This window comes from Notamacropus eugenii, chromosome 1 (assembly GCF_028372415.1).
Source record: "Notamacropus eugenii isolate mMacEug1 chromosome 1, mMacEug1.pri_v2, whole genome shotgun sequence".
NCBI classification, from domain to species: Eukaryota; Metazoa; Chordata; class Mammalia; order Diprotodontia; family Macropodidae; genus Notamacropus; species Notamacropus eugenii.
The window spans coordinates 356,069,300-356,213,478 of NC_092872.1; the positions used below are offsets into that span (position 1 = coordinate 356,069,300).

The 144,179-nt window shown below is 39.8% G+C and overlaps 1 protein-coding gene across 1 annotated transcript; it reads right to left on the bottom strand.

Moving 5' to 3' along the window:
• Positions 1 to 11,493: 11,493 nt before the first annotated feature.
• Positions 11,494 to 112,983, bottom strand: HHIPL1 (HHIP like 1). Its single transcript, XM_072630265.1, has 9 exons — positions 112,409 to 112,983; positions 82,352 to 82,998; positions 79,139 to 79,282; positions 75,946 to 76,274; positions 72,023 to 72,149; positions 67,320 to 67,465; positions 36,324 to 36,405; positions 26,277 to 26,359; positions 11,494 to 15,567 (listed from the first exon to the last, which is right to left on the bottom strand). The coding sequence occupies exons 1-9, from the start codon at positions 112,694 to 112,696 to the stop codon at positions 14,978 to 14,980; spliced, it is 2,436 nt and encodes an 811-aa protein (XP_072486366.1). The 5' UTR covers positions 112,697 to 112,983; the 3' UTR covers positions 11,494 to 14,977.
• Positions 112,984 to 144,179: the final 31,196 nt, after the last annotated feature.

Below are 144,179 nucleotides of genomic sequence, written 5' to 3' on the forward strand. Positions count from 1 at the left end.
GCACCTGGTTTATACCTTTAATTCAATAGAGGTACCTATACCTTCTGTAACAGTTGGAGTGAGGGTGTGGAACAACCTTCTTATATCTGTAAATATGTAGATTGATAGATAGATATATAGTAAGTTCCTTGAGAGTACAAATTATTTCATTCTTTGTACATTTGTACATTTCATCCCCAGTGTGTATCTACAGTGCTGGACACCCAGTAGACACTTAATAAATGCTTGCTGGTGGATTGTCTATTTGATTGATCATGACATTGGGGGAGGGAAGAGAGAAGGCAATAATCGAGGAAGGCTTCATGGAGGAGGTGGCAGTTGATCTGGACCTCTAAGGATGTGCAGGGTTTGGAAAAGAGAGGAACGGGCAGGGTCTCCAGAGAGGGGGACAGTACTGAAGTTGGCTACAGGTTAGAAATCCTACTACTGAATGGGAAATTCTCTTTAAAAATGTGTTCCCTCTCATTCTACATGGTCACTCACTCATTCCAGGACAACATAAGCATCAGAACAGGCAGAGAAAACACTGATATCCTGAAATGTGAGAAAACTACTCTCAGTGTCTGTTTTGCTTTGTTTTTGTTTGTTCTGTTTTACTTTTTGACTGTTTCACTTCATTCTCAGCCTGTCTTGCATCAGAACATCTGGCACAAGAGCCTTGGGCTGAATCACTCTGGCTCTGGACAGGTCAGGAGAACTTCCTGCTGGTGCTCTTGACCCTACATCCTGCTCCTTGCTTTCTTGGGGCCTCATGAAGACCCAGTACTTGGGGAAGAACCTCATGGAGCATTTCACATGATTCTTCAGGAAAACAAATCTAGAAAAGTCATAGCAATAATTTTTATTATTATATTTATATTATTATATTTATTACTATAGTCAGCATTCCTGTATCCCACCATGTACAAGTAAGCACTTTACATTTGATCCTCACAACCCTTGGAGGTAGTTGCTTTCACAGTTGAGGAAACTGAGGCAGTCAGAAGTTAAGTGACTTACCCAAGGACACACAGCAAGTATGAGTCTAAGGCTGAATTTGAACTTGGGTCTTCCTAACTCCAGGTCTAGCACTCTATCCATTTTGCCACCTAATTGTCCCTTCTTCAGCAGTGGGGTACATCTACTAATAATGGACCATTATTAGGCCACTTTGTAGTAAACTTTTTAGTATGCAAAGTACTTTCTTCACACCAAGTGGGTAGTCAGTGGATGTATGTATTGTTTTCATTCTACACATAAAGAAACTGAAGGTCAGGGAGATGATATAATTTGCCTGAGGCTGCATAGCTAGCAGATGATAAGTATGTCTTGAACTCAGCCATCCTGACCCACTGCATCAATGTGTATCCAATTTGCAGAGGGCTATTTGGTCTGATTTTCTCCCAAGTAATCTGGAGTTTACGGTTTTTCCCAAACTTATGATGTCAACGGTGACCTCTGGGTCATTGTTTCATAGTTGTTCTTTGGCCTCTCCTAATTCTGTCATCAGAGTTGGACTAGTTTCTGATTCTGAAGTCCCTTTCTTAGGAAACAGCTGGAAAGAATCTTAAAGGTAGGAGAGTCCAATATTCTCATTTTACAGAAGATGAAACTGAGGCTGAAGAGATTCAATTACTTTGGTAGGGTAACACAGCTAGTTAAGTACATGAGGCAGGACTCAAAACCAGAGTCTTCCTGACCCTGAATATAGAACTGTAGCTACTTTTTGGGTTCTGTTAGTGTAAGCTCTGACATACACACTATGCCATAGAATAGTACTGAGGGCTCTCCTAGCTTCTCCCAAGCTTTCCCATCCTGCCTCATTGCTCTTAAGTCTGGATGCTCTTCCATGACCCATTGGGGGTGGGGGGTGGGGGGGTGGACGTCCCTGATGTTTCCAGGATCCCCCTGTGAGAATGTAGGGTGAAAGAGACTAGAAGGAGAGGCCCAAGCAATGGGGCAAGTTTGAAATAAACAGACAGCCATGGTCTACTGGCAACAGCCCTGGATAAGGTGTCAGAAGATGTGGGTTTGAAGCCTAGCCCTACCACTTCATAACTATTTGACTTCAGTCAAATCACAAACTCTCTGTGCTTCAGTTTCCTTAGGCATCAAATGGAATAATAATACTTACACAACCCACCTTACTGGGGTATTATGAGCTTTAAATGAGATAATGAATTTGGAGAGCTTTGAAAGCCCCAAAGCACCATATGAATACCAGCCATTGTTATTATAAGGTTCTACCACTACTCTGGACAAGTCAAATCCCTTCTCCTCTGTGCTGCAGTTACCTCGTCTCTAAAATACAAAAGATGGGTAATATGACTGCCAAAGTCTCTTCTGGCTATCAAACCTTCCCATGCTCCTAGCTTGAGAACCAGGCTAGGAAGAGCTTCCCAAGTTGGGGGTACAAGCATGGGAGAGGTTGATTCTGTACTTTCTTGCCAGAGAGTGATATCCTAAGCTTGACAAAGAGCTTTGTGGATAGATAACACAGAAGCAGCTGGTGATGCCTGCCTCCCTATACCTTGAGGTACTGAAGAGGAAGCTGCCATGGCAATTATCCCTATGACTCATATGGGGGAACTCAAAACACTAGGATACATCAGAAGTTTACCCAAGAGCTTCGATTGATGTCAAGCAGATGTGTGTGTATGCAAACACACTTGGCAGTTAGGAGATGCTGTAAATACTCATTTAACTGTTGTCGCTGAGATGAAAAGCTGACATCTATTTTCTAACCAGCTTCATGATATACTAAGATCCCTAGCTCTGTAAGGACTTGAGCGAGGAATTTTGACTTTCTGAGCCTGTCTTCTCTGTAAAATGAGGGTGTGGGGAGGGCACACCTTGGACTTCCAAGGTCCTATCAGGATCTAATATTTTACGTTCTTATGAAATCCCACTTATCTGTGCAATTATCAAAATGATATGTAAAATGTAGGCAAGTCCTTTCATTTCTCTATGCCTCATTTCCATGTTTTTTTAAAATAAAAATAATTTTTGATTATCAACTTAATAGCCTTAACAAACACTGGAAACCATTCAAAAGTGGGAAAAACATGTATAGTTACAAACTTCTATCATATACAGGTTAATTAAAATATGTAAATTGATTTTGAACAGATACCAACTACCTCCCCTCTCCTTGTTTTCTACATATTTTCTAGTTCTTGTTACTATTAATATTTACATAGTGGTAATCACCATTTATATCGACATTTTGATTCTTTCTTCACCCTATATTGCTTGATGCAAGCTTTTATCTTCATATTTGTAATTCCTTATAGTGCAACAATATTCCATTATGTTCATATATGTCACACTGTTTCCTGCTCACAAGGTATATAGATTATATTCAGGTTTTTTTTGTTCTTACAAATACTGTTGCTAAAAAATTTTTTTTGTACAAATAGAATTCTCCCTCACCCCATTAATAGTTTGAGTCCCAGGTTTGCACTTATTCCCTGTGTGACCTTGGGCAACCCCTTTCCTCTTTTGGGGCCTTAGTTACCTCATCTGTAAAATGAGAGAATAGGACTAGATGATCTCTAAGGTCCCTTTGAGTTCAAAATCTATGATCATATAGTGCATAAGATATAGTATTAAAAGCTCTTTCTGTAAGTGACAAAGAATTGGAAATTAAAGGAATGCCCACCAATTGGGGAATGGTTGAACAAGTTGTGGTATATAATTTTAATGGAATACCATTGTGCTATAAGAAATGATGATCAGGTAGATTTCAGAAAAATCTGGAAAGACTTGTATAACTAATGCTGAGTGAAGTGAGCAGAACCAGGAAAACACTGTACACAGTAACAGCAAAATTGTGTAACGATCAACAGTGAATGACTTAGCTACTTTCAGTGATACAATGATCCAAGACAATTCCAAGACTCATGACAGAGAATACTGTCCACACCCAAAGAAAGAATTAGGGAGTCTGAATGCAGATTGAAGCATACTATTATCACTTTTGTTGGGTTTTGTTCTTTGTTTTTCTCATGTTTTTTCCTTTTGTTCTGTTTCTTCTTTCACAACATGACTAATGTGGAAATATGTTTAACACAATCGCACATGTATAATCTATATCAAATTGCTTGCTGTCTTGGGAGGAAGGAGGGAGGAAGAAAAGTTTGAAATTCAACTCCCCGCAAAACCTCAAAACCTCAGAAGCTTATCTTTACATGTAATCGGAAAAAATACTATTTACAAAAAAAACCCGAAATATAGTGCTAAAAATGATCAGCTAGTCAAAAGGGATGAATCGCTTTGTAGTTCTTACTATATAATTTCATTTTATTTCTAAAAAAGTCCACTCCACCTAGTAGCATACTTTTCAGCACAAACTCCATCCAGGATTACTTTTTTTCATATTTAATTATCTTTGCTGGCATCCTGGGCCATCACAGGAGTCTTGACTCATGTTGCCACTGGATTCTGATGACTCTGGAGGAGAGAGTAAGGCTGATGATTTTGTGTAGCCCTGCCTCACTTAAATCTAATCCATGTTTCAAGTCAAGACATCACCCTTATGATGTCATTGGTCTTGTTTGAGAATGAAGGACAAACAACAATTTTTGCTAACATGATGGATTTTATCCATCAATCAAACCGCGCCCCCCAATTGTATTAAGTACTTTCTAAGTTCCCAGCATTGTGTTAAGTAAGCACTGAGGGTACAAAGTAAAATTGAAAATGGGTTCTGCCCTCAAGGACCTTACATGTTAATGGGGATAAAATATGTACACATATAGGCTACATATAAAGTAGGAGCTGTATAACTTTAGAGGGGAAGGCTCTAGCTGGGATGCGGAAGACCAGAAGAGTCCTTTTGTATAATGTAGCAGTTGAACTTAAAGGAAATCCCTAGGGATTCTAAGAGTGAGGAGAGAGAACATACCATGCATGGGAAATATTTAATAAAAAGACAAAGAAGTGGGAAATGGAATGTCATGTAACTGCAAGTAGGCCAAAATAGCTGGATCCCAGAGTAAAGCATTAGAAAGATTGGAAAGGTGGAAATGGGCTAGATGGGAAAGAACTTTAAATGCCTAACAGAGGAATTTATATTGAATTCTAAAGGAAAAGGCAGCTATTGGAGTTTATTGAATAAAGAAATGACAAAGACCTTCGCTTTAAGAAAATCATTTTGGTATCCATGTAGAGGGTAGTTTGGAATAGGGAACTTGAGGCTGAGACCTGCCAATGGGTTCTTTTGCAATAATCTAGGTGAGAGGCAATGGAGACCCAAACCAGGGAGGTGCCTGTGTGAGTAAAAGTAAAGGGCTTGATTTGAGAGATGTTGCGGAGACAGGAAAAGGCAGAGTGTGGCATATAACTGGGTATGTAGGGGTAAGGGAGAGTGAGGAGTCAGTGATGATACTGAAATTGGAAGTTTACAAGAGGGGAGTATTTTTAGGGGAATGAGTTCTGTTTTGGACATGTTGGATGCCAAATGCCTACAGAACATCCACTTCAAAATGTGTAACCGGCAGTTTGTGATGTGGTCCTAAAGCTTAAGACAGAGACTAGGCCTTCAGATTTGAAAGTACCACTTTGCATCTGCTGCCTTGCACCAAATCCCTGGAACAGGATGTCCCTCCTGGGATAAAGTCATCACTTCTAAACTCACTACTATGCTGCGAACTCAAGCTTTGAGGGACACCATCTCCCTTAGCCTCCCGTCCCTGTGATCAAGGCGCAGACAACCAAATATCTCTTAAGGCCTTCCTTTATAGAAGGCAGGTACTAGACCCCAGCTCACTCCACTTTGTATCACTGTTCTGCCTGGTTTCAACTCGATGGAACAAGATGCCCCCAGATCTGGTGTTCTCCCTGCCTCCTTCTGTGTGTCAGCTCCTGGAGGACAGATATTGCCTTTCTTTTTATTAGTTATAGCCTCAAGGCTTACCATGATGGCTGGTGCACGTAGGCAGTTAACAAATGTTTATTGGATTAGATTATGGGAAGGAAGGGTGTGGAGGATGGGAGTAACGCAGGGTGAGGGTTTGGTAAGGATAGGTGGTGGTGATAAGACAAGGGAACAAGATGTAGAGGATGGTGTAGACATGAACTGGTTCACTTAGAGGGTTAAGATTGAGAAGGGAGGAGAGTGTAGCTGCTGCAGGGATGATGGTCTAGGAAAATACTGAAGGGAGAACAAAGTGAGAATGAAAAAAAGTAAGGTATGAAGAGAGATGGAATAATAGACGATTATAAGTCAGAGGGGGAAAGAGAAGGAAACAGGCATTTCTTAAGTACCTACCATGTGCCAGACATTGTACTAAGTGTTTTACAAATAACATTTGATCCTCACAACAACCCTGTAAAGTACCCATTTTAAAGTTGAGTAAACTGAGGCAGTCAGAGATTAATTGACTTGCCCAGGGTCACACAGCTAGTAAGTGTCTGAGGCTAGATCTTCCTCAGTCCAGCCCCACCACTTTGCTGCCAAGGAATTTCAGAGCTCTTAAACATGAAAGGGGATTATGATTTAAGGTGCTATGTTGTTCTTAAGTTCCTTCATCTTTATGAAGGAATTTTACTAGATGATATCAAAGACCCTTTTTACCATTAGATTTTTATAATCCTACTTTGAGAGAGGGATCAATTTTAATAAGAAAGAAGCCTGGATTATATAATTTCTTTTTCTTTTTTGGAGGTAATTGGGGTTAAGTGATTAGAGTCATTTTAAAAGAAATAAATGTATAAATTATTTTTAAAACATATACAATAACATGAATCCAGGGCTATTAACCTGAAGATTCATGGCAATTCCAAAATACTAAGTATGATCCTAAACTAAGGTCTGTGTTAATAAACAAATAATAATTTGTTTTTAGCAAGTCAATTCTATAAAATTTTATTTATCACATCAAGTGTATCTTACTACAATGGGCTCTTTAACATAGTTTAAACATCCTCCCAGTTGGGTTTGTCACTAATTTGCTCAGCAAATCCTTTCTTGGCAAATAGTATAAAGATGCATTTCAGCCCAGCCTGCCTAAATTGTCACAGATCCCAGTGAGAGAAGACTGGCAGGATTGTTGTGGGGAAAGCACTTTGGAAACCTTTAAGCAATATATAAATGGGAATTATTAATTCATAATATTGAATTATCACAATGTATTTCTATATGTATTCACCACAGTTAAAGTAGACAGAATTTTCTGAATGCACAATGATAAATCAAAAGCTCATCCTAAATTATTTTCTTCTATTTCCATTTTTACCATTATAAAACAAAATATCTACTTTTTATCCTCCCCTGAAGTCTCCCTCTGATATCTTTTTGTGGACTAGAGGTGAGCCTGGACTGTGATGGGGGAACACAAGCTTGATTATGAGCTTGGTACAGAATTCACTGTGTGATGGGAGGAGCAGCTAAGGCAAAGGCAGAGGTTCATCCCTGGAGGGTAAGACACCAAGGGGTGTATTCACTGAACCATACATTAAGGCATGGAGGGGCTATGATCTGTTGGTGTCAGTGTAAGAAGGGCCCACACCTATGACATTATAGCTCTTTTAGGATCATATTTCCTTAGTTATTAGGGACTTGAAAAGCCATGTAGGTGATACAGTGGATAGAACCCTAAAACCCAGAGTCTGAAAGACCTGAGTTCAAATCCAGGTTCAGACACTAGTTGTGTGACACCAGGCAAGTTACTAAACTACCTCTCTCAGTTTCCTTAACTGTAAAATGGAATGATAACAGTACCCCGATAACCCGGTTGTTGTGAGGATCACATAAGGTAAAATTGTAAAGCATTCAGTACAGTGCCTAGTATATAGTGAGTGCTACAGAAATACTTATTCCTTCCCCTTTTCCTACCTCACAGGGTTGCTGTGGTGATACAATGAGACATTTGTAAAACACTTTGCCAACCCTAAAGTATTTTTAAAATACTAGTTATTATTATTGTTTAGTCCAAGGGTTCTTAACCTGGTGTCTGCAAACTCATTTTTAAAAAATATTTTGACAACTATATTCCAACATAATTGGCTTTCTTTGTAATCCTGTGCATTGTATTTTATATATTTAAAAACATTATCTGAGAAAATATCTGTCCATAGGCTTTACCAGACTTCCAAAAGGTTTTGGGACTCAAAAAAAAAAAGGCTAAGAACTCATACTCCAGTAAAAGTCCCCAATTTTCTAGAGGCAGCACAGGGCCCACAGAGACTGTGACTTACCCAAGGTAATACAGTGAAGAAGTAGCTGAGCAGAAATTCAGACCCAGGCCCTTTGACTCCTTGGACTATGCCAGGAGTCTCCCTAATTTGACTCAGATTTTATACATTTCTTTCCATTTCACAAATCATTTTCATATTCATGATCTCCTTTGATCCTGATGACCTTGTGAGCCTGAGGAAGTAAATATCATCCATTCTCATTTTAAAGATTAGGAAACTGAGGCAATGGCTTAAATTCAGACCTATCACAGATTGTTTTCCTTTTTTTTAAATTAGTATTCAGGAGACTTACAGAATCATAAAACATTAGAGTTAGAAATGTCGTCAGAAGTCATCTAGTCTAACCCCTTGCTGATTGATGTAGGAATCTGAGCAGTATCCTTAACAAGCCCCTATTTAAAGGCTGCTTAAACAAACATGCTTCTCCTTGCAACCCATTTCATTGAAGGTCAGCACTGTTTGAAAATTCTCTGTATTGAGCTGAACCTGCCTCCCTGTAATCTAATTAGTCAAAGACAAATTCATACCTAGCAATTTGGGGCAATTAGGTGGTGCAATAGATAGAATGTTGACCTGGAGTCAGGAAGCTCATCTTACTGAGTTCAAATCTGTTCTTAAGACAATTACTCGCTGTGTGACCCTGGGCAAGTCACTTAGCCCTATTTTCCTCATCTGTAAAATGAGATAGAGAAGGAAGTGACAAATCACTACAATATCTTTGCCAAGGAAACCCCAAACGGGATTGCAAAGAACTGAACATGACTGAAAAATGACTGAACTTAGATCAATTTCTTCTTCATAGGATGCCTGCTTGAATCATGTTTTTCAACACACCCCCTACTCTACATTCCAAGCCCTCCCTATCTTCTCTACTCTTTCCCCTCTGTCTCTCACTCTTTCCTTGGATATTTTTCCACACCATCTCACAGGCTTGAAGTGGCCTCTTTACTAGAGCCCTAAGACCTAAACACTATTACCCCACATACATTCCTTGAAATCCTTTCACAAGGGAAAGTCTTTGGGAAGACTACTCCAAAACAACCTTGGGTCATCCATTCTAAACCTCTCTGTAAGTATGACTCTCCCTTTGCTGTGAACAAGGATCTTAATTCAGATTCAAAGCCTTATCTTCCCAAGGACATCTTTGAATTTATTTAGAGCCACATTTATCTCTTCCACGTAGTAGCTTTCCCTATTATAGTTTCAATGTATTTGTGAGTTGACATAAGAAATTAAATGAGAATTTGGGGGAAGTTTTGAAGAGGTCACAGGCAACACAGAAAGGTCAACAGATGACATAGAAAAGGTTTAGAAACTCAGAAATGCATAAAATATATATTGTATTATATAACATCAGCATATTTCATTTTTAATACCATAATAATTCAGACTTCTTCTCTGGTATGAAGGGTCAAAAACTTTTATGCACACTTTCCAGATTGCAGAGGGGTTTTGGGGGGAGTGCCACGGCTCTAACTCCCATGATGTGGAAGGGATAACTGTCCCAGGAAATAATTCACCACAAACTGAAATAGTCCACTCAAGCACTCAAGATCACAGGATTAGAGATGTAGACCTGGAAGGAATCTGACATGTCAACTAGTCCAACATCCTTAGATTTTTACAGATGAAGCCTACAGAGGAAAGTTAAATGACTTTCCAAAGGTCACTCATAGTTCTTATAATAAAATCAAATTAGGTATTTATTTCAGTAACAAAATTTCCAATGACACTCCTCACAAATAAATATCTGAAAGGCTTAGGAATCATGACAAGGATTGGGAGAGGAATGTGAAACTGATTAAGGGTATGTTAAAGAAACAGGACCAAATAGGAATTTTAACTGAAAATATAATAATGCTTCCTACTTCAAACTTAGTCATGGTGAGTTCAATAACATATTGGAAAAGTTACTTAAAACTAGTCACTTAGTGGAGAAGGAAATGGCAAACCACTCCAGGATCTGTGCCAAGAAAACTCCAAATGAGGTCACAAAAGAGTTGGACATGACTGAAATGACTCAACAACAACAAAAAAGTCATACCTATTGAGTTTTTGGTATGCTTCATTTAATAACTCATTAGAAAACTTTTATTGCAAGTGAAGAGGCAAAGGTAGGATCCTCTGACTTCAGATCCTGTGCTTTCCACTGTACCACAGTGGCTTGCTCAAGGGTACACCAGCAGTTAATTTGAATTTGGCTGCTTTGTCTACAAATCCAGGAGAGAGGAGTGGAAAGACCACTGGATTGGAAGCCAGAAGATCTGGGCAGTATTGGGTCGGTAGCATGGAACACTATCCAGAAACAAAAAGCAGAGGATGGGTATACCACTGGAATAGTCTTTGTGCAACCAGGGGGTGGCAAATAGAACATTAGTTACAAGAGGTAAAGATGGGGAATTGGATCAGGATAAAGAAGAATAAAGATAAAGGCACCTATAATATAGGGGGAAAAACACTAGGAAAAAGTTCAAAGCCCTGGGTTTTGAATCTCAGCTCTGGGTGACCTTGGGCAAAGCATTTTTCCTCTCTAAGCCTCAATTTCCTCATCTATATAAACTATAATAATCCCTGCCCTACCTACAGTGCAGGATTATTATATAGGAGGATGCTTTGTTAACAGTAAAGGACTGTGGAAATAGAAGCTATTCATTGTTAAAGGGAGGTGAAAAGATGCTTCACATATGGTGCATTACCATTTGCAAAGGCTTCGTGGTGTATTGGCAAGAATGCTGATATTGGAGTCAGAGATCTGGGAACCTATACACATGAAAATCTCTCATGCCTCCATCTTCATGTTATTTCCCATTCATAGGATGTCTTCTCTATCTTTGCCTGTTAAATTCCCATCCATCCTTTAAAGTCCAACTCAAATGTTATCTCCTCTCTGAAGCCTTCCCTGATTCCCCAGACAGAGACAACCTTTTCCATGTGGATTTCATAGTACTGTGGTTTGTGATGCACTTTTCATATAACGATATATTTGAGGGAAGACAGCACTAGATTCCACCCTTCACTAGCAGTGGGAACATAGTCACGTTCCCTTTCTAAGCCAAATTTTTCTCATCTATAAAATGTGGCTAAGAATACCTGCATTACCTACTACACAGAGATGTTCTGAAGATCTCACTATAAGGAACTCCAAGAATGTATGATTTTACATTTTTGCAATTTTGCGCTACACCTCCAACATGGCTTGTCCATCAATCCACACAGCTAATTCTGGGATGGAGAATGTAATGGCTAACTACTAGTCCCACTTATAATGCTTTCAATGAAGGACCAAGGCATTAAATGAAACTATAGGAGATGAAGTAAGACAAAAATTCAAGCAGTCAGCATTTATTAGGGGCATATTGTAATATGACAGCAAAGATGACATCCTTTCCCAGCCCCCAATACATTCCGCTCTCTGCAGCTCAAATGTTGGCAGGGCTCTCAGACACGGGGAAACATTTGGTTGGGGGTCACAGTCCAATTATACAATCTAACAGACAGGCTGCCATGACAGAGCCTGGAGAAATTCATTGACCTATCTCAATTTCCTGTCACAAGAAGATGCCAAAATATGATGTAAAATTAATTTGGACAGGATCTTTTTAGATTGAATATTCTGGGGAGGAGGGCAACATGAGAATCAGGAAACCTGGGTGCTAGAATCTGCTATGTAACTTTGAGCAAGTTGCTGCCCTTTTCTGGGGCTGAATTTCCTCTATAAAAGGAGAAAGCTGGATAAATGATCTCCAAGGAAGGCCCACACTCTAGCAGAATGAGACAAATCCCTAGAACCTATACACATGAAAATCTCTCATGCCTCCATCTTCATGTTATTTCCCATTCATAGGATGTCTTCTCTATCTTTGCCTGTTAAATTCCCATCCATCCTTTAAAGTCCAACTCAAATGTTATCTCCTCTCTGAAGCCTTCCCTGATTCCCCAGACAGAGACAACCTTTTCCATGTGGATTTCATAGTACTGTGGTTTGTGATGCACTTTTCATATAATGATATGTTTGGGGGAAGACATAGCACTAGGCTCACCACAGAATAATGTTTTTTTTTAGCCACAGCAACTCATGAAAATCACCTATTAGTAGGATCTTTAGTGGTAGAGGAAATACACCCCTCCCCCCAAAAAGTTACAGTTCCTTAATGTTAAAGGTACTAACTATAGATATGCTTCTAATCCCCTTGCTAGACATAAGTTAGTTCCTTGGGAGCATGGGCCATGTTTTGTCTAAACTTTATATCTCTTCCATCACCCAGTAAAGTGTTTGGAATACAGTAGGCACTTACTAAATCATTGCTATGTTGTTCATCGGTAATAGTTAATGGTTCTATGGCAGATTTCAGGAAGCTTGTATGATGATTCCACACATGACGAATTGTCATCAAAAAAAGCCAGGTCCTCAAGTCAATCTAATTATTCTCCTCCTTTCCCTGGAGTAAGTAGATTTCCTCTACAAGAATTTCACCTCCTTTAAATTGAATTTCTATGCCCAGCATTTGGCACATAGTAGGTACTCAATAAGTGTTTGCTGATGGCTTAACTGGATTCCAAGGGGTCCTGGCTCAGTGGGGACAGCACAAACATAGAAGCTCCCACAGACCCTTATTCATACAGAATTTAAGGTAGGAACACTTCACCTAATACTCCCTCCCCTTTCTGATACTCTATAACACTTTAAAATGTCAAAGTCAGAAGGGGCCTTAGATTCATAAAACAGTCTAATCGACTGGGAAGCAACCTCAGAATCACAGAGCCATAGACTGCTAGAGTTGTATCATTTAGTCCTATTCTTTTTACTTGAAAGATGAGAAAATGGAGTATAGAGAAGTGACTTATTGAAGATCACAAAGCAACTCCAGACTACCTGTAGTGCTTGTCCCACCCAATAGTTCTTGAAGTTCGATCTAAGACTTCCAGAATGGTTAAAAAAAAAAAGAAGTATGGTTCCTGTGGCAAAGGTTTCTCATTTGCCTATATTAGGGGAGGCAGAAACCATTCTCCTTGTCTCTTTACCAAGCTTGGTCCACCTTCTATGGGTAACTTTCACTTACAGGAAAGGAGAAGCTCATAGAACTACCTGTCACATCAACCAATCAGTAAGGTTTTATTAAGTGCCTACTAAACAATCCATCCTTACTTGGAATGAGTTTACATTCTAAGCTATGAAGTTATGACTGGTTTACTTGGTCAGTACTCATGGTTAGGGACTAGGGCTACCTGATTTATAGGGTCATAGGATTTAGAGCTGAAAGGGACTTTATATACCAGTCCACTCATTTTATAGATGAAGAAACAGAGGCAAAGAGAGGTTGTGATCTATCTAAGGTCACATAGAGATTAACCCAGTTTGTTCCCAGTAACTTCTGGCTCCACAAACTTGAATATGGGAATCATGATGTTTAAAGAACCGTAGGACTAACAGGGATTCCCACATAATATGTGAATGCCAATAGAATGTTAAGAGCAGGGACTGTTCATTTTGTTCTCATATTTCCAGTGCCCAGCCTAGTGCTCAGCAGAGCAGGCATTTAATGAATGATTGGTGCAATTGAACTGAAGGTCTTCTACAGCATCCCTAACAGATTCCTATCTAGTCTTTGCTCAAATCATTCCCAGTGATGGGGAGCTCACTATTTCAGAAGCCATCCCATTCCATTGCTGGATGGCTTCAATTATCAGGATTTATCTTAACGTTGAAACAAATGATCTTGATAGTAAACCAAAATTGCCCTTCCTGTACTTATACCCATTACTTTTAATTTTGTTTTCTGGAGTCTGCCAACATTCAGGTAGTCACAAGCATTTATTAAGTAACTACCATGTTCCAGGCACTGTGCTAAACTCCCGAGTCACAAAGAACCTGTCTCTTTCCTCTTTCCTATAATAGTTCCTTAAATATTTGAAGAAAGTAATCATGGTTCCCCTATGTCTTTTCTTTTCCACTAATCAGCTGCAGTTCTTCCAACCATTCCTCATTTAAACTGGTCTCCAGTCCCCAGCTTTGTTGTTTTTCCCTCACTCCAATCTATCAAAATCTCTCCTCGAATGGATGGAACTGAACACACTATCCCAGATATGGCACACACAAGGCAGAAGACACCAGGATCCTTATTGGTGTCACTCTAGACACTAGCCTTCTTATCATGCAGCCAAAGAAAACAAAATGACTCCAACTCTGTACCTGCACAAACCTGAACGATGAGCACAGACTCTCCAAATTTTGCCCTGCTGTTCTTTTGTGTGTTCAGAGGAGAAAGGGAGGAAAGAAGGAAGCAAGGAAAGAAGGAAGGAAGGAAGGAAGGAAGGAAGGAAGGAAGGAAGGAAGGAAGGAAGGAAGGAAAGGAAGGAAGGAAAGGAAGGAAGAAAAAAGAGAAGGAAAAAAGGAAAGAAAAAGAAGAAAAGGAAAGAAGGAAAGGAAGAGAAAAGTAGAAAAAGGGAAAGAAGAGACAGAAAGAAAGGAACAGAAGAGAAAAGAAAGGAAGAAAAGGAAGGAAGAGAAAGAAAGGAAAGAAGGAAGAAGGGAGGGAAGAAGGAAGGAAGGAAAGGAGGAAGGAAGGAAGGAAAGAGAAAAAAGAATGGAAGGAAGGAAAGAGAAAAAAGAATGGAAGGAAGGAATATCTTAAATACACACGTGCCCATGTGTGCATGCATATATATTATACACACGCACACTGCAAAATGGAGTCCACAAAGCCACTTGGCAGGGGAGAGAGACAGGCTCCCAGAACCATTCTCTTCTTGTTTCCATCATACCCTATTAGCATCATGCTCCAGTGCCACCCACATGCATCTAAAAGTCAGGGTCTTGATGGCTGCATATCACTCCTGCATCTTCCTTGTGGTCACAGTTGTGTTTGCCAACCCCAGCATGCGAACACTCCAGAAGGTTTCTCTCCTGCCCTGTGCAGCGAACATCATCCAGGAGGATGGGCAGGGAGTGGCCCTCGCCAAACTCTGCCCTCTTGGCCACCTTGACCACATAGGGGAAGCCCAGTTGGCGGCAGACAACAGCTGCAGCCTTGGAGTCCCAAGCATCATCACAGACGGTGCCCCACTGTCTGCTCACATAGATCTCCACTCGGCCTCGGTCCCGACCTGAGGACTGGTGGTTGAGCAATCGGACGGCGCCATTCCGGAGAGGTGGGGGGACTGAAGTTGGCCTTCCTTTCCTCCTCCCACCTCTCCGGCCAGAGGGCCTCCGCGTCGGGGTCAAAATAGGTGGTGTGGGGGTCACTGAGCGGTTTCGGAGGAGTTGCAAAATCTGCTCAACCCAGTCAGGGGTTGAAGAAGGTGTGGGCCTTGCGGTGGAGGTGCTCCGTCGTGGGGCTTTGGTGGTGGCTCGTGGTTTAGGCCGCACAGTCACAGTGCGGGAGATGAATTCTGTAGAAAAGAGAAAGAGAATTGTGAGAAGCAACTTTCTAATTTTTCTAATTTTGGCCTTTGCTGGTAGGGTACTAGAGCCTCTGACCCAGACCTCTTTGAGAGAAAAATCATAGAAGGACTCAGGAGATTTCATCAGTTCAGCTACTGCTGGCCTTGGGAAACAGCATCCTCACTGCCCAGCCCTTTGGGGTATTCCATGTCTAAGATCTCAAGCAGCTCACAGCACAGCCCAGGAATACACAAAATCCAGGGTAACACAAATATAGAAACTTAGCCAGAAAACTAGACTCTTTAGGTTTATATTGCTGTTCTACTATAGAATAATACTGCTTCTCTGAGAACCAAAGAATGTCGTATTTGGAAAGGACTTTAGAGACCATCTAGTTCAACCCATACTAGAAGCAGGAATCCTCCCTCTACAACATCTCCAACAAGTGGTCCTGCACTCTCCAAATGGAGATCCCCCAAGAAGCCCATCCCGATTTTATACCACTCTGAACTGTCTTTCACTATATCTTTTCTTTTCTTTGGAGGCAATTGGGATTAGTTGACACGCCCAGGGTCATACAGCTAGTAAGTAACTGAGGTTGGATTTGAACTCAGGTCCTCCTGATTCCGGGTTCAGTGCTCTATTCACTGTACCTCCTACCTGGCCTTTTTTTTTCTTTTCTTTTTTTCTCAAGCTGACTTTCTGAAACTCTTCATCTATTGCTATTAATTCTACCCTCAGGTCAGACCAGAAGTCAGAAAGAACTGAATTCCAATCAGCCTCCAGCACTTAGTAGCTGTGTGATCCTGAGCAAATTACTTAACTTCTGTTTACCTCAGTTTTCTCATCTGTAAAACAGGCATAATAACAGCACCTACCTCTTGGGGTTGTTGTGAAGATTGAATAAGATAATAATTATAAAGCATTTAACAGTGTCTGGCACATAATAAGCGCTATAATTATTATTATCATGAATACTAGAGGCTTTTATTTCCCCCATTAAGTATTCTCGATTATAGTTCATTCAAGCATCCTCTCACAACATTCATCCTGGTCACCCTGTTACGGACCCACTCCAGCTTCTCTAGGGCCGGTCTTATTGTGAGGGAGTGGACAGAACTGAACACAACCCTCGCAGATGTGGTCCACTGAGGGAAAAGCTAGCAGTATCTTTACTTCCCAGATGTAGGACACTATGACTTCTAAATGCCACCTATGACAGTTTTAGACGTTTAGTCTGTAGCAGTACTCTGTTAATGTATATTATGGCTGACATTTTGAGCTCACAGCCTATTAAAAATCTCAGATATTTTTCATAGGGGCTTTTATCTACCCATGTCTTCCCAAAGTTGTATTTTTAAGTCTAATTTTTTTAATATAAGTGCATGACCCAGGGAAAGTCACCTCTTTGTTTCTTCCTTATAATTTCAATCCATTGGTTCTAGTTTGGTCTCCTGGAAACTGCTCCGAAAATGTCTAATCTCTCCTCTGTATGACAGCTCATAAGATAATTGAAGATGGCATTTCTGTCTCTCCTGAGACTTCTCCTCCCTGAACTAAACATGCCAATTCCTCAAAATCATGAGGCTCCTTAACATCCTTGCCACCTGCCTCTGGCCACATTCCAACTTTTTAATGCTCCTCCTAAAATAGGATGCCCACAACAGTGATCAGTACCTTAAACCAACAGTTCTCAAACTTTTTGGTCTCAGGACCCCTTCATGCTCTTTTTTTTTTTTTGGCAAGGGGAAGCAATTGGGGTTAGCAGGCTTGTCCATGGTTAAAGAACTAGTAAGTGTCTGAAGCTGGATTTGAACTTAGAGGTCCTTCTGATTTCAGGGCTGGTTCTTTCTCCACTGTGCCACCTAGCTGTTCCCTCTACCTCCTGCACTTTTACACTCTTATAAATTATTGAAGATCCCAAAGAACTCTTGGTTATGCTTATGTCTATTGACATTTACCATAAGACGTATTAGCTTTATTGTGAACATCGTTTTAAGCTCATGGATCCCCTGAAAGGATCTCAAGGAGTCCCAGGAGCCCCAGGACCACACTTTGGGAACCACTGCCCTAGACCAAAACTCAAGAACAGCTTTAGATAGAGAGTTGAATCAAGGTAGAGAGTACATGTTGGGGGGAAGGGGAGAAAAGGTAAGGATAGATTCAAGGACACCAGTATCATTAGATCAGACAGGCAAGACACTTGATCTGTGGAGCTAAAGGCAGCAGCCAGTTGCCCTTAGAAGGAGATTAGCCTTTTCTCTTCCAAGTCTCTTGCAGGAGGCAGATAAATCTAGTGAGAATCTGAAGCTCTGCACTTGTGTGTGTGTGCTAGCCTATTATACTGCAACTGGGGGGTTATAACTGTGCTGACTGGAGCATGAACAAGATAATAATGAGCAGGAAGTAGAAAACTAAGGCAGTAACACAGCACTGAGATGCCCTCCATTATTCCAGGTTAACAGATTTGGATGAATGAAATTCATGGTTATGAAAGAATTAGCAGATGAGATTGAGGAGCCTCTGTCAGTGATCTTGGAGGACTGGGAAGAATGGGAAGGAGAAAATATGTTATTCAGTTGTGTCTGACTTTTTGTGATCCCATTTGGGTTTTTTTTTTACAAAGATAGTAGTAGTTTGCCATTTCCTTCTCTAGCTCATTTTGCAGATGAGGAAACTGAGGCTAACAGAATTAAGTGATTTGCCCAGGGTCACAAGGCTAGTAAGTGTCTGAGGCCAGATTTGAACTCATGAAGATGAATACTTCAGGACCAGTACTCTATCCACTGAGTCACCTAGCTGCACAGGAAAATGTCTTCATGTCAAAATAAAAGATATCAATACATTGTTTTAAAAGAATTAAAGGGGTCAGGGCTAGAAGGGATACCTTGCATTTAGGGGGATCTCTGGCAACCTCACAGAAGAGGAAGGGTCTGAGCTGGGCTCTGGAGGACAAGTAATAGTGTGCTAGCCCATATCTGGGAAATACCAAGTCATTTCTCCACAGAAATTCTCAGAAATCCACCACCAGCACTGCCAGAAAGGAAGGGAAAACAGGGCCTCCCTGAGGCTGAGCAAGGGGGAGCTGAGAGACAGTAGACTTTGCTCCCATTTTTCCTGCTTCTTTCCCTCTATCAGGATAAGGGAAAATTGGCGAGCAAGCTAAGCTGAAGGATAAAGGTCACTGCCAGCCAACAAAAAATGCATCTGACTCTCCCTGCCCTGCCTTGCCCTGCATTTTTACTTGAACCCCACTACCTATACTACTACTTTTTAATCTCTCTTCTGCTAACTGAATAGGCCCTCCTTTTCCCTGATTTCCCTATTCTTAGGTACTAGACTCAAAAGCATCCCAAATACATCTCTCCCCATTACCTTCCCCCATCAATGGAATGTGTGAGAGAAGCTTGGATTGCCGTGACAACCCAATCAACAGAAAGGGCTTTCTTTCTGTGCCTTCTCCATCGCCCCTGACAGCTTTGAAATTCCATAGGACAGCAAAGATTTCAATTTCTGACAACCCTTCATGGCTCTGGGGTCAGCCCGGTATGGAGGAAACAGCCCTGGTCAAAGTCAGGAGGTCACATATCTTAGTCCTGGACATGTCAAAAACTAACTCATGGCCCCAGAGAAGTCAAAACCTTAATGTTTAAAAGTGGAAGCATTTAACAAAAATCCCTCCTTTCAGAGATGCAGAAATAGACCTAGACAAGGGAACTGACTTGCCCAAGATTACCCAGATAGTTAAGAGATGACTCAGGGATTATAGCAATAACTCACCTTTCTGGAATGCGTTAAGTTTAAAAATCACTTTCCTCATGGTAACCACAGGAAACAGGTAGGATCCCCATTTTTACAAGATTCTTTTATCTATAACACAGTTGCTTCCAAGATAGATGGTAAGAGAAAGGGGTCCTTAGAGTGAATAAAGGGACCATATGAAACCTTTAAGGATTAAAGGGAAGAGAATCTACTCATTTCTTCCCACCCACCAGAGAGGCAGCATGGTTCTCAAAATGTGGTCTGGAGTTTCTAAAGGTTCAAACTATTTTCATGGTAAAATGAAAGCATCTCTATTTCTAATACAGTAACTATTGATCAATAAAACCCACATAAACTCTTTGGGGGAGTCCTCTTTTTTAAGCATGTAAAGGGGTTATGAGACCAAAAAGTTCAAGGACTGATAGTTGGTGTAGTTCACAGAACATTGGATTTGGGGGAGGACCTGAGTTCAAGTCCTGCTTCGGACACTTAGCAACTGTGTGACTTTGTCCCTCAGGCTTCTCATCTGTAAAATGAGGGAGGGCAGGGTGTTTGGATTCACTGAGCTCTGACATCCTTTCTCCCTCTAAACCTATGATCCTATAACCAGCCCAATGTACCCTCTCAGGGCTCCCCCACCAGGGCAGGGAGAGAGAGCACAAAGCTCCAGAATACTACTTATTATAAAAATAAAAGCTGACACTGATGTGTTGTTTTAAGGTTTGCAATGTGGTTTTATATATATGGGGTGTAGGGTGTGTTCAGGGAAGACCAGTACCTTTGGTGTGATGGCTGCCGAGCCCTTTTTGGGTCTCTTTCCACCTTTGGTGTTCAGCTGTTCCACCTCTCACCTGTGGCTCCAAGAAGCTGCAGCACGTGCAGCGGCCATACCCCAGTAAACCATTTTGGCAGAAAGGCCAAATCAGGTTGAGGTTAACCAAGAGTTCTTAAACCCATTGGTGAGTTATGGGGGTGTCTACCCCAAGCATGTGAAGACTTCCTCTGGTGGAATGGGTGGATGAGAACAATCTGTTCCAACAGCCATGAAGGCAGAAGAAGCAGGTGAAGTGAAGCTCTTAGAGCTTGGTTAGACACCGAAGATGCCAAGGTCATCCACTGCATCCTGAGCCATTGCCAGCCATCTTGACTCTGTCCTGCCACTGGACTATGACTCTGGAGGAGAAAATGAGGCTGACAACTTCGTGCAACTCTGCCTCACTTCAATCCAATTTACCCACGAATCAAAAGACATCACCCATACCATTTCACTATTATGCCTCAAAGTCCTGTGGTAACAGGCAAGTGATGAAGCAGCAGATGTGGATATACTGGGAGCTGTAGTCACAACCCTAGACACAGGCAGCCCAGGCCATAGAGCTGTTTCTCACTGGTAGCAGCAATGGGACTTGGCAGCCCCCTGGGTGTCTGAGCAGCCTTTTAAGGATAGCACTGCTCACCTTCTGGTGTGAGAAAGGGGACTAGAAAAGGTGCCCTAAACATTGTCTGCTTACCCAACCCTGGCCTCAATACCACAGCAGGCAGGGAATCCCACTATACATAAAAAGCACAAAAAAATGTACAAAATGTATGAAAACATCTGCAAAGATGATTCCACTCACCATTGGCACATGGAATGTGTGCACGCTTATATACAACACAAAACCCAGTAGACCTGAAAGAAGAACTGCTCTTGGTGCAAGAGAATTCAACAAGTATCGCATTCAAATAGCAGCTCTGAGTGAAACAAGGTTGGCAAATGAAGGCCAGCTTACTGAAGTTGGAGCTACACCTTTTTCTGTAGTGGGTGCAGTGAAGGGGAGCGCCATGAAGCTGGCACGGATTTTGCATTCAAAACTAATCTAATCAGCAAGCTGGTATGCCTGCCAAAAGGAGTGAATGACAGACTCATGGCAGTGCAATTGCCACTCACAGGAAAGCGCCATGACACATCAGTGCCTATGCTCCCACCTTTCTTTGATGAGGTCAAAGAAAAATTTTACAAAGACCTAGAGACCCTTATCGTCATTATGTCAAAAAAGGACAAGCTCATAATTCTGGGCAACTTTAATGCTACAGTAGGCTCAGACTACCAGACTTGGCAGGGAGTCCTAGGGAGGAATGGAGTTGGAAACAGCAACAGCAATGGTCATTTACTGCTGAAGACTTGTGCATCGCATGACCTTCTCATCACCAACACTGTCTTCTGTTTACCTAAAGGCAATAAAACTTCATGGATACACCCTTGCAGCAAACATTGGCATCTACACTATTGTAAGGAGAAAACATAGACAAGATGTGAGTGTGACAAAGGCAACATGCGGTGCAGAGTGCTAGACTGATCATAGATTTATCCTTTCCAAGCTAAATATTCGCATTCATCAAAAGTGCTGCAAAATGACTACCAGAATAATTAATGTCAACAAATTAGAGCCCTTCTCTGAGTGTGAACAGTTTGTTGCTGACTTAGAGGGAAAGTTGAGCCAACACACAGTTGGTATGAGTGGAGCAGAAAAGGAGTGAGCAGCTTTCAGAGATTTGGTGTACAGCACTGCATTTGCTCATCTGAGTAAGAACACTTGCAAACACCAAGACTGGTTTGATGAAAATTATGGAGAAATTCAGAAGCTGCTAAATGAAAAACGAGAACTCCACAAGATTTACCAGCAGGATAGTTCATCCACCTCTAAGAAGGCAGCATTTAATTCCATCAAAAGCAATGTACAAGCAAAGCTTAGAGAGATGTGGGATTCCTGGCTCAGTAAGAAGGCAGATGAAATTCAGGTTTATGCTGATAGTAACAATCCAAAACACTTTTATGATTCCCTGAAAGCTACTTATGGACCAAAAACCTATGGTGCATCACAATTACTCAGTGCTGATGGAGCCACATTGATCAGTGATAAGGACATGATCCTAGAGAGATGGGCTGAACACTTTCATAGTGTTCTCAACAAACCATCATCAATCAATGCTGAAGCCACTGACTATTTACCTCAGGTTGAAGTCAATCCCTCCTTAGATGAACTTCCAACTGAAGAAGAGGTTTTGATGGCCATTAGGCTCCTTTCATGTGGCAAAGCACCTGGTGCTGATTCTATTCCAGCTGAGATTTACAAGGTAGGGGGACCACTGCTCATACAAAAGCTGACTGAAATTTTCCAGGTTATATGGCAAGAGGAGGTTATCCCCCAGGAGTTCAAGGATGTCTCCACTGTCCATCTCTATAAGGGTAAAGGGACAATCACAGGGGGATCTCTCTGTTAGTCATTGCTGACAAAATTTTTGCTAAAGTCCTCCTTAATAGGCTGATTCTTCACCTAGAAAATGCTCATATACCTGAGAGTCAGTGTGGCTTTAGAAAAGGCCGAGGAACAATCAATATGGTGTTTGCTGCCTGACAACTCCAGGAGAAATGCCAGGAGCAGAACAGAGGTCTGTACACAACATTTGTAGATCTGATCAAGGCCTTTGACACTGTTAGTGGTGAGGGCTTATGGAAAATTATGTCAAAATTTAGTGGCTGGAGTAGTTCATCAATATTGTACGTCAATTTCATGATGGCACATTTGCCGGGGTTCTGGATAACGGACAATGCTCTCATGCCTTCCCAGTCACCAATGGAGTGAAACATGGCTGTGTCCTTGCTCCCATGCTTTTTAGCATGATGTTTTCAGCCATGTTGACAAATGCTTTCAATAAGAATGAACACAGCATCAAGGTCAACTACCGAACTGATGGCCACCCCCACACCATCCATACATGTAACCATTGGTTACAACAAATGGAGAAGTTTTGAATGGATAAGTTCATTTACCTTGGTAGTATACTTTCCAGGGATGTACACATTGACAATGAGGTTGATGCACGCATTGCCAGAACTAGCTCAGTGTTTGGGAGGCTCCAAAGAAAAGTTTGGGAGAGAAGAGGTATTAGACTGGCTACCAGACTGAAGGTTTACAGAGTCTTTGTACTGATCTCATTGTTATATGATTGTGAACCATGGACAGTCTACCAGTACCATGCCAGGAAACTGAATTGCTTCCATTTGAACTGTCTTAGGAAGATTCTGAGGATCATCTGGCAGGATAAGGTACCAGACACTGAAGTCCTTACTCGAGCTGAACTGCCAAGTGTTCAAACTATGCTTCAGAGAGCACAACTCCGAATTGTTCGAATGCAAAATGTATGCTTGCCAAAAAGACTATTTTATGGAGAACTCGCATGGGCCAGGTGATCATATGGTGGCCAGATGAAACGATAAAATGACACTCTCAAGGTCTCTCTCAAGAACTTTGGATTTGACTGCAACATGGGAGACACTGGCACAGAACCACTCAGCATGGTGTGTCCACATCAGAAAGGCTGCTGTGCTCTTTGAGCAAAGCAGAATTGAGACAGTACAAAGTAAATGCAGGATGCACAAATTTGCATCCACCCCAAATATTCACATGAACTATCTGTGCCCAACCTGTGGTAGAGCATTCCGAGCTCATATTGGTCTGATCAGCCACAGCTGGACACACTGAAATTTCACTTTATCATGGTGATGTCATTTTGGTCCTCTTCGAAGGACAACAACCAACCAATTATATGTATATATGTGTGTGTGTATGTGCGTGTGTATACACACACATATGTATGTATATATAATATAAAGGAAACATATAAAGTAAGTTATATGTATATGAGTGTATAAATGTATGTTTATATATATATATATATGTGTGTGTGTGTGTGTATGTATAAGCTTCATCTGAGCATCACAAGAACCCCCAGACTCAATGTATTCCCTTTCCAATCTATTCTCCACACAGTTGTAAATTCATCTCTACCTACTGACTTCTTTTGGTCCCAATTAAAAACCCATCTTTTATAGGAAGCCTTTCTGAAACCCTCTTAATTCTAGCACCTTCTCTCTTTTAATTATATACTATTTATCCACTATATGGCTGGCCTGTACACATTTCTTTGCTTGTCATCTCCCCCATTAGGGGGCAGAGACCATCTTTTATATCTTTTTGTATCTCTAGTGCTTAGCTCACTGCCTGGCACATAGTAGGCTCTCAATAAATATCTAATAAACGTTGAGAATATCACTGACAAAGTGATATTCCTAAAGTACAAACCAGACCATACTTAGGAAGCTCTTAATTGGTTCCCTATACCCTTTAGGGTAAGCACACTCTTCTTTATCATGTAAAGCCATTCAGAAAAAAAAAAGTTCTACCCATCCAAGTCCCTTGCACCATCAGATGGCTCAAAGGATGTAGTTTTATCAATGTCTCTGACAACCGAGAAGATACATTACCATGAGCTTTTGCTGTACATCCTAAGGATGATGGGACCTTTCTGTCCAATTTACAGCTAAAACCTCCTATGTGTTGTCTTTGCCCTTAGAATGTGAGCACTTTGAGAAGAAGTGCTGTCTAACTTTTCTATTTATATCCCCAGCACCAAGCACAGTGCTTTGCACATGGTAAACAACAAATGTTTCATTCATTCATTCATTCGTTCATTCATTCATTCACAATCTAGCGGCAGCATAGCTTTCCAAGCTGACTACACATTACTAGGGAAGGCACTAGAATTAAGAGGGGTTGGAAAAGCCTTCTTGAAGATGAGATAATAGGTTCCTCCTTACAAAATCTCTAAGCCAAACTAGCTATTTACAGTTCTATAAAAATGACTTTTTATCTTTCACCTCCATACCTCTGCATAGGCTTTTCCCCATGCTTAGAATGCCATCTCTCTATCTCTTGAAGCTCCTAGGGTATTTCCAAAGGTCTGTTCAAGGGTTCCTTCCCTCAAAAGACCTTTCCTAATTACCCCAAATGTTAGTGCCCCTCTTTATTTTGTAGATATTTCTTCTGTGAACATAATGCATCCCACCATCCACCCATTTTATCCTACCAACCCCCTGTAAGAAGTAAGCTCCTTGGGATTAGGGACTGTCTTGCTCTTGTATTTATGGCAGGTCACTTTACCAGTTTAAACTTGTTTTCTCATCTACAAAATGGAGATAACAATCTTTGTGTTACCCATCTCACAAAGTGGTTATGAGGAAAGAGCTTTGTAAACATTTTGCTGTTCAGTCATTTTAGACATGTCCTACTCTTCGTGACTCCCTTCGGGGTTTTCTTGGCAAAGATACTGGAGTGGTTTGCCATTTCCTTCTCCAGCTCATTTTGCAGATGAGAAAACTGAGACAACTAAGGTGAAGTGGCTTCCCTAGGGTTCACACAGCTAGTCAGTGTCTGAAGCCAGGTTTGATCTCAGGAAGATGAGTCTTCCTAACTTCAGACCTCACATTCTGTTCCACTGTGCCACTTAGCTGCCCCATGTAAACATTAAAATCTTATAAAAATTAAACATTTTCTTCCTCTTGAGCTCTCCCATCATGCCTTGCCCATGGCAACTGGGCAAGAAATATTTAGTGATTGAGTAACTCAGCTGCTTCCCTCTCATTTGTCTCCTTGGATTGCCAGGTTGGTTGGAAGCAGAAAGCCCAGAACTGGCTAGGAAAGCCAGGATCATTCTAGGAAATAAAAATAAGTAAACTTAAAAATAAATAAATAAATGTTGGAATTTAAATAAATAAGTAAAAATAAAAAGCTGTCTCATGCCCTATGCTCATGCTATCTATATCAGTCATGGTGCCATAGTTGCTATGCCTTCTGGGTCCTATGATGTTGAAAGCAACCCCAGAAGCCTCCCACATTTGTTTCAGAGGTGGAAAGGTGCCCATCTCCAGGGAATAGCATGCTATAATAAGAGAGCAGTGGCTTCAGCCTCAGAGGATTGGGTTTTGAATCCAAGCTCTGGCATTTGTGATCTTGGGCAAGTCACCCTCGGTTTCCTGGAAGATTAGGAGCTCAACATAGATCATCACTCCCAGCTTAGACTCCCAAGACTCTGGGGTCTTCATGCCAAACATCGAAGAAACAGCAAGACTTACTCTCCTTAGGTTCAAACCTGATGATTCGGCTCTTCACTTTCACGGGGGCCGCCTTGATCTGACACTTGCCCGGAGGAGCTCTCCTGCCAACACATAGAATGGGCCATGAGAAGGTTTCCCCAGTGTAGCAGCACCAAGGTTTGAAGTCAGGGAATATCTCCTACAGCTGGAGAGGTGACCTTCTCCATCCCCCACCCTGCCAGAAGGACCTCACCAAGGGCATCTCAGTTGGAGGAAAATCAATTCAATTTGTCTGAAGCACGTTCCAGAGCTACCCTCAATCCCCATTTCAGTATCTCACTCCACTTCAGTGAGTTCATCCTTATGTCTAACCTAAATGTCTCCAGCTACAGTTGTGGACATGGAACCAGGACAAGCTGGTAGGCGAGTCAGAAAGAGAGTTGGACCAGAGTAAGAATCTATGTGTTATATAGAACTTATATCAAATTGCTTACCATTTTAGGCAGGGAAAGGGAGATAAAATTGGAACTTAAATTTTTAAATGAATATTAAAAATTGTCTTTAGAATGTCCATTAATTGGGGGATGGCTAAACAAGTGGTGGTATATAATTGTAATGGAATATTACTGTGCTGTAAGAAATAAGAAGCAGGATGATTTCAGAAAAACCTGGAAAGACTTACATGAACTGGTGCATGGTGAAGAAAACAGAACCATGAGAACGTTGTACACAGTAACAGCGATATTGTTGAATGAAGAACTGTGAATTACTTGTACATTATCCACAAAACAATCACCCAAGACAATCCTAAAGGACAAATGATGAGGCATACTATCCACCTCCAGACAGAGAACTGATATTGATTAAATACAGACTGAAGCATGCTATTTTTCACTTTCTTTCATTTTTTTCTTTTGTTCTAGTCTTGTACAAAATGACTAGCATGGAAATGTTTTACATAATTGCACATGTATAACCTACATCTGATTGCTTACCATCTCAGGGAGGGTCAAGGGGAGGAAAGGAGGGATTAAAATGTGGAACTCAAAACTTTAAATGAAAATGCTTTAAAAAATTGGGGTAACAGCAATACCGCTTCTAGGACGGTATCCCCAAGAGATCATAAAAATGGAAAAGGGTCCCACATGTACAAAAATATTTATGGCAGCACTCTTTGTGGTGGCCAAGAACCGAAAATCAAGGGGATGCCCATCAACTGGGGAAGGGCTGAACAAGTCACAACTTGGTCATGAATGTATCAACTTGTATATGAATGTAATGGAATACTATTGTGCTAGAAGAAATGATGAAAAGGAAGACTTCAGAGAGGCCTGGAAGGACTTATATGAACTGATGCTGAGTGAAAAGAGCAGAACCAGGAGAACTTTGTGCACAGCAACAACCACAGTGTGCGAGGAATTTTTCTGGTAGACTTAGTCCTTCACAGCAATGCAAGGACCTAAAAGTTTCCCAATGGACTCTTGAGGCAAAATGCCTTTCACATCCAGACAAAGAACTACGGAATTGGATCACAGAATGAAGCAGACCATTTTCTCTTGTGTTATGTTTTGTGCTTTCTCCCATTTGTTTTAATTCTTCTATGCAACATGGCTAAGGTGAAAATGTATTTAATAAGAATGTATGTATAGAACCTGTATAAGATTGTATGCCATCTTGGGGAGGGAGGGGGGATGGAGGGGGAAGGAGGAAGAGGGAGGAAGAAAATCTAAGATACATGGAAGTAATCATAGAAAACTGAAAGCAAATAAAATAATTTTTTTTAAAAATTGGGGGTAAATTATCTTTACATGTACTTGGAAAAAATAACACAATTTTTTAAAAAAAATTTATGTTAAAAAGAATCTCATCTAAGGATTCTAAGTTCCCTTACAGCCCTGATATTCTGTGGTGCTAAGCTGAACTTCAAAACAGAGCAAAGGGGTGAAGAAATTCAAGGAACTCAAGGGAGAACAAGATTAACACACAAAACAACAGCAAATAACATAAGACAATGTAATAAAGTGACCCAAGTGATAAATTGTGCTGCATAACTCATAGAAGTCCAGAGCTAGCCCAAAACAGAATGGGTTCCCTTGTAAAGTGATGAGCTCCCCATCATGAGAGATGACAAGTTCTATCTCATGTGCAGAATGAATGACCACATGTACGGGAAGGTGCAGAGGGGATTCCAGTTCAAACACTAGTCAGATAAGATAGACTCTAAATATCCCTGACAACTCTAAGATTCTCTGATTCTTTAATATGCACACAAGCACTCACACACACACACACACACACACACACACACACACACACACACACCACCTGCTTGAAGAGATCAACTTAACCCAGAAAAAAGCCTTCCCAAGGATGCTCTGAAGAACTAATGGAGTTCTCCTCAGGCAGCTCCTCATCAGGATGACAGGAGAGACTAGAGCTCAAAACATTTCACCGTGGAGAATAAGAACAATCTTGTCTTCAAATCCTTGCCCAACATTGTAATAGGCTGAGAGCACCAGACTGCTGAGGCATGAAAAATCATCAAACAGCCAGGGCACAGGATGAGGGGAGAAGAGTTTCTGGGGTCATAAGTCCAAAGGAGGCCACAATCCTGTCAGAGTTTCCAAGTTTGGGGCAAAATGTATTCTCCACATGGCTGCCCAGGAGATAACACGTGGAAAAGCTATAGGCAGCTAAGCATAAAAAACAAGCCCTTATTTTAATAGTGACAGAGGTTACAGAGCACTTTCTTCTCTGTCATTTCGTCTTGATCCTTACAATAATCTATGAGGTAGGGAGGGGAAGAAAGGATTATCCCATTTTATATGAGGAAATCATCAAGATAGTAAAATTGTGAGATGTCCAATGCTCCATGGAAAATCTGATACAAGGAAAAATCAGCACCTGGTCTAATCAATAAAATCACCCTCATCTTGCTATAAAAAACTGTCAGTGAAAGCCCTATTCTGACATTCTCATTTTACAGATGAGGGGAAGAGAGAAGTCATGCACCCTACATCTCATGACTAGGAAGCATCAAAGCTGTTATTTAAACCCAAGACTTCTGACACTATCCAGCGTTCTTTCTGCTTCTCCTTCATGAACTCTGTCATACAATCCGCTTCCTCTTATCCTACCATGATAGGATGTAGTGGGACAGTCACCTTTGGATCTCTGAGTTCTCCCATAACTTTCAATGACTCCTTACTATAAGATAAAGTTCAAATCCCTTAGTCTGGCATTTAATGTCTTCCATGGTTTAGGTACCAACCCACCAATCCAGTTCCATTTCTCATTGTTTCCACTCATGTATTCAATATTCCAGACTAGACTAGTCATTGTTAAATGAAAAAAGACTGTAACCTCCCTATCTCTGCATTCCCTTTCTCTTTAATGCTTTTTCATCCTGCCCCATATTGACTCCTGTCTAGTGAAACCTGATTCAATAGAAGCGTTCCCTAATGCTAATGCCTCCCCTTGGATGATTATCTCAACTTATGGTACATTTTGTATGTACATAGTGCTTCCATATTGTCTCCTCCATGAGACTGTGAGCTCGGCGAGAGGAGGGATTGTTTCTGCAGTGATTAGTATGGTGCCTGCTTAATAAATGCTAGCTGACTGACTGTATCTTCTGCAGCACTAACTACAAGGTCCTGAACACGGCTGAGGCTTGGTAGATTTGTATGAAGCATTTCTTGGTTTCTGCATTCATACCCTGAAAACAAATGGTGAGCACCAGTCTTTTCAGAGGTAAAGAACAACAGCTTTAGTACCTATACCCTATAGCACAGTTGTGAGGTTCAAATGAATTCATGCATATAAAGTGCTTCCTAATCTAGGTGGCTCAGAGGATAGAGTGCCTGGCCTGGAGTCAGGAAGATTCATCTTTCTGAGTTCAAATCTGGCTTCTGCCACTTGCTAGTTGTGTGACCCTGAGTGAGTCTCTGTTTCTTCATCTATAAAATGAGCTGGAGAAGGAAATGACAAATCATTCCAATATCTCTGCCAAGAAAATCCCAAATGAGGGCATGAAGAGTCAGATACGACTGAAAAATGACTGAATGACAACTTATAAAATGCTATGAAAATGTCAACTATTACTATAATTACAAAACCCACTGCTTCTCCCATTTTGGCAGGACTCATTGTGAGACACTACAGGCAAGCCAAGTATCCATTGAATGGGACAAGCCACACATTAGTATGCATAACAGCAAGCCTGTAAAGACAACAGAGTGGGCTATACGAGCCAAGGGGCCAAGGGAGAATTCAGGCTGAGTAGTAATAAAATACACAGCTGCCTATGGGTAGATACAGTGGAGAGGGGCAAAAAAAAAAAAAGGGTCCTATTTTGGTTAGTCCCAGAGGACAGACAGAACGTGGATAAGTGGGCTGAATCACAGAACCACAGAATCTCTGCTTCAGAGGAGACTTCAGAGTTCACTTAGTTGAACCTAACTATAGATCTGATCAGACATCTTCTCTACCACATCCTTGAAAATCAGCCATTTAGTCTTTAATTGAAAATGTTTTCAGTAAGGGGGTCAGTCTTACTTACTGAAACAGCCCATTCCATTCCATGGCTTGACCACAAATTATTAGGACATTTTTCCTTATACCCAACTGCGATCTCTCTCTTGGCAATTGCTGTTCTTTCCCTCTTCCATGCTACAGTCCTTCCAATACTGGAGGGAAATTACCATGTCATCTAAGAGCCTTCTTTATCTTTTCCAGACTAAACATCAGTTGTTTCAACTAATCTTTGTATGGTATGGTTTCCCATGCCCCTAAAAATCAAATTGCTCTCTTCTGGACTTTAGTTTGTCAACATCCTTCCTAAAATGTGGACCCCAAAACTAAAAACATGTCCTGGATAGGGTCTGACCAGGGCAGAAGATAATAAGGCTGTTGCCTCCCTTATTTTACATGGTATGATTATATTAGTATAGCCTAAGATCTGATGTTTTTTACTGCAGTATGACACTGTTTTCTAATTGAATATCTAGGGTCCACTAAAATACCTGGTTTGCCAAAATTTTTGTTGTCATTCAGTTGTTTTTCAGCTGTGTCCAAAGTGAGTTTGCCATTTCCTTCTCCAGCTCATTTTGCAGATGAGGAAACTGAGGCAAACAGGGTCAAGAGACTTGCCCAGGGTCATACAGCTAGTAAATGTTTGAAGCTGGATCTATACTTAGGTCTTCCTGCTTTCAGTCCTGGTGCTCTATCTACCACACCACCTAGCTACCATTCACTAAGATACAGTCTACCAAATTTCACATGTTGTCCAGGCATGGTCTCCTTTTTTCCATTGGTGCAGTAGAATATTTTTGGATGCAAGTACTAGACTTTACATTTATTCTGGTTAAATTTTATTAGATCTGGACCAATATTCTAACTTGTTAATATATTTTTGGATCCTGACTGTCACCCAATGACTTGAGAAGAATCTATTTTTCTCCATTGCATGTTATCTGCCAATTTAGTAAGTGTGCCATCTAGACATCCCTACAAATCACTAATAAAAAGTCTAATAGAAGTGGCACAAGGGGAGATTGACAGAGTACTATAATGATATCTACAGTTATCCCAATATATATTTACAGATATAGAATAATTTGGGTATATATATATATGTATGTATGTATGTATATATACACATATAGGTATGTGTGTATATATAGTTTTATACACCAATATCTGTTCATGGACAGACAGAGAGAGACACACACACACAAGACAGAGACAGAAAGATAGAGACAGAGGAACACAGTGACAGAGACAGAGAAAGAGACAGAGAGGGAGAGAGAGAGAGAAAGAGAGAGAGACAGAGACAGAGAGAAGGAAGGGGGGATAGGTGTGTGTATGTATATGCATATAAAAGTCAGCAAGCATTTATTAAGCATGAGCTATGTTCCAGGTACAAAACAATCTCCTCCTTGAAGAGGGTACATTGCAATGGGAGAGAGAACACAGACCAGTCTGTACACAGAAGATAAATACAGAGTAGAGGGAGGTAACCTTAGAGGGGGTGGCGTAAGTAGCTAGGGACTAGGAAAGATCTCCTGGAGGAACTAGTACTTGAGCTAAGTCTTAAAAGCCAGGCCTAAGAGTTGGAGGTTGGGAGGGAAGGCATTCCAGACATGGAGACCAGGTAACACAGAGGAACAGAGATAATAGAGAATGTGTGAGTTCTGTCCAAGGAAGAGCAGTTAGGACAGTAGGATCACATCAAAGAATACAAGAAAAGGAGTGGAATATAAGAAATTTGGAAAATAGGAAGATGTCAGGTGGCGAAGAGTTATAAATGCCCAACAAAGCTCTTTATTCAGTTGTTTATTCTGGAGGTAAGAGGGATCACTAGAGTTTGTGGAATAGAAAGGTAAGGGGGTGATATGGTCACACCTGAGCTTGAGGAAAATCACTTTGACAGCTGTGTGAAGGAAAAATTGGAATTGGGGGGAGGAGGAGGAGAGAGACTTGAGGATGGGAGACCAACCAAGAGGCTGCTGCCATACTGCAGGCATTAGGTGATAAGGGTCTGCATCAGGGTGGTGACTGACTCAGTGGAAAGAAGAGGCTATTTACAAGAGACTTTGTGAAAGGAAAAAATGAAAAGATTTGGCACCAGATTGGATATGTGGGTGAGAGTGGAGTTGAGGATAACACAAACTTTGTGAACCTGGTTGACTGGGAGGATGGTGATACCTTCAAGAGTCACAGAAAATCTGGGATGCGGGGAAAGTTTGATTGGAAAGATGAGATCTGTTTTGGATATGCTGAATTTGAGATGACCACAGGACATCCAGTTTGAAATGTTACATAGGTAGTTGATAATGTGGGACTGGAGCTCAGGAGAGAGATGGGGACTAGAAAAATAGATATGGGAATCATCTGCCTAGAAATGAAAACTGAACTCCAGGAATGATGATGACATCACCAAGGGGAAAACAGAAATGAGAAAAGAATCCAGTAAAAATTCTTGTGGGGCACCCACATTTAATGGGCATGACATGGAAGAAGAGCTAGCAAAACAAAGCAAAAAGGAGAGAACAGACAGATAGGAGAACTGAGAGAGGAAGGAAAAAAAGAAAGGAAGGAAGGAAAGAAGGGAAAAGAAAGGAGAAGGCAGAAAGAAATGAAGAAAAAAGAAAAGAAAGGAAAAGGAAGGAATGAGGAAAGGAAGGAGGGAAGGAAAGAAAGAAAAGAAGAAAAAGAAAATTTTCAGAAAGAAGAGACTATATAGGTGGTAAATTGTGCCAAATATCACAGAGAGGTCAAGAAGAATGACAACTGAGAAGAGGCCATTAGATCTGGCAATTAAAAGACCATCAATAACTGTGGAGAGGGCTGTTTCCATTGAATAATGTTCAAAGCCAGACTGAAAAGAATTTAGAAGACAGTGAGAGGAGAGGAATTGGTAGCACCAACTGTAAAAGTCATTTTCCAAGAGTTCAGTTGAGAAGATGTGGAGGAATATGGAGGGAAAGCTGGTGGGCATGATAGAAGACAGCTGAATGGATCAGTGGATAGAGTGCTGGAACTGGAGTCAAGAATGCTTGAGTTCCAATCCAGCCTCAGACATTTATTAACTGTGTGACCTGGGCAAGTCACTTAACCTCTGTTTGCCTTAATCCTCTGGAGAAGGGAATGACAAACCATTTCATTATCTTTGCCAAGAAAAGTCCATGGGCAGCATTGGGATGCTATGGTACACAGGGGTACAGAGTTGTACACAACTAAACAATGACATGGTGGGATGTAGTGAGAGTTTTTCAAAGGTTGGAAGATGAGTGTATTTGTAGGCAGCAGGAAAAGAATGAGTAGATAGAGAGTGGGGATGATGATGGAAGCAATCTGCTAGAGTACACAGAAGGGGATGGAATCAAGTCTACATAGAGGGCCTGATCTTGGCAAACTGAAGTTCCCTAATCAACAGAAACTGATGTAAAGGAAGAGAGAGTTGGGGGATGATGTCAGGAGGGAAGTGAGAAGAGACATCTCTTAGTGAAAAGTCATGACAAAGTTTTCAGCAGAGAAGGTGGAGGGAGAGAACAACATGGGATGCTGCAGGTTCAAGGTAAAAATTACAGGTTTAAAACAGCTGCTGTTTGAGTGGAATGAGAAATCAATTGGAGAGGAGAAGTATTGTTACCTGGCTGCAGTGAGGGTCCAGTTTGATTTAGCAAGTGTAAAACTGTCGTGGACCCAGTCAGTAAGGCTTTGTGATTACTTCTAGCTCTATTTGGCAACATATGATAAAATTGTCTGTATAACACCTGGGCATGTACATGTATCTATAAATATATGTAAAATACATGTATGTTATATATTTTATATGTATAATGTGCAAATATACATATATAAATAACACAAATATGTGTATATATGGCATTCAAAGCCCCTTCCTTACAAGTTTTGAGATAGGTAATGCATGCATTATAATTCCCATTTTACATATGACAAAACTGAAGCTTAGAGAGTAAAATAAGTTGACTACAGTCACATAGCGCAGCTAGATGGCATAGCTGATAGAGCACTGGGCCTGAAGTCAGGAAGACTCATCTTCCTTAGCTCAAATCTGGTCTCAGACACTTACTAGCTGTGTGTCCCTGGGCAAGTCACTTAACCCTATTTGCCTTAATGGCAAATTACTCCAATATCTTTGCCAAGAAAACCCCAAATGCGGTCGGTCACAGAGGGTCGGACGTGATTAAAAAACAACTGAACAGCTCAGCAGTCATATGTGCTGACAAAGGTCAAATCCCCATGACTCAAACCCAGGTCTCCTGACTCATAACTCAATATTCTGTCTACTACACCACAGTGTTTCTCAGCAGAGCTGGGTTCATTTAAGGATTGAGAAAAACTATACCCTTTCCCTTATCTCTGCCATTTATAATAATAACCTAGTCATCTTTCAAAGACAGCTCCAGAGTTTCTTTCTTCATGAAATCTTCCCTGATCCCCACCCAGAGAAGTGATCTCTCCCACACCAGATGTCATGGTTCATAAACTGCTTGGGCTAATTTAGGGGTGTTTATTTTTTTTTTTTCTCCTCCAATAGTCTTCAAGTTGTACATTCAAGCAGCTCTCCCTTGTTGATTATCTTTAAGAGCTTAATAAAGCAAGGTCCCCCAGAGCAGGAAAGGAGCAGTCTAATAAACTATTAATATCACATGGGATAGATAGGTTGCAAGCTGCATTATAAGAGGGAGACTCAGAATCTGAGATCACAGATCCAGTTAAAGATTGGATTATAAACTGCAGCATGCAAGTCTATTCATCTTTGAGTCCTCTTTAGCACAGGGGGAACTAGACCTTACCCATAGTGTGTTCTCAAGTTTTGCTCAACCAAGAACAAACCAGACCCTGTGGGTAACAGCAATGATGACGTTCTCATGAATCACAATGGTGGTCACATTGGAGGTGCCTTCAGAGTGCAGACATGGACTCTCTGTTATTAGCTCTTTGTTGGGAGCTACTTCCTATCAGCAAGAAAGCTGACTTCCTATCCAATTGAGACCCTGCCTCAATGGAGCATATAGGGAGCTAATAGGAGTCTTTCCTCCGGAGACCATGATGCTCTCTGACAACATCAGTCAAGATTTCTCTGATGATTCCTTTCAATACTCTAATAACATAGGTGGCCCAGAAGCAAGAAATAAGCCACCTCTGTCAATTATTACAAAAGATAGATACCAGGAAACTGAGAACAAGACTGAGCAGCTAAAAACCAAAGCATGCTGTTTGTGTATAGTGGGATTCTGAACAATTCAATTAGCTTGCCTGAAGAAGAAGCATATTGAGAAAGCCACTGAAGCCCAGATGCTCTGTGGTTCTAGAACTCTGAAGCTCATTCCAGCTCTGATGTCTATCTTATATGACTTTAAGATCTCTGCCAGTTACGACACTGACAGGTTCTAAAGTGAGCCCAGGATACAGAGGAGACAGCATTAGGGAACATGAGTAGGGCTTGGGCTCATTTCTATTGAGACAAGACTTTTTGGGCCAGTGATTGCTGAAAAATGTATCATAGGCACATGAACCCTATATTATTTTTTTAAAAACTAGAGCAGGCCTTACCTGGAAGGGTCAACCATTTTGTAAATGACTCCGCTTGCAGAAGTGGCACTTGGCACTCCAGTAGACATGAAGTAAAGTTCCCCTTTGAGAGAAAAAAAGGGGGGAACCTGTGAAAATGTTACCTGGTGCTTCCATGAACATCCTTTACTGTTCTAATATCATAAGTATAGCCATTTAACCACCCATCCCAGACTGAGCTCAATTTAACTCTAAGCTTGGAGGGATTGATGGCAAGTCAGGCCCAAGAGCTCTTAGATTCACCATAGAGTCTGCTTTGCTCTGACCTTATAAAACATCCAGGAGCCAGTCTCTTACCTTGATCATGATCAAGTCCAACTTTGCTATCCTGTTCTCAACATCTGGATCTCTAATCTCATCCCTCCTATGCCCAAGTCACTGTTCAGTTTCTCTCAGTTAAAAACAGTAAATCTTTTCCAGGGGTTGGGACTTGCCTCTCTCCTATCACAGAATCTTAAATCTGGAAGGCATCACAGAAGTCATTTTGTACAACCAAGTCTGTAAGTATGGATTGCATTTTTCTCTCAAACTCCAGTCTATTTCCTTACCAATGCAACCTTCACACTAAGGCCTGAGAATTTTCCTAATCGACTGCTCTAATCGCATCACTCATTTTCCTCAAAAGCCTTCAGCAGTTCCCACGGCCTACTGAATAATGTATAAACTCCTTAGCCTAGCATTTGAGACTGCAGGGAACAAAGCACTAGATTTGAAATCAAAGGACTTGGGTTTGGATCCCAGCTTTATATAACCTTGAAAAAGTCACTTTAATTCTCTGGGTCTCAGTTTACTCATCTGTAAAAATGTGGAGGCTGGATCTCTAAAGTCCCTTTTGCTCTAAATCCCATGATTCTGCTATGATCTTGTCTTCCATTTACCAACCTTATCTCATACTATATCCCTTCCTGGACCGTACAGTCTAGCTCAAGTAGTCTGCCTTCTTTCCAGTGCACTCCAATTGTCCCAATCTTTGTTTAAATCATTCCCCCAGGCCTGGAATGGACCTTCCTTCTCATCTACATCCTCTATCTCTGCCCATTCAAATTCCTTCCTTTTTTTTTGAAGGCTGAATTTGAATGTTACCTCTTCCAGGAAACTTTCCCAGACCACTTTGTCCCTCCTCTAAACCTCTCAGTAAATATTATTTTTTCCTCCCTCTTCAAATTTCTTATAATCCTTTGCTAGGTTCTCTTCTTTGTATTTAATTACAGCCTAATCTGTATCATTTATTTGTGTATATCTCCTATCTCCCCTATAGACACACATTAGGTTGTAAATTTATTGAAGTTGGATATTGTGATATTTTAAGTTATTTTTAATATTCCCAATTTTGTAACTTGTATGTAAAAGATGTTTAATAAATGTTTATTGTTGAATTGAATGAAGCATGAATCCTATCTAAAAAACTCTAACAAGTACTCTGCAAGAAGACTTCCAATGACTGCAAACTTACTTCTAAGAAGTAGATTCTTGACTATGAGGCTTGGTTGTAACACCTGCTGTCATGTGGCTCTATCAATACGCTGTCAGGCTCCCTGAAAAAAATACTCTGACTCCCTTATGGTGGTATATCCAGCTGTTGACCACTGCCATGTGGCTGTCCACTTATCTGAACCTCTTTCTCCTGCCTGCTGAGTTCACTTATAGCCTCCTGTAGTCCCAATCATGTCCAGCAGGATTTGTCCTGCTGCCCAGTAAGCTTGGATTATGCTATTTGAAGACTTGGATCCTTATCTACAACAGCATTTTGCCCATCTGGGAGTGGCTAGTGAACTGGCCAGTGAGTAGTGAAAGAGAACTGAATTTGGAATGAGATTTGGGTTATAAGTATTAGTTGTACAACTGTGGGTGGCTCTCTTTACTTCTTGGGATCTCAGTTTCTCCATCTGTAAAGTGAGGGAGTTAAACTCAATGGTCTCTAAGCCCCCTTCTAGCTCTGACAATTCTGTGATTCTGAGCACAGCAGCAGATGACCAACCTGTCAAAGTGAATATTCATCAAGAAGTTATCCTAACCAAGGACCTGTGGGACTGACAGAAAAACAATGAAACGGCCTAAAGCTCAGGATGAGCTGAGTCTGGCAAAGAATGCTAAGCACAACAAAAAGGGCTTTGTAGCTATGCTGAGGAAAAGAGAAAGATCACCGAAGGGATGGAATTCCTGCTTGGGGAACATGGCCTGATAATGGATGACACACAGGACTGCTCTTTTTTTTCTTTTTTTTCTTTCTTCTCTCTACCAGGATGAAATATCTTTGGAATGGAGAAGACAAAAGAAAATCAACAAATAGGGAGTTGAAGGCCAAGGTAATTAAGGAAATAATAAAAGAGCATCTAATTGCCCTTGGTGAGTTCAAACCATCAGACCCCAAATGACAGGGTGCCGAAAGAATTTGTGGATGGGATTACTGAGTGACTGATGCCGATCTTTGAAAGATCCTGCAGAGTGGGAGAGATGCTTCAGGGCTTAAGAGGGGCAAACACTGTTGCGATTTTCACAAAAGAGAAAAGAATGGAGCCTGGAATCTGTAGGCCAGTAAATACAACTTCAATCCTGGCAAAATTCTAGAACATATTATTAAAAGGATGATTTGTCAATCTCTAGAAAGGAAAGCAGTAATCACTGAGAGTTGGCACAGCTTTATCAAGAACAAGTCATACCAGACTAACTACATTCTCCTTTCAGACAAGACAGCTAGACCAGTACAGCAAAGGAAAGATTGTAGACATAATATATAGAGACCAGTCAAACATTTGACAAAGTTCTTTCTTTTATTTTTATAGCAAAGGAGTAGGAATATGAAGTAGACAGCGATGCGGTTAAGTTGATTTGAAACTGGCTGAATATTTCCCTAAATCAAAGTAATAAATGACTTAATTTCTTGAACAGGGCTCATAGATGGGACTGAAATGAATAGTCAAGAAAATGTGTATTAGTTATTTGGTAATAAGGAATAAATAGAAGTTGTTTTCATAAATGAGTATAATTAATATCTCTATTATGCATTTCTATTTGACATGTAGCTTTTATTTTGAAAACTAACTTTTATTGATAAAAAAAAAAAAAGAAACTGGTTGAAATAAATGGTAAAAGAAACACTCGAGGGTGATATAAGAGCAAGGACTAGAACCCAGATCTCCTGACTTGGGATCCAATATTCGTTCAATCAGACTTCTGAAATCTGGACTCTCTTAGAAGCACTGATCCTTCCAGAACAGAGGCCCCTGATCTTGTGAGTACAGACAAATAGCTCAGAAGGGAGGGTTTTTTCTCCATTCTTCCAGGTATACCCAGGCCCCAGGCTTACGCTATTCCCACCCCAGAAGAAAAAGTTTAGCAGCTTAGGAAAGTAAAGCTTCCAGAGAAACAAAAGGTCCCCAGGAACAGGCAGGAATAGACATCACCCAAAGGCAGAACCCTGCACTTGGGGCTCAGAAGTCATCTCCCTTTCTCCTTTTGTTCTCTACCTGTCCCTCTCTCACCTCACAAAGTGGCCCCCATATTACATCCTCCTGGCCAATCCCCTCAGAAAAACTTGAGAATCTAGGAAAGACAAAATTTCAAAGGAAAGGAGAGGTCCCTTAGGTCAGGGAGGTAGAGATGTCCTCAGAAAGACACGGGTTTCCAGGTTTTGTCTCCTCTCTCAATCTTCCATGAGTAAGTGTCTATGTTTCCCAACCTAACATCGTGCTAAGTTCTGGGTATACAAAGAAAAGCAAAGACCAGTCCCTACTCACAAGTTCACAATGTAGTGGGAGAGATGACATTCAAACATCTATGAACAAATAAGATATAGACAGGATAAGTTAGGGGCAAGCTCAGAAAGGCTGATTGTTAAATTTCCATTGTGAGCATTTGTCCACTGGAAACTGGCAAACACTGCAATTCCAGACTTGATCTATTGTCTTATTGATAGTCTGAATCTAATAAACTGATGGAGAAAATGTTAATAATGCACATTAAACACAAAGCGTGTCATAACCTGCCCCCAGTCAGTTTAACATTCACCAGCACACCCCTAGAAGGTAGAAGCATTAAAATATACTTTTTGCAAAAAGTGGGATTTTCGATGAGACTTAGGGGGGAAAAAAAGCCAGGGAAGCCTGGAGATGGAGATGAAAAGAATGAACATTCAAGGTATGAGGGACAATCAGTAAAAATATTTGGAGTCAGGAGATGTTTCCTGCAAGGAGGCCAGTGTCACTGGATCACAGAGTAGGGGCAGTATGGGAAGGGAGTAAGACTGGAAAGGCAGGATGATCCAGGGTTTTATGAAGGGCTTTAAAAGACAGAGCATTTCATATTTGATCCTAGAGGTGATAGGGAAGCAAAGGAGTTTACTGAGCAAGAGGGTGACATGGTCAGATCTCTGCTTTAGGAAGATAACTCAGTTAGCTTTGTAGAGAATGGACTAGAGTGGGGAGGGATTTGAGGCAGGAAAGCCAGTCAAAAAGTTACTGAAATAGTCTCAGCATGAGAGGGCCTGTACCAGGGTGGTAGCGGTATCAAAGGAAAGAAGGGGACATGTATGAGAGATGTTATGAAGGAAGACTTGGCAACTTATTGGATGTGAAGAGGCAAGGATTGGAGCATGGGTAGCCCCAGGAGTACAGTGCTCAACAATATTTGGAAAGTTCAGAAGAGGAGAGGAGGAGAAGACAGTAAGGTTATTTTAGTCATGTTGAGTTTAAGATATCTAGTTTGTGATATCTAATAGGCAGATGAGAATATCAGACTAAAGGTCAAGAGAGATGTTAAGGGTTAAACAGATCTGTTTAAGATCTGAAAATCATCTGTATTTTTTGTTGTTGATAAGTTGCTTTTCAGTCATGTGTGACTCTTCATGACCCCATATGGGGTTTTCTTGGCAAAGACAGTGGAGTGGTTTGCCATTTCTTTCTCCAGCTCATTTTACAGATGAGGCAACTGAGGTAAATAGGGTGAAGTGACTTGCCCAGAGACACGTAGCTAATAACTGTCTGAGGCTAGATTTGAACTCAGAGAGATGGAATCTTTCTGACTCCAGGTCCAGCACTCTATCCACTGCACCACTTGGCTGCCCCATCATCAGCAGAGAGATGATAACTGAATCCATAGGAGCTCAGGAAACCAATCAGTGAAGTAGTAGAGAAGAAGAGAAGGTCCGAGTCAGAGCCTTGGGGACCTGAAGGAACATCCATTAAAGGAAACTGAGAAGGAGCAGTCAGATCCAGAGAAGAAGAACCAGGAAAGAGAGAGAGAGAGAGGGAGAGAGAGACAGAAACCTGGAGAGAAGAGACCATGAAGGAGAAGAGGATGATCAGCAAATCAGAGACCTGGCAACAGAGAGACCATTGGTTAACTTTGGAGAAAGCAGTCTCAGGTGAATGATGAGGGTGAAAGTCAGATTATAGGGAGATAATAAAAAATAACAACTAGCATTTTATATAGTTATTACGTTTTAGGCATTGAGCTAGCACTTTACAATTGTGATCCTCACAATCCTCTCCTCCAATGGATTATAAGCTCTCTGAGGCAGGGATGACTGTCTCTTTGCCTCTTTTTGTATCCCCAATACTTATCACAGTGCCTGGCACATAGTAGGAACTTAATAAATGTTTATTGATGGAGGCATGTGCTATTGTTGTCTCTATCATACGGTTGAGGAAATGGAGGCAAATGGATCTAAACCTCGAACTGATCTCTGGTTTTCCTGTCTCCAGAGCAGCTAGGTGATGCAATGGATAGAGTGCAGAGACTGGAATCAGGAAGACTTGAGTTCGAATCTAGCCTCAGACATTTACTAGTTGTGTGACCATGGGCAAGTCACTTCACCCCATTTGCCTCAGTTTCCTCATCTGTAAAATGAGCTGGAGAAGAAAATGGCAAGACATTCCAGTATCTTTGCCAAGAAAACTCCAAAAAGGGTCTTGAAGAGTCAGATACATGACTGAAACAACTCAACAACAAAACAATTTCCTGACTCCAGCCCTGGCATTCTATCTACTGACTACCTACGAAGAAAACAAGAGCAAAGGAAGAGGAGGCATTTATTGAAAACTTGCTAGGGATGAGCTAGAGGGGATTCTTGAATTAGCTGCCTCTGAATTTCCTTGCAACTCTGATTCTGTACCCCACTATGAGACTGGAGTCCTTGATGAAACGGATTTTGTCTTATCTAATCTTCATATTTTCCCCGTGGCTTAGTATACAATCTGCCTAGCACACAAATAGCCCTGGATTCACAATTACAAAGTGTGGCTTCCAATCCTGGTTCTGATGACATTGGGCAGGTGCTTAAGCCTCAGTTTTCTCATCTGATAAATGAGTTGATCAAATTAGCTGATCTATAAAGTCTCTCTCACCTTTACATCTTATTTCCTAAATGTTTCTAAATTTGGAAAAAGCTGGGATGTGAGCTAGGTCTTAAAAAAAACTAATATACTCATTACCAGAAATGCAACAGACGTTTAAATAATGTCAGGTCAACAAAACAGAAACTATCATCCCCATTTTATACATGAGAAAAGTGAGGCCCCAGAGAAGTGAAATGGTTTTTCTCAAATCACACCATGACTTAATGATGGCAGAGGAATTGGAATCCAGGTCTCCTACCTTCTATGATCTTTCCCAAATACCACCTGCATAACAGGAATGACAGATGTTCTTGGGGAGAGGTAAGGACCACCCGCCTCACCCTCCAAAAATAAAATAAAATAAAAGGCTTAGCTGCTATACATATAATTAACCAAGTGTTGACTGAGCACATTCTGAATGCCTAGCACTGCTTGATGGAGCCAGTTTGCCAAATTGCTGTTTCTCTGTCTCAGGGAGCCAGGAACCCCACTGAAGATCACAGTTCACAGTCCAGGAAGCTGGGAACTAATATGTATGCACTGAGGAGCTGGGGGTGGGTGAGAAGGGGGAAGAGGGGCAGGGATGAGGGGGAAAGAAGAGAGAACAGGCACTAAGAGTTTCCTGCCTGTCTTGTTTACATTTTAAACACGGTCCCTAAGGGGGAACATCAAGAGGATGTTGCTTAATTAATAGATGCCTTTTGTTTTTCATATTAATTATTCCCCCATTCCTCTCTACATTTCCTACTCACCCCTACCCCCTTCCAGGCACACACTTGCTCCTAATCCAACCCCACTTAGTCAAACCTCCTTAGTTAAAAAAAATTAATCAAATATTGTAGCCAAATTCCAGAGTTCTCAGGTCAAGGAGAAAATATTTCTAGCAAGTAGCTAGAAAGAAATAGTTCTAGTATTGTGGAAGTACAATCAGGATAACACAAGACCTAGCAGCTTCTACATTAAGGGACTGAAGGCTTGGAATATGATATTCCAGAGGTCAGAAGAATTAGGATTAAAACCAAGAATCACCTACCCAGCAAAACTGAGTATAATAATTCAGGGGAAAAAATAGTCTTTCAATGATATAGAGGACTTTCAAGCATTCTTGATGAAAAGACCAGAGCTGAAAAGAAAATTTGACTTTCAAACACAAGAATCAAGAGAAGCATGAAAAGGAAAGCAGGAAAGAGAAATCATAAAGGACTTTCTAAAGTTGAACTGTTTACATTCCTATATGGAAAGATAATATTTGTAACTCTTGAGACTTTTCTCAGTATTTGGGTAGTTGGAGGAATTACACACACACACACACACACACACACACACATATTTATATATACATACATATACATATATATATAGTATATATATATATATATACAGAGAGAGAGAGTGATAGCGAGAGAGCGCACAGGATGAGTTGAATAAGAAGGGGTTATATCTAAAAAATAAAATTAAGGGGTGAGAGAGGAATATACTAGGAAGTGAATGGGAGAAATGAAATGGGGCAAATTATCACTCATAAAAGACGCAAGTAAAAGCTTTTTTCAATGGAGGAGAAAAGAGAGGAGGCAAGAGGGGAAAAGTGAAGCTTACTCTCTTCACACCTGACTTAAGAAGGGAATAACATGCTCACTCAATTTGGTATGAAAATCTATCTTATGCTACAGGAAAGTAGAGGAGAAGGGGACAAGTGGTCTGAAGGGGATGATAGAAGGGAGGGGAAATGGGAGAAGGGAGTAATTTGGAGTAAACACTTTTGGAGAAGGATAAGGTCAAAAGAGAGAATAGAATAAATGGGGGGCAGGATAGGATGGAGGGAAATATAGTTAGTCTTACACAACATGACTATTATGGAAGTCTTTTGCAAAACTACACATATATAGCCTGTATTGAAGTGCTTGCCTTCTCGGTGGGGATGGGTGGGGAGGGAGGAAGGGAGAGAAGTTGGAATTCAAAATATTAGGAATAAATGTTGAGAATTATGCTTGTATACAACTGGGAAATAAGAAATACAGGCAATGGGGTATAGAACTCTATCTTTCCCTATAAGAAAAGGGAGGAGATGGGGATAAGGGAAGGGAGGGTTGTGAAAGAAGGGAGAGCATATTGAGGGAAGGGGTAATCAGAATGCAAGGCATTATGGGGTGGGGAGGAGAGAGATGGGGAGAAAATTTGGAACTCAAAATTTTGTGCAAATGAATGCTGAAAACGAAAAATAAATGAATAAACATAAAAAAATTGCTTCCCCCCCCAAAAAAATTAATCAAAACCCACCGATAAAAGGGCCTTTATCTGACAGTATATGCAACATTCAACTCCCCAAGTTCCTCAGCACCTGGAAGACTGGAAGAGTTTTCTCTCCATCATGCCATCTCCTCTCATTCTATTGGTGCATCATTTTCAAGACCTCCATTTTGGAGACTGGGGCCCCATCGGCTTGGCTTCATTTCCCTCTCAGCTGTGCTTCTGACTCCAAGGACATCACCATAATTACCCAGCTGCCCTCTCACCCTGGAACTTCTCAGTGCCTGGTGCCTTCTTACCCAACAAAATTCTTTCCACCAATCCATCTCTCTTCTCCCATTGATGCCTTTTGTTTCTCACAATCGTTATTTGGAAACCCCACCTTTTAGTGTCTCCATTTTGACTATGCTTCATTCCCCTCTTGGCTTTGCTTCAATCTTTAGGGGCTCTGCGCCCATACCTCCACTTGGGTACCCTGTGTTCTTCCCCATCAGCTCCCTTTTATGTGTTGTCATTAGAATATAAACCTCTTGAGGCCAGGAACTGTTGGGCTTTTTTGCTTGTTTTTCTCTTCCCTTATTTAGAAAATGCCTGGCACAAAATAAGTGCTTAAATGAGCAGAACTAGGAGAACACTCTGCATAGTAACAGCAACACAGTGCTATAACCATCTTTGATAGATTTAGCTCTTCTCAGCAATACAATGATCTAAAGCAACTCCAAAAATTCATGATGGAAAATGCCATCCACATTGAGAGAAAGAACTATGGAGTCTAAATGCAGATCGAAGCAGATTATTCTCTCTCTTTCTTTTTCTTTCTCATGGTTTTTCCCTTTTGTTCTGATTCTTCTTTCACAACATGACAAAGGTGGAAACACATTTAATGTGATTTTATATATATGTATATAGCCTATGTCAGATTGCACTGTTTTGGGGAGGGGAGAAGGAAGAAGAAAAACTTGGAACTCAAAATTGCATAAAAATGAATGTTGGAAACTGTCTTTACATGTAATTGGAAAAAATAAAATACTATTAAGTAGAGGAAAAAATAGGTACTTAAAAAGGCTTGTCACTTTATCTTGTCTGCTTCACTTCTTTACCTAAAGAAAATGTTTCTTCAAGTGTTCTCCAGGACAAAAATTGGTCTGAGTTCATATGGGCTTTTCATCTACTAGAATTATTGTATATATTGTTGTACTAGTTTTCTTCCCATGCTTTTCTCTACCCTTTACTAGCTGTGTCACCTTGGGCAGATCATTTCATTTCTCTGGGTCTCAACTTCCTCACCGCTAAAATGAGGATAAACAATCTCTACCCTGCATCCTTTACAGTGTTGTTATGAGGAACAAATGAGATAATAGATAAAGGAGTGATTTGAAAGTGCTATAGAAACCTGTATCAAATTGTTTACTGTCTCATGGAGGGGGGAGGAAAAGAATTTAGAACTCAGAATCTTTTTCAATGAATGCTAAAAATTGTTTTTGCATGCAATTGGGAAAAATATTAATTTAAAAAGAAAATGCTATAGAACCCTGGAGAGACTGATTCAAGATGGAGAAGTAAGTATATTAACAAGAGTCAGGATTTTAACATACCCACCAAAAGTACAGAGGAAAATAAAAACTAACCACAGTAAAAGACAAGAAATGAAATCAGTGCTGAAGGAATTATTTAAAATGTAGAAGAACTGAATAGCTTTATGTACCTAGAATAAAGATGGAAAAAGAAACCATGTCAGATTATAACTGAGAGATGGTTGTAGGTAGATAAATGTCATGGTTAAGAAAATAATCAATATTTGGTGATGCTAAACAAACAACCAAAACTAAGTAAAAAAACAAAGCTTAAAGAAATTTTCAATAAGACAAGGAAATTAAGGAAGAATTGAAAGAATGAAAGGAACTAATGAAGAAAATGACCAGGATGGAAAATGAGATTAAAAAATACTAAAATTTCCCAGAAGCAAAAAACAGTAGACTTACTATAGAGGAAAATAAATGGTAGACAAGAAAAAAAAAACAATTTGATACTGGCTAAAAAAACAAACAAAAAAACCCACATTGAATTATCCAAGCTACTGGAAAATGCATACAACCAAATGACAAAGCATGGAGGATAGATCACAGTGGAAAAATCTCAGGTTTACTAACATCTCAGAAATTTTTCCTTAAAAAGATGAACAATTTCTGTTAGAAAACTGTCAAAGAAAGCACTCTAGAAACAGAAGAGATCTTGGTATCTTAGAATCAACCAAACTACCCTTTGACCTAGTGATGCCACTACTAGGTCTATAACCCAAAGAGATCAAAAAAAGAGGAAAAAGAGAGAGAAAGAGGAAAAAAGATATATATAAAAACATTTATATCAATTCTTTTAGCAGTGGCAAAGATATAGAAGCTGAAAGGGTGCCCATCAATTGGGGAATACCTGAACAAATTATGATATATGAATGTGATGGAACACTATTGTGCTATGAGAAATGATGAAGAAGATGGTTTCAGAGAAGACTGGGAAGACTTAAAGGAACTGATGTAGAGTGAAGTGAGCAGAACCACAGAACCAAAGAGAATAATGTTTACAATAACACCACTATGGTAAAGATAATCATCTTTGAAAGACTTAGATTAGTGGAGCAAGGAATAGTGTATTTATCAGATTTATGGAGAAGGGGAGAATTTTTGACTAAACAAGAGATAGAAAACATTACGAAGTGCAAAATGGATAATTTTGATTACATTAAATTGAAAAGTTTTTGCACAAACAAACCCAATGCAACCAAGATTAGGAGCGAAGCAGAAAACTGGGAAAGAATTTTTGCAACTAGTGTCTGTGATAAAGGCATCATTTCTCAAATATACAGAGAACTGAGTCAAATTTACAAGTATACAAGTCATTCCCCAATTGATAAATGGTCAAAGGCTATGAACAGGCAGTTTTCAGAGGAAGAAATCAAAGCTATCTATAGTCATATAAAAAAATGTTCTAAATCACCAGTGATTAGAGACATGAAAATCAAAACAACTCTGAGGTACCACATCACACCTATCAGATTGGCTAACAGGACAAAACAGGAAGATGATAAATGTTGGAGATGATGTGGGAGAGCTGGAACACTAATTAATTGTGGGTGGAGCTGTGAGCTGATCCAGCCATTCTGGAGAGCAATTTGGAACTATATCCAAAGGGCTACAAAAATGTGCACACCCTTTGACCCACAATATCGCTTCTAGGACTGTATCCCCAAGAGATCATAAAAATGGGAAAAGGATACCACATTGACTAAAATATTTACAGCAGCACTCTTTGTGGTGGCCAAAAACTGGAAATCAAGGGGATGCCCATCAATTGGGGAATGGCTGAATAAATTGTGGTATATGAACGTAATGGAATTCTATTGTGCTGTAAGAAATGATTGAACAGGAAGACTTCAGAGAGACCTGGAAAGATTTATATGAACTGATGCTGAGTGAAAGGAGCAGAATCAGGAGAACTTTATACACAGCAACAACTACAGTATGAGAGGATTTTTTCTGGTAAACTTAGAACTTCATTGCAATGCAAGGACTTTAAAAATTCCCAATGGTTTCTTAAGGCAAAATGCCTTCCACATCCAGAGAAAGAACTATGGAATTCAATCGCAGAATGTAGTAGATCATTTTCTTTCATATTAACTTTTGTTTTGTTTTATGATTTCTCCCATTCATTTTAATTCTTCTGTGCAATATGACTAAGGTGAAAATGTATTTAATAGGAATGTATGTGTAGAACCTATATAAAATTGTATGCCATCTCGGGGAGGGAGGGAAAAGGGAAGAGAAAGCAGGGAAAGGGAGGGGGAAAAAAATCTAATTTATATGAAGTGATTGTAGAAACTGAAAACAAATAAAATAATAAAAAAAAAGAAAAAGGTGACTGATCAAACTAAAATATCACTTAAAGTATTTTATAAAAAAACCGACAAGGTGATGACATAAAATAATAAGACTAAAATTTTGTGATATTTATCAAATGTCTCTGATGATGATTCAAAAATAGGTTTTACAGATATTTTAGCACAGATGCATCATTAGAATAAATATAGGGCCATTTAAGGGGATTTCTGTCTTTTTCTCTAAATAAAATTTTATTAATTTAAATCTGTATTTATTTAAATTAATTTAAATTTTTTTTAAATTAATTTAAATTAAATTTTTTTAAAAAGACAGTAACTCTGATCAATAAAACACCCAATCATGATTCCAGAGGACTGGTGATGGATTCAGAGTACAGACTGAGACTTTTTTTTTAATAGGACTAATGTAGGAATTTGTTTTTATTTGATTATACATGCTTGTAAGAGGGATTTTATTTATTTTTGCTTTCTCAATTAGTAGTGGTAGTGAGAGAGAAGGTGGAAATGAAAGTAAGCAGAGCTGATAATAAAATACAATTTAATATTAAAAAATCTTAAGATCAGAAGACTTTAGAGTTAAAAGGTCTTTTGAGATCTAACAGATTTTTTTTTTTTTTTTACCATTTTTGTGTCATGGATCCCTTTGGCAATCTGCTTGGAGTCCCTGGACTGCTTCTCAGAATAATGTTTTTTAATGCATAAAATACATAGGATTACAAAGGATACCAACTATGCTGAAATAGTTTTTAAAATATTTTTAAAACCACAAGTTTATGGACTCCCCCAGGTTAAGAACCCTTGATTTAGACCAAACCTCTCATTTTACAAAAGAGAAAACTGAGGCTCAGAAAGTCTAAGGAATTTATCCAAGATCATGCAAGCAGCAACTGACCAAGCCAAAATTAAGATCTTCTAACTTTATATTGAGTGCTTTTCTCCACTACAATATGTATATCTGTCTATCATTTTAGCTTCCACAACACACCCAACTTCTGTCAATCCCTGGTATCGTAGAAAGAGCCCTTTACTTGAACACAGAAGACATGGGTTGAAATCTTACAGGGTTATGCCATTTGTCTGCGTAACTTTGAAGAAATGACTTCACTGAATCACAAAACATTGGGGGGGGGGGGGGGACTTTAAAAATCATCTTGTCCAACCCTTTCATTTTCCAGATGAAGCATAAAGAAGGAAAATAACTTGGCTAATGTCACAGTTTATAAATTCCACAGGTGTGACTTAAACTTAGGGTTTTTTGTTGGGTTTTTTTTTGACACCAAGTCACTACTCCACACTTTCCTTTAACTCCAATTTAAGCTCTTGAGTTCTCAGTTTCCACATCTGTAAAATAAGAGCTTTGGACTACAGATGATCTTATATAGCTCCTTACAGTTCTAACATTCTATGATTCTATGCATTTTAAAGCCTTTTCTGGCTCAAACATTGTAAAATTCTGATTCTAAAGCCCCTTGGAACTTTAACATTGTGTTGAAAAGAGGAGAAGAGACGCAGAGGGAGGAGAGAAGGAGGAGAGGAAGAAGAGGAGGAGAGGGAGAGAAGAGGAGAGGAAACCCAATAAATAAATATGAAAAATGATTCTATAATGGGGCAGGGGGAAGGTTATAATTAATCAATTTCAGACTCACAAAACCAATATTATTATTATTATTAGCATTAATAATAGCCAGTATATATACAATTTTTAAAGGGTTCAAAGCACTTTGCATCCTTTATCTCATTTGATCCTCACAACAATCCTCACAGGGCTGAGGTACAGAATAAATTAACCCTCTAATCCTCATGGAAAACAAAGAATTTCAAATACCATGAAAACCTCCCATTAGCCACAGGCATGCTAATTCCAACGGGGGCCCTTCTCAGACTATTTTCTGGCATTGGTGAGTGCTGGGGACCAGGGGATGGATGCCCTGCCCCTTTGGAAAATACATAATGAAATTAGTCACCCATCCTCACCTGGCTCAGCTGGAATGGGACCCAAAGAGCCTGTAAAACTGTCAGAAGAAAATAAAAAGCTTTGAAGGATAGAACTTGCAGAGATTTCTTGGCATGAAGCACTGAGCCAGGGTGGGGAATGGGGATGCAGGGATCACCACAGGGGTGCATGGAGTTGCCTGGCAACCTGGCCAAGCATTCTCAGCAGCTTTGAATGACCCAAATGGCTTTGTCCCATGACAATCCCTGACTGTTGGTGAATGGCTCTCCCAGTGGAAACAAAGACCAGAGGCCCAGGCCAGCGCCAGCTCAGCCAGCTCACAGACTCCTGCCTTCCCCTCACTCCTTTGTTACACATTTTTCTAAACTAAACCCCCACTAGCTCTAGAGGAGAGAGTCTTCTCAACACAAAGTTCCTTGGTCTTACTTTTAAGGATCTAAATGTCTAATGGCCAAACTTTCCTCATCCCCAACCTCCCATAACAACATAGTGGGACTAGACATCAGGAAAATTAGTCCCTGTATTGCTGACCAACCTGGTTCAAATCACTTCATATCTCTGAGTCTCAGTTTCCTCACCTGTAAATGGAGAGGATTGGATTAGATGAACAATCCTCGCATTCTATGATCAGCTGCATACACAGAGTTAGTTGCTAACTTTGCGAAATTACTTAAGGGATGCTGGGAAGTCATTTTACCATATAACTTCTTCAGCAGTCCACCATGGTACCACAAATTTCACCATTAGAGGGTCATCCATTTAAATAAAAGCACAGTATCTCCAAAAGTCTCCTATTAAAGTACAAACTTGAGAAAGAACAAGGCATTGAAGCAATGGGACAGAGATTGTATGCTTGGATAGAGAAGTGTTGAGGTAAAAAGAGAGAAAAGTAGGGAAGGAATTGTTCTTAAACCTGGAGAAATGTCCTGAGGAGGCTTAGCTGGGGGAGGAGGGAGGAACACTGCATTTATAGAGCCATGGGTTGCAGAGAGAGGGGTAGGAAAACCAACAACCCAACTCTTATCCACTTTCCAAACTGGTAGGGGGAACCCTGCTTGCTAATTTCCTTGAATCCAAACCCTTTCTCACTCTCAGGGCTCAATGACATCAGTTTGGGCATGAGGAATGGGACACCAAATGTTTATGGAGTCATGTCCCTATACAATCCCAACTGGGTATCCTCAAATCTCAACTTTGTTGCCTAGTAACAGTTGAAGTCTCACTCTTTTCCAAGAGTGTGCTGGTAAATGAAAAACAAGTTCTCAAAAAAAAAAAAAAAGTATATAAGATACCCTCTTAAGTTTAATCTAAATTATTAACATTTTCTCTATCAGTTTAAGTTTAGACAATCAATAAAACAATAAATTGAATCTCAATTTGTTGCATTTGCCAATTTCTGAGAAATAAACACTCCCACTAAAAATTTAACCATAAGCTCAGGAGCCAATTTGTGCTAGCTGCAGCACTCCACTGCCCCTTTCCATTCATGCTGATATGCTACCACCAAATGAATATTCCTAAAACCTGGTCCTAATCATGTTATCCCTCTGCTCCAGAATCTTCATCAACTCCTTATCATCTACTAGATAAATTTTGATTTCCATACTTAGCATGGCATTTAAAGCCCTCCACAATTTGAACCCAGTCAACCTCCCCAATCTTTTTTCCATCTATCTATGCTATTAGTATCTGCTTTCCTAAATACTCTCTCTATCCCTATCTCTAAAGTCTGCCTCTCACATATGAAGATGCTGGGCTAAGCAGAAGCTTACCAGTGCAACAGTCATTTAGAGGTAGCAAATGCCTAAAGAACATTTTTTTAAAGTAAGCAGCGATTGGTGAGAACACAGCTTCAACAAAAATATGATTCTTTTTTGACAAAGCTACCAGAAAGAGAGATCGGAGAAATGCTTTATGTATGCCATTCACCTAGATTTCAGCAAAGTGGTTTTTATTTGTTTTTATAAAGCCTCTCATGCTATTCCTAGAAACTAGTTGAAGAGATTTGGGAAAGAAAGATAACCATATCCCTCTCCTTCTCAATAAACTCCAGTAGTTCTTTATCACCTCTAGTATCAAATACAAAAGCTTCTGTTTGGCATTCAAAGACCTTCATAAACTAGCCATCCACTTAGGTGTTTGTCCTTCATTCTCGAAGAGGACCATGACATTAAGATGATGACTTGACTTGCAGTTGACTTTTATTTGAGAGAGGGAGGGCTGTGCAAGGTCACTAGCCTCACTTTCTCCTTCTGAGGCATCTGGATCCAGTGGCCAGATATTCATCAGGATGACTGGAGATGGCCCAGGACGCAATGTGAGACCCTGGCCCCACCACCACCACCATCTTTCCAGTCTTCTTACACCTTTCTCTCCACCACATACACTTCCATCCAATGACATTGGCTTTCTGGCTTTTCCACAAACAAGAGGCTCAATTTCTCTCCAATTTGGGCATTCTCTCTAGTTATCCTCCATTTCTGGAACATTGTCCCTCCTGAACTCCACCTACTGACTTCCCTGGCTTCTTTTAAGTTCCAACTAAAATCTCATCTTTTACAGAAAGCCCTTCCCAAGTCCTCTTAAGTCTAAGTGTCTTCCCTACATTAGTTTTTTTCCTATTTCTCCTTTCTCTGCTTGGTATATATTTGTTTGCATGTTATCTCCCCCCTTAGACGGTAAATTCCTTGAAGACAGAAATTGTCTTTTACATATATGTATATGTATGTGTGTGCATATATACATATATACACACACACACATATATATATATACATACTTAATAAATATTTATTGATTAATTACTATTATATGGGCTCAGAAGCTGTGGAATGGCCAGGCTCAATGAGTGGTTATTAAAGATTCAGTATCAACTAAAGAAATACCTTAAGCATTTGCCCTAAGCTTGGTGCTTTTTAACATTTTTATCAATCACTTGAATAAAGGTACTAAAGAGCATGCTCATCAAAGGTGTAGAAAAACTGGAAGAGATAATAAATACCTTGGAGATTGAGTCAGCATGGAAAGAAATCTCAGCAGGCTAAAATGTTAGCCCAAATCTAATATGCTGCTGTCGAGTCATTTTTAAGTCTTGTCTGACTCTGTGTGATTCTATTTGAGGTTTTCTTGACAAAGATATTAGAGTGTTTTGCCATTTCCTTCTCCAGCTCATTTTAAATATGAGGAACCAAGGCAAATAGGGTTAAGTGACTTGCCCAGGGTCACACAGCTGAGTGTCTTCCTGACACCAGGCCCAGCACTCTATCTACCTCACCACCTTGTTGCCCAATCCAAATCTAATAAGATTCAGGGTAAGTGGGATAAATGTAAAGTCTTAGCCATAGGGGCAGCTAGGTGGTGCAGTGCATACAGCACCAGTGCAGGAGTCAGGAGGACCTGAGCGCAAATCTCACCTCAGACAATTGACACTTACTAGCTGTGTGACCTTGGGCAAGTCACTTAACCCCAATTGCCTCATCCTGGATCATCTCCTGTCATCCTGATGAATATCTGATCACTGGATTCAGATGGCTCTGGAGGAGAAGTGAGGCTGGTGACCTGCACAGCCCTCCCTCACTCAAAACAAAGTCAAGTGCAAGTCATATCATTACTTCTCTGATGGCATGGTCTTCTTTGGCAACAAAGGATGAACACACAGCCATAGAAAAGCCCATATCACAAGTTCAAGATGGACTCTGAGGTCTCTTTCAACTTAGATATTCTGTGATTCTGGGCTGAAATCTACCTTTTTAGAAATTTCTATGAATTATTTGAAGTTTTCTCTTCTGAGAATAAGCAGGACAAATTACAACTGATAGGATTTAGAACTGGAAGAGATCACAGTGATTACTGAGTCCAAACTTCCCATCTTAAAAATAAGGAAACAGCAGCCCAAAGAAGCTAAGTGATTTGTCCATGGTCACTTGAATATTAAGCTGAAATTTTAATCCAGGCACTCTGACTCCAAATCTTTCCACTATAATAAGTGACATAATTTACAAAGCATTCTAAAGTTCCAAAGGGCTTTACATTTACTATCTCATTTCATCCTTGCAACAATCCTGTAAAATAGTATACTCATTTGAGAGAAAAAGAAACCGAGGTTCAAAGACATGAAGTGACTTGCCTATGATGAGAGACTGGAGTTGAACCCAAATCTTCTTGACTCCAAATTCAGTTCCCTATCAACTATGCAACATTAACTTTCCATTTTGCTATTTTTTCCATTAGATTATTGTCTTCAAACAATATTTGAATACCTGAAAATAGAGATATATTCTACTCCCATCCCACAACTTCTCTGGATAGGTGTTCTCAAGCAATTCAAAGAGGAGCAGTTTCCTTTAACTGTTTCCCATCAGCATCAATCAATCAACAAAAAATTATCATTAATATTTATGAGGTAAGCCCCTTAGGGACTGACATTACAATCTAAGTGTAGTGGATCCACTGTCCTTAATAGAGAAAATTATACGTTTGTAATAATTTTTGCAAATCCATTTTTTTACTTATTTATAGTTCTCTTTCCATTTTCATCCTTGAATGCCTTTGAAATAACTTTGCTTAATTGGATATCTTACCAAGTTTTCTTTAGAATGGCTTTACTCTCCAAAGCTTCTCTCTGCTTTAGGAGACAGTGCTGCTCATAATTGTATATTATTCTTCTTTGTATGAATTTACAGATAAGTTTGTATTCTAGCCTGCTACTGCTTTTGGCAATTACCTCTTGGCAAGTGAGAAGAAGGGAAAGGAGTAAGCATTTATATAGCACCTACTAAATTCCAGAGTCATTTCAGTCGTCTGACTCTTCCTGATCCCATTTAGGATTTTCTTGGCAAAGATACTGGAGTGGTTTGACATGTCCCTCTCCAGATCATTTGATAGATGAGGAAACTGAGGTAAACAGGGCTAAGTGACTTGCCTAAGTAAGGCTAGTAAGTGTCTGAGACAGAATTTGAACTCATGAAGATGAGTCTTCCTATCAGGTCAGCACTCTATCCTATCTGCCCTGCCAGGCATTATATAAATGCTTTTTTACAAATACTGTTTCTGAGATAAGTTCAAAGTTTGCTGACTAATGTGGTCTCTGGACTTTTGGTCATCTTATTATTACATCCTTATTATTATGTCAATTAATTTATACTAGTTTAGCTTCTGAATAAAATTATTATAGTTGGTACTAACATCATTTTTGTTGTCTATTTTCCATTTTTTACTTTTGATAGCTTATTTAAATAATCCAAATTACTTGATAGATTTTCTCATTATTTTTTCTTATCTTGTTTATTATGAATTCTGATCTTATCTCTGGCAAGTCAATGATCTGTGCAATGACAAATCACTTAGGAATAACAAACATGTCCATAATAAGTCTTTTCTTATCTATTAAAATGTCACCAAGTTCATTCTTAGTGACCATATTTGATGCTTGTCATATCCAGCACCTGTCAATTCTTTCTCTAAAGAAAGTTTTCATGATATAGAGGCATGAGATTTTTACATAATCTACAAATCATTGGCTTCTCTCACTCTTTTCTTTTTTTAAATAGTAATTAAAATTAAATTAATAGTATTTTTTTTCCCACTTACATGTAAAGATAAATTTTAACATTCACTTTAAAAAATTTTTGAGTTACAAATTTTCTCCCTCTCTCCTTCACCTATCTCCTCTGTAAGATGGTAAGTAATTTGATATAGGTTATATATGTGCAATCATGTAAAATATATTTTCATAATAGTCATGTTGTGAAAGAAGAAACAGACCAAAAAGAAAAGAAACATAAAAAATAAAGTGAAAAATAATATTCTTTGATCTACATTCAGACTCCATCAGTTCTTTCTCTGGATGTGGATAACATTTTTCATCATCTCATTATCTTCTGAACCATATTTGCCCATAGATCACTTTCCATCTTCACCTTCTCTCACCTGTGCATTTGTCACTGAATTATCAGACTGAATATTGATTTGATTTGGAGTGTCTTATCAGGCTCTTCATAGAATTTCTCTACCACTTTATCCTGAGCAACCAATGTTGGTACATTGGTTATAATTATTTTCATGGTGATCTTTTTGCAAATGTTTTTCATTAATACTACAATACCTGATGATCAAATGTGCCATGAAATAATATTTCTTTGTAGCTTTGGGGCATACAACCATATTTACTCTTCTTACTCCTTTCTTTGGCTCTCAAAAGAGTTACTGTGTAAAGCATTCCTTCCTTTTTTTCCTCTGGTTTTGTTTATGACAAGAATGTCAAGAGTCATATGATTCACTTCCTTCTGCAATAGGAGGTGAATGCTGGCCACTGGATAAAGATCTTACATGTAGAGTACCATCAGTCAAATTAAAATTCACTGAGAATCTGAAAACCATGATTCTTAATGCCCACTGTCCCCTTCCCTGCCATTCTGCCATTATTTATCATAGAAGCAAATGGGGGCATTATATGACCAAGGGCATTTTTTAAAAATTCCCCATTTCAGAGTTGCCATGGCCAAGGAAGTTCCATCACCAAATGCCTGGACTACTTGTATTGTGCCTCTCCATTATTATCTAGACTGGTCCTTAGAAAACAGACTGTCAGTTCCACGTGCCATACCTAAAGCCTTTCTAACAAGGGATCTCTTACCATAACTCATGCTCCACTAGCATAACCGTCAACAACTCAGGTTCACTTATATGCCACAGTGAAGCTTGAGGCTAGGACTTTTGTGAAGGATCCCATTTGACAAAATGGAGAATAGTCAGTTAATTAATATTTATTAAGTGCCTACTATGTGCCAGGCAAGATAGTCCCTGCCTTCAAGAAGCTTAAAATCAAATGAGGGAGATAACAAGCAAACAAATATGTACAAACAAGCAACATGTAGGATAAATGATAAATAATTAAAAGAGGGAAGGCACTTTCAGAATTAAGAGGGATTGAAAGGCTTCATGTAGATGAGATTTTAATTAAGATTTAAAGAAAGACAGGGAAGTCAGTAGGTAGTGTTGAGGAGGGAAAGCATTTCAATCATGGGGGACAACCAGAGAAAATGACCAGAGATGAGAGAATGTCATATTTGTGGACCAGCCAAGAGATCAGTGTCACTGGATCGAGGAATATATGGTGGCGAGTAAGGTATAAGAAGACTTAAATGGTGGTTGAGAGTGGGAGGTGGGGGTTGGCTAGATTATTCAGGGCTTTGAATGTCAAACAAAGGATTTTACATTTGATCCTGAAAATGATGGGGAGCCATGGAGTTTTTTGAGTAGGGAGGTAGGGATGACATGATTGAAACTGCACTTTAGGAAAATCACTTTAGTGGCTGAATGGAGGGTGTATTGGGTTGGTGAGAGGATTGAAGCTGGCTGACCCACCAGCAAGCTATTGAGATATTCCAGGTGTGAGGTGATGAGGGCCTGCACCAGGTTGGTAACAATTTCAGAGGAAAGAAAGGACATATTCCAGAGATGTTACAAAGTTGAAATTGGAAGGTCTTAGCAATAGATTGGATTGAGGATGGGGGAAGGATAAGAAATAATGAGTTGAGGATGGCATCTAGGTTATGAGCTTGAGGGACTGGGATGATAGTATTGTCCTTAACAGTAACAGAAGTTAAAAAAGGGGTGAGGGTAGGGGTATAAGAGGAAAGAATAAGTTGAATTTTAAACATGTTGAGTTTAAGAAGTCTACCTAGAAATCCAGTTTGAGATGTCTGAAAGGCAGCTGGAGATGTGAGACTGGAAGTCAGCAGAGAGTTTAGGGCAAGAGAAGTAGATCTGAGAATCATCAGCATAGAGATGGTAATTAAATCCATGGCAACTGGTGAGATCACCAAGTTAAGCAGTTTATAGGGAGAAGAGAAAAGAAAAGGGTCCAGGACAGAATCCTGTGGGATATCCATACCTAGAGGGCATGATTTTTTTAACTGATCAAAATTTTAGAATTGATATTCAATATTAAACTTTATTAAATCATTAAATTTTTTAAAATATTTTTTAAAAAACAAGTTAGTATGGGGGGAAAACTGCTAAGACAGAACTAGAATCAAAGCCTAGAACTGACACTTAGTAGTTGTGTTCAGGCATGTCCAATTCTTTGTGACCCCATTTGGGGTTTTCTTGGCAAAGATACTACAGAGATTTGCCATTTCTGTCTCCAACTCATTTTACAGGTGTGGAAACTGAGGCAAATAGGGTAAAATGACTTGTTCAGGGTCACAAGTTGGTGTCTGAGGTCAGATTACTACTCCTGTCTTCCTGATTCCAGGACCACGGTTTTTATCCACCAAGTTATCCAGTTGCCCTATGTGGCAGTAGGCAAATTATTTTACCTTTATAAATCTCAATTTTCTCACCTGTAAAATGATATTAGAAGTATTTGCACTAACTACTTCAAACAACTGTTGTAAGGAAAGCATTTTACAAATCTTAAAGCAGTACATAGTCATAAATAGATAAAACCTTATCATCACAGATGCATAAAGCTGAAAGGCATCTTGTAAAATCTTCCAGTCTAGTCAATTATTTTAGAGTCTACTAGGTGGCACAGTGACTTGAATATTGAGCCTGGAGTTAAGAAGATCTGATTTCAACTCCTGCACTAACTAGTCCCTAGGCCTGTGACTCAAGGTAAGTTACTAATTGGCTATTTGCCTCAGTTTCCTCATCTGTAAAAAACAAAAAGGAAAATAATAGCACCTACCTCCTAGGGTCCTTGTAAGGATAAAATGAGATGATTTTTAAAAATTTTAAATAAAATTTTTAATGTTATCCTTTGTAAGGATAAAATGAAATAATATGTGTAAAGTGTTTTGCAAACTTTAAAGTGCCATATAAATATTAGCTATTATTAACTTTAAAATGAGGACATTTAGGACAAAAGAGGCAAACAGACTTGACCAAGGCCACATAGAGACTTAGAGGTATTTTGATTCCCAGCATGATTTCTTTCCACCAAACCAGGTGCCTCTTAGAATTAGCTCTTTTATCCAGGAAATGGTAGATCCCACCCAAGCACCAAAAGAAGCCAGATGCCACATCAATCAGTACTCCATGCCTAGCACCAAGTTGGGCATTGCGAGTGATGATGAAGTATAAAACACAATTCAGACCTATCCTTAATTTATAAGACTGAAACAATCAGAGAGCCACAAACTAGAAGGAATATTTAATTGCTAAGTGGTATGATCAAAAAAAAAATGATGATAACTCATATAATACTTAATGATTTGAAAAACCCTTTCTTCACAATCAAGCTTCAAGGGAGGTAGCGCTCTTGTTTTTTGCAGATCCATTTTACAAAGGAGGATGCTAAGGTTCAAAATTGTAAATGACTGGACTGACTCACTCATGGTCACTCAGCTACTAATTGTCAGAAACAAGAGTCAAACTCAAGGCTTCTGATTCCAAATCTAGTTGTTCTTTCTCCAACCTCATAGAAGAGCAGGATGAGGTCAGAACCTGGAGAGATCACTAGAGGTTGTTGTGGTTAATTTTTCTGGAAGAGTTGAGATACACTGGGCCTTGACAGATGGATACAATTTGGACAGGGGGCCAGTGTTCCAGTATGAAGCAGACCTCTTCCACAAACGTGTAGTCTAGTGATTCTTAACCTGGGGGCTGGGACACACAAAAAGGTTAAGATCCCCTGACTTAATCCACCCATACCTGACCAGAAATGCTCTCTCTAACATCCTGAGCGACTAGTCATCTGGACTTCTAAACATATGCAGGGATGGGGAATTCCTGAGGCAGTCTGTTCTATTTTTGAGCTGAGTTAATAGGCTATCCTACACAATTCAGTAATTAGGTAATTATATGCTGTCTGGTAATGTTTGCTGTTGTTTCAAAGTATTAATCTTGTCTTCCAAACTAGAATGAGTTCCTTGAACATTCTTCAGTACAGGGATGGGCAGAGTAAGTATGGAGGATGATGACTGAATGAGGAGATGGGAGTGTGGAGCTATGAGCAAATGCATGAGGGTGTGGGCAACACACACATCCACACACACATATCAATGGTATCAGTTATGCAGCTGTGTTTACACAGATGCTGGGGCAGCTGTTTAAGACAGTCAGCAAAGGGGGAAGAGATTTCTGAGAGGTCATAGAGTTCATCACCCTGCCTTCAGGCAGACACAGATCTAAACTACCCCAGTCTAATCTCAATTATTTTATTAGTTTCCCTAACTCCAGTCTCTCCTCCCTTCTCCCACTCTTCCCCTCACTTTTTTTTTTTATTTTTTACACAGCTTCCAAAATAAAATATTACTTACATGCAGATCTGACCATTCAATTCAACATTTATCAAATATCTACAATGAGTAAAGTCCTATGCTGAGTGCTGAGGGCATAAAGACAGAAATGACAGTCTTTTCCCTCAAGGAAGCTTGCATTCTGGGGTGAGGGGGACACAAGACGCACATAGATAAGCAAATACAAGGTATATTGAAAAGGAGAAGATCACTAGCAATGGGGAAGGAAGGAGGAATTGGGAGCTTCACATAGGAGCTGGCATCTATGCTAAACCTTGAAGGATGATAAGGAACAGAAACATAGAAGTGACAGGCAGGTCCATTTAGGCATGGCTTGTTTGGAGATATGGAGGTGGGGGCGGCCAGTTGAGTTTGGGGGATCGTGGTTGTTTAACTTGAACAGAGCACCTAATAGGGAGTGAAGGAAAAAGGAGGGAACAGAAGGTAAGCAAACATATGACAGGAAGGGAGGCTGGAGTCAGATTTTAGAGGGCCAAGGATACCAGCCTAGGGAGTTGGTATTTGACCCCAAAGGTTATGGGAGAACCCCTGAAATACTTTATGAAATGAAGTAATATTTTCTGTTCCTCGGGAAGATTATTTTGGCCAACTATATGGAAGACATGGTAGAGGAGAAAGATCAAAACAGCAGGTTATTAAAATAGTCCAGGTGAGAAGTTATAAAATCTAAACCAGGGCACTGGCTAAATGAGTAGAGAAAAGGAGATTTGAAAGGGAGAGACTCTGTGGAAGAGGAATGAATAAGGCTTGGTCACTGAGTGAATATGATATGTTATGAAGGAGGAAAAGTCAAGAATCAATCTACCAGCACTGTGACTCAGAAATGACCACTGTGTGCCAGGCACTGTGCTAGGCACTAGACAAGAAAGAGGCTATAAACTGGGGGTGATTGTAAAGATGTTGGCTGCCCCAATCCCTAAGATAAAGAGGGAAGCTTGGAAAATGGGGAGGGGATTCAGGAGGGAAAAGGTACATTTTGGACATTGAGTCTGAGATGCCAACACCGATGTAGATGTCATAAGACTGAATTTCAAGAATATAATTATAACAGGTTCTATAGACCATGTGAATATACTATGTCGAAATGATCATGGAACTCATAGCAGTTGATGAGATTAGAAATGTCAGACATTGGTCCCCCTAGCTGCTACATGTGGCCCCACATGCTCCTGAATTTGGATCTAAATAAATAAATAAATAACAAAATAAATAAAAGTATAATAAAATGGAGATAATATTTTAAAAACCCAAACCAGTCTGCAGGCCATTGAGATCCTTATGTATAGATTAATGGCCCTTGTTTCTATTTGATTTTTACACCAATGACCTAGAGTATGCAGAGAGAGAAGAGAAGAAGGCCCAAAGATTTGGGGGATATCCATGTTTTTTATGTGGGATATGTATGATAATCCAGAGAAGAATCCTGAGAGGGAATATTAGGCAAAAAAATGAACCAGGATAACAAAGAATTGGAAATAGAGAGGATGCCCATTCATTGAGGAATGGATGAACAAGTTTGGTATATAATTGTGAAGGAATACTGCTGGGCCATAGGAAATAATAGGTGGGATGGTTTCAGAAAAACCTAAGAAGATTTAGATCAACATTATTTTGCACAGTGACGCAGAAGAGAAAGCACTGGGCTTGGATTCACAAAGACCTGGGTTCAAGTCTGATCTCAGACAGTTACTGTGTGATCCTGGGCAAGTCATTTAACCCTGTTTGCCTCTGTTTCCTCATTTGTAAAATGAGCTGAAGAAGGAAATGGCAAACCCTGCCAGTATCCTTGCCAAGAAAACCCCAGATGGAGTCACAAAGAATAGGACACTACTGAAATGACAAGTATGTGTGGAAGTCATGAGTGTAGACTATATTCTCCAGTGAAAAGGAAGTGAGATACAGGATTGCAGTTTGGGATTAGCAAGTTAAGTGAAACCTTTTTTTTTTTTAAGGATAGGGAGACCGTGCACATTTTTGAAGATATCAAGAAGAAGCCAGTGGATTAGTAGAGGGTGAAATTTTGAGAGAAAGGGCATAACTGATGCCGTAAACTCCCAGAAGAGAGAAGGAATATGCCTGATAGCACAAGAAGAAGGGATAGAAGAAGGAACACTTCTTTCTCAAAGACTCAAACAAGCAACTTACTCAAAAATCTTCAAGAGTTCCCCACTATCTATTGAAAATAGATTCCTTAGTGTGGCATTCAAGGCCCTCTCCCATCTTGCTCCATCCTCCATTCCTGCCTCATTTTGTACTACTACCCTCCAAACATTCTACTTTCCAGCCAGGATAGATGACCAGCTGTTCCCTGATCTTGCCTTGCTTTTGCCAGCTTCTGTGAACTGATATCTCCAATGCCTGGAATAACTCCCTGTTCATCTCTAAGCAGTGACATCCTTCTCTTCTTTCAAGGCCTAGCTCAGGTTTCACTTCCTCTAATGTAGTCATCCATCCCTGAACTCTTCAGGTCTACCCTTTCTTAAACCTTCCTAGAGTACTCGATCTAGACCCCTTTACTGCCCCTTTCACATTCTCCCTTTTATAATCTTTATTTGTGCCTATGTCTTATTTCACCTATTAAAATGTAAGCTCATTGAGGGTAGGAACCATGTCATTTTTCATCTGGATCCCCAGGACAACACCTTGCACTAAGTAAGCATTTAATAAATGAGGGACCTCTGCAGCTCAGTAGATAGTATTGGACCTGGAGTCAGGAAGACCTGAGTTCAAATCTTCCTTTAGACACTTACTAGATGTGTACCTTGGGCAAGTCACTTAACCTCTCTCAGCTTCAGTTTTCTCTTTTGTAAAACAGGTATAGTAAAAGCACTTGCCTCACACAGTTGTTGTAAGAATCAACTGAGATACCATATGTAAAGTGTTTTTGCAAATCTTAATACTAGCTTTTGTCATTATATTAATAAATGTTTGCTGAATTGAACTAAAATAAAAGTCTATCCTATTTTTCTAAACATTCTCTGGTGGCATAAGCCTGTAGGCCCTGTTACTGGGGGAAGCTTAGGCTGGCAGACAGATTGTGTTCAGGAGTTATGAGGAACAGTAGGAATAAAGCCTGCTAAGCATCTACCCTGTGTCTGGTGACAATATAGTGGGCCCTTAGGGAGTGGAAGGCCACCTACCTTGGGGTTAGCCCAGGCTACCTTGTAAGGGGTGAACTGGCCCACATCAGAAAAAGAGAGCAGGTTAAAGCTTCCAAACAGATCAGTATTGAGATCAGGCCACTGGGGCTACTGCACTTCCAGTCCCTTTGAGATGGGAAGACCCAATAAGCAAATAAATAGATAAATGAATGAATGAATGAACGAATGGCTGAATGAGTAACTACATAGATAAATGAATGAATGAATGAATGAATGAATGGTTGAATGAGTAACTAGATAAATGAATGAACGAATAGATGAATGAATCAATGAATGGCTGAATAACTAGAATGAATAGAATTTAGGTGAACAGATAGATAAATGAACCAATCAATCAATAGATAATTGAATAAATGAATGAATGGATACAACCAAATAAACAAAAAACCATTCCTTCATATCACCTTTCCCCTCTCCCTACCTTCTGCACGCTATAGACTCTCAATATAATTTCTTCTTGTCTGCCCTCCTCCTCCCTCACTTAAAAAACAAATATTTGTGTCCCTACTGATTTGCAGCCTTATGTACTGCTCTTCTAGCATGGATCTCCTTCTGTGGTTCTAGAACAGATTGTCACTATAGCAAGAAGCTAAGGAACTCAAGATAATGGACTATTTTCCTGTCAAGTATAGTTAATTTATCACAAGGAAAAACCTCTGTTGCAGGAACACAAACTGACCCCAACCCCTAACCCTGGCCACAGGACAATTCCTATCCCTAAACCACCCACCTCCGAGGCAGGCCTACAACCTAATCATTCCATCTTTCTCCTCTTTTTTATCTTAAGGCATCAAAAAAACCCACCCTTTTCCACAATTATAAATAATGAGATTTCTGAGGTGAGAGGCGCAATGCCTTATAGCTCCATCCTTGTAATAACACAGGAGATTCATGGCCAATTCTTCCCCATTTCAGCCTCTTCGGTCATAAAAAGGGACAAACAGCTCCTACAGGCAGCCTCTGGAGTCATGCCTGGACTGTTTGGAAAAGGTCTAGAAATGCCTGTGGGTGGAATTATGTACAAGTGCTAAGCCTAATTAGTACAAAGCACTGCCAGCTATTTAAAGGGATGATTGTCTTAATCAGCTGGAAAAGACATTCATTTGTACCAGGCACAATTTATAGATCTAATTAGCATAGCCATGAACTCTTCCATCCAGGTCCTTTGGAGAAAATGACTCAGTTCTCAGTTCTTCTTAATCTTTGAATTAGTGAAGTCAACACATGAATTGGGCTCAAGGGCTCACACGGAAAACACCCAACTGCTGATGTCAGTGGCCTTGATAATGCTAGTGTCTGACTGCTTCCCTGGGTTTTAGTTATTCTCCAGGAGTCCATCCATGCTTACTTGGCCCAAGCAGGCTATTAATGATTGAAGCCAACATCCTGGGTCTAATCCTGTCTAATAAACTCTGTTCTCTCTTCATGAACATAAATTGCAGCCCTAAACTGAACCAGACCATAAAAGGGAACAAGGAGAGAGACTGTGGATGAATTGTGTTAATCGATCCTCTCTGTCTTGGATAAAAATTCCTCAAAGATGTCTGTTGAACTTATGTCAGTAATGCCATTCTGGTAATAATGATAACAGTCTTAATACACTTCAGTGATTTGTCAAGGACATTCCTCAAGACAACTCTATTAGGTAGCTCATGAAAGTGTTACTATCCCACAGAACTATCCCATAGAACCTCAATCTGGAAATGAACTCAGAGGGCAGCTAGCCTTACCCATTGCCTCTTTAATATTCCCAAGAGGTTGCTGGCCTAGCCAATACTTAAAGATTTCCACCTGCAAACAGCTCTGATTGTTGCACATTTTCTGTACCTCAAGTCAAAATTTGCTTTCTTGTCTTTTCCCCTATTACTCTAAGTTCTGCCCTTTGGTGCCAAGAAAAGCAAATTATACCTCTCTTCTAATGATATCCCTTTGGATACTTGAAGACAACTCGTGTCTGCAGGCCTAGAGACAGTAATAATTCCTAGAGAGACAGTTAGTTATCCCACCAGTTCTCAGTTACACACCAGAGAGATGGCTGTCTGAAGTCGAGGCATCATCTAAAGCTCTTCATGTAGACAACAGTTTCACATTCCTCACCTGCCAGGACATACTCCTTCCCCAAACCTCCTTCCTCTTCTCTCAAGGAGCTCTGGTTTCCCCCAAGGAAGGCATCTATCAGGGAAATGGCCTTATGCAGGCCTCATCTGACCCACAGAACCAAATATGTAACCAAATTGGAAAGGACCTTAGAATCAGATGAAGTACTCTGCTCTAGAACCACAGGACTAGAAAAGGCCTCAAAAGGACTTCTAGTCATATTCCTTCAATCCTGTTTGAGGAAACTGAAGCCAGGAAAGGTGAAATTACGTTGCCAAAGTCACAATACCAGTTAGTGGCTGAAGGAGACCAGAAACTAGGTCTCCTGACCCTTATCAGATAATAGAAAATGTCAGAGCCAGGAAGGGCCTAAGTGATGATTGTTAAATTCCCACCTTTTAAAGAAAAAGGAAACTGAGATCTGCAAAAGGGATATGGTTTGTCCAAGGCCACAAAGGCAGCAGCCTTCTCCCACCCAACCTAAAAGTACCATCCGGGCTTAGTATCTTGTGCTACCAAACCTTTTTATTGGATAAAAGCATACATACTTATAAAAATATAGTTATTTTGCCAGACATACTGTTTAACTGGTTGTTGGGTTTGGTTTTTTTTTTTGTTATAAGAGAAAGCACATTGAGAAATGTCTTAGATTTTTTTAAAGATACCAATAATTTTTCTTTTTGATTTGTGATGGAAAATGCTAACCACAATCAGAGAAAGAACTATGGAGTCTGAATGCAGATCGAAGCAGACGATTTTCACTTCTTTTTTCTTATTGTGGTTTTTTCCTTTTGTTCTGATTCTTCTTTCACAACATGACTAACCTGAAAATATGCTTAGTATTATTGTACACATATAAACACATATGAAAGTGCTTGCTATCTTTGAAAACTATCTTTATATGTAATTGGAAAAAAATACTATTAAGGGGAAAAAAAGAAAGGTACTATAAAATATAAAACTATTCCTAGGTATCAGACAAAAGGTTAGCCTCTGCAGCTGAAACTACACAGAAACTTGAGTTTACCTGCCTCATCTTCAGCAAAGGAAATGATGTACTGATAATAGTTGTTGATCATGCCTGGAAACATGCATGTCTGCCCACGCCCCATGCAGATCTCACTGTACCGCCACTGTCTGGTGGCCTGGTTCTCCCTGAGTGACATCAAGCGCCTAAAGAGGAAAAGCAAATGGCATTAATACCAGTCACTGATGGCACCGTCTGGAGCAGCGTAAAAGTCACTGACTAGCCATGGAACCCGAATCTCTGGGTCTCAGGTTCATGTTTGTTGGCTGCAATGAAAAATTCTTTTTTCTTAGGATCATTCCCAGTCCCTGCCCTTATAGGAAAAATGGTTGCGATTTAATTCAACAAAAGTTTATTAAATACCTAGAGTGTCTCCTCACTCCAAACCATTTTCTACTTGGTTGTCAAGGTGATGTTTCTTTTCTTTTTTTTGAGGCAATGAAGCTTTAGTGACTTGCCAAGGGTCACACAGCTAGTAAGAGTCTGAGGCAAGATCTGAACACAGATTCTCCTGACTCCTGGGCCAGTGCTCTATCTGCTGTACCACCTAGCTGCCCCCAAGGTGACAGCTGTAAAGCTCAGGTGTGACCATGTCACTTTCCTGATCTCTGATCTCCAGTGACTCCCCATTACCCAAAGGGTCAAACACAAATCCCTCTGTTGGACATTTAAAGTCCTTAACAACTTGGCCCCTTCCTACCTTTCCAATCTTCTAACGTTTTCTTTCTCTTCACACACTCTATGGTTCAGTAACTCTGGCCCACTTTTATGTTCCTCAAGCACATACCCCATCTCCTATCTCCATACTTTCTCCTTAGTTGTCCTCCACACCTGCAATGACTTCCCTCTTCATCTTTAGTTCCTGGGTTCCTTGTCTTCCTTCAAGACTAAATGCAAATCTTACTGTTTTAGGAGACTTTTCATGGTTCTCCCAACTTTAGTGCCTTCTCCTCTCAGATTACCATCCATCTACTCTGTATATGTATTGTATGTACATGTGGTCTCCCCTCATTTAAATGTAATCTGCTTTAGAATAGGGCTTGTTTTTTATTATTCCTTGTATCCCCAGAACTTAGCACAGAGTCAGGCACAAAATAAGCACTTAATAAAAGCTTGTTGATTATCTCCTCAGGGTAAGGTGCTGTGCCAGGCCCTGTGGATACAAAAGCCAAAAACAAAATAAAGAGCTTATATTTTTAGATAGATGGTAGCAGTAGATAACAAGCCAGACCTGGAATCAGGAAGACTTGAGTTCAAATGTGACCTCAGATACTTATTATTTGTATGATCCTGGGCTAGTTGCTTCACCTCTGTTTGTCTCAGCTTCCTCATCTGTAAAATGGGGATAATAATAACACCTGCTTCTCAGGGTTGTTGTGAGGATAAAATGAGATTATATTTGTAAAGCATTTCACAGAGTGCCTGACACATGGTAGCTTCCATGTAAATGTAAGCTATTTTATATATACATATATATATAATATACGATGTATTATTATATGTTATTATAATATTATTATGATGGAAGGATGCAACACAGAGATAAGAAACTAAGTGATGATATGGGAGAGGAAAGGAGTTCTAATAACTTCGGAGATCAAGAAATGTCAGAGATAACTCGAGAGCTCAATTCTGAAGAAAGCCTGAGAGTCTAGTAGGGAATGGGTGAGAGATGTGATCCAGGCATGGGTGACAGGCAGAGAGACAGGAAGGGGAATCTCTCAATTTCCTCAAATTTGAGGAAAGAACACCTAACAGGCTATTTTACCTGAAACACTAAGTGCATGTAGTGAAGCCATAGGAAACAAGTTAAATTCAGATGCTTGGGTAATAAATTCCTTTCCTCTCTCCCATTCAGGACTATAAAGAATACTCATGAAAATAAATTCATTTATATAGTACCAAAAGGTTCACAAAATACTTTTTTCACAACAATCCCTTGAGTAAGATGCACAAGTCTTATTATTCCCATTTTACACATAGAGAAACTGAGGCTCAAAGACAGTGAGTACAATCAATGAAAGCTGACACTGGCCCTCATATCTAACTCCTAAGTTCAGGGCTCTTTCCCTGTTACAGAATAACAGCCTCACATGCAGAAGTTTTCATAGAATCTGATTCAATCCATGCATGTTGTATCATGGTGTTGTACATGAAATCTCTTTAAGTGAAGCACTACAGAAATGCAAACTGTTATTGTGCACCCCGGTGAAAAGCCTTTTCCCCCACCTTTTCCCCTCCTTTAAAAAAATTGTCTATTTTATTATTTCCATAATATAGTAGAATAGAAAAAACGATTGTACATGAAATTTATTATATACAACAATTATTATAAACAACTTGTTATTCCCTTTAAATATATAATAAAGTTATCATGTAACTTCTTTTTTTTCCCTTTTTTTCTTCCCATCTCATGACCCTATAGAAGGCTACCATTAGACACAAAAATGTATATATCTGTAAAACTATTTTATACACAATTATCAGTTTTTTCTTCGGATGCAGATAACATCTTCATATGTCCTTTGTAGTTAATTTGGGTATTTATAATACTCTCATTTCTAGCCATAGTCTCCTCTGCCCTCTCATTCCATGGCGCTCTGTGGAAGCTCTACTCTTAACAAGCTTTCCTTCCTTCTGGACCTTTCACCTTGAATTTATTTTATCTTCCAATGCTCCTGACCTGCTCCAGAAGACATTGTATCTATCACTGACCACCCTTCCTAATATGAGTTTCTCCTTCCTTCTTGCCCTGGAACCAAGAGGAGTGAGTCATCCTACTTTTTATTGTCCACTGACCCTTCTAGATCCTCGCTCCATGACCTCTCTTCTTTTGAGGTTGGCTCCATCTGTTTGTCTAGGTTCTTGTGGCTGTAAATCCACCACTCTCCAAATCACTCTAACTCTTTTTTAAGGAGTTATGTACGGGGTTCATACTCTTGCTCTCCACCTTATTCCCTGTCCTCTTATCATGACCCATACCATGCTACTGCCATGATTTTAAATTATATAATATCTATATATATGTTATATATATAGAGAGAGAGATATTATATATATCCTTCCAATTTTCCCTCTGTCTCACACTTCCCAAACCAACTTTTGCCCCACCATGACCTCCAGTAATTGTCATTATTCTTCTAATTCATTACCTGCCTTTGCCTCACTTTCCTCTTCCTAGTCAACTTTAAACAGTTAAACTATGTACCTCAACATCCCTTTGCCGCTTATCCTACACTATCGTTCATACCTTGTCATTCCTCAACCATGGGTTACATTCACTGTCTTCTCCTTTTGTACTCCTATTCTGTTACATGCCATTGGAAGAAGTCATGCAACAATGATTGCTGAGTCCTTCTCATCTACCTTAACTCAACCACTCTACCAAACTCAACCACTACCTAATCCTCCAAAATAAACATTCTATCTACTACTTCCATACATTTACCTAAACCAGGCCTGTACAACCTGCAGGTCACCAAAGGATTTTGGATAGCCTATGAAAAATGTATAGGAAGACATACTCTACATTTTTGGTGGGCCACCTAAAATCCCTTGGCGTGCCATGGGCAGTCCACATGCCACAGATTGTACAGGCCTGGACTAAACCATATACTAGTCATGGAATAGAATTTCTTCTAATCTCTCACTATCAGAAGCCCTATCTTTTTCTTCAAGGCCCAACTAAAAGCACCATTTCCTTCATGAAGCTTTCCCTGATCTTCTCCCCCACTCCAGTTATTAATATTCTCCTTCTTCAAATTATATTTATCTGCCTACACAATGTTGTATCTCTCTCCCTCCAAGTAGAATATAAGCTTCTTGAGGGTAGGAAATTTTTCAAACTTGTCTTGGTATCCCTGCGTCTAAGTCTGTGTCTAGCATAGAGCAAGTACTGAATAACTGTTTGTTAAACATTTGGAATGTGGAATCATCCTATGGGCTGCTTTGTGGTTTGGGCATTTCGAAACATACTAAGGCCACCTTGCAAGCTCTTCTTCCCACTCAGTAAATCTTAACTTGTATTAGATGTGGTTTGAAGCATGTAGGGTTCCTTTTTGTTACCACAGGATATAGGCTATACCAGCATGCTCTTAGGGCCCTTCCAAGTGTTGGAAGCTAGTTGTATATATAGACCACAACTTGAAATACATAAGTCATTAATCTAAAACTTAGAAATATTTTAGTAATGTAGGTTTCTATGGAAATAGGTATCTCCTAGAGAGAAGTTAAACATTGCTTTTTCCAAGAGGGATCTATTCAAGGATAGAAACAAAGAACTTTAGAATCTCAGACTGGGGCTACATTTGAACAACTATCAGAGCCTTAGAATAAAGACAACATTGGCTCTTTTCCTTTTCAACAAGTTTCACTAAGCCAGGGAAAGGGTGATGTTGCAAGGGCCATTCAAACTCTACCCTGGAGATCATCAAGTAGGTGTTATTCTGTTAACTGTCTTAATGGTGGAAATTCTGGCATTAGTTGATTAGGGAGAAAGATCTATGGATGTTAGGCCCTATGAGAGGCACCAAAAAACCCACCACATCAAGCAAGCAGGATAATATCTCCAGGATTTATGAGAGCTATGGTGAACCAGAAGCTGAATGTTAGACTTGGACAAGAACCAGCATGAGGCAACAGGTAAAAAGGCAATACATGCAAGCAATGTTAAAGCCAGTGAGCTGGCCAGCATGGTTACTTACCCACTCATAAAATCCCCAAATATGTATAGCCCGTTCAAATTGGGGGACTCACAGCCCCGATAGATATAGCCTCCTGTGACTGACTTTCCCATCTTGTGTGGATATGCGTAGATTGGAAGAACATCATCTGTAGGGAAAGACAAATGGTTTCTATTTCCCCATGCACTTGGCTACCAGTCTGCGCTATACCCAGTAAAGCTCCAGCCTAAAAGGTGAACCAGACACAATGAATGGCTTAAAATATTGGAAGGGCTATCACATGGAAAAAGGATTGCTCTGCTTAACCCCAGAAGGCAGAACTAGGAGCAATCAGTCAGGAGATAAAAAAAAGAAATGTAAGGAAATGCTTCCTAACAGCTAGTTAAAACTGGAATGGGTTACTTCAGTAGGCAGTGAGTTGTCCATTACTAGGAGTCTTCAAGCAGAGCATGGATGGTCATTTGTCATGGATACTATAGTGGGGATTCCTGTTCTGAGGGGATTTGTCCTAAAGGATTCCTGAAGTCCCTTCTAAGTAGAAGAGTCTCTTATTTATAATTAGTTATCTTCTTTGATATCCTAATAAGATTTTCCTGAATATCACAATAAAGTGAACTTAAAAACAGACATCTTCATTTGAATATATATTATTTGCATATCATTTGCATGTGGCCATATTTGCCATATAATCTATTCTCAAGCTCCTTTCAAAATTTGAGGTTCCCACATCCTAATTTTTATTCTTTTCATCTGTAGTCTCACTGACCCAGGTGTCTTCTCTCTGAGGCAGGAAAAGGGAGAGAGAAGTTGGAAGGGCCACCCAAGGTCTTTCTTGAGTCATAGGGTAGAGTAGGGGTCCTTAACCTTTTTGTGTATCATGGACCCCTTTTGGTAGTCTAGGGAGAGCTGACCCTTTTCAGACATTTAATGTTTTAAAAAATGAATAAAATAGAATGCAAAGAATCACAAAGAAACCCAGTAATATTGAAAAACAATGATCACAGTATTTCTTTTAAAAAAAATATACCAAATCCAGGTTAAGAACTCCTAGTTTAGAGAATTTTCAATTGAGCATTGCCCTAACAAGGAGGACATGACATCACATTTGGGGGGGGGGTCAGGGTTGTAGATGGGCAGGAGAGGGAGAGACTGGCATCTAGAATCAGGAAGGCAGCAACTACTACCTATAACTCTAACAAGGACCTCTCTTCCACTCTGAGGTTGCTTGTAGGTAGGAGAAAAAGAAAGGTGAAAGAAAGAAAGAGAGGAAAAGGAAGGATGGATGGAAAGAAGGAATGTTAGAAGAAAGGAAGGAAGGAAAGAAGGAAGGAAGGAAGGAAGGAAGGAAGGAAGGAAGGAAGGAAGGAAGGAAGGAAGGAAGGAAGGAAGGAAGGAAGGGAAAAAAACAGGGCTTCTGGGTTTATGTTCCTAAACTGGCCTTTACACTATGACTATAGAGCTGTTACAAGAGAGTCACAAGAGATCTTTTTGGGGCAGAGTGTTCTTGCTTTGGAAAGTCTAATTTTCTGAGTAATTTTCTCTGTGTGTCTGTGTCTATGTCCTCCTGTGATGCATATATCCTTCCCTGGGAATGTCTTACACAGCAGCTTGTCTTAAAAAAAAAAAATCAGTGTATAAGGCCTTGGACCCAGAGGATACCTATGGCCAAGAATGATTGTGTAGCACAAGGTTAATGAAATTTGCATATCTGTCAATCTTTTCTTAGTCCCCTTCCTATCCCTGAAGTTTATGTAAAGGTCATAGGACCTTTGCATTCAGAGGTAAAGGGGTCCAGATCTCAGAGATGACTCAAGGAAAACCTGAGTTAGCAATATCCAAAACCCTCTGAAGTCCACTCTGCCATAATGAATTCAACTCATGGCCCAAACACATAGTCTTTCATCCCAAAATATCAAAAGCCAAAACGAACTGTGCATCATGGGGTAAAAATGAGTTTAGTACAAGTTCTCCCTAGATCCCCTGGCTACTCTGCTTACTCTTCTGCCTGAATTTGGTTCCTCTGCCCAACTGCTCAGTAGCATCTTTGTGGTTCAGAAAGTTAAGCAAGAGGAAGCACCCCTGAGTTCTACTCAGAAGTGGCAGTTCTTGTGTTTTTAAGAGAAATTTTAGAAAAGAAAACTTACAAAACATAGAAAAATTTCCAAACCCAAGTCCTCTCAAGGATTTTTCTGCCAAAAAAAAGTCCAAGAGAAAAAAAAAAGGAGAAATAGCGCTCACATGACTGAATTCCATATGGGAAACAGAATGAAAACAAGGGTTGGGAATTAACAATATTAGCCTCTTGTAACCACTGTCTGTTGTGCTCTCTATTACTTCTTTCTACAACTAGTAGCTAGTTCACTATAACCTGCCACCCTTGAATAAGGGAAGTAGGGGTAGAAAGAAGGGATTTGTTCTCTATCAAACCACAATTGCTAGGAAAGCTCCCAGTACCCAGTGAGGTCAGGAGTATCGTGTTTTGTTCTGGGTACCACATTTTTGAAAGAAGAATGACAAATTGGAGAAGATCTAGAGAAAGACAACTGGGATGGTGAGATTAGAAATCATGACATATAAGAATCCTTTGAAGTAACTGGGAATGATTTACCTAGAGATGAAAAGACTTTGGGAGCATATAATAGCTCTTTTCAATTGCAGTGATTATACAAGACTCTTTAAAACTAAAAGAAACTATCTAGGTAAGCAGGGTTTCTTTACACATTAGAGGTATCAGAGACACTATCTATTGGCAGCACTCCCAAACACACCCAGTCAGATCAAGATAAACTTGAGAAATATTTAACAAAATAAATAAAAATACAATAGAACATGGATTGATGTTAATACATGACTTTCTAAGCCAATGTGCAGTCAGAAAAGGTCCTTACGTACGTTTTAGTGACCTCCTCCATTTGAGTTTGATACCTCTGCTTTACACTACCTATATCAAATTGTATTCTAAAATGTATCAAAGACTCTTAATGGAACCTCACTAGTTGGGGCAAGATGAGCACAACAAAAGAATTATTCTATGGCAGTTCAGATGAAGATCTGGGGATATTTAACCCGTAGATGAGAAGACTTGAGGGACATTTGATTTTTGTATTTAAGTATTTCACAGCCTCACTCAGTGCCAGAACTAGAGGGGACTTTAGAGATCATTTGGTCCAGTCTTCTCCTTTTTACAGATGAGGAAGATAAGGTCAAAAACGTGAAGTGACTTCTTAAGAGTCATAAACATGAAGACGGGATTCAAACTTAGGTCTTCTGACTCCAAATCCAGTGATCTTTCAATTGTACCCAAATAAAATAAAGAGTAGATTTATTTTGCTAGGCCTCTATGGGCACAACCAGGACCAATGGGTAGAACCTAGAGAGAATCTAATTTAAGCTTAAAATAAGGAACAATTTAACAACCAGAACTATATAACCTTGGAGCATGCTGCATTGGAAGGTAGTGACATCCCCATTACCAGAAGACAATAATAAGAGACTATATGACTAGAAGAGATCACAGAATTTTAAAGCCAGAAGGAACTTAGGGAAATTGGAAAAGAGAGAGGAATGTGGTATAGTGGTTGAAGAGCTAACCTCAAAGCCAAAAAGACCTGGGTTCCAGTCCTACCTCTGACACATAATGACTTTGTGACCTTGAGTAAGTCACAACCTCCCAGTGTTCTCTAGGCTGCTAAGTTTTGCAGATTCAGTACTGACTCAGACTGATAGAGAGCCTCTTTACCTAGGAGTTCCCTACACCAGTAAAATCACAGGTCTATTCCCTATCCCTACTATAGAGATCAATATTTTGTTTAGAAAGTTAGACTACTAGATGATCTCTGAGGTCTCTTCCCACTTTGAGATGAGTCTATGAACCATCCCATCCAAGGTACAGGGAACTAGAGGTAGGAAGAGGGCAAAGGATGGAGTTGGCGTAAACAAATTACCTAGTGAAGAATTGGCACACAGTTTTTTGTCATAGCACTCAAAGCCTTCCCTGGCCCTCCATCCATAGTTCTTCCCCTTCTCTATGATGTCAACCTCTTCAAATTTGTTCTGGCCAACATCTCCACAGAAAAGCCTCCCCTGCCCTTCCTTGGTGATGGGGTCGCCTCGGTCAAAGGAGCAGCGCCACATGTTCCGAACGCCATAGGCATAGACTTCTGGTCGGGCTGATGGGTCACCAACAAAAGGGTTATCAGGAGGGATTCTATACAGGGGCCCTCGGTCATTGTGATTCACGTCGATCCGCAATACTTTGCCAAGTAAGGCTGACCTGGATACAATCAGAGGAGAGAAGACAGAACTCAACAAAACAGGGAAGCACTTTTTTGAGGGGAGGAAAGGGGTAATAGACCTGTGATTTCATGAGTATAAGGAACCATCACAGAGATCTGCTTGGTACACTGATTTGCTGAAAGTCAAGGTCACAGGCAGGATTTGAGGCCAGTTCTTCCTAACTTACACTGTCTCTCTTATATGTATCTGTCTTTAGTGTTTATGAAGCTGTCTCCTGACCGCCACTTATGAATTCATAAGTTCATGTAATTCATTCAACAAGTATTAGTTATTGTCTACTATTTGCCAGGCACTGGGAGACCCTGGGAAAACAAGATAAAATGAACCAGTCCCTGTCCTCAAGGAGCTTATATTCTATTGGGGAGAAGCAATATGTACATAGTTTTAGATAATTAAGATCCATGTCAACTCATCTGGTCTAAAATCTCTATTTTATAGATCAGGAAACAGAGGTCCATCTGGGTAAAAGGACTTGCTCAACGTCATACATGTAGTGAGTGGCACATACAAACTGGATTCAAACAAATACACATACACCAACCACAAAGACTCAAAACCTGTCATTCAATTCAACTGAACAAACATTTATTTGTTCCAGATCACCAATTAAATGCAAGATCCTACTATATTTTTTCTTGGTATAGTTTTTTAAAATCTAATATTCATTTTTTAAAATCTAATATTCATTTTTTAAAATCTAATATTCATTTTTTAAAATTTCAAGTTCAAATTCTCTCTCTCCCTCCAGTTCCAGCCTAACCCATTGAGAAGTTAAGCCATATGATACCCATTATAGATGCAAAACATATTTCCATATTAGACTCATGAGATCCTACAATGTTTGAACTGAGGGGGCAGATGTCAAGAAAAATGACATGTGGTCTCTGCATCCCTAAAATTTATGGCTAAGAGTGTGACAGAACACAAGCACAAATAATTATAGTGCAAAATCTAATGTGAAAGTACATTAAGAGAGATGTGAGTGCTTTATTAGTTCAGAGGAAGGAGGAATAATTTCTGGTCATCAAAATCAAGGAAGACTGCAGAGAAGAAGCAGTTGTTCAGCAGACCTGGAAAAAATAGACAAGATTCCAACTGGCAAAAATGGAAGTGGGGAGGGGAAGGCATTTTAATTAACAGGAACAGATGAAGAAAACAGTTGTCATTGCTGAGTCATATCCGACTCTTCCTGACCCATTTGGAGTTCTCTTGGCAATGATACTGGAGCTGTTTGCCATTTCCTTCTCCAGCTCATTTTACAGATAAAGAACTAAGGCAAACATAGTTAAGTGACCTTCCCAGGGCCATATAGCTAGTAAGTGTCTAAGACCATATTTGAGATCAGGAAAATGAATCTTGTGATTCCAAACCCAGTGCTTTATGCATTACACCACCTACCTACTGAGGAAAAGAGGAGAGGCAGGAAATAGTGAAGCATGTGAAGGTGATAATGTGCTCAATAGCTTGTCAGGAACACAAGACATATAAAGGGGCCCAGTGGAAGATGGTGAAACAGAATTGAGAGAGCATCAGATCAAGGATACCTGAGTCCTAACTGAGAGTTTGCCATTTACTAGCTGGGTGACCTTGGTCAAGTCATTTTTACCTCTCTGGATTTCATTTTCCTCATCTGTTAAACAGGAAAAACATAACTGCACTGGCTTTTTCATAGGATTGTTGTTAGAATCAAAAAAGATAACCCACATTCAAAAGTACTCAATAAACCATGGAATCCGCTCATCCCTTGGCCATGATTTATTAGTATTATCATTATGCAGCTGGAGAAGGAGACTGAAACTAAATTGAGAAAGAACTTGCCTCAAACACCAGCCTGAGGAAATTGAATAATCAATTTCCAAAATTTTGGGTGGATGAAGAGGGCACAAGAGATCTTTTGTAGTTTACCTGGAACTGAATTCAGATTTTGCTGTAGATAATTTCAGAGGCTGTTTGTTATATACTGCCCTCAACATAACATTCAGTACATTTAAATAGTGAGATGTTCCTCGTATAATGTGGACATTAGAAGTACAAAGCTAATTTTTTTTTTAAATAAAGTTCTGCCCTGTCCCCTATGAGTCTTTACATTTCTATTTCCTGAAATTTGCCTTAAAAGTCTTTCAAAAAATTAGCGGGTTCAGAAGGTCCTTGCATTATACTATATATACTTACATATGAAAGCAAAAATCACTAATTATGATAGATTTAATTATTGTAATTAGCAATATACTCTGTTTTTATTTTGCCTTCTCAGAAAGATTTCCATCATCTCACCAAGGGAATCAAGCCAGCTGCCTTGAAAATCCAGAGTAAGGACTCTGGCTTTATGCTAACGAGATGCTAATTTTGTGTTTATATTTACTAGGTTTATATGGGCCACCTGTTTACTAAACCAAAAGAAATTGATAAATAGAGTCAACTCTCAATTATCCAGGCCAAAGAATAGCACTCCAGAGCAGATGACCTATAACCAGAGGTCCTTGATAGCCAGGGATGGCCCTCTGGCTCCTCTCCTTGAAGGGGCTTCTACACTGAACTCAGATTTTCAGCAAACTATCTTCATTGGGTACTATCTAAAGTTAAGAATGTTTGTGCCCAGAGAGAAACACTCTCAACACTGCTTCTTCTTGATGTATATTAACTAACATCACTCTCACAGTCAATTAGAAGGGAGGGAGAAAAGCAGACCTAATGTCCTACACTTCAAACCAGGACCTTGAGAAAGAGCCCATCCCCTCCTTCCCACCCCTCCAGCAGGGCCACACTTGTACTATCCTAACAAGGTGTCCTGGTTCACTGGCACCAAACTCTTTCTTTCCTGCAAGAAAAAGAAGTTCTTACTTGTTTTGTGAGTTTCCAAACTTCCCAAATGGATCTCCTGCCATTCCTCCATCCCCAGTGAAGATGTAAAGATACCCGTCATCTCCAAAGAGTAGTTGTCCACCATTGTGGTTAGATGCTGGTTCTTCTATTTCCAAAATTATCCTAATTTAAGAAAAAAAGTCCCTCAAATCAGAATGTCACATTTGCATAGGATCACTGAATGAAATAGCTGAGAGGACCCTATCACTCTAAAGTCTCTTCCAACCCTGATATTCTAAAAATACAGACTACGAGAGCTAGAAGAGGCCTTTGCGTCTCAGACTTAGCATGTCAAAGCAGGAAGGAATCACAGAGATCTTCTAAATCCAATCTATTCCTTTTACAAAGGTACTGAGGCCCAGAGAGGAGAAATGATTTCGCTAGCCTTACTTATTTCATTCAACTCATTGATTTTACTCAGCTCAATCCTAGTTCAACTCAACTGTCTGAACACCTCCTCCCCAGAAGCCTTGACCACTTGACTCCCTCCTGGGCTCTAGTCTCCTAATTGCTGAGTCCCTGGCCAGGGCTGCCATTCATTGCACACTTCAATCTCAGCTCAACTCATCTTCTGAATTGCTCTACCTCCTTACTTAGCATTTGCCCCGGCATGAATCCACTTGACCCCTTCCTATCCCACCTATCCTACCTGGGTTTTCCAGCTTCCCTTTGTGTTTCGTCTTCTCCTTATTAAAATGTTAGAGTACCAAGAGTAATAACCATCTTGTTTTCCAGTATGCGTCTCCCCAGCACTTAGCACAATGCCTGACATATGGTAAGTGTTTGAAAAACTGTGCTATCTACTAGACTACTAATTATTCCCCAATCTCACCCTGCTTTCCTCTTATGGATTCAGGCTGGTACCCATGCCATGAAAACTTTCAAGGCTCAAGTCAAGTGGCAACCCTTCCTCAAACTCTTCCTTTTCTGATGCTAAAAGTGATGTTTTCCTCCTCCTATTTATTATGGCACTTGACCTGGATCTCTACTTTGCCCATATTACATTCTATCTTGGATCATAATACCTCATCAGGTAGCTAGTATGAGTATTACCTCCATTTTACAAATATGGAAACAGAAGCTTGAGAGGTTAATTGATGTGTTCAGGCACATAGCTAGTAAATAACTGAAAGCAGAATTTGAATCCATGTCTCTTCACTTCAAGTCCACCAGGCTACACAAACTCAGGAAAGCAGCCAGAGAGATCTGGCTATTGAGGGAGAAGGGTGGAATCCAAGATGGCCTCATGGATGAGGCAGCTCTAAGCTGGACCATCTCAGGCTGTGGATTTCCTTTAACACACCCCAGAAATCTCTTCATCCTAAAGCCTCACTCCAGCTCTGATATTCACATATTGGAAGAGCCCTCTGCCCCTATGACATCCCCCTCCAATTAAATGGCTCCTTCTAGAATTTCCATTTAAAGATGGTACCCAGGCCAACCATATCTCAGTCATCTTCAGTATAAACTATGGATTTTCTGTAACAATCCCCCTTCCCCAGGTGCTTGTGTCCTCTCTTAGCCTTTTTCAGTTTCCTTTTATGTGTTATCTTCCCTCGTTAGAAGGTTATCTCCTGGAGGGCAGATATCTCTTTCTCCTCATATCTGTAGTCCCAGTGCTTTGCACCCTGCCTGACCCACAGTGAGTGATTAATAAATGCTTGTTGACTGACTGGCTGAGCCTTAAAGGATGGACAGAAATAGAGAAGATTTTCTAGGCATGGGAAGACAATCTGTGTCTTGACGAAATTTATGAAATTTAAAGGGGATGGCCCAGATGCAAATGATCAGAGTGGATTTACTTAAATGTAGAGAAAGACATTTTAAAGAAAAGAATAACTAGGTGGGGGAGGGGGAGGTAGCACAATTAAGTTAAAAACTGAGAGTTCCTGAGAAGAGACTTAACAGAAAATATTTTATATCATTTTACTCTCACTTTATACACTGTTCTACAAACTTGGTATTCCTATTTTCCAGCCTCCAACAGATTAGAAGTTTCCAGTTAAAAATGAAGCAGAATGGTTACTGAAGATAAGAACATTGACAAGAGTAGAAAAAAAACAACAGCAGACACTGAGGGGGAAATCTGAAAATTGTTTACAGCACAGCGGGAAGATTGAATGAGAAGAACTATGATTTAGTGGAAAGAACGCTGAATTTATAGACCAGTATTTAAGTGTCTGAAGCCAGATTTGAACTCAGAAGATGAGTCTTCCTGACTCCAGGCCCAGCATTTGATCCACTGCACCATCTAGCTGCCCCTTATAACTCAATAGGTAAGTTAATGACCCTCCCTTCATAACCCGGACCTTTCCTACCTTGCCAATCTTCTTACACCTCATTCCCCTCCACACACTCTCTGACCCCATGGCATTGGCCTCCTCACATATGACAGAGATACCATCTCCCAAATCTAAGCATTTTCACTGGCTGTCCCGCATGCCTGGAACTCTCTCTTCATCTCTGCCTCTGCCTAGAGTCCCACCTCCTTTAAGGAGACTTTCCCAGTCTTCCAGTATCTTAGTGCTTTCTCTCTGAAATTATCTCCAATTTAGCCTGTATGGATCTTGTTTAATCTTAGTTGTTTGCATGTTACCTCCCCATTAGACTATGAGCTCCTTGAGAACAGGGCTTGTTTCTGTTTTTGCCTTTCTTTGTATTGCTAGCACTTAGTGTTTCGAGGTACTTAATAAATATTTGTTGATTTAGTAAATATTTGCTCTTGACTCTGTAGGCCTCAGTTTCCTCATCTGTGAAATAAGAGGTTAGATCAATCAATTAATCAGTAAGCATTTACAAAGCTCTTATTATGCCCCAGGAACTATGCCAAAAGATGGGAATAAAAAGAATGAGGTAGATTAAAATGATCTCTCGGTCCCGTCTGGTACTACATCATATGATCCTATGGTCTCTAGGGTCACTTTGAGTCGTAACGTTCTATAATTCTGAACATTGTTTAAGATGTCAAAGGAGTCTGTGATACATTTGAGAAAGATTTCCATCTCAAATGTTCAATTTTTTTTTTAAGTTTTGCTTCTCAATAGGGCAAACTGCTACTGTCTAGAAAATCCAACTCAACCAAATCAGTCATTCCCGGAGGACTTCAGACAACCAAGGTTCTATTACACCTTTTTATTTGTTTTCCTCCCTCCCCTAGGAATTCAGTGTTAAGTTCTCCCCAAAAAGCACTACCTTTCAGATCTGTGGTCCACAGTATTCATGTCATCAGGGGAAATCTTGAACTCACTGATGCGGATCATCTCCTCGTAACTGACTTCCACAGAGTAGTACACATAGACTTTCCCAGTATATTTAAACTGAGGGTGGAAGACAATGCCAAGAAAGCCCCTCTCATCACCTTCCCAGGGAGAGGTGAGCACAGCCTCACTGACATTCAGAAATGGCTTCTCCAACCTTGAACGGTTGGGGAGGTAAGTCCAGACCAGCCCCACCTGCTCAGCCACAAAGAATCGGTGGGTGCCATCATTGGCATGCACCATGGCCACGGGGTTCCGGAGTCTGTTGGCCACTTCCACCAGGCAGAGCTCCAGGCAGCCTTCTGTGTCAGCCCTCACCTGCCCCAGGTTCACATTCAGATTCTCGTTGACCAATAGCCGAGGGAAACAGTAGTCAGCATCATCAAGTGATAAGTAGCGGCAAAACTTGGCCCGGTTAGTCTCCAAGGCCCATAACTCTGGGTCCGGGGAGAGATGACGGAATATGGTCCTGCATCTGTGCCATACATCTATACAGTAGTCCTTACAGAGCCCAGGCACTGTCCGGATGGGTGTGGATGGGTCCTCTGCATCAAACAGGTGTGCAGCATATGGAGAGCATTCCTATAGACACAGAGAGAAACTGGTCTTCATTTTTACCCCAAAGCCCTAGTGGCCAACAACTCTTTCCATATGTAAAAGTAAAAAAGTTGTGTCCATTTCCCTCAAATGGCTCTTATAATGTCACTTCCTCTAAGAAGCCTTTCTGGACTACTCAGAAGAGAGAGAATAACTGCTAATAACACTCCAGCTAAATTAAGATAAAACAGGGATCGCCCTTATGATTTCACTTGTATAGTGATGATGAAGCTCTAGCAATCCAAGATGGAACCTTCTCTAGAAGAGGTACATGCAACTCTCTGTAAGAACTCTGGGAAGTTAAGTGACTTACCCAGGGTCACATAGTCAGTGTGTATTAGAGGCAGAATTTGAATCTGGCTTTTCCTGACACTAAGACCAATGGTCCATCCACTACATCACATCCTTCTCCACTAAAAGATATTCCCACAATATTTATTCACATTTCTATAGTGCTTTTAAGGTTTACAAAGTGATTTCCCCATAATAACTCTGTGGAATGAGTAATATAAGTATTAACATACCCATTTTATAGATTTAAATAAAGAAAAGTGATTTCATTTGTTAATCCATTCGTTCATTTATTCAACAAGCCTATTCATGCCATGCATTATGCTAAGTATCAAGGATATAAAAACAAAACCAGAAGTCCCTGCCTTCAAGGAGCTTATGTTCTGTCACAGAGAGCAAGTAGATGCCAGAGCCAAGATATTCAAACCTTGATTTTTGACTCCAAGTTCAGTTCCCTTTCTTCTATATCTGTGCTGTTCCCATGACCTTTCCATACTCTTCTCCTCATTAACATACTGATGGTTTAACCGATTTTTATTTTTGTATTCCCAATACCTTGCATAGTGCCTGGAACACAATAGGCAATTAATAAATGCTTATCAAATTGAATTGATAAAGAAGTAAAGTTGCCTGTTTTGCTTATAATACAAATGTCCTCTCCAATTATCATCTGTGTGTGGTCTAAATGCTAGGAAAAAAATGTGTGCAAACATACATATATAGAGGGAGGAAGGGGAAAAAGGAGGAGGAGGAAGGGGAGAGAAAGGAAATGGGAGGGGGAAAGAAAAGAAGGAAGAGGGAGGGGAGGAGGAAAGGGGAAAGGAGGGGAGGGGGGAGAGGGAGAGAGTCATGGCATGCTAGAACTGGAAGGAACCTCAAGATCATTCCTTCAGAGAACGTCAAAGTAAAAGGAAATCTAATAATCACCCAACCATGGAATGTTTGAGCTGGAAGGGATTTTAGAAATCACCTGGTCTAACCTCTTCATTTTATAAATGAGAAAACTGAGGCCCTGGTGGGGGGACATGACTTGCCTAAAGTCACAAAGCAAGTGAATCACATACCAGTTTATTTTCATAAGTTTGGTCAAAACAAAGAAGGAGGCGGGGGGTGGGGTGGAGAGGAGAAAGAAGGGGAGGAGGAGGAGAAAAAGAAAGAGAAGGAGAAGGAGGAGGAGGAGAAAAAGAATTTATGTAGTGTTTCTACTATGTGCTAAAAACTTTTAAAATATTATCTCAGTTGATCCTCAAAAACAGCCCTGGAGGTAGATGCTACAAATGAAGTTACTACAGAGGTATTAATGTCCTTATTATATCCCAAACCAAACTAAAATCAGGCCAGTTACAACAATATGTATGTACAACAGTATGCTGTTCTAGAACAGTGTCAGCAACAAGTGTTTAAATGCTTACTATATACCAAGTACTATGCCAATGTTTTGAAAGACATATGCATATCCTGTGTCCAATAATCCAAAAATCCAAACTAATTACTGACTTTTTACTTAAAAATCTAAAAGAAACTGATGCGACCAAAACTTTGAAAATAAATAGCATGTGCAAGAAACATCCCTGAAAATTCCCTAGAATTCTTTGTCCAGAGTCAGAATGTCCTCTTCATTCAATACACTTCCCCTCAGTCACCTCTGGTGCTGTGAGGGATAGGAAGATCTACAAGGCACTGCTCCTGTCTTCACCATCTCCTAAGTATGAAGAGGTACATACATATAAGTGCCAAAGGGTAGATAAAAATTAATACTAAGTTCCTCTTTGCCTCCAGGATACAAGACAAAATCCTTAGTCAATCATTTAAAGACCTACATAATCTGGCTTACTTCTTTTTGCAGTATTATTTCATATTATTTCCCTTCACATATATACTCTCTTTTATCAGTCAAATTTCCCCATCTGGTCTTATGTACCACTAAAGTTACTGCCTCTGTGATTTTGCAAGGAATGGTCACCCATTTCTGATTTGTACTATCATGCTTCTGTGTTGGTATTCCCAGCATTTAGTATAGTGTCTCTCACATAGTAGGGGCCTTAAAAATGTTGACCTTACAATTACACTTTTTAAAAAAATGACTAAAGGGTTCATAACCATTATGATTCAGAGATGTCATTGCTAGGTATAAATTCCAAAGACATTATAGCCAATAAATATCAAAACATATACCAAAATATTCTTAGCAACACTTAATTGTGATGGCAAAGTACTTCGTTCATTAGTTGTTATCTTTCATTCTTAAAGAGGACCAAAATGACATCACTATGTTGGGGTCAAGGTGCAGTGTGTCCGACTGTGGCTGATCAGACCAATACAAGCTCTGAAGGCTCTTCCTCAGGTTGAGCACAGATAGTCCACATGAACATCTGGAGTATAGAAGTGTCTAAGTTTGTGCACCTCACATTTCCTTTGAGCTACTACAACTCTGTTTTGCTCATAGAGTACAGTGCCTTCTTTGATGGGGGTCCCATGTTGGTGTTTTCCATGTCTCACAATCAATTCCAAAGTTCTTCAGTGAGACCTTGAGAGTGTCCTTGTATCACTTCTTCTCACCTCCATGTAAGTACTTGCTTTATAGGAGTTCTCCACAAAATAGACTTTTAGACAAAGATATTTTTGGCATTCAAATAATGTGGTCAGCCCATCAGAACTGCACTCTCTGCAGTAGAGTTTGAGTGCTTGGTAGTTCAGCTCAAGAAAAAGATCTCAGTGTCCAGTACCTTATCTTGCCAGGTGATTTTCACAATCTTCCTAAGACAATTCAAATGGAAGTGGTTCAGTTTCCTGGCATGGCACTAGTAGACTGTCCATGTTTCACAGGCATTCAACAATGAAGTCAGCGCAATGGCTCTGCAGACTTTCAGTTTGGTAGGCAGTCTCATACTTCTCTCCCACACTTTCCTTTAGAGCCTCCCAAACACAAATGTGCACATCAACCTCATCATCTATGTGGATATCTCCTGAAAGAATACTGCCAAAGTAAGTGAACTTATCCATAGTATTCAAAATTTCTCCATTTGCTGTAACTGATGGTTCCATATATAGATGGTGTGGTACTGGCTGGTGGAGCATGTGTGTTTTCTTCGTGTTAATTGTTAGGCCAAAATAGGCCACAAGCAGCAGAGAATCGATCCATACCTTTTTGCATCTCAGTCGCAGAGGCTGTATCAGTGCACAATCATCTGCAAACAAAAAGTCACACACCAACTATCCCTCCACTCTAGTCTTGGTCTGTACGTTTTCAAGTTAAATAATTTACCATCAGTGGTAGCTGATCTTGATGCTGTTTTCGTCCTCATTGAAAGCATCTGACAACATTGCTGAATACATCACACTAAAAAGTGTGGGAGCAAGTACACATTGCTGCTTCACTTCGCTGGTGACAGAGAAAGCATGAGAGCATTAGCGAGAACCCATGCAAGCATGCTATCATGAAACTGACAAACGATACTGACGAATTTCTCCAGGTAACCAAATTTTGTCATAATTGCCCATAAGCCCTCATAACTGACAGTATCAAAGGCTTTGGGCAGATCGACAAACATTGTGTACAGACCTTTGTTCTGTTGTTGGCATTTCTCCTGGAGTTGTGGAACAGCAAACACCTTTTTTGACTCTTCCTCAGCTCTTTCTGAAGTCACACTGGCTCTCAGGTAGATGACCATCTTTCAGATGAAGGATCAGGCTAGTAAGGAGGACTCTGGCAAGAATCTTGAAAGCAATCACTAAGAGAGAGAGAGATCCCTCTGTGATTGTCACAGGACAAACTATTTCCCTTTCCTTTATAGAGATGGACAATGGAGGAATCCTTGAATAAAAACTTTTAGGAAAAGTACTAGGAGGAAAGTAAGTTCCCATTGACTCAAGAATGGCTAGATAAATCATGGTACATGAATATGATGTGATAGTATTACTATACCATAAAAAACAACAAGTATAAAGAATTCAAAAAAGAATCAGAAGAGTTACATAAACTGATTCAGAGTGCAATAAGACTAGGAAAACTAGATATCTATAAAGATACATAGAAATAGATAGAGAGAAAAATATAATATATGTGTATTTAAATATATGGCTATTATATATAAATATCAAGATATAATGTTCTTTATGTATGTTGTGTGTATTTATATATATATATATACACAAATATTTTATATACAGTTTTTAGGGTTTGTGTTTCCATTTCTATAGTTGTGCATGTAATGACAATAAATATCATACACACGTGTAATGTATACATAGACATTACATATAACTATAGATAGAATATAAGACTATATATACACATAATGCATATATATGTGTACATATATATACTATATATATATATACATGACAACAATGTAAATAGAAAGAATGTTTTCAAAAACTTATTGCTGTGTAATTACAATGACCAAGCTCGGCTCTGGAGAAGATCCAAGTAAATAACACCCATCCCTTTTTGCAGTGGTAGAGAGTTGTGGATATGGAATATTACACATACTGTCAGAGACAGTGTATTAATTGGTTTTTGAGGAATGCTTTTTTCCTCTTTTTAAAAAATGTTTGTTATAAGAGGTGGCTTATTAGATAAGAGAGGAGCAGAAATGTTTTAGAAATAAAGATGATATGAAAACACAGAATATCAATAAAAATAAGGTTAAAAACAAAATAGTTTGTTAAACGAATATTTGCCATGCTTTGATAGGGAAAAGTTCAGAGATCTCTAGCTTTTGATTTTGTTCTTTCAAGATGAATTTATTAAACAACTGAGTTTTCAAAACAGAAAATGCAGTAAAGCATTCTGGTACATTAGAATTAATAATAATAGCATTTATGCTATATAACTCATTAGATCCTTATCACATCCCTGTAAGGTAAATGTTATTATTATCCCCATTTTACAAATGAGAAAACTGAGGCTGAGAAAAGTTAAGTGACTAACTCAGGCTCACACAATTAGCAAGTGTTTGAAGGAGGATTCAAAGTCAGTCTTCCTGTCTCCAACTCCAGCACTCTATCCACCTTTTTACCCCTCTTTAATTTGGACTTAAGAAGGTCTGGGTTCAAATTTCTGGTCTGGGTGATCTTGGGCAAGTCACTTAAACTTCTCAGCCTCAATTTCTACGTTTATAGAACAAGAAGAATGGACTAAATAAGGTTTCTTCTATTTCTAAGTCCTATAATTCTACTCTTTTGTTTCTAAAAAAAAAAAAAAAGTATACTTGGTTTCTTCTCAGGGATGCTTCCCACAATCCACTGAGGAAACTCAGCAATTTTAGTTACCTGACCGGCTCACCAGCCTTTTCCTCAGTGTTGCTCCTCAAGTAACATACATAGTGACTAGCGTCATTACAGAGAAGCTAAAAGGGCTCTCTCTACCCCAGTTCCTTTCCAGTTCTGCTAAGTTGAGTCCCCACTATGAGTTGACAGCTACCCAGATTAACAATCAAGGGATATAAGGAAGTCAGGTGGCTTAATGAATAAAGTGCTAGACTTGGAGTCAGCAGGACCTTTGATTCTTGCCTCAAATACTTACTAGCGATGTAACTCTGGGCAAGTCAGCCTCGATTTGTTCATCTGTAAAATGGGGGAAATAATAGTACCTACCTCACCAAGGTGTTGTGAGGATCAAATGGGACCAGATACAGAAAACATTTTACAAATCTTAAATGTTAGGTATTATTGCCATATAAATGTTAGCTATTTATACTATTATTTTTGTTACTGGAATTTGGGGCCCTCTGTAGTTATCCTGATCCATATCTGGTCATTGGACCCAGATGGCTCCAGAGGAGAAAGTGAGGCTGGTGACTTTGCACAACCCTGCCTCACTGAAATCCAATTCACTTTCAAGTCATGGCATTACCTCCCTGATGTCATTGGTTCTCTTAGAGAACAAAGGACAGGCAACAACAATTATTGGAATTAAAAGGAATTTCAGACCAATTAGATGAGTGTTTAGATGGAAGAACCCCAGAAACAAGAGAAAAATCATTCAAAAGACAGATGTATTTTTAAAGTGTTGTTGTTCAGTTGTTTTTCAATAGTGTCAGACTCTTCATGATCCCATTTGGGGTTTTCTTGGCAAAGATACTGCCATTTCCTTCTCCAGGTCATTTTACAAATGAGAAAATTGAGGCAAATGGGTTAAGTGACTTGCCCAGGGTCACACAGCTAGTTAGTGTCTGAGGTCAGATTTGAACTCAAGAAGACTCATCTTCCTGACTCAAGGAATGGCACTCTATCTAGGGTTACACAGTTGCATTTTAAGTGTTAGGATTCTGTTGTCTTTTGCTGGTTACTTGACTGTTACAATGGTCCTGGGACTTGACTTAAGAGCCTAACCCCATCCCTTGGGACCAGGGAGAAGGGGAGGTTCTCTAGAGTAGTGCCAATAGAAGGCAACGTAGGACCTGCCAAAGCTCCATAGCATTTGTATTCCAACAGGTGGCAGCACAGAGTAGCTTAGCAGAGGGCCCCCATCTCTTTTGAGGGATGTTAGGAGGCTCTGTAAAGTCAAAGATAGGGGTTGCCCTGGCTATACATGTTTCATCTTCTAGAATAACAACCCATTTCCTACATTTATGTCCCTTTGCATGTGTTCTCAAGCCAGACATATTCTCTGCATGTATGCCCTTCGATATGGTATAGGAGGGAGGATGTTGAACCTGAAGTCACCAGAACTGAATTAAATTCCCAGGCAACAAGTGGGCAATTCATTTCAACTTTGCAAGCTTCTGTTTCCTCATCGGTAAAATGAGGGGGCTGAACATGATCACCTCTTAGACCCTTTCTAGTGGCTCTAGGGCAGACCTGCACAACATACCATCACCCAAAGACAAAGTCAATAACTGCCAATGAAGTGCCTACTGTATGCTAGGCACTTTGGCACTTAAATGTCAAAGCTGGAGCTTTGATCCCATCTTCCCTGGTCACCCAAGTTTCCTGGGCACGTATTTCCTCTTCACCACTAGTAGTGGGGTCACCTGTAGAAAAGTATGCAGGGAAGCTTTTCAGTTGCTTATTTTGTCATGCTATTTACCTTTTGCCTTGAATGAATGTTTTCTCTCTTTACTAAAAGAAACATAAGGGAAGGGGCTCTTAAACTGTGGTTTTGCATGGATGCTGGTTCCTAAGTTACTTTAAAAATGAGGTACCTTTTGGGAGACCCAGAAATGTGGGAAGGAGAGGGGACAGAGGGAAAAGGAAGAGCGGGTAGAGCTGAGAAATTCCATGTTCCAAGGTGGAATTTGTTGATGAAACATGGACTAAAATCACTCCACGGCTTTTGACAACCACAACATTGTGGAACAAGAATCAGAAAACGTGGGTTCCAATACTTACTAGCCATCTGACTATTGGAAAGTCAGCCCTGAACCTCTCTGACCCTCAGTATCCTTGTTTATAAAATTAGAGTAATAAAAGTAAGAAATTGATTTCCTCCCCTATCCCCCAACAATCACCTTGGATACCTCATGAAACTGTTAGGATAAACATTTTTCTAATAAAAATTAAATTTTTTAAAAAAGAATCCATTTAAATGAGTAGGGAAGGAATTATCAAGAGAGGGAGAGAATTAGGAATTGAAAATTAAAATAAAATTTAAAAAGAGTAAAGAGAAGCTATGTGATATTATAGAAAGAATATTGTACTTCAGATTGGAAGATTTAGGTTCAAATCCCATTTTGGCCTCTTATAAGCTCATAAAACTGAGAAAATCACTTTATCTGTCATGGCCTCAGTTTCCTTTTACATAAAAGAGGAGGTGTATTTTAAGATTCCAATCCAGCTCTACCACTCTCTGAGGGTTCTAAATTGTAAGATCCACAAGACTCATGGACCACACTACTTTGAAAATCTATTTGTTCCCTACTTCCTAGCACTAAGTTCTACAAACAGGTGGTGTTTGATAAACGTTCAGAAGAGTATCCAAATTTAAAACTGAAAGGACCTTCGAGATCATCAAAACACTCATTTCACAGAGGATGAATCTTGGCCAGCCCACATGGTCACACAAGCAGAATGAAGCAGAACTGGGATTGAAATCATGTCTTCTGCTGAAAACAATTCTTTCCCCTATGATGTGCTGATGCTCAGGGAATGTTGACAGCGATATATCCAGGGGTGTGCTTGGGCCAGCTCCCAGTCGATGGTTAAATTTTCATTGCGAGCATTTATACCTCAGAAATCAGCAAATGCTATAAACCAGGGCCTGATTTAGGTGCTGATTGCTTAGACTTAAGAAAGAGACAGGAAAATGTTAATAATGCAGATGAAGCTTAAAAGTATGTTGTCCAGATTTTTCTTTTGTAAGCCAATTGTTAAACACGTTACCAGAACACCCTGAATTTATCTCATTGTACCTTCTCTTATTATCTTTTCAATAAAACATCATGTACAACAGCAGAATCAGCCTGGTTTGAGAAAGTTTGCACATGTCAATTTTCTGAATTTGAAAATGAATTAAAAAAAAAAGACAGGACAAAGTGAGGGGAAAGGTATAAAGTTGTCACTTATAAGGATGGGAGAAGAAGAGTGAAGAGAATGGAAAATCAGCACCAATTTAGAGGCCTATTCCCAGCATTGCTCAGTTTAATAATAAAGAAAAGACATTCCCTAGGCATTTATTCATCCATGGGAAACTGGCCAATTGGCTCCAATGCACAAACAACAGACACAATACCCATGGTACACATTTTGAAAGTCAGATGTTAAGTACTCAACTTCATCAAATTTCTGCTCTATGGCATCAATGCCTGAAATGTTAGCCCATTGTAAAAGCTGCTTCTGAAAACACAAATATGCAGCCACACTTTCTCATCAAATGTGACTCAGAATAACAATTCTTCTTATGGTATAATACTGACGTTCACAAAAATTGGTGGCAGTTTAGTATTGCAAAAGAATAAAGAGTTAGATTTAGAGTCAGGGGACTAGAGTTTCAATCCTGGTTCTGCAACTTAAAACCTACAAACCTTACAACTTTAGGTAAATCACTTTATCTCTCTGGGCCTCAGTTTCCTCATCAGCAAAAATAGAAGTTCCCTTCTAGCTCTAAAATATACCTTTCTACAATATGCCAAAGAAAGAAAGAAATTTGTGTTGGGAGGTAGTGAGGTCCCCCTTAAAGGCTCTTTGAGCAAAAGTTGTATGACAATAGGAGGAGGTTCCAGTAAGGCAGAGAGGCTGGTCTAGATGGTGTCTGGGGTTCCTTCTAACCCTGAAATTCTGTGACCCTATGAACAGCATAGCATAGCTGCAAAAATAAACCAATATTAGCCTTCATTAATTAAAGGCATGTGTCTAGAACAGCTAGGTGGTACAATTGATAGAGTGCTGGACCTGGAGTCAGGAAAACTCCACTTCCTGAGTTCAAATCTGGCCTTAGACACTTCTAGCTATGTGACCCTAGGGAAGTCACTTAATGCTGTTTGCCTCAGTTAGTTCTTAATCTGTAAAATGAACTGGAGAAGGAAATGACAAACTACTCCAGTATCTTTGCCAAGAAAACCCCAAAACCCCATTTTCTTCACTCTTCTTCTCCCATCCTCACAAGTGACAGCTTTATATCTTTCCCCTCACTTTGTCCTGTTGTTTTTTTTTAAATTCATTTTCAAATTCAGAAAATTGGCATGTGCAAACTTTCTCAAACCAAGCTGATTCTGCCATCGTACGTGATGTTTTATTGAAAAGGTAATAAGAGAAGGTACAATGGGATAAATTCAGGGTGTTTTGGTAACGTGTTTAAAAATTGGCTTACAAAAGAAAAATCTGGACAACATACTTTTAAGCTTCATCTGCATTATTAACATTTTTCTGTCTCTTTCTTAAGTCTAAACAACTAAACAACCACTGGAAAAAGAGACTCTCTCTGTCTCCTATCCTAGTCAGACCTCACCACCACCACGTGGAATAGTATGTTCAACTCTAGGATATACTCTTTAAAGAAGATACTGAAAACTGGAAAACATTCAGAGGGAGAGTGGTCAGAATGTTGAGGGGATGTCACATGAGAATTGGCTGAAGGAAGTGGGAATGTCCAGTCTTGGAGAAGACTTAGCGAGGACATAATTGTTTTGAGATATGAAGGGTTATCCTAATGACAAGGAATTAAACTTTTCTGCTTAGTCTCAGAGGAAAGAACTAGGAATGATGGGTAGCAATTGCAAAAATGTAGATTTTGTTTTGAAAAGAAAACATTCTAATAATTAGAGTTATCCAAATGTTATCTCTTGTGAGTTGGCTCCCCTTCAGTGAAAGTCTTCAAGGGGAGGCTAAATGTCAGAGATGTTGGGGATTCCTGTTCAGGTCTGAGCTGGTTTGATGACAAATTACTCCCCCCACTCCATGCCTGCCACATTACCACATAGTAGGTCAATTGCTTTTCCCCATACATGGTGGTCCATCTCCTCCCTTCGCCTTTGTTATGTGCTGCCCCCTTTGCTGGAATGCTCTCCCTTTTTATCACTCTCTTTCTCCGAAATCCCTAGTTCCCTCTTGAGGTTCATCTCAAGTGTCACCTCCTTCAAGTGGCCTTTTCCCAGCTGTTAATACCCATCCCATGTATTACTTTGTCTTTATTACGTATGTATCTAATTTTACTCATCCATGTACATCTTACACATGAAAAGGTCAGAATATGGAGACTGTATCACTTCAGCTACAAACTACCCATTCCTTTTCTTCTTCCACAAAAATCCAATAAGATCCAGCAGGTAAAGATAGAAAAAAAAAGTTCCTTTCAAAGTAACTAAATAATGTGTAAAATATCTGATAGTCTACCTACCAACACAGACACAAGAATTATAAGAACACAATGAAAAAACACTTTAGAAATAAAAGAAGACAAATAATTGAGAGATGGGTATTGTTTATGGTTGGAGTGTGCTAACATAATAAAAATGATTGTATTTTCTAAATTACAGATATATTAACATACCAAACTACCAAAAGTTTCCTTTATAGAACTAAAAAAAAACTAGTAACAAAAATTCATCTAAAGGAACATAATATAGTCAATGGTAAAAAGAAAAATAATGAAAAAATTGAAAAAGAAGGGGTTCAGCAACACCATACCTCAACCTATACTACAAAGTAGAAATCATTAAAAAAAAATTAGTTCTGATTTAAAAAAAGAAAAGTTGAACAGATTAAGTAAACAAGACCAAGAAGAAAATTAATACAGAAGTATTCAATAAAATGGAAGACATCAGCACTAAGAGAAAGCACTCACTATTTGACAAAAACTGCTCAGTGAAAACTGGAAAGCAGTCTGGCAGAAATTACATTTATCTCACTATCTCACACCATTTAACACAAGAAGCTCCAAACGGATCCATGCTTACATATAAAAGATGATATTATAAATAAATTAGAGAAGCAAATAAAGAGATATCTTTCACAGCTATGTATATATAAGGAGATAGTTCTTGACTGAACAAGGGAGATAGTGACCAAAGATAAAAATGAAAATTGTGATTACATAACATTGGAAAGTTTTTGAAAAAACCCAACAATGCAATTTCTGGGGAAATTAGCTAACTTCTCAATTAGCTAACTGGGAAAAAATATCTCTGCCTCAAAATTCCTTTGATAAAGATCTGATATCTAAGATACATGCGGAAATGATACAAATATACAAACAAAAAGGCCAGTCCTCAGTAAATAGACTAATAGATTTCCAAGAAGAAAAAACACGAGATACAGCTGACTACACAAAAATTATCTTTAAATTACTACTAATAAGAAGACTACAAATTAAAATAACTCTGGCATTTTACCTCACAGCCATCGGCTTGGCAACAATGACAAAAATGACGATTGCTGGAAGATAGGCACATTAATTGCACCATTGGTGGGATCTGTAAATTGGTTCAACATTCTGGAAAGCAATTTGGAACACATTCAAATAGTCCCTAAGAAGTCTATATTCTTCGGCCCAACAATATCACTGCTAGGTACATACTTCAAGAGATCAAAGAGAGATCTGACTTAAAGACAATACCAAAATACACAAATATATCTAAAGTAAGACTTTTTGTAGGTGCAAAAAATAGAAAGTAAAGTAGGTACCCAACAACTGGAGAATGGCTAAACAAGTTACATAATGAATGTAATAGAATATTATTGCACTCTAAGAAATGAAGAAGTTGTATTCAGAGAAACCTGGGAAGACATATATGAACCGAAGGAGAGTTAAACGAGCAGAACTAGGAAAATAATGTATATAGTAGCTGACATAATGAAAAGAAGAACAACTCTGAAAGACTTAAGAACTCTGATCAATGTAATGAACAATCATGACTTCAAGAGATGATGATAAAACACGTTTCCCATCTCTTCGTAGAAAGGTAATGGATTAGAAGTGCAGGCTAAGGCATAAATTTGCACACATTGCCACTGGGTGAATTTGTTTTGCTTGATTATACTCGTTATGAGGGAGAGTTTGTATTTGAGAGAAGGAGGAAATAAGTCATGACGAGGAGTAGGTTGGTAGTGACATTTGATGCCAAAAAGAAGAAAAGAAAAAATGACTGTCCTCCCCAGCAATACCTCTACTAGGTCTGCATCCCAAAGTGATCATAAAAAAGGGAAAAGGACTCACATGTACAAAAATATTTATATCAGCTCTTTTTGTAGTGACCAAGAATTAGAAATTGAGGGGATGCCCATCCATTGGGCAATGACTGAACAAGTTGTGGTATATGTATGTAATGGAATACTACTGTTTCATAAGAAATGATGAGCAGGCAGATTTCAGAAAAACCTGGTAAGACTTACATGAACTGATGCTGAGTGAAGTGAGCAGAACCAGGAGAACATTATACACAGGAACAGCAACACTGTGTGATGAGCAGCTTTTATAGACGGAACTCTTCTTAGCAATACAAGGATCTAAGACAATTCCAAAAGACTGAAGATGGAAAATGTTATCCACATCCAGAGAAAAAATGGAGTCTGAATGCAGATGGAAGTATAATATTCTCTCTCTCTCTGTCTCTGTCTCTGTCTCTCTCTCTCTGTCTCAGTTTCTTCTTTCTTGTGGTTTTTCTCTTTGGTTCTAATTCTTCTTTATGATTACTGTGGAAATAAGCTTAATATGATTATACATGTATAACCTACATCAGATTGCATGCCATCTTGGGGAGCAGGAGTAGGGGGAGGGAAAGAAAATTTAGAACTTAAAATCTTAAAGAACAGAATGTTATATAAAAATAAATATATAACATTGAAAAATAAAAAGTAAAATAAAGATGTAAAGTTCTTCCAGAAATCATTTTGACTGAAACCCTAAAATTTTGATATGTTGTCTATCTGTTGTCTTTTTAAAATTAATTATCTATTGTTTCTATTAAAAAAAGATGAGTACCTTTGAAACATTTTTTAAAATAACAGAAGCGAGCAAAAGGAAGTTCAGATGCATGAAGTTTTGCTACTGTAGTGTTAAATTTAAAATGAATCTTTAAAAAAACCAAAATGTAGGTAAGAGTTCACAATTTCTTTTTTTTTTATTAACTTATTTAACTTTTAACATTCATTTTCACAAAATTTTGGGTTCCACATTTTCTCCCCTTTTGTCCTCTCCCCCCACCCCAAAACACCGAGCACTCTAATTGCCCCTGTCTGCCAATCTGCCCTCCCTCCCTCCCCACCCCTTCCCTTTGGAAGGCAAGCAATTCAATATAGGCCAGATCTGTGTAGTTTTGCAAATGACTTCCATAATAGTAGTGTTGTGTAAGAACTAATTATATTTCCCTCCATCCTATCCTGTCCCCCATTACTTCTGTTCTCTCTTTTGATCCTGACCCTCCCCATGAGTGTTGACCTCAAATTGCTCCCTCCACCCCGTGCCCTCCCTTCCATCATCCCCCCCACCCTGCTTATCCCCTTATCCCCCACTTTCCTGTATTGTAAGATAGGTTTTCATACCAAAATGACTGTGCATTTTATTCCTTCCTTTAGTGGAATGTGATGGGAGTAAACTTCATGTTTTTCTCTCACCTCCCCTCTTTTTCCCTTCACTAAAAAGTCTTTAGCTTGCCTCTTTTATGAGAGATAATTTGCCCCATTCCATTTCTCCCTTTCTCCTCCCAATATATTTCTCTCTCACTGCTTGATTTCATTTTTTTTTTTTAAGATATGATACCCTCCTCTTCAGTTCACTCTGTGCACTCTGTCTCTATGTGTGTGTGTGTGTGTGCGTGTGCATGTGTGTGTGTGTTATCCCACCCTGTGCCCAGATGCTGAATAGTTTCAAGAGTTACAAATATTGTCTTTCCATGTAGGAATGTAAACAGTTCAACTTTTGTAAAGTCCCTTATGACTTCTCCTTGCTATTTACTTTTTCATGCTTCTCTTCATTCTTGTGTTTGAAAGTCAAATTTTCTTTTCAGCTCTGGTCTTTTCATCAAGAATGCTTGAAAGTCCTCTATTTCATTGAAAGACCAATTTTTCCCCTGAAGTATTATATTCAGTTTTGCTGGGTAGGTGATTCTTGGTTTTAGTCCTAGTTCCTTTGACTTCTGGAATATCCTATTCCACGCCCTTCAATCCCTTAATGTGGAAGCTGCTAGATCTTGTGTTATCCTGATTGTATTTCCACAATACTTGAATTGTTTCTTTCTAGCTGCTTGCAATATTTTCTCCTTGACCTGGGAACTCTGGAATTTGGCCACAATGTTCCTAGGAGTTTCTCTTTTTGGATCTCTTTCAGGCAGTGTTCTGTGGATTCCTTGAATATTTATTTTGCCCTCTGGTTCTAGAATCTCAGGGCAGTTTTCCTTGATAATTTCATGAAAGATGATGTCTAGGCTCTTTTTTTGATCCTGGCTTTCAGGTAGGCCCATAATTTTTAAATTGTCTCTCCTGGATCTATTCTCCAGGTCAGTTGTTTTTCCAATGAGATATTTCACATTATCTTCCATTTTTTCATTCTTTTGGTTTTGTTTTGTGATTTCTTGGTTTCTCATAAAGTCATTAGCCTCCATATGTTCCATTCTAATTTTGAAAGAATTATTTTCTTCAGTGAGCTTTTGAATCTCCTTTTCCATCTGGCTAATTCTGCTTTTGAAAGCATTCTTCTCTTCATTGGCTTCTTGAACCTCTTTTGTCAATTGAGTTAGCCTATTTTTCAAGGTGTTATTTTCTTCAGCATTTTTTGGGGTCTCCTTTAGCAGGGAGCTGATCTGCTGTTCATGCTTTGACTGCATGTCTCTCATTTCTCTTCCCAGCTTTTCTTCCACCTCTCTAACTTGATTTTCTATGAGCCCTTCTATGGCCTGAGCCCATTGAGTGGGCTGGGATATAGAGGCCTTGACTTCTGTGTCTTTGCCTGATGGTAAGCATTGTTCTTCGTCATCAGAAAGGAAGGGAGGAAATGCCTGTTCCCCAAGAAAGTAACCTTCTATAGTCTTATTTCTTTTCCCTTTTCTGGGCATTTTCCCAGCCAGTGATTTGACTTCTGAATATTCTCTTCACACCCACTTGGACTCCAGATCCTCCCAGCCAGCGCTTGGGGTTTGAGATTCAAATGCTGCTTGCCAGCCTCAGGGCTTTTGGCGGGGGCAGGGCTGCTATTCAGTGTGTGATTAAGTTCAGGTGCTCAGGTCGGGGCAGGGCAGTTCCCTCAGGGGCTTTATGCAGAGACCTTCAACAATGGATCCAGGCTCTTGCCTGCTTGGGGAGCCCCGGTCTGCTCCCGCCTCCGCTGTTGCCTCTTAAGGGGGCCTGAGTTATGGGGGCACCCCACTCCCCTCTCAACCCGCCAAAGAGACCCTCTCACTGACCCCTGTCACCTGTGGGTGGAGGGACCCGCGTGGCCGCTGGAGATTCTGTCCCTGAAACCCACTCAGATCTTTTCCTCTTGGTGCTGTGGCCGCGGCAGGGCTGTACTCAGCTCCCAGTCCCTGCACCCAATCCGCGGCGCGAAGGACCCTCCGCGAGAGGTTTGCAGGTCTCTCTGGAACAGAAATCTCCCTCTCTCCAATGTTCTGTGGCCTCTGGGTGCAGAATTCGCCGTGAGTTACTTCTTTGTAGATGTTCTATGGGTTGTGGGTTCGGAGCTATGTGTATGTGTGTCTTTCTACTCCGCCATCTTGGCTCCGCCCACAATTTAAGTAATCATTATTTTCTTATTTTTATATTGAAACACTCACTGTTTACATTCATAATTATTAAACAAAACAAAAAAATTAAAAAATTTTAAAAAGAACACATAAGATAGGCAATATAAGTATTATTAGTCCAATATACAAATGAGGAAACTGAGACACAATGACTCTTGATATAATGACTTTTGCCCACAGTCGTATAGTAAATGTCAGTCAGTATTCAAACTCAGGTTTCTTTATTCCATGTAGAGTGTTTTTTCTATTCTACCATACTGACTCACTTGTTAGCACCCTTTCCTCTAAAAGCAGTATCCATGACAACCCCTTTGATTGGGATTGAGAACTTCTGCCAAGTCTTTCAACAGATGCTGCTGTTTCCACATCATGACTGACATAGTGAAGCCACTCTATTAGGCCTATTGCGAAAAGTTGACCTTAATTTTCTCGTCAGAGACAAATCAAGATGGGCACTCAGAACAAACAACAGTGTTATTACTGGACATATTCGCTCATCCATCCTGATAGAGTTTCTTGAGGAAAAACTGGGCTAATTTCAGCTTCACCTTATATTCTTGCAGTAGGGTTCAGGTTACTGAATATATCCCAGCCATTTCTGAAAGTGAGTTTAGCAAACCTCATCCGGAGAGTGAAGCTCCTTTTCTCCATGCTTTGATTTTTAATCTTATCCCTTCACAGAGCAAAGGAATGATGTGACATAAAATAATTGAGACAAATGGCAATTTCTTGGTCCTGTCTATAGGGGTTTCTCCTACTTGGTTACAGTTACCCATTCTTCTCTGGGAGATAACTGGCAACAATGGAAGGGATAAGGGGACTGAAGATAGGTGTTTCCACAATCATAGAAACATCTTAAGTTTAGTTATAAAACCAGGAAGGAAGCAGCTGCTGCCCAGAGCCATGTCAAGATCACCAGCCTTTTCTCCCTTAAAAAAAAAAAAAAAAAAGTCTGCAAATGGCAGTTAAAAATGGGGCTGATGGGGTGGTAGGACCTGGACACCAAAAAGTCTGGCTTGAGTGTGTGAATTCATTCCAGGTGACTCTGCTTTGGCATATTTGGGGTCCTGGCACCCCTAACCTCTACCCCAAGCCTCATCAAGGAGAATTCAGGTATCTAGATTGGCATTTGATAGGGGGTCCTTTTCACTGTTATTGCAAAGCAGCTAGAGGAAGAGAGAGACAGCAAGCTATGGAGCTTCATAAATTTATTTCTGGATAGCTTTTCATGTTTATGTTGCATTTTCCCCTAAGGAAGTCTTGGGTACCTATCTATCCTACAAGTTGCATCAAGCCTTGGGCCTAGAAGGTAAAGACTTAACAATGATGACACTGTCCAGGACAAGACTTTCTGAGAACTTTCTTAAATGTTTCCAATGGGACTGAATTCAAGGTTAAGAAACCCAAGCAGTCAGAGATCACAGAACCCAAATTTTAGGCTTAGATGTCCTGCTTCAAGTGGCTTCCTGACCCACAGATGTACCAGCTTCTGTTTCTATAAATAAAAAGTGCTCTCCATTGAACAATATCACCGAGTTGATAAAAACAAAAGGGGTTCCAAAGTTTTCCAAAAGATATGTTTTTCCTAGTAGGAAAAATTCCAACAAAAGAGACTTTCACACCCAGTTCTTAACATGAAAATAACAACTATGACAATAATTAATGACAGCAATCATCATAATGATATAAAAAAAACATAAAAAAGAGAAAACCATTGGAGTAACTGAAGGTGTGTCTAAAGAATTTATGGAGGAAATAAAAGGATGATCAATATCAAAATAGCCTAGAAATCAATTGAAAACAACCAACCAAAGATTAACTACAATGGAAAATAAATATTGACAACGGGGAGAGGGGGAGGCTCAGGGAAGGTCAGGAAAGGATTCAATTCATAGCTATTTTATTTATGATAACAAAAACTTGGAAAACAGCCTATAGATCCAGTGATTTGGGGGGAAAGGGGTGAATCTGTAATATCACCCATGTGGAGGACTCCCAGCTGAGTTTCTGGTCTATTGTAGAAAACTTCTTCCATCAATGCCAATGCATAGACCCCAAAGAAATGCTAAGCTTAAAAGTCTCAGTGCATATTAATAGAATGACTTAAAATAAGATTCAATACCTTAATAGACCTTAGGTCTACTGTGACAATATATTGCTAGGCTGATACTTAAATCCCACCACGACATAAGAGTTGAAAGGATTGCTACTTAGGCATTTCACATTTCATCTCAGCTCCTCACTGTCTAACTCACTGGACATCTGCTTGTGAAACAGCCACCCCCAGGTTTGAGAATTCAGTGGCTATCTTCTGATACAGAAGCTTTTCTGGGCATTAGTCATCTCCAAAACAATGAGACTTAAAGCCTTCAGAATTCTCAAACTCACAATGTTGTCTCCAAAGAAGTCAAACTTAACCTAAGAATGATTTTTCAATCACCCACTCAGGAAACAAAACACAAGATTGGGTAGGCAGCCAGGGCCCAGGTGCAAATTCACCTAGTTGATTCCATTAGCATAGTGGCAATGGGGTAGGGAGAAAAAATAGCTGCCCCCAACTTTTCACAATGAAAAGGCACTCTCTATAAAGAGAGCACACCAATGACAAGGGAAATTCAAAAGGGACTGACCCCAAAACTGTCTATTCTTTTAACTCACCCAGTTTCCTTTACCACATCACTCTTATGGGACTGACAGAGGGCAACTCAGAACTTGCCAAGTCACATTAAAACAACTTTTGATTAAATGTCCTCCTGGCCCCCACATGGCAGGAAATAGGCTGCAAAGCTTCTATCTGATCAACTAGAACTGGGAAAAACAAGTCCAATTATGTTCCATGGGATGGCTCCCAGTGCACTGAGTTTATTTTTTTTTATAATTTTTTAAGAAGACAGGGAAACTTACAAAGCACAGTACTCTAGGGGCCATTAGGAACAGGGGTGAGCAGACTGATGAACTCATCAGACACAGAGGACAGTCTCATAGTATTAGTGAGAAAGATTAGGATCATCAGTCATGTAACTACTTAAGTGCCTACTTTGTGTCACACCCTATACTTGGCGTAGGGGATCAAGGATGAAATAGTCCCCACCCTCAAGAAGCTGAAGTTCTACAAGCAGAATTCAAGCTAAGGTACAATGGGGCAGCTCAGAAGGTGTCATTAAGGAACAAGGATGGGGTCTTTCTACAAGCTATATCATATTTCAAAATCTATCTAGAAGGGGGTCAACTTGGGTTTGGAGTTAAGAAATCTCCAAACGCACCAGTCAGTCTTAGTGACCCGACATTTCACTGTCTTTGAGTCACTGTTATGAGCAAATACTACCCACATCCACCATCCATTCTCCACATCTTGTGGTTCTTCTTGTGTTCTTCTTTCATCTTTGAAGAAGACCATGCCATCAGAGAAATGATGACATGACTTGCACTTGACTTTGATTTGAGTGAGTGAGGGCTGTGCAGGTCACCAGCATCACTTCTCCTCCAGAGCTATCTGAATCCAGTGACCAGATATTCATCAGGATGACTGTAGATGGCCCAAGATGCACTGGGAGACCTTGGCCTTTTTAGGCTAGGCCTTTTGACTACTCACTTCAAAGTTCAGACCATTTCAGGCCACATAATAATAGCTGACTTTCACATAGCACTATAAGATTTGGATAGCACTTTACTTACATTATCTTAGCTGATCCTTACAATAACCCTGTAAGCAGAAGATAATAGCTTCATTTTACAGATAAAAGAACTGACTCTTTGAGAAGTTAAATTAGTATACTTAGGGTTATAAAATTAATAGGGGGCAGAAAGAGTGGAGCAGGACATTATTTTGGAACCAATAGCTAAAAAAGATGAATGAGGTTTTTCTTTCAGATTAGTCCAAAGGATTCAGACTAAGATGATTTTTTGATTCTTTCTTACTATTTCTAAAAGGGCCAGAGGAGAGTTAATCAGCTTTCATGTAATAATCAAAAAAGGTTAAATTAAAATAAAACATTGTTGGCTGCTGAGAAGAGATGAGGTGATGCACTGTTTTTTTTCTTTCCATGAAGAAGCGGGGGGCTATGGGTATAGAATGTTGGACACAATATTAGGCAATAGTTGGTTTTGTTTATGTTTACTATTTTTCTTTGCTTCAAAGACAGTTTCACCAGATAGGAGATATAAGGGTGTAGTACATTTGGAAATGCTGGATCTAAAAACAAAAGGTACCAATGAATTTTTTTTTTAAAAGATAAGGTTAGACTGTGTCCAGTACCTCGTCTCAGAAGGCAGCAATGGATTTGGAATGGACAGATCTGGGTTCAAATCTCAGCTCCCACACTTGTTTTCTGCATGATCTAGTTAATCATTTCACCTTCCTAGGCCTGTTTCCTCAACTTTGAAATGGGGATAGCCTAACCCATAGAATTATTATAGGGAAAGTCCTTTTATAAACCTCAAAATGCTCCATAAATGTGTTTTTTTATTTTCATATTCATTTCATTTTATTTTATTTTTAAAATATTGGTTTTTATTTTCACCACTTTGAAAATAGTAACAACATGTTATCTTCCCTCAAATAGAATTCAGGGATTCTTAAACTGTGGGTCACAGGCCCAAATAGGGTTGAGAAAAATTTGGCAACAATAGAGGGTTTCTGAATGTGCAACAACTATAAATTAATTAAAAATCAAACACATAATGAATCTGAGGTGTTTCTGGCAGCAGTTGCCCATGCTGTATACAGCAACTTCACTACAGCCTTGGTTCAAACACAAAGCATGTGCACTTTGTGCCACGAATGCCTGAAGGCCATGTAATGCCAACAAATGATGCCAAGCCAAAACACAAAAAAGAGTCACAAGTGGGAAAAGTTTAAGAAGTCCTGAATTTAACAGATGATTTTAACAGGAAATTTTAATCCCATGCCTCCTTGATAATGACAGATAAAAAGGATATTCCTGTGACTCCTTTTCTGCTTATCCATAAAATACAGGTACTAGAGTAAGAAGAAATTTCAAGATCCCTCAATGCTCTGGAAAAAGCCTGAGTAAGCAGATACAACTCAGTTCACACTATGACCCAGTTCAGCTTCTTCCCCTAAAAGACAGCCCATAAAACAAAAATTTTGTTGAGATGTGTTCCCCCAATGAAATGTAATGAACATATTCCTTTGACAAGAAACTACGTAATAATCGTTAGCATTTATATATCTCTTTAATGTATATTGGCATATACATATTATCTCATATGATCCTCAAAGCATCCCTATGAAATTGATTTTCATTATTATTTCCATTTTTGCAGATGAGGAAAGTAAGTCTGAGAGAGGTCAGGTGACTTACCAGGGTCACACAGAGCTAATAAATGTCTGGGGTCAGATTTGAACTCAGCTTTTCTTGACTCCAAGTTCAGCGCTCTATCCAACTGCAGTTCCCGGCCAATTCCTGGCTGTAACAGGGTCCTGCATCCCAGTTTATTGCTACTGACTGAAAGGCAGCACCCAGAATGGAGCTGGACATAGAGTACTATTGCAATAAATATTTGTGAGATTAAATGTAATTGACACAAACTTTGAGCTAAAAGATGGTACCCCTTCCAAAAAGAAGAACTACATAGAATTATTTTTTCTCCTCATCATGTCATTCCCCAACCCTGTTGTCCATCCTTTCAGTTGGTTGACCAGATAACTGTTTTCTCCCTGCCCTGGACGAGACATTAGGTCACACTTCAAATATGTTTTTCCTGATTAAATGCATTTCCGTGGATTAGCCTGCTACCAAGATTTAGGAAGGGAAATTTGTCAAAAAGAAGCAAAATATAGAGCATTAAGGTAAAATGAAATATTCTAAAATTAATTCCCCACCCCTTCCCTGTCTACACATATTTTCTCCAGGGTTTCTCTAATTAGCTTTTTCTCTGATTCAATTCACTTAAGTACTTCAAGAATATATGATAGAGTCCTCAAGGTCAAAATCCTATGTCCTTCTAAACAGATCTAGGATCTGTTCTATTTGCTGACTTGGTATGATCATGATTTTCTCCACCAGAAAAAAAACAAACATGTGACTACCAATTCAACTTCCCACAAGAATTATGTCTCTTCCCTGTAATCCCTCAGTGTACCATCGGCTCCTTACAACTGTTCATCTAGTTGTGTGAGCTCACCCCATTGGCATGTCTTAGAAAGTACAGCAAACCTTCAGCCAATCAGGGATTGCCATCCCAGACCTGGAGGCTTGACTTCTGCCTGCAGTGTCTCAAAGAAGAATTGGCATCCTTGTCAGCCTTCAGTGGGGACCAAAGGAACATGACACACCTGGGAAATATCATGGTTTAACAAGAGAACACAAAAGGAACACAATGAATAAATATGGTGGACTCCTGATGAAATAAAACAAAATAACAGTGATAAATAATATCACTGAAACAGACCCCATTCATTGTGTGTCATTATAAGGAGGAGACACAAGGATGGAAAAAGTATTGAGGCAACATAGAATGTACTTTGGAATCAGAAGACCTGAGTTCAACTCCTGCCTCTATCAGACCTGGGATAAGTCACAACCTCTTTAGGCTTCACTTTCCTTACTTGTGAAATGAGAAGTCTGATCTCTAAGACTCTATCCAGTCCTAAGTCTAAGATTCTATGATCCCTTAAAGAACTCACAGGCAGGGAGACTAAGTTGAGAACACAAACAATTCTGACACAAGGCAGAATACTTGAAATAGTAGAAAATCACACAGCATGGAAAACACACTAAATTAGATATTTATAAAAAAGCACTTAGCACAGTACCTGGCACAGAGCAGGCATTATATGAATGCCCATTCCCTTCCTTCTCCTTCAGTGGACTATGTTGAGTGGCACAGATTGAGAGAGAAGGAGGAGGAGGAGGAAAAGGAGGAGGAGGAGGAAAAGGAGGAGGAGGAGGAAAAAGAGGAGGAGGAGAAGGAGGAGAAGGAGAAGGAGAAGAAGAAGAAGAAGAAGAAGAAGAAGAAGAAGAAGAAGAAGAAGAAGAAGAAGAAGAAGGGAGAGGAGAAGGAGAAGAAGGAGGAGAAGAGAAGGAGGAAGAAAAAGAGGAAGAGATGGAGGAGGAGGAGAGGAGGAGGAGGAGGAGAGAAGGAGGAGGAGGAGAAGGAGGAAGAGGAGGAGGGAACCACTGCCACCACTGCCGCCACAGACACTGCTGCAAATTGGTGCAGTGGTTTGGAATCAAGAAGACTCAAACTTCCTGAGTTCAAATCCAGTCTCAGACCTTTGCTAGCTATTTCACCCTGAGCAAATCGCTTAATCCTGTTTGCCTCAGTTTTTTCATTTATAAAATGAACTGGAGAAGGAAATGGCAAATCACTCCAGTATCTCTGCCAAGAAAACCCCAAATGGGATCACAAAGAGTCAGAAATGACTGAAATGACTGAACAACAAAATAATAGCTAACATTTATTTTTATATTGTTATAAGGTTTACAAAACATCCCTGTTAGTACTCAGGGAATGAGTACTAACTTTGTCCACTAATGGACAAAGCCTAGTTTTTATTCCTAATGACGGTAATACGTGCCTGATTTCTTCCCAAAGCTTTCCCTTTTTCCAGTGTTCCTTAAATTCTTCAGATTAGTGTGTGTCATAAAATATAAAAATTAGAAGGGGACCTTTCAAATCATCCACCCATTTTACAGATGAGAAAACTGATGCCCCAAAGGAAAATGATCAGCTTAAGACTAACACAGTAAATTTCCAGCTGAGTTAAAACAAGAATCCAAGTCACCTGGAAGAAAGCTGTTGATATAATTTGTTGGTCTGTCATTTCAGTGGTGTTCGACTCTTCGTGACCCCATTTGGGGTGTTCTTGGCAAAGACACTGGAGCAGTTTGCCATTTCCTTCTCCAGCTCATTTTATAAATGAGGAAGCTGGGGCAAACAGAGTTAAGTGACTTTCCCAGGGTCACAAGCTAGTTAAGTGTCTGATGTCAGATTTGAACTCAGGAAGAAGTCTTTCTGACTCTAGTCTCAATACTCTATCTACTGTGCTTCCTAGTTACCCCTCGTTGATGTACAATTTCATCTTTAATAGCTGCCAGTTTCCTCCCACTGTTGGGAGGAATTAAACGTCAGTTCCTTTCTAGTCCTCCAGGACCCACTGAGACAGAGCAGCCCTCAAAACTGGAGGTCACAAGCTGTTCTTCAAAGATTTGTTCTCTTTTGACTGGAAAGAAAACAGTAAAAGTTCCAATGACCCACAGAGACACAGAACTGGATTTAGAGTCAGAGGACCTAGGATCAAATTCTGGCTCTGCTACTTTCTTATTGCCTATGTGAGACTTAGGGCAAGTAGCTGAACCTCTCTGGATCTTACTTTCTTTATCTGTAACACAAGAGACCTTTAAGTTGTAACTCTCAATCTATGGTTCTATGATCCTAGCTATCACCCCCTACTGGTGAGGGTAGATGAATTTCCAGTCCTCCAGGACCCTGATGGGGCTAAGCAACCCTGGTACTAGGTGATCAGCACCAGCTCTATGCTGCACTTCAGAGAAGAGTGAACTTAGGCTCACAGTAGTCCTTAAAAAGCATCAGTAGCACTAGAAAACAAGCTAAAAATGATAGGTTAAGATACATGACAAATACTTTTTAATTACCAGTCCAGAATCCACAAAGGGTTACACATACACTCCTTCCTAATCAAGAGTCAGTATGATGGAGAGAACACTTTCAAACCATTCCTTAGTGGAGGTGGGAGGTCCACAGGTGTTGCACATTTATTGTGGTTTTGAACTTTTTCAATAAATGGATTGGTTATGCTGATTTTTCCTCTTTTTCTTTTTTAGTCAAAAAAATACTATTTTTTTATATAGAATAACTCTCTGGGAGAGGGAAAGAAAGGGATACTAGGGGAAATGATGATGATGTAAAAAACAAAACACATCAATAAAAAACATCATGGGTTGTTTTTTGTTTTAAGAGTCAGTAGGATTTCTTAAAAATGGCACCAAAAATAGGAATCTAGACTTAAGGTCTAGACTCAGCCCTACCACTAACTAGATTTATGATTTTAGACATTATTTAATCTCCCTTGGCCTCAGTTTCCCCATCTACAAAATGCAAGTGTCACTAAATTACCTTTCCAAGGACCTTTTTTTATGTTTATAAATTAGTTTATAAAGTTAGTATATAAATTCTAAAATTCTCTCCAACAAGCTTTAATAACCACTGAGAAGAACATCTGGCTTACTGGAAGCTCTGCCTTCCTCCCCTATTTCCAAAGCAGTCCTTGGAGTCCAGCTCCAACCCAGGTTGACCTATGAATCATGTTCCAGAAGACTCCCAAGACTTTGGAGGCACAGCCTTTGGTCTAGGTTGGTTCTCCAATTACTTCTTCCCGCCACCCTGCCCCACCTCATCACCCCAACATAAAAGCTTCATTATTTTGAACTTTGAAACTTCTGTCTAATCAAAATCTCCAGTTCTTCTGTTTCTCCCTCTAACTCACTCCTCCTAAACCTATTCATCTTCACCATGACCACTAGTCTCTCCATCCCTCTCAGTCCTCTATAGTTTTGACTTTGTAGTTTATTGGAACAACTACATACAATATCCACACCCCTAACCTCACTGTCCCACTGCTATTCACTTTCTGCCAATCCTCTACCCTGAATCACACCCTCCACCATCCATATTCTTCTCTGTTGGTTCCTATGCTGCTGAAGAAAGTCATAATACCATGGCAATTGGGATCATTATGAATTTTGGTTAACTAATCTCAGATGAAAAGGCAGCCTCACTAGGTGGACAGAGGCAAAGCCTTGCATCAAGAAGACCTGGGTTCAAGTCCTCTCTCTAACATACTAGCTGTGAGACCATGCATAAGCTATTTAATATTTCAGTGATTCTGTGGCAACCCTCTAAGACTATAAATGACTGATGAGTTGTCAATCTTTATCAATGGAAAGAGTTTCTGCACTAGGAGTTCTCTATACTACATCAATGAAATCACAGGTTCAGATTTTTAAAAAAAGACTCAACTGGACCTTCATTGCTATATAAGAGGGGAAAAAGCAACATTTTTACTCTCTCAATTCAATAGCATTTTCTAAGCACCTACTATATGAAAAGAGCTGTTTCAAAACATCTCAAGGGTCCAATTGCTTCTCACTTACTCATCTCTCAATAAATGTCCTTTTTCTTTAAAGAGGAAATAAAAGCTGTCCACCATAATCTCTCCCTTTTCAACTGGATTCCAAACATCACAATCTCCCTATGTCTTCAGCTAGCCTCCTTTCTTATACTCCAGTCCCTGAGCCTTTCTCCTAAGGCCTGACCTCACCCTCCATCTCATTCCCTTCCACCTCCCTCAGGAACTTGATGCATCATTTCCTCCCTCCTCTTTAATCTCTCTCCATTTCTTGGCTCCTTCCCTATTGCCCACAAACATGCTTAGATCTATCTTAATCTTTAAAAAGCTACAACTGTTTCATGTACCATCATCTTTTTTTCTATTCTATTATGCTGTGGAAATGCTTGTTTTATTTCTTACGTTCAGAACAAAATAAATAAAATAAAAAATGAATAAAAAGCTGCAATTAACTCTGCCATCCACTCAAGTTATCACCTAGTACCCTTCCACACCAAATTCCCAGAAAGAATCTCTACATTGATTGCCTCCTTCTGCTTTCTCATCACTCCTCAATCCCTTGTAATATGGCTTTGGATTTCATCATCCAACAGAAACCGGTCTCTCCAAGATTTCAATGGTCTCTTAACTGCTTAATCATATATCCTTTTATCAGTTCTTATCCTATTCAGAGTTTAAGTCTCTGAAGAGGAAACACAATAGATTAAACCCCTCCTGTTGACAGTCTCTCCTACCTTTTCTTGTATTATATTACTTTGGCTAGACTCTCCTACTTGCCTGACCATAACATCTCAGGCTTCTTCGTTGGATCACGAATTAATCAACCAATAAACATTAAGTGCCTTCTATGTGCCAGACTCTGAGCTAAGCACAAAGGATACAAAAAGGGGAGAAAAACAGTTCCTAGTCTCAAGGAGCTTATAATCTAATAAGGGAGACAACATGCAAATAAAACTATTCAAAGCCAACTACAGATAGGATAAATAGGAAATAATTAGCAGAGGGAAGGCAATAGAATTAAGGGATTGGGGAAGACTTCCATTCATTCATCTCCTGCCACTTCAGCATGGAAGTTCTCTAAGTCTCTGTCTTGGACTCAGTTCTCTTCTCTTCTCTCCTTTTCTCTTCTCTTCTCTCCTTTCTCTCTTATGGAGATCTTTTCAGTTCCCATAGTTTTAAGGATAACCTCTACACAGAAGATGAAAAATCCATATATCTGGCCCTAATCTCTCTTGAATACTAGCCATGTATTGTTGACTGTCTCTTCCTGGATGTCCCATGGATCTCTCAAACTCAATGTATTCAAAATAGAATCTGATCTTTCCCCCCAAAAACCCATTCCTCCTCCAAATTTCATGTTTCCTTGGAAGGCAGCACCATCCTTATTGTCACTGAGGTTCATAAACTTGGAGTTACCCTCATTATTCTTTTCCCTGTCTCAATCCCCACATCCAGTCACCTGTGACATCTTTTCAATTCTACCTCCATATCTCTCAGACTCTTTCCTTTTTCTTCACTTACACAATCACCACCCCACTCAGTCCATTATCACTACTAATCTCCAATCCATCTTTCCCCATCTTTTCCCAGACAGCTGACAAAATAATGTTCCTAATGAATTTTATTAGTCAATAAACATCTATTAAGCACCTGTGTGCTGGACACATTATTTCCCCCCCCCCCAAAAAAAAATAAAACATCCTTCAGTGATAGTCCAATGCTTATAGGATGAACCACAAACTCATGACCTTCCACAACTTGGCTCTTGTCCACTTTTCTGGACTTATTCATACTACTTCCTTTCATAAATTCTATCTTCCAGCTGAAATGAACTGCTATCTCTCTGGACTCCATCTCCAACCTCCCTGCTTTCACATAGAACATTTCCCCCATTCCTGGAATGTCCTATAAAACCCCTGGCTTCTTTCAACTGTGGGAAGATACCACCTCCTCCATGAAGCCTTCTCTGATGCCCCTCCCAGACAGTGATCTCTTTCCTCAGTTTATCTTGTATTATCCTTCTTTGTGTACATGTTGTATGTCCTAGTAGAAGGGATGCTCCATGATGGAAGGGACTGTTTCAGTTGTGACTGCATCCCTAGTGCCTAGCACAGTACTCTGCATATAGTAGGCACTTTAAAAATAAATGTTTATTGAATTTAATTGAAACTTCCTGTGCCCCAAAGGAATACCAAAGGAGAACCTGAAATCTCTCCCTACCACCTTAGATTCACTGAACTCAATATTGTTAGAACAGAGAAGGGGGAAAAAACACTCAGAATCAGAGGAATTGTAAAAAGAAGAAAAATAATTTTGGAGACCATCTTGTCCAGCCTCCTCATTTCATAGATGAGGAAATTAAAACTCAGGGGGAAAAAGTAGAGAACTTGCCCAAGGTCACACAGTGAAGCAGCTGTGACCTAATGGAAAGAGCACTGGATTTGCTTTGCACATGCTAAAATATTTGCAGAAGGGAAATGTTTTATCCATTCCTGGATTCTAGTCTCAACTCTGCTAGATGTACCTTTCAATTAAAATGTTTGGGTTTTCCCAAGCACAAAGTTATACCTTCGGGATCCCTTTCTGAGCCTCAGTTTTCCCTCCTGTAAAGTGAGAGGATGGAAACTGATGATGTCCAGGGCCCTCCGATTGTCCTAAGTATCCCTTCCAGAGCCTCAGATAGGCTAGTATCCCTTAGTCCTCTCCCTGATGCTGACCTCCTCATTTGTCCCGTCTCCTCATAATTACCCTCCCACAGCTGTCGGAGCAAACCACACCCTCCGTGCCCACCCCCCGCGCAGCCCTGGCCGTCAGCCAGGCGGGGTCCGGTGGGCGTCGGGAGCAGGATCCCCAAGCCCTGGCGGCGGCCCCTCACCTGGCACAGCAGGTCGCGCACGTAGGCGGCGCAGTCCGCGAAGGTGTCGGGCTCCAGGCGGCCGGTGACGGCCCAGTAACGGCGGCTCAGCGCGGCGTCCTGCTCAGCATCGCAGCAGCCGAAGGCCGAGTACTGCTCGCAGAAGGACAGCGGGTGCGGCGGCCGGAATGGGGGCTTGAAGTCCAGGCACTGAGGATGGGCGCTCCCTGGGCCGGCCCGCAGCGGGGCCAGGGCGAGCGGCAGCAGCACCAGCCGGGCCAGCGCCGCCCTGCAGCCGGCCAGAGCCATGGGGGCGCTCCCCAGCGCGCGCTCCGGCCAGCCTGCCCCGCGCTGTCCGGGCTCTTCGCGTCCGTCCCGCCTCCACCCCTTCCTTCTCTCCTTCCCTCCTGTGCGCTCCAGGCCCTCGCCTCCCTCTAGTCCCAACTTGGCGAGCCTCGAGCCTCGAGCTCCTCCTGCGCCTTCTCGGCTCCAGCTGTGCCCCCCTCCTCCCTTTAGGTCGCTTTGCAGCCCCGCCCTGCGGGAGGGTGAGGGGACCCAGGAGAGTCGGGACGTTCCTCCCACCCATCCAAAGACTCTCCCGCCCTGGCTGAGGGGCAGGAAAAAGATGATTAGCCTTCTCCTTAACAACTTCTCCCCACCCCCACTCCTCCCACCCCCCAGCCCCTAACTGGACTTTTTCTTCCCGGAACCCAACGAGACCGGGAGAATAAGGTCACTTCCAAGATCCCTCTAGCCCAAGATTCTGCCTCTGGGGAGGCCTTGGGATTCCATCCACCGAAGGAAGGTCGTTGGACCCAGAAGTCTTTCACTTGGTGCTCTCTCCCCAAACCACAAACCTTCATCAGATCCTGGAGGCAATTTTAATGTCTTACATAAGTCACTTCCCTCACTGGGCCTCACTAAAATCAAGGAGCTAGACTGGAGCAAGAGTTCTTAACCTGGAGTCCACCCACAAAATTCAGGGGGTTGTGAGCTTGGTTGGGGCGGGGGAAGGAACATCTCTATTTTCATTAACTTCTAACTGAAATTTAGCAATTCCTTCAATTCTTTAAAAACACTATTCTGAGGAAGATCCATAGACTTCTTTAAACTGTCAATTAAAACAGACTGATCATGGAAATAAAAATGGTTCAGAATTCCTAGACTAGAGGATCTCTTAAGACCCATTGCAGCTCAGATAATTTACAGTCCCATGATATTAAGACCCCTTCCCGGTCTGACCTTCCATGTTCTAAATAGGTCTGGCTTGAGATATTTCTTTGTTCTAAGGTCTCTAAGAACCTTAACATTCTGTGGTTCAGCATTTCTGAGATCCCTCCTTCCAAGTTCTAACATGCTGTGATACCCTTGCTCCCTGTCTTTCTTTAACTCAGCTTAGAGGGAGGGAGTTTAAAAGCCTTTCCCAAGGAGAATACAAGAAACTGTATGGAAACATATTGTTGAGAAGATAGTCGAATTTAGCAAGCATTAAAGATGTATGTGCTGGGAACTGAGACACAAGGTGATAACTGACTGTGTGAATAATAGACTTCTGCAGTAGGATCTGTGATCTTAGGCAAATGGCTATTCTTTCCAGGAGTTCAGATCACAACCCATCCATACTCTTCATCCATCTTTTTATGTCCCTCTCCTACAAATCCTCAAAAGGGAGCCTGCCCAAAGAACTAGGGGATGCAAACCCTTCCTCGAAGTGTCCTGGAACAAAGAGAAGCAGAAGTAACCCAGGAAAATAAGAAATATCCCCAAATAATTGAATTATAAATTAGAATCTGTTATAGGCATGGGAAAAGTTCATGGGGCCATGTTCCTCTTTCACTCTGTGGGATCCCACCTTATCAGTATCTATTGTGGAGGTTCCCCTGGCTGTCTCTCAACAATCCTTTGAATCTAGAGGAAAATTAATATCGACCAGACTGAAGGTGTTAATGATGGTCATTTGAGTCAAGAAAACTTTCTCTCTAGCGATATATTAGCATATACGTTAGTGAGCAGGTAGTCACTCTTCTCTTTTGGGTGAGGGGCAAAGATGAACCTGTAAATAAGACAGTGAAAAAACCCCAGGTAAAAGGTCATTTGTGCTCTGTCTCTACACTCTATATTAATATCTAATAATAATAGCTTTTATTTCTTTTTTACTCCTCAAAATGAATTTTAGTTGAACTCCCAACATCAAAGTATGAGTGCTCAACTCTATAAACAAGAAAAAAATTAAGAAAAACAAGGCCAAAAAAAGTTATTTTAAATGATAGTACACATAACAACATCTTATTTACAATTTGTTAAATAAACAAAAAGATGTGTAGATTGACTATAATGAAAGTAACACAATCATCATTTTTTGGTTCCTGTAACCCTTTATGTACTTAAATGGTTTGGTTGATGTTATTGTTGTCTTTGTCACGTGGTCAATGTGTATATCATCCTTTTGTCTCCATTTTCTTCAATCTTGTTCACTTCATATGTCTTCCTATATTTGTTTGAATAAGTCATATTTGTCATTTCTTGTGAACCATACTCATCTATTAAATTCATATACTATAATTAGTACAGTCATTCCCCCATCATTGGAGACATAGTTTGCAGTCCTGTTATTACAAATATTGCAGCTAGGATTTTTTTTTAACAGATCAGTCTCTGTCTGTGTCCTATTTAGGAGATAATCCTAGTGTAGGATCACTGAGTAAGAGGGTATAGACATTTTTCTAACTTTTACTGTATAATTCCATATTGCTTTCCAAAAAGATGGAATAAATTCAGAGCTTCATGAACAATGTTTTTCCAGAGGCATAAGTATTGAATTTTATCCTCTTTTACTGTCTTTGCCAATTTGATGGGTACAATGTTGAGTATAAAAGAATACATGCGATCTTAGAGTTCTTTTATTGTGCATTTTCCTAAATATGAGAGAATTTAACACTTTTTGTATAGTTAATAATAACTTGTCTTTCTTCTGTTAAGAACTGCCTATTCATATTCTTTGACATAATAAGCTTATTTTTTAACAAAATTTCCTATAAAATTTGAATAGTACACTTTTATCATAACTCTTACTGCAAAGATTAATTTTTACCAATCTGTTTCTTTACTTCTTATTCTAGATGTATTTTTTGTAGAACAAATAATTCACGTTTGTATGATCAAATTCATTTATTTTTTCTTTTGTAATTTCTTTTAATTTATGAATGGTTAAGAATATTCCCTCTTTCCATTATTGTGAAACATATTTCATTATTCTACAATTTTTATGATTTACAAAATATTTAAATCATTAATTGATTTGAAATATATTGTTCAGTATAATGTGTATGGAATAAAGTAATTCTAATCTTCATGAAACTACCATCCAATTTTCTCAACAGTTTTCATTGAATAACTAAACCTTTTCCCAATGTTTCAGTGATCTTTGGTTTACAAAGCACTAGTCCATTGCATACATATGTTGTATTCTAGATTGTGAATCTGTTCCTTTGATCTCTTTTTCTATTCTTTATCCAACACCAGACAATTTTGATTTTTTACTGAATTAGTGTATAATTTGAGATCCAGTATTCCAAGTGTCATCAGTTGTTTGCTTTTATTTTCATTATTTACCATGATATTCTTGACTTTTTGTCCTGCTAACTAAATTTTGTTGTTTTATCCAATACTAGGAAGTATCACACTGATATTTTGAGGAATATGTAAGAGACAGTATCCCAGAGGTAGAAAATCTGGGTGTGAGTCCTGTCTGACATATATAGATAAATATAGATATGACACTGATAGTGGTACAAGGGCAAGTAATTCAGGCTCCCAGTGCTCCTGAACAATACTTTAAGATTAGAAATTGCAGAGTCACTGATCTGCTTCAGGGGATTTCTACACTGGAAACTCCCTAAATGGATGCAATGGATGAAAAAGTACTTTTTGAGCATTTACACTATATGCCAACCATTGTGCCATATGCTGGAGATACAGATTCTTGTAATTGTTCAGTCATGTCCGACTCTGTGATCCCACTTGAGGTTTTCTTGGCAGAGATACTGGTTTGCCATTTCATTCTCCAGCCCCTTTTACATCTAAGGAAACTGAGGCAAACATGTTAAGTGACTTGCCCAGGATCACACAGATAGTAAGTGTCTGAGGTTGGATTTGAACTCAGGAAGAGGAATCTTCCTGACTCTAGGCCCAGCATTCTAACCACAGTGCTATCTAACTGCCTCTAGAGGCATAAATGCAAAAGAAAATTCCTACCCTCAAGGATCTTACATCTGAATAGGGGACAAAACATTAATAGGAGGGTAGGGCATTTGCGTAGTGGACAAGGACAAGTTGTTGCAGTGAAATAACAGGGATGGGGGGGGGTGTGCACGGCGCACACATGTGCATCTGTGTGTGAATGTATGTGTATAAGTGTATATGATGTATGTGTAAATGCATGTATAAACCCACATTTCTAGCAACTATGAAAATGTCTTTCAATATAAGTACATAGTAAATGCTTTTCATTAACAACACTCGTATTGTTAGACCTGGTTAATTCAACATGTCAGGTATTTAAAATGATTGCCTAGTCGCTATTCTACTTTTAACAGACTTTGATTACACACAAAATATATCTAAAGTGATAATTTATTTTACTTATGTTGCAATCCTTAAGTCAGATAGGTTAATAGCATTCTTCACTATCAAAATGATTTATGTTTAGTGTTTATTCTGTGTTGACAATGTACAAGACACTACACAGATAACAAAATAGTATACTGTTTGGTATGAACTAGTGGAAAGAGCATTAAGTTTAGTATTATGTTGCCTGACTTTATTCCCAGCTCTCTTCTTTATTTCCTTAGTGACTGACAAGCCACTTCCCCTCTGCAGATCTGTTTCCTCGTCTTTGAAATGAGATTGAATGGGATGATCCCTAAGGTCTCTTTCCAGCTCTCAAACTATGATTTTGTACTCCTTGAGAAAATTACTAAATAATGCAGAATTATTATCTTTGCTTTATTAGCTTGACCCACCTTAAGCTTTTTGTTTGTTTCTTTCTACCCTCCCTTTCTCCTCCCTCCTTTTTTCTTTCTCCCTCCCTCCCTTCCCCTTCTTTCCCTCCCTTTTCCACCTCTTCTTTCCTTTCTTCCTTTTCGTTTCCTCTTTTCTTCCCTCTCTCCTTTCTCCCTTCTTTCTTCCCTTCCTTCCTTCCCTCTTCCCTCCCTTCTTTACTTTCTTCCTCCCTCCCCTCCTTCCTTCCCTCCCTTCTTCCTTTCTTCCTTCTTTCCTTTTCTCCCTCCTTCATACCTTTTTTCCTTTCTCCCTCCCTCCTTTCCAGGCCTCTTCCCTCTCATCTTTCCTTTTTCCTTCCCTTCCTTCTTTTCTTTCTCCTTCCCTCCTCCCTCCCTCCCTGCATTCCTCCTTTCTTCTTTCTCTTCCTCTCAAGAGATCTGCCAGCCTCAGCGTCCCCAGTAGCAAGGTTTGCAGTTGTGTGCCATTTCACCTGGCTCAAGGTGACTTTCATCTTAAGTATTTTAGTTATTTTTCCCCCTCATTGGGAAATTCTATTGTTGCTGCTGCTGCTGCTGCCGTGAGAAGATCTGAACTGTTTACCACCACTCACTCTTCCATCTTTCTGGAAACGATAAGGGACATCATATTGCATCTCTCTATTGGAGTCTCACACCAACCCTGGGAAGGAGATAGGGAGGGATTAGTATCCCTGTTTGACAGATATGGGAGCTGTGGATCAGAGAGGTGAAGGAATTTCCTAAGGTGATCAATCAGAGAAACTCCTGATGCTAAGGCAGCTAAGTGACACAGTGAGTAGAGTGGAGCCAGAAAGACCTGAGTCCAAATCCAGACATAGATACTTCCTAGTTGTGTGATCCTGGGCAAGTCACTTACCCTTTGTCTGCCTCAATTTCCTCATCTGTAAAATGGGGATAATAATTGTATCTACTTCTCAGGGTTATTGTGAAGATCAAATAAGATATTTGTAAAGGGCTAATTTAGCACAGGAATTGACACATAGTAGGCATTTCCCTCTCTCCCTCCTTCTTTCTTCTATACTAGTTTGTTTCATCTGAGACAGCTTCAGTAAAAAGGACAAAAACACCATAAAAAATGGGAACTATAATTGCAAGCTCTCTGCTTTGTTTCTTTTTGTATCGACTTGACCAAGTTACTATGGCTTGTTATTTTGACAGTTGCATGCAATGCTATTTTAAAGCAGTACTCACAAATCAAACTATAAATAGATTGGTAAAATACTTCCATCCTCTGCCAGATACTTCTGTTCCATCCTCTATAGTTTCGGGGTTTTTTTGCTTTGGGAGCAACAAGGCCTAGGAAGGAGGATGGGAGAAGGAATTAATTTTAAAAGCATATAGATTTTAAGGCATTATGGCACATATGTATATATATATATAGGTATAGACACATATCTAGCAACTATGAAAATGTCTTTCAGTATAATAAGTACATAGTAAATGCTTTTCATTAACAGCATTCATATTGTTAGACCTGGTTAATTCAACAAAAGTCAAGTATTTAGAATGATTTTCTAATTTCTATTCCACTTTTAACAGACTTCATCTGCCATTCCTGCTGCTGAGGAGGCCAAGGCTGGCAGAATACTTGAACCCAGGAGTTCTGAGCTGCAGTAGGGCAAAAGCCCATTGGTGTCAACACTAAGTTTGGCACCAATGGGAAACCTTCAGCATCAGGGTCCACCAGACTTCCTGAGGCAGAATGGACTTACCCAGGTCAGCAACTGAGGAGATCAGATCTTCCATAGTGCTCCGTAATGGGATTAGGCTTGTAAGTATCCGCTGCCTGGTCAAGCTAGTATCAAAAAAAAAGGTAAGGTCTTTGGTAGTACCAGTTTTGTGGACTTATAATAATTTGCTGCATACTACAACTAGAACACACTGCTTCAGAGCAGTCGCAGATATCTTTTAAGGATGAAGATTTACTATGTGTTAGGAGATTGGGCATGGGGAGGAAGCTAAAATAAACTCAGTTCTCTAGATTATTCTGCACTCTGAACAACTGTTGTTCAGTCATTTTTCAGTCACATCCAATTCTGCATGATCCCATTTGGGGTTATCTTGGCAGAGATCCTGGGGAAATTTGTCATTTCTTTCTCCAGCTTGTTTTACAGATGAGGAACTGATGCAGAAGCTAACTGACTTGCCCAGGTTCACACAGCTAGTAAGTGTCAGAGGCCAAATTTGAACTCAGAAAGAGGAGCCTTCCTGGCTCCAGGTCCAGCATTCTATCCACTGTCACCTAGCTGCCCTAAGCAACTGAAGAGACAGTAAAGGAGAACCTGGGATTTAAAGAGTAGCTGGTATTCATTTGGGTATTAGACCCAATACCAGTAACTGGTATTCATTTGGGTGGCTAGTACATAGTAGGTAGATGTTTAGGAAATGTTTGTTGAATGGATGAATTTGTCTAATTTTAACTTTAAGAAGTCCCTTCTTCTCCGATCTGTCACTTGATCCTCACAATCACCCCATTATAAAGGTAAGTTCAGTTCTGAACTCTTTTATTAAATTATCCAAAGGACCACTTGTCATCCTTCAGCCTTTTGAAAGTTCTTGTTTTCTCATCCATAAAATCAGAGTTGGACTAGCCACTCCCAAAGCACCCTTCCAGCTCTAAGTTCTGTGATCTTGTGAGTATTTCCTCTGCCTTACAGATTTGGGAAATTAGAATCCAAGAGGGGAAACAAATTACTTGCTTTAGGTCATATGGTTGGTTGGTTGTTGTCCTTCATCTTTGAAGAGGACCAAAATGACATCACTATGATAAAGTGAAATTTCAGTGTGTCTGACTGTGGGTGATCAGACCAATATGAGCTCAGAATGCTCTACCACAGGTTGAGCACAGATAGTCCGTATGAATATTTGGGGTGGATATCCCAAATTTGCGCTTCCTGCATTTACTTTGTGCTGTCTCAATTCTGCTTTGCTTAAAGAGCACAGCACCCTTTCTGATGTGGGCATGCCATACTGAGCAGTCCTGTGCCAATGTCTCCCATGTTGCAGTCAAATCCAAAGTTCTTGAGAGAGACCTTAAGAGTGTCCTTGTATCATTTCTTTTGACCACCATGTGATCGCTTGCCCTATGTGAATTCTCCATAAAATACAAGTGTACATTTTGCATTCGAACAATGTGGCCAGCCTATTGGAGTTGTGCTCTCTGAAGCATAGCTTGAATACTTGGGCAGTTCAGCTCGAGCAAGGACTTCAGTGTCTGGTACCTTATCCTTCCAGGTGATCCTCAGAATCTTCCTAAGACAGTTCAATTGGAAAAGATTTAATTACCTGGCATGGCACTGGTAGAATGTCTATGTTTGCCAAGCATATAATAATTAGGTCACCACTACAGCTCTGTAGACCTTCAGTTTGGTAGTCAGTTCAGGTCATATAGCGAGTGAGTGACAGACTCACAACCAGAACCCATGTCTCCAGACTTTCTCCCTGGGTTGTTTCCTTTAGATAAGTCTGAGCTTCCATAACCAAAATCCCAAACCAGCCAATCTGTGTTTCCCCAACACACTTCCAAAAAGGGGGAGGGGAGGGGAGGAGGCTGGGAATGGAAAGAAAGAGAAGAAAATGAAGAAATTATAAAGGTATTAACTGTGAATCGGATGTAGTGTGAAACCCTATTTTATAGGAAGAAAGCATTTAGTACCAAAAAGACTATGGGTTCATAAAACTTCAAGAGGTTTTTTCCACGTATTTTCCCTTATTTTCTCAGTGCTGCCAAAAGATGATAAAAGCACACAGAGAGACAAAGGCACAGGGCTAAGGAGCTTCCATAGTTTTAAACAAGCCCTTACTGGAGGCTAGTTACAGAGATAGGATCAAACCTAGATCTTCAGACTCCCATTCCAATGACTTTTCCACTATACTGTGCTAAGAATGGGGAAACTTGTGAAATTGGTAATTTTTTTTTTTTTTTGCAACTCTCCCACCCTACCTATCAAGACCCCTCTATCCTTGCCATACTTGCCTGAGTCATTTAAATAGGAAGGAAACAAAATGTATTGCCTTTGGGAAACTGCAAAGCTTCTTTAATGACTCCCTTCCTTCCTCCTTCTCTATCTTCTTTTATTCCTCTCTTCCATCACTCCCTTCTTCCCTTCCTCTTTCTTTCCTACCTTCCTTCTTTTCTCCCTCTTTCTTTCTTCCTTCCTTCTTCTCTTCCTTCCCTCCTTGCCTTCTACTTTCCTTCCCTTCTTTCCTCCCTCCCTCTCTCCTTTCTCCCTTGTTTCCTCCCTCTTTCCTTTCTTCATTCTTTCCTACCTTTCTCCCTTCTTTCTTTCCCTCCCACTCTCCTTCCCTCTACCAGTATTGTTTGAAGTCTATAAGGCATGGATCACTACAGTCTCTGAAGAATTTAAAATAAGTAACAGAGGACAAGGGTATGAGTACATGATGGGTGTGGGCAGATTGCATCACAAAACAAATTAAGAACTCTAACAACAATAACTAACTTTTTTTTAGGTTTCCAAAGCACTATACACACATATGCATGTGTATGTGTACACACACACACACACACGTATGTATTATCTAATTTGATTCCCACAATAACCCTGTAAGATAAATGTCATTATCATGCCCATTTTACAGATGAAGAAACTGAGGCTCTGAAAAGGTTAAGTGAATTTTCCGGGGTCACACAGGTACTGAGCATCTTCCTGAACTGAAGGCTTATGTCTTCCTGAATCCAAATCCAGCATGCCATTGACTATGCCATATAGCTATTTCCATAAAGTTAAGGACATATTTTCATGCCTAGATCACTCAGGTCAATCCACTGATTCTGGTTTAGGATTGAAATGTGATGTAACACTCATGGACCATCAAATTCAATAAATATCAATTTACTTACAATAAAAAGGAAAGCATACAATTCAATAAATGTGGAAACTGCTGCTCTTCAGCTCTACATTAGCCAAGGCAGCAAAACCTGTGTCAGAAAGACCTAGTAGAGAAGTGGGAACTCTGCTAAAGATCTGGAATAATGTCTCATAAGGTCTTGGGATCTTTAAGCTTCTGGCAACAAGAAAGCTACACCAGTGGTTCAAGCCTTAGTCATCCAGGGCCAGACCAACAGAATTCTAACGACAGTCTTCTTGGCTCTTACAGAGACACCAACCCAGCTTATGGAAAGCAGATTCTACTCTTACCACATCCCACACTTTGCTAACAATGTCCTCCCAAATCCTCCAGGGCACCTGCAATTACTTAAACTGCCTTGAAACCTTTGACCCAACGTCTCTGACCTCAGGAAGAAGTAGGCAGCACTGGAGGAGAACTGAATGCAAATGAAAGAGACAAAAGCACCAAGCAATTTAAAAGTCTCTAAAAAAACAAAAGAAAAGTAGTTCATGCAATAGGAGTAATATCAGAAAGCAATTCATGCCTCCTGATATGGTGATAATGAATAGTAGTGGAACCAGGAACATCAGGGGTCACAATGCCATGAAGACCCCTCAGCTTAACCCCTCAGCCATCCCAGTCACTGTCAGGGTTATCTCTAGAAAGGTGTGTGTGTGTGTGTGTGTGTTTGTCCTCTGTTGCTGAAGAAGACCATGCCATCAGAGAAATCATGACATGACTTGCACTTGACTGTTTTGAGTGAGGGAGGGCTGTGCAAGTCACCAGCCTCACTACTCCTCCAGTCATCTGAATCCAGTGACCAGATATTCATCAGGATGACTGGAGATCACCCAGGATGAGGCAATTGGGGTTAAGTGACTTGCCCAAGGTCACACAGCTAGTGAGTGTCAAGTGTCTGAGGTGAGATTTGAGCTCAGGTCCTCCTGACTCCTGCACTGGTGCTCTATCCACTGCACCACCTAGCTGCCCCTATAACTAACTACAAGGTCATAAGCCTCTTGCCTACAATCTATTCCCAGGATTGGAACTCACTCCTTTCCATGATCCATTGAGTATTTCCCAACACACCAGTTATAATCTCTCCCTACATAGGAGCCCCACCAGAAGAATGATATCACATCCTTGTCACATGTCACATGTCACAAGAATGATATCACATCCTTAAAGGCCTCTGCTGAGGGACTGGGTAAAGCTAGGGGTGTCCAGTGATTAGAATGCTGGGGCTGGAGTAAGGAAGCCTCATCTTCCAGAGTTCAAATCTGGCCTCAGTCACTTACTATCTGCGGTGCTGAGAAAGTTGCTTAACCCTGTTTGCCTCAGTTTCCTCATTTGTAAAATGAGCTGGAGAAGGAAAGGCAAACCACTCCACTATCTCTGCTAAGAAAACCCCAAATGGGGTCACAAAAAGTCAGACATGACTGAACAACTGAGGAGCTGTCCCCCTTTATGTACAGCTAGATAAAGACTGCTCCTCACCTTCATCCTGAAACTCAGGAGAGAGTGACCTAAACAATTGAGTGAACCACACAAAATAATTCTAACCCTTCTTCCCTATGTGAATTCTTTAGTTAATTTGAGACAGCTATCATATCTCCTCCAGCTCTCCTCTTCTCTAGCTTATTTCCTTAAATTTATCCTTGTATGGCGTTTAGAGTCCTCTTTCATTATCCTCGCTGCCCTCTTCTGGACAATTTCCAACTTATCAATGTCTGTCACAAAGTCTGAGGCTAATTGTCATCTTTCTTCTCCTTTTCTGAAGTCGTTTACCATTTCCACCCCATGCAGAAGACAGAATAACTTGAGCAAATTAGGACCTAAGTATTTGGCACAGCTTTATTTATTCACTCTATGGGGCCCCACCAAGGGAGGGGCCCTGATTCCCAATTCAGCTCTATTCATTCTTACACATAGCATCAAATACCATCCACAATTCAGTTCAACTCAATGAGTGTTTATAAAGGACACACTAAGTACAAGGTATCATGCCAGGGAAAGGCAAAAGAACCAGGTGCCACCTCATTCTTTGCCTCTCCTCTAAGCTGCTAACCTCCCCTCCTTCATTTCAAGTTCTTTTCCTCTCTGCATCTGAATAAGTGCCCCTATGTAGCTGCCTTTGGCCACAGAAATCTCCCTCTTAGTTTACTCCCATCCCCTCCTTTCTTCTTGCACTTGCCCAGGGCATCTTCCTTCTTCCATCTTACCCTCTTTGTCCCACTTGGTTCTCATCAAGGTTTATTTCATCTCTGGGTGTCCTTGATGTTAAGCTTCCCTTAGAGTATGCAGTTCAGGGCCAACCCTGAAACACCATCTAGGGCATTTGATAGAATTCTAATGGAAAATCCCTCATGTTGCCAGCTAGGCCCCTCTGACCTCAGCCAAATACCAACAATGACCCACTAACTGCCTGGGCTGCCATCTGTTACCCGTTACCAGATTCCAATTCTCAGTGGGTTTAAGACATCTGCCTTGTCTGATGCCAACTTTCCCCTTGACAACTGTCTGCCTTACAGGACTTAAGGGGGCCTCTCTTGATTTCTTCTCTTCTGCATGAGGAAAGAATATAAGCAGAAGACCCTGAGGCATCCAGTTTCTGCATTTACTAGCTCGACAAATTTCTCACCTCTCTGAGATTCAGCTCTCTAAGGTAGAAACTGTCAAAAGAAACGTGTGCCATCACAGGCACAGTTGGATGGATGGCTAGAATTAGAGCCAGGAAGGCCTGATTTCCAGTCCTATGTATAATGCTGACTAGCCCACTGACCCCCTGCTCAACCTCTATGAGCCTCTATGAACTCGAGTTTTCTCCTCTGTAAAATGGGGATAATGGTGACTCAGATGAAATAATTGATTAAATAGCTTTGCAAACTTTAAAGTGCTTTACAAGTATCAGTTATTTCTGTTCTTCACAGGGAGCATCTTAACTGACTTACACCATTAAAAGGCAGGTACAGAAGATTCAGGACAGAACAAGCAGTTGAGAGTGAGTACCAAAGATTAGCATGGTCAGAATGAGAGGAGGCTTGCAATAAATAGTAAAGGATAACAAAAAAACTTTAAAAAATAAGAGAAAGACCTAAGAAGGGATAACAGATCACTGAGAAAAGACAGAACCATTCCGCTCTCATTTTGGTTTTGTTTCCTGTATAAGAAGATTGATTTTTAGGACTAGAAAAGATGGAACAAAGATATTAAACAGAGACTTAAAGTCAAGATAAGGGAGGAGTTAATTAAGGAAATATCTAAGTACCTGCTATGAATTCAGGTTACCAGATATGGATCAGTGGTATCCTGGAGCTTGGAACAAACTTACAATTATGATCTAAAGCCACTATAACTCATCTTTCTGAGTTCAAATCTGGCCTCAGACACTAACTGTGTGACCCTGGGAAAGTCACTTAACCTTGTTTGCCTCTGTTTCCTCATCTGTAATATGAGTTGGAGAAGGAAATGGCAAGCCACTCCAATATCGTTGCCAAGAAAACCCCAAATGGGATCACAGAAGCGTCAGACATGATTGAAGCAACTGAAAAACAAAAGTAGTCCAATGGATAAAGCCCCACACCTTGAGTCAGGAAGACCTGAATTCAAATATGGCATTTGAAGTGACTCTGGGCAAGTCACTTCACCTCTGTTGACTCAGTTTACTCATTTGTAAGTGGGAATTATAAGGATCAGTTGAAATGATAATTGTAAGTGCTATATAAATGTTAACTATTAGCTACTTTGCTTCCACTTGTCAACCTAGACCCCAGACATCACTGACATCCCAGGTTCTTCAATGTTTTCCATATAATATTATATAAAGTCTTTATAGTTACAGCAAGCTTTGAAAGCTTTATAAAAGAGATCAATCTAAGATAAGGACCATGGATGGGGCATGCAGATGGAAGCAAAGTATAAACATGACCCATTCACTTATTAAACATTATTAAAGGGATGGTTTGTAAAGGACAGCTTAGAAAAGGAAGCAAAGTTCATTAAAAACAAGTCTAACTAACTTTTTTTTTTTAACAGTTACTAGTTTAGTAGATCAGAGGAATACTATAGGCATCATGGAAGCACAGAATGTCAGAGCTGGAAGATCACCCTAGAGATGATCTATTTAAACTCTCTCATTCTACAGATAAGAAAACTGGGACTCATGGGTATTAATTGACATGACTGAGGTCACACAATTATTATATAACAGAGCTAAGACCTGAACCATGGTCTCTAAGGCTTTCAATCATTGTTCTTTCCACTAAGACATATAAGGAGATTATATTGAGGAAATTAGCTAGAAGTAACCAAATACATACAGAAGAAGTCAATGTTGGAGGTTACACAAATATAATTGTACACCCAGATCAATTTTCAAAATGACTCAAAATGAGGAAGATTCAAAAATAAGAGAGAATAATGGCCTGTGTGCTTATACTCCCACTGCAACCCTCAAAACTGAGAAGATGTTGGCAACTATAGTAACAACCTTTGTGACTATTTAGTCATCCCCATAAAATCTTTTAAAGATAAATTTTTATGAAAAATTTTTTGTTTTTATTCAGTCACATTCACCTCTTCCTGACCCCATTTGAGTTTTTCTTGGCAAAGATACTGGAATGCTTTGCCATTTCCTTCTCTAGCTCTTTTTACAGATGAGGAAACTGAGGCAAACAGGGTGAAGTGACTTGCCCAGGGTCACAAAACTAGTAAGTGTCTGAGACCAGATTTGAACTCAAAGATGGGTTCCTGATTCCAGGTCCAGCATTCTATTCACTGTGCCAGCGAGTTGCCCTATTAAAAACTTTCATGGACATTCATCCAATCAACCAAAATGGTAGTGATTTGCATTTTGATTAATTAATATCAGTACATAAAGTATCATATAATCTATTCAGTCATTTCTTCTAAGTTCCTATTGGAATGGTTTATTTATCCATTTATTCTCATTCACTTTTTCTCTTCTAAGATCATAGCCTGTATTTCATTCTTCTGGTTCTGCCTTTTTAACTTTTGATTATTTCATAAAGATCTTTCCAGATTTCCATGTATTCCTTAAACTTGCTAGTCTTAATTATATCAAAATATTCTATTACATTAATGAATCATAATTTGTTTAATCATTCCCCTATTTGGGACTGTTAAGTTGCTTCTAGGTTTTGTTTTGTTTTGTTTTGCAATTACATAAAAGGCTGTTATGAACATCTTAGAACAAATCATTCTTTTTTTTGGTGGGGGAGGTTGCTGTTTTTCAAATACTTCCAGGATATATTCTCTCTATAAAATCCTAAGGAAAAGAATCTACTTACTCATCGAGGATTTTCCCATAGCAAAAACATGTTGCCCCTACTATCTACAGAGCCTTGGGCACATCACTTAACTTCCAGGATCTCAGTATGTAATTCTATGACCTTCAGAACTTTTAAATGATATATCCTTGAGAACCACATGGAGCTATGTGGAATGGATGATGGTATAATTGGGTGAATTTAGAACTAGCTGGTTGATAGTATCAAAAAATTCTGTAGTCAATTGAATTCACCTAAGTCTTCTCTTTTCCACGTTAAACATGCCTGGTTCCTTCAATGAATTCTTGAATAACCTGATTTCTGGTCCTCTGGTTGCCTTTCTCTGGAGGTACTATAGTTTGTTAATGTCCTCCCTCAAATGCATAGTCTGTAACTAACCATAATGCTCCAGATGTAGACTGACCGAGGTAGAATGTAGTGGGACTGCCACCTCCTTTATTTTGGACTACATTCTTTCATTAATCCAACTTATGATCACATTCCCTTTTTTATGATGTCAGTAAAGATCATACATATTTCTCATACTACATGGAACTTTTGCAAAAATTGACTATGTATTGGAACACAGAAATATTGAAAATAAATTTAAAGCAACAGAAATAGTAAACACATTCTTGAGAGATTATAATGCAATTTTATAAAAACAGCTAGTTTAGGGAGTGCAAACAAAAGACAAACCCAAATTAAGATGTAACAATGAAACTCTAGGTAATGAATGGGTCAAAGAATAAATAATAGAAAATAATTATCTGAAAGAAAATGGTAACAATGAAACAACAACATATTAAAATGTCTGGGATGCAGCTAAAGCAGTCCTGGGGAAAATCGTGACTCCGAAACATATATTTACAAAATCAAAAATGAGAGGATTAGTGAAATGAATATACATTTTTAAGAAAGCCAACAAAAAAACACAAAATAAGCACAAAAGAGGAAATATCATAAATTAGAACATAAACTAAAATGAAAAAAATAATAACATATAAAGTTATTTGTGATAAGTTAAGGTTATCACAAAGACAAAAATTGTCTAAGGCTAGATATGAACTCTGGTATTCCTGACGCCAGGCTTAGTACTCTATCCACTGGGTCACATAGCTAACCTATAAAGAATAACTTGTACAGATACAACATAAATTATTCTCAAAAACTGAGAAAAAAATGCATTCTACCACACTCCTTTTATGAGTCAGATATATTCCTAATACCCAAACTAAGGAAGAATAAAACAAATAAAAGAGAATTAATTAAATCAAATTAAATAATTAATTAAATGAAAGAGAATTAACTAAAAACATTTTTAAATCCTGTTGGACTAGGATCATCAAGGAAACCATTCATTTTGTTCAATTTGGCTATATATCAGGAATGGATCAATGTTAGGAAAATAATCAACATAATAATGTTTAAAAAAATCCAAAATTATGATTAGCTTAATCAGATGCAGAAAAAGCCCCTGAAAAGTACAGGGGGAAAATATTTGTACCAAATCTCTCAGATAAGGATTTGTTATCCAAGGCAAATAGACAGCTAACAGATTTTGTGTGTGTGTGTGTGTGTGTGTGTGTGTGTGTGTGTGTGTGTGTGTGTGTGTGTGTGAGTATCTATGCATGTATAAAAACAAAAGTCATTACCCAATAGATAAGCAAGTGGTCAAAGGATATGAACTAGTTCTCAAAAAAAGAATTGCAAATGATTAACAGTCTTATTAAAGAATTCTCCAAATCACTAATACTAATAAGAGAGACATACATCAAAATTGCCCTGAGGTTTCACTAAACAACTAGCAAGTTGACAAAGATGACAAAAAATGGAAACAGTCAATATCAGAGGGGTTATGGGAAGAAAGGCACTTTAATACATTGTTGGCAGATCTATGAACCAGTGCAATTATTTTGAAAAGCAATTTCAAATTATCCAAATAAAATGAGTGAAATGCTCATACACCTTGACCCAAAGATTCCACCAGTAGGCTTATACCCTAAGAGATTATTGATAGAAAAAAAGTCCCCATGTATAGCCAAATATTTATAGTATTCCTTCTTGTGGTAGTAAAGAAGTGGAAGCAATTGGGGAATGATTACAAAAATCTTGGTTAAATGAATGTAATACAATATTACTGTGCTCCAAGAAATAACAAATATGGTGAATACAGAGAAGCATGGAAAATATGATCTGATTCAGAGTGAAATAAGCAGAGACAAGAAAACAATACACACAATGATTATAACAATGCAAATAAAAAAACCATAAAATAATCAAAAGTGAATGTTATAATATTACAAGGAACAAGAATGACACCAAGGAAGAGATATGAGAAGACAGTCTTATCCCACTCCTTTGCAAAAGTGGGAGGTGTGTACAAGTGTGACATCTGGCAAATATTTTCAGACATTTTCAATGTATTGGCCAGTTTTGCTGATTTGTTTTGGTTCTTTTTTTTTTTAAAGAATATTATTTGTTATGTGAAATAGCTCTCTAGGAGGAAAACAAGGGAAAGATGCTTGGAAAATTCTGGTGATATAGAAAACAAAAGATAACAATATATTTTTTAAATGAATGAGTGAACAAGCATTTGTTAAATGCTCACTACGTGCCAAGAACTTTGCTAAATGCTGAGGATACATGTATAAAAGTGAAACATCCCCTGCCTTACATTCTTTTATTTTTAGTTCCAAGTTCTTTATATATGAAATCATGCAAAACATTTCCACATTAGCCATGTTGCCAAAAAAAATACAAGAAAAATTAAGTGAAAAGATCTGCTTTGACCTGTATTCAGAATTTGTAAGTTCTCTCTTTGGAGGTAGATAGTATTTTTCATCCTGAGTCCTTCGGAATTGTCTTGGATCCATGTTTTGATCAGAGCAGCTAAATCTTTCACAGTTGATTATCCGTAATTTACATTCTAATGATCGAAGACAACACTGAAGCATTTGAGTAGAGAGTAGAGAAGGTCATTTTGGTCTTAGCAGTCACAGTAGTGAAGTCATGGGGCATTTGAATGCCATATCCTTTCCAGAAGCAGTGGTGGTATTGATTTAACTACTGCTCCTGGAGCAGGCAAAAGGAAGAAAGTCAGGTGTGTAGGTGGGGAGTGGGGAGAGGGGAAGATGAATATGGCAAGATATTCAGTGTAGCTTGTGAATGTGAATATTATTCTAAGGATAGCTTAGTATAGTAGCTTAAATGACTTTTCAAGAAACTATACTCACCAGTCAGACTAAGTAGTTCAACCTTCAGGGTGGAGTCTAAAACTGAGTGGATTAAACAGCAGCTGAGTGCCAGATTTTCAGGGATGTAACAAAATTAGGGAAAAGCAGCTAGATGGCACAGTGGATAGAGTGGTGGGCCTGCAGTCAGAAATACTTTTCTTTCTGAGTTCAGTTCTGGCCTCAGACACATAGGAGCTGTGTGAACCCGGACAAGTCACTTAACCTTTTTACCTTTGAAGTCACTTAACCCTTTTTACCTTTGTTTCCTCATCTGTAAAATGAGCTGGAGAAAGAAATGGTAAACCATTTCAATATCTTTGCCAGGAAAACCCCAATGGGGTCATGAAGGGCCTCTGGACATGACTAAGCAACAACAAAGCAAGGTTAAGGGAAGGAATTGTATGCCTGGGACCTCAGAGCAACAACTGAAAAGCAAGAGCAGCACAAGAAAAAAGTTTCATCACCCACCCTCCACTGCTGGTCTCTATTGGCTATGCCCAGTATTTTGGAACTCACCCCAGGAGCCACACTGCCCTCAATCTCAGTTATCTATGTCTTCACTTAAAATTTGGATCTTAGCCTCTTGGCCACATCAGACAGAGTCTCAGGCTACACTGTGAGCAACCCAAGACATTTGATTCCTCAAACCCCCTGTCACTCAGTTATGTGACAGACAGAAATTTCAGTCACCCCCCACAATAACTCTTTCCTTCTGTCACCCAGATTAAATGAACGGGAGACCAGCATTTCTTCCCAAACACAAAGCCTACAATGAACAAAAAGGAGGAAGGTTTTCTTATGCATTTGTACTTCTTTTGTGCTTCATCCCTGTCTTAAATTCACACTCAGGCAATCCTATTGTCAATATCTTGCTGACTCAGTTATCCCTGTAGCAGCCCCCAGGTACCACTGGCTCCCACAGATATGGGAGATGGCATACTCCACTACATAGGATCAAATGAAATAATAAATATCAATTGCATTATAATCATTAGTAATACGTAATGGATCTTTGGAGCAACAAGGTGGCATCACAGTGCATAGAGTGTTAGGGCTAAAGTCAGGAAGACGTCTTCCCAAGTTCAAATCTGGCCTCAGACACCTCCTAGTTGTGTGACCCTGAGTAAGTCACTTAATACTGTTTACCTCAGTTTCCTCACCCATAAAATGAGATGGAGAAGAAAATGGCAAATCATTAGTATCATTGCCAGGAAAACACCACATGGGGTCACAGAAGTGTCAGACATGACTGAAAAATAACTGAACAATAAATTTCTTTGGTGTGAGTAGTCCTTTCATCATAATCCCTCCATGCCTTGGTAAATACTCCTTGAGAGTAACTGTTGAAAAATAAAATTACCACCTCCACGCCCCCTTCTGGTGATGTCACTCTCAATTTAGCTATTCAGAATCACCAAAGACAGACCTATGTCTCCAAAGACTTTATAGCTGCTGAGAACTCAGGGTTACCTCCATACTACAATGAAGCACTGTAGTAGGACTTTAGTGAAAATTTTTATTACTATTATTTTAATTATTATTATTAATATTTCTATTTGCCATATACCTAATGACTCATCCCACTACTGTTTTGCCTACCTGCTCTCTGGCTTCCTAAATTCATGTGCATTTAGAATTATGACTTACTTTCTTGGTCACAGATTCCCTGCCTAGCCTAAACTCCCAACTCTGTTTTTTTTCTTTTCTCTTCTCATACTGTTTCCTTAGCAATGATGCCAGCCCAGACAGGCATTCAGAGCATTTAGGAGGGCCTAGGTAGAGGTCTATGGAGTTGCTGGTTTTCCAGCCTAGCTCTCACTTCAATCTTGTAGCCCACCCAACTAGGTTTCCTAGGGAATGACATAGCCTAGAAGGATCTGTGAAACCCAGGCTACAGACCCTTCTTTATTGTGGGAGGCAACTAGCATTCCTTTTATGTAGTAAAAGATCAGAATGTGTGATGTATGGCATCTATGATGCTTAACCTTTTTTTGTATCAATAGTCTGGTGAAGCCTATGAGACCCTTCTTAGAATAATGTTTTTTTAAAAATTTCATAATTAAAGGAAATGCAAAATTTCAGTTAAAGGTTAATGAAAATAAAGATGTGATTTGTTTCCAAGTTCATGCTCTCCCTGAAATCCATCTATACACCCAGTTTCCATGGATCCCAGGTTAGGAACTCCTGATCTATGAGTTCCTTTTCAGATCTATCCTTCTAATGGGTCAATAATTCTTAAGTCCCTTCTGTCTCTGACTTCCTATGGATCAATGATTCTACTAAGGTCCCTTGTAGAACTAAGATTTAATTCAACAAACATTTATTTTTTTGGAGAAGGGAAGGCAAGGCAGTTGGAGTTAAGTGATTTGCCCAAGGTCATGAAGTTAGTAAGTGTCAATTGTCTGAGGCCAAATTTGAACTCAGATCCTCCTGACTCTAGGGCCAGTGCTCTATTCCCTGCACCACCTAGCTGCCCCTTCAACAAATATTTGTTAAATGTTTATGTGTATAAATGTAAAAGAACTTTTGCTTGCATAAAAAGATATAGAATAGAAGTCATGTTCTCAAAGAATTTAGAATTTAGAATCTAATGGGGAGAAAAAGACTGCCCCAAGGGAGAGTGAGATGAGTAGAAAAGAGAATGTACTATGAGAAATCTAAAGAGGAAAAAATAAATTCATCTTGGCACATCAGGGAAAGTATAGCAGAGACTGATGTAAAAAAAAAAAAAAAAAAAAAAAAAAGGTGATTTTAACAGACAAAATAGGGCCAGGGGGGAATCCACTAAAAGTAGGATGGAGAGTATGAGCAAAAGAAGAAGCAATTCAGTTTGACTAGAATATCCAATGCATAAAGCTGAGACTGGGAAGGTAAAGCTGGTAAAAGTAAACTGGAACCAAAGTGAAAGGGTCCTTGAATGCCAGGATCAGAAGTTGAACTGAACTTCCTGGATTCTTTTCCCAAGGTTCCTCCTGCTTGAGTCATTTAATCTCATCTGCAGTCTCAGCTAGGGCAGCTAGGCAAGGAGCCGGAAGTCAGGAATAAATCTTCCAAAGTTCAAATTTCACCTCAGACACTTATTATACTGTGACTCTGGAGAAGTTGCTTAACTCTGTTTTCCTCAGTTTCCTCAACAATAAAATGAGCTGGGAAAAGAAATAGCAAACTACTCCACTGTCTTTGCTAAGAAAACTCCAAATGGGGTCACAAAGAGTCAGACATGACTGAAGAAGACTGAATTAATGCAGTCTCACCTAAGCTCCAGACTCTGAGACTTATATGGCCCCAATCAAGGAAAAAATAAAGATCTCAGGAGATATATAGCTCTAAGGGATCAGCAACAGTTCAACTTTGGAGTTTGACCCTATAACCTGGCTCTAACAAGTGGGCTCCTTTGCCTTGGATTTTGAGACCAACCCTGCCTCTAGCCCTTGTACCTTTATTAAGTGCCTACTATGTGTCCTCTGAAACCAGAGATGAAAATTTATACAGTGTCTGTCTCTACGAAACTTGTAGAGATGGATGAGACCTGTGTAAGCACAGTGCCTTACACGTAGTAGGTGCTTAATAAATATTTATTGAATTGAAATAAAAATAATACATATTGGAATAGATAAGTACATAGGAGAAGTCAAACAGAGAGATGATTTGAAGTCAGAGGACCTGGGTCTGAATTCCATTCCTGCCATTTGCCACTTGTGTGACCATGGACTAGTCACTCATCCCTCCCCTCCCCATCTCAGTCTCTTCATCTGTAAAATGAGAATTGAACTCCATAGTCTCTAAGGTCCCTTCTAAACTTTAGTCTGTGAGGGACTTACTCTCTCATAATCCCAAGAGAGATTTGGGCGGAAGAGGAACACTTCAAGCTGGAGGGATAAAGAAAGACTTCTCTGAGATGAAACCTGAGCCTACCTTGAAGATTGGAAAGAAATTCAATAGAGATTAAGGGAAGCCCATTTCAACTGCCTCCTGACTCAGCTCCTGAATGTCTCTTTTTCCACTGGCGAGGTATTTCTATTTTATTTGGTAGGCAGTGGGTAGCCACTAAACAGTTTTGAGCAGGGGAATGCCATAAGACTCCAGTTCCTTCTAAACTGGGCCTCTACCTTATTTTCAAATCACTCTCCTGGAGACTGAAATTCTGCCTGTAAACCATAAACTCTGTATTTATTTCCTTATAATCTGATGCCAGACCTCTCTAAAGCTGACCATCTTTTTGCCTGGAATTCTGTCTCTTGCCTTCTTCCCATTCCCTGTGAGGCTTCTACCAAGACTCCCCTCCTAACGCCTATTTCTGGCATCTTGCTGGTTACTGACCCTATTCCAGAAAAGCCTGTCTAATTTCTGTCCCTGATCTGGTCTTCCTACCTCCCACCTAGTCACAGAGCTATCATTATTCATTAACAGACACTGTGCTGGTAAAGACTAGAAAAAGAGGCAAAGACTAGAAAAAAAACCATAAGAAAGTTGAAAAGCAATGCCAAACTTGCTTTAACCTATGAATTCATAGCATTTATTTCAAGGTGATCAGCCAAGTTGTAAATTAATCCTTTATCTTCCCATTGCACATGGATTTTTTCTGAGATGTCCCTGGGTTTACGCGGACAATGGTAGCGTCCCATAGCAAGCACCGATGAGCGCAGCAGTAATCACTTCGATGTGCCAGAAAAAGGCCTCTGATTACTTAAAATGAATAATAAATAATGTGTCACCACTGATGCCTTTTTTCAATGCTGTCTCAAGGCATAGAACTATTACAAGCTACACCAACAGAGCACAAAATATAACAGACGCTATCAAACAGGCAGGACTACAAGTAGGAGTTGAGAGGTATGGATAAAAGAGACCTGGTTTGGAGTTAAAGGACCTAGGTTCAAATCTCATCTCAGAGATTTACTATCTTTGTGACCGTGGTTGTATCACTTTACATCCCTGGGCCTGTTTCCTCATTTGTAAAATACTATCGAGTTGTACTAGACAGGTTCTGAGTTCTCCTTCCAAGTCTAAATCTATCCACCTCTAAGTATAACAAGCCTGGCAGCATACTGTATATCTGTCATCCAAGGACTAGTCTGATTACAGAGAAGTTCATTACCTAAAAGCTGGCCAATGAGTGATGGATCTCTAAAGGCTAAGGCAGGAAAGGACTCAGGTGAGACCCCTGCTTTATAAGCACAGAGCATGGAAATTTCCAGGTATAGAGGGTAACTTAGAAGGTATAGAGCTGAGGTAGAATAGGATGATAGGTCAATGAGTAGTAGGAAGGGCAGGGGATATAGCCCAGGCAGCAGATGGCTTTGAATCAGAAAGTTGAAGAGGAGGAATGGAAATTTGCTAGCCATGGGATAATTATCTGGTGTTTCCACCCTCAAGGGTTCTGCAATGATGAGAGCATTAGCTTTTCCTCTCTCTCCAGGGCATATAGGTCAATAAATACTTGGTAATTGGGTTCCCAGAAGCTGAATAAATTCAATATCAGTGCCAATTCCTCATTCCAACATGGCAAGACAGGGAGATGGATGCTGCCTAGTAAGAGGATTCCCTGAAAATGGAACTTATGTGTGGTTCCTGATCAAGTCTGATTTCTGAACCCCCAAGTGCCCTGGTGATTGGAGGTATAATGTTGGGTTGGTGGGTTCTGGAGTTAAGAGACTTGGGGTCTGGAGTGCTTAGTGAATGTGGAGAGTTGTAGCATTCTTGTTCCTCTCAAATGGTTCATTGAAGAATACTCACTTGGATGGGAGACATCTTTTTTTCCTATCATTTGAGGAAGAAAGAACATTGAGTAGTAGTAATTACACATCTCACTCCCACCTAGAGTTGGTGACACTCTTGGAGATGAAAAATGGTAGATTCTCTACTCCCTGAGCAAAATTCTATGAGTCTGGCAAGGGTAGTCCAAAAGGGAAATAGAATCATAAGGGGGGGTGCACTCATCTTGTTCTTCTGGTACTAAATCTGTGATACAGAAAAAAACTGCTATCTCTTGCAAGATTAGGATATACTGCAGATCTTCTCTTTTGTGGTGGAAGAACATTATGCCCAATGACAAAATGAGTTCAGTTAAGGATTTTTTTGGGTTGAGGGTAGGGCTTACCTAAGAACAACACTAGTATGGCCCACTGGAACCACATTAAATTATAAGAGAAGTCAAAATGGAGCTTGATGCCAGCAGGATGAAAACTAGGCAGACCTGTAGGGGAACCACAATGGATAGTGATAACTGGTCTAACCTGCTAGGAGGTACAAGGAACAGGAAGAGGAATCAAGATGAACAGTGCTGGATTCCACTGGAGCTAACAAATGACTGGGGGTCCTGCTACGGCTCCAACCAAAACCATAGTGGTAATTGACACTCTATAAAGATCTTTGGGATCAGGTTGCTCAGAAGATCTTGATTTTGCTAGGCTTAATGAGAGATACCTTGTTTCTTTCTTTCACTCTTGTCAATATAATTTATTTCTGTTACTTTGTATAGTGGGTGTGTATGTGTGCCTCTGTGTGTTTGCAAGTGAGGATATGTTATTTGTACTCTGGGAGCTACCAAGTTTACTTTTTTCAGGGTTTCATGGGTGAGAGAGTGTAAAAAGAGTACAAAAATCCCTCCAAGTGTGCTAGGTCCCTTTAATCGTAAGAGTCTCTTACACAAAAAACTATACCATTTTCTCACACCACTGAGATTTTGTCTTCTCACAAGGATGTTTGTAGTCCTCTGGTATCCAAGTCAGCTGAATGAATGGCAAAAAAAAATTACTAAGCACCTACTATGTTCTAGGCACTGTGCTAATTGGATGGTCTATCTTGCAGCCAGCAGCCTAGCATCTTGATACATATCATTTGTCAGGACAAACTTTCTCCACTACAACTCTCCTCTTTGACATTCTGCAGAGTTCATTTGTCATTTGGACCTGAAGGAAGGTTTTTGACAGGAAATGCTTAGTCTATTGCCTTTTTCTAGTGAATCATAGACCTCTAATTCTCTAGGGAGTGGGGAAAAAGAGAAGCTTGAGAGTTGATGTCAACAAAATGTGAGAAGATGGAGCTACTGGCAAAAAGAAAAGGGTCCTCTGCTGTTGCTTCTACCTTTGGTAACCAAAAGTGACCTGACAGGAGGGAGAATGTGAAATGGAAAAGATTGTAGCTGGACTTAGGAGCAGATACAAAGTAGCTACAGTCATCTGTTGCCAAGAGCAAAACTGGTACCATTACTCCATCATTCTAACTCTCCCAGTAAGCCTGTATCCCCTATCCTTGAGAGAGAGAGAGAGAGAGAGAGAGAGAGAGAGAGAGATCTCACCCAAGATGAAGTCACTCAGATTCTGTAGTACAGAAAGCTGGGATAGGGACATGATGGAGACCTCCAGAGTTTTTTTTTTTCCTTTAGTGTGGTCAGCCTCATTCATCTTCTCTCTCGAAGATGGAAGCCAGAAGCATCCAAAGCCCAAAGAGATGGAAAAGACCTGAACAGTCTGAAGAAAACTGATGAACTCTCCCTCATCTCCTCTCACCAACTCCTCCCCTCCCCTTCCATAGCAGTCATGGGGCACTAATCTTCACCAATGAGGAGAGAATCTCCTACCTTTGGATTTGGGACTGGGGTTATACCAACAACAGTTTCTTTAAGAGTCCACATTTTGTTTACTTCATTACTGATTTGTGTGTGCTTGTTAAGGGGTTAACATGAGGAGTGGAGATAAGGAATGGTAAAAAGACAGAAGAGAAAAGTAAGTGATTTTATATTATAATATATAAACGTTGAGGACCACCAACTGGGAGTTGTAGATGAACAAAAGAGACTTTATTGATTGATATTCAAGTGCTCCCCTATAGTAGAGAATGTATGGACCCAGATTCCCTTGGTCAAAGAAACTTGAAATTAATAACCCTGCTCAGCCAACAGGAAAGAGTGCTGGAGTCTGCTCTTTGAAAAAGGTTGCCTTGTGTGCCTTTGATTTTCCCATGGTTCTATCCCTTGGGAAATTTAAGGAAGCCCCTCCCACATAGGGTGAAGCCTAGGGCAGTGACTAAAGAGAAAGTCCCTCCTGAAGAGAGGCATTGAGAACAAAGGAAATTACCCACATGAGAATGGGAGCCAAAGAGAGAATAACTAGTTCACCTCACCAGACTTTGCCCTTTACCCCATATACCATTAGAAGCATATTTCCATCATGTCTAGACTTTCAACAAGATTCAAGCGTTGAGTAATGTGTCTAGGTGTGAACTGAATTATTTAGCTCCAGGATTTCTGCAGCAGAACATAACAGACTAATCACAACCACTATCATTAATACCAGTTTGTGTGATCCTGGGTAAGGATATGCCTTCATCTAGCTGAGTCTGTTTATTCATCTGTAATTTATGGGTAATAACCCTTACACATTAGACCTCACAGGGTTGTTTTGGTGGGACAACATAGGCAAACACTTTGTAATCCTCAAACACTAAGTAAATGTAAACCAATGCCACTATATATTAAATCGGCCATAGGCAGCCTCACTCAAGAAAACCTGGGTTCAAGTCTGGCCTCTGACACATACTGGTCTGTGTGACCCTAGGTAAGTCACTTGTGCAGACACTATTAGTTTCTCAGGCAGTTCTTTAAGGCTATAAATCATGGCAGCTCTCAATCTACACTGGTGGAGAAAGTTTCCCTGCTAGAAGTTTCCTGCACCAAAAAAGTCCTGGGAATGATAAACCAAAAGCTGGCACAAATTCTGTCAGCTGATTCTTGCTATATGAACTTGACAAGGTCCCCTCACTTCTCCAAGACTCATTTTATTAATAATTATTATCCATCATATTATTAAAATAATAGAGGGATGGGAACAAACAATTGTGCTGTAAAGTAGAAAGAGCTCTGGACTTGTCCTATGACTTGGAGTCAGAAGACCTGGTTTTCTATTGTAACTCTGCCACTTTTAATGGTCATGACAATCATAAAGGATTTAAACTGGTTGGAGGGTTGGCATGGGTAAGAGCTGTGTCCCATTCAAAAATGCCTTCTGGGAGCAGTCGCAGGCTTCCAGGCAAGCTCCAGACCCCCAAGTGCTCTGAGGAAATTGAATGAGAAATATCCCATGGGGGAGGGGAGAGTTAGGTTTGACTTTGTTTACCTTGAGCTTTGGAGCATTTGCCCAGTAACAGGTGCAGAAAGCCTGCCTCTAATGCACCATTCTGATTATTCTGTATCCACATCTGTTTGTCAATTTCCTTTCGAAAAACCAGTGCCCAGAAGTGTACATGATATACAGTAGGGGTGGGGAACCTGTGGCCTCAAGGCCACATGTGACCCTCTAGGTCCTCAAGTGGGGCCCTTTGACTGAATCCAAACCCCGTTGGGCATTTGTTCTGTGAAGTCTAGATTCAAAAGGCAGCACTTGGGAACCTAGAGGGCCACATGTAGCCTTGAGGCTGAAGGTTCCCCACCTCGATATAGGGCAAATCTAAATTTGGACATGGCAAGACTTGAATTCAAATCCTTCCTCAGATGCTTACTAATTATGTAATCTTCTTGACTTTCCTCAGTCTCAGTTTCCTCCTCTGTAATAAAGGGATAATAGTAGTGCCTACCTTTCAGCTTTGTGAGAAAATTAAGCACTTTGCAAACCTTAAATAAAGCATTGTGAAAATATTAGCTCATCAGTTAGGTGGTACTGTGGAGAGAGCACAGGGCCTGGAGTCAGGAAGACCTAAGTTCAAATCTAGTCTCAGACACTTACTGGCTATGTGACCCTAGGCAAATCACTTAACCCTGTTTGCCTCAGTTTTCTCATCTGTAAAATGAGCTGGAAAAGGAAATGGCAAAACACTCCTGTATCTTTGCCAAGAAAACCCCAAATGGGGTGAGGAAGAGTCAGACACAATTGAACAACAAACACTACTCCAGATGGTCTCTGACCAAAGCAAAGGACAGCAGGACCCTAGCCTCCTTCATTCCAGACTGTATACTTCCATTATTATGTTTGCTCCTCTGCAAAATGGGCATACTTGCACTACCAATTTCACAGGATTCCGAATCTAAAAATGCTTTGCAAAGTGCTATAGAAATGGGACCTAGCATTAGTAGTAACAATATGGGGGACATGACATACCTTTAGCCCCAGCAAAGACTGGCACTCTGCAGTGGGGCCCAGGGTGCCAGACAGTTTTAAGCTATAAAGCTTATGTAGACAAATACATTGTAAAACTCTGAGATCAGCTACCCACAGGGCCTCCAACCATGAAATCATCATGTGCTAAATATGGAAATGGAGCAGCGGCCAGCACCCCAGACTCTTCTTTCCCTTACATTTTACTTAGCAATTCTAGCCACATGGGCTAATTACCAGATGAATTTGTTTTGCTGGACTTTTTTCCCCCAATAGTTTGCTCCTTCCCTGTTTGCCTTCTTGTCCTTCTCAACTCTGCACTGAAATTGTGAGAATACAGGTTTGAATACCACAGATTATTTAGCAGGAATCAACATAGTTTCTCTACCAATCTTCACCATCCCTTTACCAATCCTCTGCTCCTCAAGGGAAAGGGATGGGGGTTCCCTGGTGTAGAAGAACAAATATAGGACCAAAGGCCCACTTTCTGGTCTCATCTCTTCTACTAACAAACTGTGGTTTTAGGCAAGACACCCTCTGTGAATTCCAATTTCTTCAACTATAAAATAAAGGAGCTGGATTAGGTGACCTCACAGGTCCTTCCAGCTTTATGTCCTATGTCCTAGATGGAAGACAAAAAAAGAAAAAGATTCTCAGGAAACAGAGGAGAGAAGTGTGTGGGGGAGGTTCAGTCACAGAACATACTTACTGAGAATGTGGGTGGAGATTCAATAAAGCACTTTATGTTGTTGATCACTTCCAACTCTTCATGAACCCATTTGGGGTTTTCTTGGCAAAGATGCTTCTCCAGTTCATTTTACAGATGAGGAAACTGAGGCAAACAGGGTTAAGTGACTTGCCAAAGGTCACACAACTAGTAGCTGTCTGAGGTCAGATTTGAACTCAGGAAGAAGAGTCTTCCTCAGAGGTGGTAAACCTGCAACTCCGAGATCACATGTGGTCTTCTAGGTCCTTGGATATGACCAAGTTTTACAGAACAAATCCTTTTATGAAGAAGATTTGTTCTGTGAAGTTTGGTTTCAGTCAAAGAACCACACTTGAGGACCTAGAAGGCCTCATGTGACCTCGAGGCCATGGGTTCCCCACCCCTGCAGAAGTTCAGGTTATTCACTGTGCCACTTAGTTGTCTGTAAAGTACTTCATAGAAAGCAAAAAATATTAGGCAAGAATGGATTTAGGATTACAAAACATAGATTGTCAGAGCCATGAAAGACCTCTGATCAAGAATTACAGAATGTCAGAAGTAGTCACCTCAGTCTAGCACCATCATTTGATGAGGAAACAAGCATGGAGAGGTCAAATGCTTTTCCTGAATTCATTAGCACTGATCTAGGGGAAACAAGATCCTTGGATTAATAGGGACAATCAGTGCCAGGAAAAAAAAGGTTTCAGGGCCACACACAAATCTCATATAATCAGTAATTATATCAGGATGCCATCAGTGATTATATCTGGACAGGTTAGTAAGTATGATGAGGAGGGAGAGAGATAATTGTAGTCAGTGCCTGTGTAGTGGTGGGGGAGCAGAGTTGATTTGGGCTCCCTCAACCAATTGGTATAATCAAAAATTAAGAGAGAAATAAAACAGGCAATGTGTTAATGTCTTCGCAGCAGTATAAAGAAGGGTTTTCTCTGTTACCCCTTTATGAGGCATGAAGATGTTTTTCTTGATGGAAGTAGAGGACAATTAGCCATTAACTTAAAGACACTTCCACACTCCCTTATGGCCCTTAAAAAAAAAAGAGTCTTTAAGGAAGTGGAGAAGAAAGCCAGTGATAAAGAAAAAGACAGAAGTCCTCTCAGTCCTAAATTGAGTAGTAGAGGGGAAAAGGCCCAGAAAGCCTAACCTACCTGGAAGAGACACAGGGTTGGGGTGGGCAAGTGTGGGGTTGAAGGAGTAGCATGAGGATGCTGTAAGAGAAAGGCCCTGTAATGCCAAAGGTATGAGTTGCCTTGGCCAAGTGTCTCCTCCATGTGGGCCTCATTATCACTGTGCCCACTCTTCCCACAAACATTCTGTATATTTTTGGGATAATGAGCCCCACCCTTAGGAAGGGGGAGGATGAGAATTATTTTATAGCTATCACTCTAGCTAGCTGTATCTACAGGCTAACTATTCAAGACAATATCAGTGGGAGCTCATGAGCTATAGCTTAAGGAGTGTAGATTGTGGACCCTAGGATAGTTGCTCCTGTAGAATCAAGCCTGCAACCTGCAAGTACAAGTTAGAGGGTAATCCCAGAAATGGTGCTACATCCATCCATCCATCCATCCATCCATCCATCCATCCATCCATCCATCCATCCATCTATCCATCCATCTTTACATACATACATACATACATATATTTATGTGTGTATATATATATATATATGTCTGTGTGTATGTTTGTGTGCACATGTTCTGTGCTGTGCAAATTAACTGCACAACTAAAGCAGCATAGAACAGCAGGAAGATTTATGGAGTCAGTGGACCTAGGTTCAAATCCCCGTCTTTTGACAATTGCTGCCTATATGACATTGACCAAGCTATGCATGGCCTCTGTTCCTAGTCTCTAGGATGAGAGAGTTAGACTTGATGGCCTCTAAGTTGATTTCCAGCTCTAGGTCTATGATCTTATAATCTTACATATGATCTTAAGTAAATTTCCCCAAAGTTATACAGCAAAACAATTGTAGAACTACACTGACCTTCAGCACTACAAAATGGTCCTGGGAACGTTTTCTTCAGCTACACCAAGACTTACCACTATAAATTAATATTAAAGGAATATAATTTAGTTTAGGTCAGGAATATAAGGTTCTATTGGATATCAGCTATAATTTTTATTATTCCATCAAATATCTGCAAGCTGATTGATTTCTTAAATCTGTACTTATTAAAACATAAAATAGTGACAGCAGACCAGTTACAGTAGATCTGCTAAGACATATTGTAGTGTTACTCAGCGACAATGCTCTAGGGCCTTTTTCTAGATTCTGATTTATGACTGAGGTCATGGTCATGTCGTTTCCCTTGACCTTATTACTTTTTGTTGCTGTCCTTGATGCATTTTACAAAAACGTTTTTTAACTCTTGCTCCATTTCTTTCAGGAATTCTGGTTGAATTTGTCTCCAAGTTGTGTTTTAGCTTGAGGTTTTGTTTGTAGATGTTTTTGGAATCATTCTCTCCTTCCAGGTTTGTATCTTATGTGTTTCTGTGTGGGAATTGAGTGAAACACACTGACTCCATCTTGTGACTCAATTCTGGAGCTAGTTCAATTTCC

Bases quoted from the DNA above. Each gene is read 5' to 3' on its own strand.
- HHIPL1 (XM_072630265.1), bottom strand. From the start codon at position 112,696: ATGGCTCTGGCCGGCTGCAGGGCGGCGCTGGCCCGGCTGGTGCTGCTG. The intron at 36,406-67,319 runs GTAAACTCAAGT...TTTCTCTCAAAG, and splicing joins CTTTGCTGAAGATGAGGCAG to GGGAACTTTACTTCATGTCT. The intron at 15,568-26,276 runs GTAAGTCTTGCT...TCTTTTCTACAG, and splicing joins CAGGTTTGAACCTAAGGAGA to AATTCATCTCCCGCACTGTG.